The following is a 121,896-nucleotide window of genomic DNA, read 5'->3' as shown; positions in this document are numbered from 1 at the left end:
GGCTGCTAGCGCCGCTCTTGCCGCCTGCAGGCGCCGACAGCCTTTCGGGTAGGGGCAGGGGCAGCTCTCCGCTCCCGGGACCCGAGGACCCAGCGGCTCCGGGCGACTCGCCCTGGGGAGGCGGGGGGAGCGGGAAGACGCACCCCAGCAGCGACGCGCGCCGACGGCGCCCCCTGCCGGCCGCGCCACTCCCGACGCTCCGCGAGAAACGCTCCCCGCGCCCCCATTGGATGAGTCCCCGCGAAGGGGTGGGGGCGCCCCACGTGAACCGGCATAGTGGCCCTTCCTGCCCACCGGCGCCCCCTGGCGGCTGCTAGCGCCTCCCGCCGCGCCGGCATGGAGCGGGGCAGCGCGGCGGACCCGGCGCAGGGCGAGGAGGGCGAGGAGCGCGAAGGCTGCGCGGGCCTGTGGGAGTTGCCGGTGGAGCGCTGCGAGAGGCGGCCGGAGTGCGGGCGCTGCAGGTGACCTGCGGGGCAGGGCTGGGGCAGAACCGCGGGGTCGCCGGGCCTGGCCGGCTCTCGCTCCGCCCCGGAGGCTGCGCTGAGGCTCCGGCGCATCGTGCCGGCAGCGGGGCGGGCGGCGCAAAGCTCCGGGCAAACGGGGGTTGGTTACTTAGCAACGGGGCAGGCGGGCGGCTGCTCGGCGGGGAACTTGCCCTCACCCGCGGGCAGCGGCTCGAGTTTAACTGAGTCTCGCGTGTCCGTGCCCGGGACGGGCGGTGCCTCCGCGGCCGCGCGCACACGCACAGACCCGTCCGGACACGTGTCCATGCGCCGAGCTGCCGCCGGATCCGAGTTCCAGTTCCGGGCCGCCCCGCGGCCTTTTCAGTCGGGAAAGCGCCGTCCGTGCGGCGGGGCGGCGGCGGGGGCTGAAGAGAGGCTGGCCGCCGTCTGGTGTATTTTTTTTGTTTATTGATTTATTTAAGACGTTTCTGGTTCTCACCAGTCATGTAATTCTGGCTGTACTAGGTTGGGCCCCAGGCCACTGCTTCCAAGCACAGACAGCCCCTGTGACACCTGGACAAGGTGGAAAATGTTCACTGGAGACTCTGGGACTGCTTCGTAACCTGCTTATATGTCTGTGTACATATGGCCTTTTAATGGAGCGAGTTGGCAGTATATCAGTTCCTGAACTGAAAAGTTTGTGCAAAACCACCAAAGAAAAACATTTCCAGTATTGGTTTTATATGTTTCTGTTGATTGATAAAACAAGTAGAAAGGCATGTGATTTTGCTAACAATGTCGTTGTAGTCTCTTTAAAACTTAAGAGTTCAGGAGCTTTTTTTTTTTTTTGTGATGTTCCTGTAAATCTTTTAAATACGCTTCTTGACAAGTTGATGAGTTTATTAGAAGAGTTGTTATCTGATAACCAAGTTTAACGTCAACATAAAAAACATGTATAAGTCAGAACATCTGTAAATGCTAACTGTAAAAAAATAAACATAGCAAATAGTTAATGCCCAATGATGAAAATGGAGCAGATGCATGACACCTAACTTTTGCTACTCTCTGTTTTTCTAGTGAGTGTTAGCTCTGGGGACTTCTTGAGCCAGATATGGTTTTGTGTTTACTTAGTATGCCCCAGTAGATTTTTTGTTGTTGTTGTTTTCCTTCTGTGAATTTCTCCAGTCCTTGAGCACACATACAATTCTCCTATCCACAGCATCTGGCTGGCAAGAAGAAACCTCAGGCCTACAAACCCTGGGTGGGAATAATCACCTTTTAATTTATTTTGGATCTGGCTTCTACCTTCCTCTTTTGCACACATTATTCAAGGTGTGAGCAAGCCAGTGATCTATACCTTGGGTAACGTGTTTCTGCTTATTCTTAAAAGAACCCTCCCTCATGCTATGACTGCTTAGTTTCCTCGTAACCTTTTTGGTAAGGGACTTTGTTAAAAGCCTTTTGGAAAGCCAAAGTTAATTTTTGGTACAGCACCCTCACGTTTATTGAATCTTTGAAAGGTCTTAAATAGTTTGAAAAGTAAGATTTCCTTTTGCAAAAGCCATGCCAAGTCTTCTCATGTAAATAATATATTTTTGGTAACTGTTCACTAATTCTATTTTCAAATCTAATTTTGGCTTACATTAACAGTTTTGTTACAGATTTTTATTGTTGCTTTATGTTTGCATTTTCCGTTCCTGAGGTGCCAAGGACTGTTAAATGAGAGTTAACCCACTGTCATTCATTATTCAGCTATTTAACTTTGATTGAGTTCTTTTAGAATGCCTGTGGGGTGCTGCAGATTATTTTTGTTTATTTTGTCACTATGTTTCATAATCTCTGCTCTAATTTCTTCAATTTGGGAGAGATTCTGTTGAGGGGGAGTAATTTAGGGTTCTGCTTACTGCAGAAAGTGTGACTTAAAAGAGTTCGGTAGCTGGTTTATTATTTGCTGCACGGGGGAAATACGCCAACCCAAATGCTGCTGACCTTCTCTCCAGATGGTTGTTACCGCTCATGAAGCAAACTTTCAGGCACATTCCCTCCCTGATAACTGTTTGCTCTGGGAGCTGTGTCCTGGAGCTCTGGAGACAATATGTGAGGTCTTCCTGCTTCTCACTGGATCTTTTTCTCTTATTCCACATGGGCCTTTGTTTTGTTCAGCTGTAGACATTGTTTATGGTCCATAGCCTTGCAGATACTGTTTTGTCTGAATAAATCCTTTCTTCTCAGCAAAGTGCAAAACAGGCCTTACCTGATAAGCGTTAAGCGTAGTTTGTAGTTGCTTTTGATAAATATGAGCAGAACTTTACAGCTTAAAATTTTAGCAAATCCAGCTTACGAAGTAACATGAAGCAAAGAGTATATTGAAGATCATACAATCTTATATCTCTAAATAATCAATTACACTTAGTATGCATCTACTTCAGCTAAGTGATTAATATTGAACTTGAATTGGGCTCATCCACTGACCACTGAGTAGTAAAACCATTGCCATACAGCTCACTTATTTAGCAGGGAGAGCCCAAAGTGGGCTCATCCAGGCTGTCGTATTTATAGAATGAAGTGATTGACTCACAGTCAAATTGCATACAGGAGAAGTCTGCACGAGACTCCTTGAGCCCACAAGTTACTGGCATTCAGTGTGCTATTCTGCTTCCTTGTGTGTCTCCTGGAAGCTCTTGGTGTGGCCACAGCTCAGGTCTTTACCTCCTCTGGAGCCTGGACCAAACTGCTGCTGTTTGGCTGGGGGGATTCTCTGACGAGTCACCTGCAAAAATGGTTTCCAGAATAGGCATCTCCTTCTTTTCTTTCATAGTAAAACCTGATGGAAGGTATTTACTCAATTCACCATCACCATGTAGTATTAAACCTCAGCTCCCTAAAGAGTTCTAAATGAATTACACTTGCTGTGAAGAGCATGCGTACAATGAGGACAGACACTGAAAGAAATGTAAAGGGAGAGAAATGAGGAGGACAAAAAGACCACAAAGCTGCTTGCTTTTCAAGAAACAAAGAAAATAATGTTGTTTTTTTTTTAAAGTAAAGTTTTGATGGAGATTGTGATGCAAAACTGAATTGTGCACTCAGTCTATTTTTGCAGTGTATCTTCATCTTCTTCCTCGGGAATATAACTAAACTATGCTTGTCACTGAGCACAGCATTCTGTGGTGTGAGTCAGAGTAAAAGTGAATAAGCCAGTGACTTAGGATACATCGTGGGAAGCAATATCATGAAACTTAGTTACTCCCCTCACCAGTATCATGATGGTTTGGGGCAGACATTTTTAACTCAATCCCTCCATTTCCTGAACTATAGAGTAAATTTTTCCTCTAAAGCACCTTAATGACAGTGGTTTAAGAGTATCAGTGTTTAAGAGTATCAGTGTTCATAGTGGTGATGGTCTGACTTCACTACAAAGCACGGAAGAACGTGTTTCCTTTAGCATCATCTGATGATTCCACATGCAGACCCACCTTAAGGTTTTGGTGGTTTTCGATAAGGCATGACAGCTGATTGACAGCTTTCTAACAAGTACTCAGTCAGTCAAGATGTGAAATGGAAATGTAGGTGTAAGGTAGATAAGTTTTTATTTTGGATAATGTAAATGATGTGAGTGTCCTGAAGGAGCAGAATGTTTCTAAGTATGATGGGTTTGAGGCTTCCTTTTGCCTATGGTGGCTCTATGGTGGCTGTGGAGAAGAAGCTAGCATTCACATTTGATTTTTTTTGTCTTTTAGGTGTGTGTTTAAGTGCTAGTTTAAGGAAAAAAAAAAAAGGATCGTGGGAAATGATCCTACTCATAGTTGGTGTTTGAGATGGCAAATGGCTGGTGCAAATGAAGTGTGTGCAGTTGACTTCATGCTATTTTATTCTTGGAGGCTACAATGTAATACATATTCTGCCAAAACCAAAAGGTGAATGGTGATAAACTTTGCACCATCGATGGTTATTTGATCACTTCTTAAGGCTTTCTCAGCCAACATAGATGTTCAACTTGCTATCAGAAGTTGAGGCCCCACACCCAAACATTTAAATTGGAGAATCAGCTAAATATGGTTTCTGAGTTGCTGTTAGCATAGAAAAAAATGACCAGGCTCCACAATTGAAGCCATATAGGACAAGAGTTTGACTTCATGGTGTGACACTCAGGGAGTGGTCTGAGATTTTGAATTTGTGTCCTTATGTGGGTCAGAATGCAATCTTTTCTGGATGCATGATGTGCTATTAGGGAAAAAGCCTTCTGCTAGTGCAAAAGCAATAAACACCCAATGACTTGTTACCACAGATCTTGACTATGCAGGTGCAGAATTTTATTGTAGTAGAAGAATTTCTGAGGAATGTTTTGAGGAAAAATTGAAAGATTTAAAACTGTGAGTATAATTTGTGAATTGTGGGTATTGCTGGGTCTTTGTAGGTGATCACAAGTCCTCAATGGAAACAGTCTTCTATGTTTGCAGGACTAATTTATGTGCTAGACTGAGGATAACAAGCATTGGTGTTTTCTTAAGTTCTGCTATGATACTGAAATTAAACTAGAATTCTCAAAGGAGGCAAAAACCTCTAGAAACAGATACCTTTTCTAAACATGGAACTGCCTTTCGGCTTCTTAGTCACAGTCAAAGGTTGCATTATGAAGATGCTACATATTGTAGTTTATATGACAGTACCTAGAGAGTGTCTGCAGCATCAGCATTTGATGAGGAAGATATTTTGGTAGGTAGAATTCAGTATTTTTCAGATATGTCTATCAGAGCATATGTGAAGCCTGATTATGTTGAAGAAATTAAATCTTAGGTCTGCCCCTTGGATTTGTGTTGAAGTACTTGGGCAGTGACACAACTCCAGTTTTAGGTTGGGGAGGAGGCCTAGCAGGGGAACACTGGGCAGAGAAATTATGTCTTTCAAGTGTTGTCTTTGGCTATTGCTAGTAATAGTGAACTGAGTAAATTTTTCTGTGTGTTGCAGCATAGCTGAAGGAATCAGAAGTCATGGATTTTTGGCACATGGAACTGAACTTTATTTCTTATGGCTTTTTTCATGTATTACTTTTTGACAAACATTTGCAGTTCTGTTGTACCCTTGTGTTTGCCTGGTAACTGCATACGTAGGTTTTTTCAAAGTGTCATCCAAACTTGGGGACAAAATTTGCTGAACTGCTGAACTTTTGTAATCGAGTTTCAACATACATTAGCCTGATAAAACAGTTACAGACCTTATCACCTGTAGGCTGTATTTCTTCAAAAATAAATGGAAGTATTGGCAAAGATTTCTTATTTCCTTGCTGTGAATATAAAATAAGAGCTTATTCTTGACATTTAGTGATTTTTATATAATAATTACAAATATATAAGTAGTTTGATATGGAAGGGTAGAGATGTAAAAGTATTAAGTATATAGTCAACTACGAAGGGAAAAGAGACCTTGGTGTAAATCAGGTGCCTGACCCTGCTTTGGAGTTTTTTCAACCCAACAAGTGGCATGAAGAAGAGCTCTTTTGCCATGGCTGAAATCTTTTTGATACTTGATTTATGTATTCATAGCCAGCTTAGATGTCTGAATATTTGCATACAGAGGTCTGAAGCAGTGCTCTTAGAAAGCTAGAAGGTGAATTAAGTTCCTAAGCAAGGAATTGGCTTCCCTGTGCCATGACTTTGAGTTGGTTGTTCTGGCCAGCAGAAACTCCAGCCACAAGACCGCAGAACAAATGATTGTGGTGAGTTTTAACACATGTGCAACAAGGGGATAACATTCCTTAAAGGTTTTATAGCCTAATGCAGAATTATTTACCAGTAAGTGCTGCAACTGCAAAAAGTTATTTTATAAACTCTGAAAGTTTATTTCAGCATTAAGTGGTTCTGTAGATTTTCCTGTCATTGAAGTGGCAGAGATATTTATGTAGTAATATGTTAGCTTTGCTGAAGAGGCTAAGAAATTTTAGTAGGGCTTTCCGCACGGAAAGCAAGAGTACACAAGCCTGAGAGTCTCTACTGTTTGAGAATTGTCTTTTTCCTTCATAGGTATGTATGTCTTTTAAGCTTTTAATTTATTTTCAGTAGAAGATTCTCAGGGAGTTTTGTTGTGATTTAGTCCCAGCCAGCAACTAAGTACCACACACCTGCTTTCTCATTCCATGCCCACCTACCCCCATGGTGGGATGGGGAGTAGAATTGGGAAAAAAAAGAAGGTAAAACTCATGGGTTGGATTAAAAACGGTTTAACAGGATGACAAAGGAAGCGATAAACACAATAATAATAAAAGATTATATATAGTGAGGCAACAGTTCAGTTGCTTGCCACTCACTGCTGCCCAGCCCGTTCATGACCAGCAATTTCGTTCCCCAGCCAGCTCCCCTAGTTATACACTGAGCATGATGACATATGGTGTTGAATATCCCTTTGGCTAGTTTGTGTCAGCTGTCCTGGTTGGGCCCCCTCCCAGCTTCCTGTGAAAATTAACTATCCCAGCAGAACCCAGGACAAGTTTTAAAGAATGCTTGGGGCAGGGGGGGTGTCTCTTGAAATTATTTACTTAATAGTAAAATAGGTGTAGAATTTACCAAGTAAAGATGAAGCTGTAACTTGTTTGAAATTGATTAACTAAGATATATGTAATCTGTACCACATTTTAGGAAGAGAAGCTCATGGTGAGTAGAAAAATTAGCGAACATTAGAAGGTTCAGTGCCTCCTATAATCTTAACACTCTTTTATTAATGTTGCTTTAGATTATTGTAAGTTAAAATTGTAAGTATCAAGCTAAGCATTGGTCAGTGGGTTTCAGTTTAATTTTATTCTGCATTTGCTAGTTATTATATCCAGAGTAATTTCTCATGCTGTTGTTTCTTTGGCCTGTGTAAGCAGTAATGAGTGGTGCCAGAACTGTTAATGAATTAAAAATTTTAGTGACTTGAATGTTACTGCTTTCTGCTGGGCTAAATTTCCATGGCATTTATTCACTTCCTATTATATTGTGATAAGATTAATGAGTAGTGACCTTTTTAGGCCACTTATTTTGTGCTTGGCTGACTTGGTTAGCATCCATTTTGATATGCTGGCATTAAAAAAAAAAAAAACACAAAAACAACAATCAAAAAAAACCATCAGGCTGGCCTCATCCTTTTGACTGTGGATAGCTATGGGCTAGTAGGAGCCCAACCGGAGATGAGAACTTCAGCAGAGAATAATCTTGTTAATTAAAACGGCTCTAGGACCTTTGATCTGCTTTTTTGTAATTATGCTGAGTGCAATGTTGCCTTGGGGATGGTAGCATTTTGTAAGAGAAGCTAAAGATGTTTCAACATCAATCAGACCTTCCCGATTTAGTCATAAGAATACTAAAAATACCAACTGCTCCTTTACAAGAATTGTTACTGATTTTTTAAATAAACATAACACAAAAGAAAAGCTTAAAAAAATAGGTATTCTACTTTTCATGCTGTGATGATTATGAAAAGTAGGTGAGAGCTGAAGACTGTTATCCATAAACCCAAATTCAAGTTGGTTTAAGTGCAGCCAATTCTGTGATTTTTCTTGTAATTTGTTAGGATGGAATCTGAGACTGGCATAGATGAGTTTCACCTGGAACGTTGTGCTATGAAACAGAAGAGTATTTCCTTTTGAGGTAAGCCAGTCCTGACATATCCCAGAGTTGCTTATGACATTTAAGCATTGTAGAGTTTGTCTGAACATCTTGTGACTGATGTAGTCTTACTTCACTCAGATTCTTCTTCAGTTACCCCATCTTATTTTGTTTTTCCTTCTTTTGTTTCCCCTCAGCCTAATTGAGTTTCATTTTTACGAAACCAAGCTTTGCTATCACTTCAGAGGTACCACTTAAGTCTCTTTCTCTCCTTGAATCTGTATACCTCCTTGTTATTTTCTTTCTTTTTTTTTTTTTTTTTTTTTTAACCTGCCTTCCCTGAGAATGAATTATCAGGTTGTTCTGACTTTTTCCACCTATAGTTTTTTGGCTGCCTTCCGTTTACAAATATTTTGTGTTTGTCTTCCATGTCATTTGTAGACGGTGGTTATTTCAGTCTCCTCCTTTTAGTGACTGTATTTCATACCATCTGATCGCTCATCCAGAGTTACCCCTTGCAATGCACTTGTGTGTCACTTTCTCATTTTCTAAGTCAAATGCTGTCTTCTGAGCTTGGGATTCAGTTTTCTCTTGGCGCTTTTGTTGCTTTACCAGGATTGTGCTTCTGTTCTACAAGCTCTGCTGAAATGTTTTTTGTCAAAGTTTGTAGTACTTTGGGCTTGGACCAAGTAATCCAGCTTCAGACTCCTAGATATGTCAGGCTGATAGCTGCTTGTTTTGTTACTGGAAGCACAGCTCTCCTTTGGCTTCTAAGACATAGTCCTTGGTATTTTTACCTCTGTATTGCTACATACCATTTTTGAGTTATATCACCTACATCTATGAGTTTTAGCAAGAGTTTATTTTTAAATTCTTGTTCTCAGTTCCTAAAGCTATTAAAATTCTATGTCAATACTGAAGACCTCCAAACTGTCTGTAACAGATGGTTTTCGTTTGATTTCAAGTTTGTCTTCTGAATGTCCAGCTGTATCAGCTTAGTCACATAAAGGAGAATATATCCTTTCTGCATTTAATTTTTGGGCACTGTGTGAAGAAAGAAGATAAAATGAGTTCTGGAGGACTTATCCTGTGGCTCTTCCAGCACAACAGTAGAAAACTAATTGTTTATGTTGTAAATTTAAGTGTATTTTTTTTCTTACCCAATAAATAGCCAAATACTTGCTATGGCTGATCTTTATTTTTATATATTTTTTCTTAGTTTTGTCTGTAATAATGATGGATAATGCAGTTTTTCTGAGTATGCTGTTTGTTTTCTTAAGCAGCCAATCAACTGTTATCCAAAAGGCTAGAGATTTTAAATACAATTTAGTGTGCATGCTCCTTGGGTTTTGGAAGGAGCACCTTAAAAGCCACGCTTTTTGTATGAATGGACAATATCTGCTTATATGACCTTACAATGTTTGTTATAAAATATTTTCATTTTCTTATGATGTCATGGAATAAGTGTTCTTCCTTATACTTATGTTTGCTACTAGCAGTTCAACATTTCTATTTATTATGAAAGTCCAGTTTTATGAAATTGAATATAGGTTAATCATACACTAGGGAGAGAAGAAATGGAGCAAATTGGAATAATTATGAAATGTTCAGGAATTACATATTTTGATGCTCATCTGAGATAGTGGAGAGAAAATGCTCCTTACCTTAAATAAAACATCTACAGTTTGTGGCTTTATTAAGGAAGCCTCGCAGTCTGGAGGAATCCACTGCCAGAAAAGTTAATCAGAGATAAGGTCAGACTGTTGTGAGGAGACCATGGCTAACAGTAACTAGTTTTGTTAACATTGGGTTATATTCTTAACTGCTAGAAAACGGTAAATCAAGAGAGTGGCATTCTATAAAGAAGGATGCTCAAAAAGCTTGATTTGAGAATTCTTATGATTTCCTACTTGTATGAGACAACAGTAGTGGTCCACTTCAGTTTTATAATGTATGGAACTTTCTTTTCCTCATAGTTCTGAATTCAGTATTATACTTAATGCCCTTTAATTTTTTCCTCAGTGTCTATTAGGATTTGATTTGGGAACTTGAACTTGTATGTTTTTAGTGGAGCTTTCATCAAATAGAGTTTTACATCTGCAAAATCATCAGGGTTTAAACGTGTTTGCTATTTTTAATAGAAGGGCTTGTTAATTGTAGCCTCTAATAGGGAATTTCTTCATTAAAATACCAAAGAGATGAGCAATTAAATCCAGATGGGCTGTTTCTGTTGGAGGCCTACGTTTAATTCTCTCTGAACATCTAAGTTCTTTTAAAACCCTAATGTATGAAAAAGCAAGTAGCCAATGCAGTGCATTAAGTTGATTTTAAGTGCATTTAGAACGTGTCATCTCCAAGTAGATTAAAAAAACCTCATTGAATACAACAAACTCTTGTGTGTATAGCCTCTTCATGCCTTATGAAACTGAAGCAGAGACTCTGATGGATAGGTGTGTGTTTTAAACTCAAGTGGTTTCAAGGGGATCTAGGCACCTAAATATCTTAGAGGTTAAGTCTCTAAAACTACTTTGACATTTATAACAGTACAGTGGATATAATCTGTCAAACCTTATTAAGTTAGTTATCCTTTAATGTCATTCTGTTAGGAACCACTGCTTTGGTTTCTTTTTCTATTAATGTGTGAAAATACAGATTATGAAGCAGTTTTAAGGAGGAGAAATTTAATAACTGCACTGTCAGAGGATTAATGAAATAATGTACCACAAAAACATGCGGAGGTAGGAGAATGAAAGAAGATCAGCATGCCCACCTTCTGGTTAATGGATTAAATAGCATCTAACCCTGACGGCATGTTTTGAAATAGTGGTAGTTATATTCATCCAAGTGGATAAAAATATTAGGAAGGCATTTGATGATTTTCTGCGGTATCAGAGTAGTCAAGCTGAGAAGATACAGACTAGGTGAACAGGGCTACAAAATGAACAAAGAGCATGCTGGGTTCTTGAGCTCAAGTGATCAACGGTTCAAAGCCTGTGGGAAAGTTACTTAGGAGATTTTTTTCTTGTGGGTTTATGTTCTGCACAAAGCTAGTGGACATGTTTCTAGTGACGAGGTTTGTGGGGTGTAAGGCATGCACAACAATCTTGCAGGTAGCACCAACATGGGAGGAGCAGTTGCTGTACTGCAGGAGAATAGAGCTGCCATTCAGAGAGACGTTGACAAATTGTAATTAGGAACTTAAAAATTCAGCAAATTCAGGGCCCTGAGCCCAGGGCTGAACAAGCCCTGGCAGCATTGGGAGCCTGCGCACTGTCTGATGAGGGAACCACTGCAGCAAAGAACCAGTGAACTGAGTTGAGCTGAAGGCTGAGTGGGGGCCGGCAGCATGTCCTGGTGGCACGAGAGGTCCAGATCATCCTGGCTGTTTCAATGAGAGCGTAGCTGCATTTCAAATTAAGAAAAAACAAATTACTCTTTGTCAGAGTGATTAAATGTTACAGCTGGTTGTCTGGTGAGACTGTGGAATCTCCATCCTTGGAAGTGCTCAGATCAGGTTGCTCAAGGCCTTTGACATTATTCCTTCTTTGAGTGGGAAGCTGGCCTAGATGACCTCCAGAGGTCTCTTCCTCAAATTATTTTACAAGTCTGTTTCTAGCTTTGTCCTGTTGTGCTCTGAGTTAGTACCAATGGCCTCTCAGATCAGGCAGTGCTAATTTTCTTAGCAAAATCTCATTCCTGTCAGTCTCTTAATGATGTATTCAGGTGCAGTCTAACCTTGTTTTTATTCACTATAATGAGCATGTTTGCCAAATAGACATCATTTATAATATTATATATTTGGTATGTGTATTTGTTATAGCGTTTCCAAGTTATACAAGAAAGGTTCATCTGTGTGAAAGACTTCAAGCTTTCTTATTCAAAAGGAAGTACTATTTTAAGATATTTTCCATAAGAAATGCTGCCTGCAAAGCACCTTGAGTGGTCGTTAGGTGTAAATAAATATGGTTCTGGGGTGCGATGTGGTGACTGCTATATTCAGCATTTAGAAGCAGTTGTGCTTAATTGGTTTTATACTTTAAAAGCAGTATCTTACAGTGTTCTCCAAAAGCTGTAGAATAACTCAATGAAATTGATGCCTGGTTAAATAAATAAAATATTATGTATTCAGTAAAAATCAACACGTTGTAATGATACATAATAACTGCTTATTGTTTAATAACAGATAAAATACTTTAAAATACATTATTTTGTTGCATTATGCCAGGAAATCATTGGTCTGCTTTTTAATAAGTTTGATGCTAGATCAAAGTCAAAGTGAAAGTATGTTTGACAGTATGTTTTCTGCTATTCAGAAAAAGGACACTAGAGTGTACTGTAGCATTAGTAATACTCTTACAGCTATCAGGAAGTCTTATGAACAGAATATTGCTTGCACACTGTCTTTTTTCATGTGATGTTATAATTTTGAGTTATACTGAAGTTCACTGAACGTATAAGCATAACTCCGTTCTTCTACCATCTATGGCAGAAGAAGTGAATAGTAGACTAGAATACTTTAATTGAAGATTCTATTTAATATTTAACCATTTTCCTAACGTTAGGTATTCGTCATATGAAGCTCTGTTAACTATGTTTTTTGCTTATATTCAGTTGAAGATAAATTGCAGAGAATGGTAAATTTTCCTTTCAACAGGAGTATGCACTCTTTAAACAAGTCTTGTCTGATGGAAAGCATCCACTTTTACGTGAATGCTGAATATAGATTAGAATGGGCTTTCTATTGTATGTGGATCTGTTTTACTAAAATAAAGTATAGCAATACCATCCTTTCATTGGCTTTTTTTTTTTGTGTTATTTGTGAAAAGAAGAAAGAAATACATACCTCTAAGTGACAGGATACGGCATTGTTGCAAGGACTGAGACATATAAAAGCTTAGCTCTTTTAACTTCTGAAAGATGTGTGGGTATTGAGCCTGCTTTCATTAAAAATCAATGGCAGAATTCACTTCTAACTTCATTTGGCGCAGAACTGAACTTTTAATTTCACTCTTCTCTCTTGTCTCCATGTTTCAAAATAGATTCAGACTTTGTTTGCTATTAGCAAATGAAGTATACATGCCAATAAGCTCTGTCTTTAAAATAATACTATATTAAGTATTAGCTGACCAGTGCCAGAGTCTGGAGAAGGCTCACAGGTCATCAGGGAGCAGCTGAAGAGCAGCACAAAGGAATTTCAGCCACTGCAGCCAGTAAGTCAGCTTCATTGCTGGCCCAACTTCAGTGCCTCTATGCAAACACAGGTAACATGGGGAAGGAACCAGAGGAGTTAGAGATGTGTGCACACCTGCAGGGCTGTGGTCTTATTGGCATCATGGAGACATGGTGGAATGGCTTCTGTGACTGGGGTGTTGGAATGGAAGGACACAGGCTCTTTAGGGAGGGCAGGCAGGGGACACGAGGAGGGAGTGTCACCTTCTATGTCAATGACTATCTGGAGTGCGTGGAGCTCTGCTTGGGTATGGATGAGGAGCTGATCAAGAGCTTACAGGTCAAGAGGACAGGGACAGGTGACATTATAGTGGGGATCTGCTAGAGGCCACCCAACCGGGAAGACCGAGTAGGTGAGGCCCTCTATGGACAGATGGGAGCAGCCTCACATTCACAAGCCATGGTCCTCACTCGGGACTTCAACAACCCCAGTATCTGTTGGAGGGACAACACAGCAGGGCATAAACATTCTAGGAGATTCCTGGAATGTGTTGGTGATAACTTCCTTCTCCAAGTGATAGAGAAGCCAATGAGGAGAGGAGCTGTACTGGACCTTATTCTGACCAACACGAAGGGACCAGTGGGGAACGTGAAGCTCAAGGGCTGCCTTGTCTGCAGTGACCATGAAATGATGGAGTTCAAGATGCCTAGAACAGTGAGGAGGGTGCACAACAAGCTCACTGCTTTGGACTTCAGGAGAGCAGACTTTGTCCTCTTCAGGGATCTGGTTGGTAGAGTACCATGGGACAAAGCCCTGGAGGGAAGAGGGGCCCAAGAAAGCTGGTTAATATTCAAGGTTCACCTCCTCCAAGCTCAGGAGGGATGCATCCCAAGAGAGAGAAAGGCAAAAAAGTCAGGAGGCCTTCATGGGTGAACAAGGAGCTCCTGGACAAACTCAAACGCAAAAAGGAAGGTTACAGAGGGTGGGAGCAATGACAGGTAGCCTGGGAAGAATACGGAGAAATTGTGTGAGCAGCCAGGGATCACGTTAGGAAAGCTAAAGCCCTGATGGAATTGAACCTGGCCAGGGACATCAAGGTCAACTTGAAAAGCTTCTCTAGGTATGTCAGTGATAGAAGCAAGACTAGGGAAAATGTGGGCCCTCTCCAGAAGGAAGTAGGAGACTTGCTTACCCAGGAGGCTGAGGTAGTCAAAGACATTTTTGCTTCAGTCTTCACTGGCAAGTGCTCTAGCCACACCGCCCGAGTTGCAGAAGGCAAAAGGCAGGGGCTGGCAGAATGAAGAGCTACCCACTGTAGGAGAAGATTAGGTTCAAGACGATCTAAGGAACCTGAAGCTGCCCAAGTTCATGGCACCTGACGAGATGCATCCATGGGACCTGAGGGAACTGATGGATGAAGTTGCTTAGCCACTATCCATCTTATCTGAGAAGTCATGGCAATCTGGTGAAGATCCCTCTGACTGGAAAAGGGGAAACATAACCCCCCTTTTTAAAAAAGGAAGACCCAGTGAACTACAGGCTAGTCAGTCTCACCTCTGTGCCCAGCCACATCATGGAGCAGATCCTCCTGGTAATATGCCTGTGCAAACCTCATGAAATTCATGGAACAGGCCCGTGCAAACCTCCTGAAGTTCAACAAGGCCAAGTGCAAGATCCTACATGTGGGTCAGGGCAATGCTAAGCACAGACACAGACTGTGCAGAGAATGGATTGAGAGCAGCCCTGAGGAGAAGGATTTGGGGATGCTGGTTGTTGAGAAGCTCAACGTGACCTGGTGATGTGCACTCGCAGCCCAGAAAGCCAACCATATCCTTAGCTACATCAAAAGGAGTGTGGTCAAGGGAGATAATTGTCTCCCTCTACTCCACTCTGGTGCAGCCCCACCTGCAGTACTGCATTCAGTTCTGGGACCCCAACATAAGAAGGACATGGACCTGGTGGAGTGAGTCCATAGGAGGGCCACAAAGGTGATCAGAGGGATGGAACACCTCCTCTGTGAAGACACACTGGGAGAGTTGCGCTTGTTTGGCCTGCAGAAGGGAAGGCTCCAGGCAGACCTTACGTCAGCCTTCCAATACCTAAGGGGGACCTACAAAAAAGCTGGAGAGGTACTTTTACAAGGCTATGTAGAGACAGGACAAGGGCTAGTGGCTTTAAACTGAAAGAGGGTAAATTTAGATTAGATATAAGGAGGAAACTGCACCATGAGGGTGGTGAGGCACTGGAACAAGCTGCCCAGAGAAGTGGATGCCTTGTGCCTCAAGTGTTCAAGGGCAGGTTGGATGGGGCTTTCAGCAAGCTGGTCTAGTGGAAGGTGTCCCTGCTCGTCGTCTTTAATGTCCCTTCCAAATCAAACTATTGTGTGATTTGAAATAAGGTGAAGTTGCATAGGTAGACCTAAATTTCAAATAGTAAGAGACCTATTGCTTGTGTGGAGATAGAAAAGTCAGTTTTGTTGATACTTGGTCTGTGTTTCTGGAAGAAGAAAATCCTGTGGATATAACTTCATCTTCAGAGCAAAACTGAAAAACTTTGTTAACTTGTTAAGTAACCCTTAATGACAAGTTATAATTATCCTTTTAATCAAGAAACCAACAACAAGAATGAAATGACAATGCATGAAGCATTTAGTTAATTTAATGTCAGTTTTGTAGATTGCATTTACAGAGCTTCAGTTGCTGTTTGAACCACTGAATGCAGTGAACTGTACTGTTACTAGCACCAGTCCATCAGCTTCTTGAGCTGCCTTTCCCCTGCCTCACTGCCACGTTGACTATGACTCTATTCCACATGACTTGCAAAAGAGCCTGTGTTTCCTCACACCAAGGTACCAGCCTGAGAGGAGAGGGTAGGAAGGGCTGGTTAGCCCCTATTTTCTGAGAGTCCTATGCAGGAGGCTCCTTGGGCAAGCATGCAGGGGGCTAGTAATCCTACCAGAGCCAAGGCTAAAGAGAGGACCCTGCCCACTAGTCCTGGCACATCAGAAGAGGTTGTTTCTGTACAGAAGTGGAAGTTCTATGTATAATATAGTTTTTGTCCTTTTCTGGATTATAATGAAAGCTTGGAGCCAGCCAAGAGTCAGTGCTCTGTGTCTGGTGGCTTTTATTGTTTTGGAAGAACGCTATCATTCTGCTGAAAAGAGGCTGTGTAGGATGCGGAAGCAAACTTCCTTTAGGCTGTGCTAATGCTTCTCTAATTTATCAGTTACGTATGTTCTTGTGTGTGGAGATACAGACGTTAGCAATGTGCTGGACTGATTTGTTTTGCAAATTGTATAAAATTGTAATAAAATTTGTGAGTAGTTGTGTACATATACAATTAAGACTTTAATAGTTGTCACTAACATAAACAGAAGCCGAAATGCTGGTAAAAGTACTAGTTCTTGGTGAGTATATTAATGCTTGCTGAAACACCATTCCACAATGTTAAATTTAATTTAATATTGAATGGAGTTTTTTGTTTTGAAGCTTGCTGACGTTGGAGTGGGTAGAGCAGTGGGTGCCAAGGGCCACGGGCACGGTGCAGCCAGCAGTGGTGGTCAGATGGGTGCTGCTCAGGTAGGGCACCCGTGGCCTGGCAGGAGCAGCACAGGTTGGGTTTTGGCTTAGTGACCCTTCCTAGGGAAGCCATGCAGCAGCTACTTTCTATTTTATAACTATTTTTGCTTCTCTGGACTGTTTCATAGCTTAGTGGTCTCTGTGCTGTTCTAGTCCATGCTTTTAAGATAGTTTTTGCCTTTTTATTTAAAGTTCCAGTGAAGAAAATAAGATAATGGAAATATTTTCAGCCAGGTTAGGACAGACTTTCCTAATACATGATGTTGCAGGTAAATAAGTAACAACTGTAATTCTAGGCAAGTAACTGCTCACAGCTTTTCTCCTTTTTCATGTATGAGCCTTTAGTAAGGGGAATAGGTCAGATTGTATACCTGGAGCTCATAAAATCCTGCCTACACAAAGTTGAGATTCTGTCTCTCTTCAATTAAAACCAATGAAGAGATAAATTAAGGAAGGGTTAGGAATGAAAACTTCAAGCAAGTCTCTTTGACAGCCTTTACTTTTCTAAGTATTTTGTATTTCTATGTTTGAAATGTTTTGGTGCAGCATTTTCAGATGTAGGCAGTTCTTAACTGTCTTTTAAATAAGCTGCTTTAAATAGACCATAGCTGGATGGAGCTTTATCACATAAACCCTATGGCACAGTTTCTTATTTTGTAATTATTATTTCAAAGGCTAGAACAGTAAGAAGATTTTGAGGAAATGCAAGTCTTCAGTTTGAAACAAACATTCAAACAAATGTATGTCTGTAGTGTTGCAAAAAATATTTTCAGCCAGTAACATCTACAAACCTCATTTAACTGAATAAGGAACTTAAGAACCTTAATTTAGGAACTTCATATGTTTTTAAAATATAATTCTGCTTTCACTTTGTGCTGTTAACTGGAGTATTATCTGCATATATATAAATGGATGAAAGAATCAAGTTGCTCATTTGGATTTTATTTTTTTCTTTATTGGATCTGTGGGTTCCTCTGTTTTACAAGAAATTCTGAGCTTTACCACGAGATGTATTGGTTGCTGAATTTTTCTGGTTTGTCTTTTCTTGTGACAGCCTCTAAACTTCTGAGATGGATTGTGAATTATAAAGCTGACAATGTAAAACTTCAGTTTAACTTCTTAATCTTGAATGTTACAATGGCTTGTTTTAAATGCCATTGCCACTTCACCTCTTCAACAGATTTAAAGCTCTGCTGACTGTCTGGCATCAAGCTTGTCAGAGTGCCAGCTATTTTGCCAGACTGTAGAGCCAATATGCATGAAAATGTCAACAATCTCAGGCTCATTAGTTTTTGGCTTTCCTGGCCTCTCTGTAATGACTGCAGTGTTGCATAAGCTAAATGAAATTTTTTAAAAATTTACTCATATTAGTTACAGTGGTAACCACAGCCAACTTTAATGTAAACAGTTAAAAGAGCATTTTTCTGCTGATTTGTTAATTTCAATTATTTGCAAGGAAAGCTGCCTGACAAGGTCTGCTTCCATATAAGAAGTTAGGAAAATATACAGGGTGTATATTTTGTTCTTTCTTTTTTCATAGCTTTTCTCTTTTATAGCATTGGAAGATGTTTGTTGGTTTTAATATGTTCTGATTAGCCTTGTAAAGCTGCCATGAACATGACAGGCTGAAAAAACCCCAAAACTTACTTGTTTGTCCTTTATTTATGATTTAACTGGGCAGGCAAAAAGGTTGTTTGCCTTGGGAAATGGTCACATAAGAACACTGCACAGCATACAGCCTTTAATAAAGGCGGCATGGACCTTGTTCACATTTCTGAAATATATTGATTTTTGTCTATATACCTTCAGCATGAAAATACATAAGAGGACAGCTGTCTTGAGGACAGCTTACACTCAACATATAGTACTTCATACAGCTCTGTACTAATGAATCTATTAATTTTGTTGGGTAAGTTGTTATCTTCTATTGTGATGTCAAAGTCTAAAGGAAATGTCCAAATTAATTTAAACTACTTCTAAATGTAACTGCCTGTCAGTGAACTGTTATAAGCTTCTCTGTAAAAGCTTCACCCTCAAGTGATAATTCTCTAAGTAAAACTATCTCTTCACTGTGTAATACTAATACTAAAAATCTATTGTACTATTTACTTAGTGTTCAAAACCACGATGAAAAATATGGTAATGCAAAATAGAAGGGAAGTTTGGAAAGGTACATAAACTACCAAATGCTTGAAAGGGAAGACTTTTTCTTTACTAATCTTAGATATTTTTACAAATAAACATTTTCTGGAGAGAAATATATATATATACATATATATATATATATATATACACACACACATATATGTATGCATGTTTACATTTTTGTCTAATTTTTCTAGAAATGCAATAGCTGATGCAATTTTCCAAGACAGGATCGTTGTCCTTAATGAGACTTATGAGCTTGTCATGAGTTAAATGACTGCCTCCATCCCTGATCTCCAGAGAGTTGCCTTTTTGGTCCAATTTTAGTCTTAAATCCAGTAAGAATGACATCTTGTAATCTCTGTAAGAAGGCTTTTAAAATGTTTTGCTTCTGTTGTTCAAATCCAGATCAGTTGAGCTTTGACTGAAAATCGTTGCAAACTGATAGCTGTTTGGCACTGAACAGAAAATGAATCAGTGATGTAAATCCCATTTTCCTTGGCTGGGTGTCAACAACAGAAAACTCCAAGCTCAGGATCAGCACAAACACCACAGCTTCTTTAAGACTGGCATCGAGGATAGTATTTATGATTTCACATTTTGTTGATTTTTTTTCAGCAAGAGCTCAGGACGGAGGTACTGAAGTTATTCTGAAAGTAAATGTTAAATGGGACCACTTATAGTCTGTACTCTTGTTCTGAACACTTATTTTGCTGAACTTTTTCTTCTGTTGGGTGTAGAAGCCAGATATTGTCTATTGCTTCGGGGTTTTTTTTGAGCTCTGTGGCTCAACAACTTGCTTGTATTGTTCTTCAGCAGTAAAATGTGCTGATGTTTTAGCATGCCGATGAAGACTGGAAGACCTGAGAGCTGCTTGTTCATGACCTTACAGCTGCATTCTTTTAAATACTGACTTATGTGAGTAAACTTGGAATAAATGGGGCAGACCCAAGGTTCGTGTGGTGCAGAGTGGTGAATGGTGGTGAACAACAGGTGCCTAGGGATGAGCGTAAATACAGTACAACCATAGAATGGTATTTCGTGGCTCATATTAATCGTGGTCCTGGGGTTTTCTGAATCCAAATGCCAATCTCCCTGTTTTAGTGGCTCTTGATGATGGATACCTTTTTCCTGCTGTGCATTTTTGTTCCCATCATCATGCGATAAGATGTACAATGTAGCTATTCATGAAACAGATGCAAATAGGTGTTTCCTTTTGAACCTCAATCTCTGCTGGTGTTGCCTGGTTCCTCTGAGAATTAACTGCCTTATTCTTTGGGTTTTCTGAAGTGCATTGCTCTGGGCAAAGACCCAGAATTGTTTTAAATTTGCAAGAGAGCAGTAATTTTTCAAAGTGATGGGGAAATCTTGATTGAATATGGTGGAAAACATAAAAAGTTCTTTTTGTCAGGAGGATTGCAGCCCATATTTGCTGAGGGTGGAAAGTGGAAAGAAGGTAAAGGGTTGTATCTTCTCACATAGCATGTAGGAACTGCTGAGAGCTGATGCCAAGGGAATCTGAATGTGAGGAAACAGTGCTGTGATCTCTTAAATGCTCACTAGTAGTGCATGCCTTGCTGAGGGGTGGGGAGATGACTCTGTGTCCCTGTCCTCCTTCCTGAGCCTCTTTCCTGATGAATCTCTGACCCTATCACATTGCCTTCTCCCGTTTATGCATCCTTGCCTCTGATAGTTCCAGTGGTGGAATACTACATTGGTTCAAAGGTAATTTTTATCTAAAAGTATTGTATTGGTTTTTGAGTGCCTGTGTTTTATATCATACTTCTCTGTACATGACCAAGCTTGCTAGTGTCTTCTGGCAAGAAGAACAGATTGTGCATTGTGTCAACTGTACAGTTGTCAGAAAAGTTCTCTGGAAACTAACTTGTCAAATACAATGATAACCTGTATTTAATCCGTCATTTACGTTCATGTTGGTTTGGAAATTCGTGGTACTGCCTTGAATCTTCTCTCGTACAAAATGCTTAACATAGTCTGATATATTTGAGTGAATTTAAAATGTAGGCTGCAGTGCCTTTTACTGGAAATAGATGGAAAAGTTTTGAAACTTGTTCTAGAATACATTGCAGGTCCAAATTGATCCAGTCTGATAATGCCCTAAACGCTTGTTTCTAGGACCATGCTTCTCTATTTCTGCCTGGCACTCTGGAGCAATGAAAGGACGCAGCTGACATTTGTAGACATTTATATGGAGTCCTGACATTCAAACTCAGTGCCTCTAGCTCATTAGCACAGTTCACATTCCCTGTGCATTGGAAAATGATCTTCCACAAAATGTAAAGACACCAAGTGACTTCACAGCTCACTCGTGGTATAGTGGTAGAGCTTTTGTATTAATTAGAACAAGTATTCCAGATTTCTTATAAGCTTCCTGTGGCACATTGCTTGAATTTGGTGTCCCTAATTATGTTGAAAAGGGTACAAAACCTCTGTGCAGGGTAGCTGTAAAATTTCTTTAAATAGTTATATCTTTACACCTAAAGGTAGTTTGTTTACAAAGTAGTTGATGCATGTGGGCAGGCAACATGGAAATAAGCTTTTTCCTATTGTCTGTGATCTTTTATTTGGATAGAGTATCTTCTCTGTGCACATTTTTACAGGGGAGGTTAACAGAATAATTAGTTTTGTGCTCTTTAAATGCATTTAGAGCTGATGAAGTGGTTGAGGAGCTGGGGCTGACATGGTGTACTTGTGTGATTTGTCAAGGAATGCCGTTTGACCCGTCAGTAGATAGGATAATAAGTTTTGAAAGTTGTATTTTATTATTTAATGTACATATATAATTAATTACCATTTAAGTTTACAAATTTGAAGCTCAAAAGGCACAACTTCAGGCTTGTATCAGGAGTAGTGTGTCTGTCAGGACTAGGAAAGTGATTGTGCCACTGTACTCGGTGCTTGTGAGGCCCCGCCTTGAATACTGTGTTCAGTGTTGGGCCCCTCATTGTAAGAAGGACATTGAGGTACTAGAGAGAGTGCAGAGGAGGGTGACAAAGCTGGTGAGGGGCCTGGAGCACAAGTCTTATGAGAAGCGACTGAGGGAGCTGAGGCTGTTTAGCCTGAAGAAAAGGAGGCTGAGGGGAGACCTTATTGCTGTCTACAACTACCTGAAAGGTTGTAGTATGGAGGGTGTTGGTCTTTTCTCCCAAGTAGCAAATGATAGCACAAGAGGAAATGGCCTCAGGTTGTACCAGGGGAGGTTTAGATTGGATGTTAAGAAACATTTCTTCATTAAAGGGGTTGTCAGGCATTGGAAGAGGCTGCCAAGGACAGTGTTGGAGTCACCATCCCTGGAGGTGTTTAAAAGGTGTTTAGACGAGGTTCTTAGGGACATGGTTTGTTGCTAGAGTTAGGTTAGGTTAGATTATGGTTGGACTTGATGATCCTGAGGGTCTCTTCCAACTGAAATGATTCTATGTTTCTGTGATTGTAAGTAATTGTCACGTATTAGATGTTTCTCTTTTAAAATGTATCATTTTACTAAGAAAACTGGGATATAAATTCATTGTCTGCACCATTTCAAAAACAAACAAAATCACTACAAAAGCCAAACGAAAACCATACACCTGTTTTATTTATTTTTAACTTCTCATGGGAAGCAAAACCTCAGCAATATTCTGCTTTTTTTTCCTTTTCCCTTTTTTATTTTCAGGAAGCTGGTGCTGTGCAGGTTACCAAGTGAAACAGGAAGTGCTTTCTTGATTGCGCTTAATACTCTCTCCACCTGAGTTTTTGATACTATATCTTTAGTTTATGTCGCTGTTGACTCTTAATGAAGTTGGTAAGAATTTAATTTTAAATTTTTATGCCTCATGGCCAGCGAGTTCCAAAGTCTTTGAAAAGAGACTGGAAAAAAGGATGGAAGCTGGAATGCGATAGAGTTAGAATAATCATTTATGACTGATTTTTCTCAGAAAAGACCATTAAATTAAAGCTTGGAAATTTTACTTGAGTAAAGAATGCTCCAAGTAAGCTTAGAGGAAACCTGAACAGTGTTGATGGCTCCTTCAGTTTCTCTGCATTTTGTGACAGCTGTGGTACTCTCAGAAAGATGGCTTTCCAAAACTTTAAAGAGAAATTGAAGAGCTGTTAGGCATGTAATTAGCAAACTGAATATAAAAGAGGATGAGCTTCTATTGCATTTTACTTCTGATAAGTTTTTTTTTTTCCTGATCATGTCTGTGGGAGTCAGTCTTCTGTAGGCTAATTGATTTGAAAGGTTGTGAGGATAGTATTAATAGTATGCGGCTTAAAAGTACAATAATGACAGCAGGAGAGCTAAACCAGCAAAATATGATGGCCATGGATTTTATTATTAAATCTAAAGCATGGCAGATATTATATTTTGTTATTTCTGTGCTCCAGGGTAACTGAGCATGAGACTGAAGTACTACTAGCACTGTAACCATGAGAGATATTTACCTGGTAATGTTACACAGCCATCTTGTAGTGCCTGAAAGTAGCACAGCCACATTATCTACAAACTGCCTGCTACTGAGAAAATGAGGGCAACTCATAATAATTGAAGCAGTAGTAATGATTGAATTGGCTCACCCTGTTCCATTTTAAAACAAAAGAAGAGAACACCAAGGTATTCCTTCATTTATTATTTCAGCATTATAGTTCACAGTTTCCCTCTTATGCAGTAGTTTAAAAGCATGTGTGAGCTTCAGTTAACAGAACAGATCAGCAGAGCTTGTGTATTTGGGACATCAGCTATGGAGTTTCTAGTTAAAATTGGACTCATATTTATTAGCATCAGAGGATGGGCAAGTTTTCAGAAATCTCAAGTCTACTGTGTAGATTTACCTAGAGAGAACTTTAGGCCTGTCTTAGGTTCTTAGATGTACAGTTCAGCTGGTGACCATGGCAATTTGGCTCTTCTGGCAGGATATATGCTTACTATCAGCAGAGCTTCAGCGAATACCAAATGCTTCTCCTAGGGGTACTGGCCCTGCGTTTTCCAGATGGGCTTCCGCTGTGTAGAGGATGAGGTAATCCATTATTTCACTTCCGTTCAGCACAAGAGAGAGGTTTTCATTTAACAGGGATGGCTTCTTCCATGAAAGTTGTGGCAATTGCATCAGGTTGCATACTATGTAGCCATAGGGTGAGGGAAAGCAGAAACATAATATATTCAGCAGATACTTTTAAAGATTGCAGTAAGTCCAGTCAATTACAGAAGACTACCCCAAAGTAGCTATAAGATTTTACCCAGAGAAATACAGAAGTATATACAGAAACATTTTAGAGCTAAGATACAAAAAGTAAAAAGTTACAGCTAGGTAATCTCAAACCACTGCAACTGGCTTTGTATACATTTATTTTAAATTATGGAGAATGACTGAGAGTGGAAGAATGGCCATACTAGAATGTATCACAGGTCCATTTGCACAGCATGCCACCATCAGCCATGAACAGATGTATTGAGTGTATGTGTATATCTAAAGAAAGGATAAGCATATGCTGATACATCTTTCTTCAACTGCCTTTAGGTCAGGGTACTTTCTGAGTTGGCTGTGGCTTTGTCCCTTCAGTGGCAGTGCTTCCATATCATATTTTTTTTCTTTTCTCTCTTGGAGTACAAGATGGGGCTAAGCCAGAGGTTTATGTATTGGCATAATAATGTTGCCTGTTTAATTCTTTAATCCTTTCTTAGTAACACTTAATATCTGATCTGCATTTTTCAGAACTGCCAGGCATTAAACTACCATTTTCACAGAATTGTTTATTGTTAAGATCTTACTCCTGAATGTCACAGCATATTAACCTCAGACCCTGGGATTTTTCTCTGTGTTCTATATGGTTGTTTCTTCCTGAATGCATAATTTAATGTTTATCTATGTTTAACTTAATCCACTCATTCTTTTAAGGTCCTCTATAGCTGTAGTGGTTAAGATGGAGGATGCCAAAAGTAATCCTAACTCCATTTTTAATTTGTGTTTGTCCTCTAACATAAAACCAGCAAAAATAACATTCGTTCTCAAATGGTATAAGATGTATGGGCTTGTGCCTTTAAACTTTCAACACAGCTTTATGGAACTCTTGAATGTCGTTTTAATGCATGTGTGTAATGGACTTCTGTTAGTAGGAAACTCGTATTCAAACATTACTATAAAACAAACGTATGGTAACTTTGTGGCTTTTCTCCAGACTTCTCAGGTGGTTTTTGACCTTGAAACACTTGGTGTTTTCGCCTAAAAGGCAGAGAAATCTAATTTACTTGAATCAGCCATTTCTGTTTGGACAGGCATGTTTCTTTGAAAACAGGGAGTCTGGGACCTGACCTTGGCAATATGTCATGGAACATGAAAATGTTGCCACAAGTGGTAGTAGTTTAAAAACATCAGTTTCCTCTTTATTTTAATATTTCAGGCGTTGTTTCTAGAACATATGTTTGGCATATGTTTATTTCTTTCTTTATATCTTTCCATAGAAATTGGTATAAATGCTGGATATAAAAATGTAACATTGTAACATTGTTATTCTTTACTTGCTCTGCGTTCTGCCTGTTTTCAGAAGCCATTTGGATATGTTGTAACAAGCTAAAAGTCTTGAAGCAAATGGGGACATTCACCATTATAGGAAAATCATAGAGAGACTTGGAAGGAGTTTCAGAATTAGCTCACTGTTTTCCAGGCTGCTGCATATTCACTTTTAGAGTCTGACACTGCAGTATGGCACAGTCCACTGTCCACATTCAGTTTTGCAGACTAAATGTTTTTCTGAATCAGAACATTATTAATTTAGATGTGAATAATGGAAGGAAAGCTATGAGAAGTCTGTGTATGTGCACAGGTGTCTTTTGTAGGTGGAATCCTTTTGCAAGACACAGGATTTTTTTTTTTTTCTTAGTCCCACCACATTACTTTGTCATAAATTTTTAACTTATTGTTGTATTGAAAAACAGGTAATAGCACACCGAATAGCTTTGACATGTAGTGAAATTGCATACAGGTGAATAATAGTGTAAAAATTATCCTCATTCAAATCCTAATCCCCATCTGCAAACCTTTTCCTCAGTATCACAGAATCACAGAATGTTAGGGATTGGAAGGGACCTCGAAAGATCATCCAGTCCAATCCCCCTGCTGGAACAGGAACACCCAGATGAGGTTACACAGGAAGGTGTCCAGGCGGGTTTTGAATGTCTCCAGAGCAGGAGACTCCACAAGCTCCCTGGGCAGCCTGTTCCAGTGTTCTGTCACCCTCACTGAGAAGAAGTTTCTTCTCAAATTTAAGTGGAACCTCTTGTGTTCCAGTTTGAACCCATTACCCCTTGTCCTACCATTGGTTGTCCCCAAGAAGAGCCTGGCTCCATCCTCACCCTTTATATATCCTGAATACTACTGTTACTGCCTGGAGCGCGTTGCTAATTTTATTTCCAGAAATGGAAGAAAACTGGTGTTCATCATTAAATAAGTTCCGTGGTGCTGCCCCTGCTGCTCTATAATATCAGCTGTGTATGTAGGCCAAGACTGCAGCAGAATCTTTAAATAAACGACAAGAAGTTTATCTGTTTAGGTGGCCTTTCTCTGAGCAAATGGTCTTCTCTGGTGGTGGAACAGAACTTCTCTGCAGTGCCTCCCATCCAGCTGATGTGGGCTGGTAATGTCAGTTTCATGTAGGAATGATGTGTTTGGTTTTTGTGGGCTTTTTTGGTAGATTTTTGGTTGTTGTTTTGGTTGCGTTTTTTTTTGTTGTTGTTTTTGTTTTGGTTTTGTGTTTGTTTGTTGTTGTTTTTGTTTCAGCACGTTAACTGTTATGTACCAAAGTGGAAGTACATAAATGAGTATTTTACCCCCAGGATGGGGTTGTAAAAGTACGTATTCAACATATTTAGGTAACTAATTGGGTGATTAAAGTTGAGTACTGTATATACATGTGTAAGAAATTATATTGGAAAGTATTTTATTTGTTGTGGTTCACGCTCTGCTCCCAACAAATCAAATTATAGGTAGATTTAATTCTGCAACTTTTTGAAAATGCCTGCTTTCTCGGTAATTTCCTATTTTTGATTTGGGGTTTGAGGATTTTTGGTGAGGTTAACAAAGTTTAAGACACTACTCATGAAAAATCCAAGCCATTGTGAAAAATACAAACAGGATATGTAAAAGGACACTTGAAAATAAGTAAGTCATATCTAGCCAACTTTGTTAAACACCCCGAGGTCAGAAATCACCGGAAACTGTTTCCATCTGCTTATAAAAGCTAGTGAACAATGCAGCTCTTTGGACTGAAGTCACCAGCTAACTGTTTTGAAATAGCTTTGTGTAGTAGATTTTCATGCCTTAATTTATCCTTAGTAGAAACTGCCATAATGGGGAAAACTTTAACAACTTCTTTTGTTAATGGAAAAAAACATGTAATAATGGGGAGAAACTAAGGAATTGCACTTAGTCCCAAATTGAATTTCCACTAAAACTGATAATCAAAAAGAGGATGAGCTTCTCTTTAACACAAGCAACAAACAGTCTCTGGGGGTACTTGCTGCTTCCATGTTATTAACAAAACTGGTTTCATAGATTTCTGTTTAAATCAGTTACACCTGAGAAAAATTTGAAAAAAAAAAAAGCCAGTGGTACAACGCCGGAGAACTTCTGAAATTAGATCCAGACCTGGAAGTGAGATTGGTTTTGGTTCATTCATGGTGAAGGTCCTTAGAATAGGCCACTGAACAGTGAAATTAAAGGGTACTTAATTTAAAGGGTACTTAATTTTAGGCTCAAGGCCTGTCCATTGAGACAGCAGAATATGCCCAATTTATGCAGGATTAGCAACTGGAAAACGCCAGCACTAGAAGTGTGGCCGAAAGACAGACAGCAGGCCCGTGGAACAGTGTACTGATAGAGCGTATGAGAATAATTTCCATTTTGTCTTTAATCTGATTTCTAGGCCATGATCTTTTTAGTCTGAATATTTCAAAATATTTTTTCCAGTGCTTATTTTGATCAGTACCAATTCCTTCCCTTGCATCAACACTCCCCCTACTGCTTTAGATTTAGACTGTTGTTGGGTAACCTCTAACTATAACCTATTTAGAAGGGAATCTCTGTCTGAGTAGCTGGGGCTACAAGTAGGAGCTTTAAATTAACACAACCTGTCAACTGTTAAAGAGGAGTTTATCTATTGTTATTGACTTTTTATAATGCCACCATTTACTGGTAAGAGCTAATGTTTGACTAGGGAACAGTTATACTGTCTTGGATTACTGTAACATTACTTAGTACACTTGCACTTATGGACGGGCAAGTGCAGCATTAGATGGGCTAACCATGAACTTAATCTGGACCTGTCTTCAGAACTCACTTATGTAAATCTCGTCTACTGCAGTGATTGCTTACTGTCTCTCATGCGTGATCAACATATTAACTGTTACCAATAAGGATTACAAGGAGGATGCAGGTTGAGTTGTGCTCCAAGTCCCTAGCATTCTGCTGAGGATCCTGACTATATTTTTTAAGCTTGGAGAGCTTTGTTTGCAGGAATGATATGACTTTAAGCGGTTAATACTGGTAATATCGTCACTGTTAAGGAAATCCCTAATTTTTCTGAGTTATAGAATAATGTATGTGAGTAGCTATAATGACTTCAGTTACTCCATGTATAACTTTGAGCTTAATTCTTTGCTTCTGTTCATGCTTGATCATTCAGCATATTAGTTTCATGCCAAGCACTATTTGAGTTAAATTCTTTGGAGACAGTTTTTCTCTTACTCGTTTTAACAGATACATACAGTGCACTGAAGAATTTTAAATAATTTTGATTTAGATATTTTTTTTTTCAGACTTAAATTAGAAGTTCCTGATAAGGATAAGCTTGTCTAGGGTTTATTGTGTGTATACTTATAATTTTTTTGGTAATTAATCTATTATAAATATTGTATAAATTATAAATATTATATATTCTATTATAATATTTTATCAAATTGTTGAAACCCACTAACTTGACAGGAAAAGCAGTAACAGACTTCTCTGACTGGGGTGTGTATACTAGTGAATTGCTCCTCTTGAAAGTGATGAAAGGATTTTTAGAGTGTTTTAATCCAGGAGGGATCTGAACACTGTTCTTGTAACTGTAGCTTGCTTCTTTATTTTTAGAAACAGAGGGAGTTTAAAACAGAAAATTATGTCAGGTTTAATACACTGTGTCATAAGGGGAAGTTCTTAGTGTGCCTCTTGGGGTGCATCATGTGTTTGTGCAACGTATTTGTACAATCTTTCATAAATTGATGCATACTTTTGTTGTTCTCTCACTCTCTTCTGTCATGTAGCCGTCCTCAGAAGGTGTGTTTATGTCCATTCCTGCCAATACACCCGCTAAAGGTCTCCACCTGCTTGTATATAATTCAGCATCCAGCAGAGGTGAGTAAAGCTGTGGTAATTTTTTGAGTTCAGCTAAGAATCTTAATGCAGTAAATAGTATGCAAGATGAAACAGCTATGCTATTAACATCATGTAATGATTTTTCCTTTTAAACTAGATGACTCAAATGCCACTTCATCTGAGTTATTGTATCTTATATGCAGTTCTTCCGATGGTGCGAAATCACACCTTATTTCTGCAACTTTCATTCATTAAATATGTTTTATCTGAATAGTCCTGCTTGAATCTGAAGTCTTCTTGGCTTTGTACAAATTGCAAGAAGTAATCTTGACATGGTGTCCCAGGGAGGCACTCAGACTTGATCCAAGGAGGAATGTGTTTTGATTATAGCAGTTTTCTTTTATTGATATTAGTATTCTGTTATAAATATTAATTAAGCAATTCACCATAGTGATGACCTTAGCTGTTTAGCCAATGAAGAACAACAGTTTGACTTCAGAACAGTATGCTTTCATTTGCCTCATAGGAGAATTAATGTTGATGTTTTCTTGTTTGTTAACAAGGTAGTGTGGTGGTGGATCATAAGAGTTTTAGAAGTTGGACTACAGCTACACAGATCTGGATAGATGGTGGGTCTAGAAATTAGACTATGAAGCTCAGAAACCTGTAGTCTTCTGGTCTGGCTGTTTACTTAGCATTATACATTAGCTCAGTCAGTACATAGAGAGTCTTTGCCTGAAGGAGCTTAAGCAGAATGTAAAAGAGCAAGTTAGAGAAAAGTTTTCTCTCACAGAGAAACAAAACAGAAACTGTGACGTATTTGGTTCATTAAATGAGAAAGCTGTGGTTTTTAATTGGCTACTTATAATAAAAATGCAGGTTTGTGTTACTTCTTATTTCAAAAGTAGTTAAGTATATGCTTAAGTCACTTTCTGGATAAAAAGTTTAAAAAGGTGCCAGAGAACTTTGAACTGGCATTTGAATTGTGCTGAATTTCTTATTCATGGTGGAAGGTACTAGAAGAAGTTTGCAGATTCTTTTCAGATTTCATACACCATTCCAGCATCCTTCTGAAAGGCTATCTACACTTTTTATTAATTCAGAATCACAATAGCTGTCTGTTACAATGGGATGCAACTTTTCTGTTAGCCTGTGTCATGTAATGATAATTCACACAGTAAGATAGTTTTGGAAGACCACTGTTATTTGAAGACAATCCATCTGAGAGGAAAAATTTAACTATATGGCTTACGAGGGCACTTGCTTTATCAGAGATAAATCCAAACAGGTAGTGGGAAGCAAAGAATATCTTATAATAATCTTCGAAAGTATTTGTCTTAGATTATCACAGGTGATGCTTTTGATTCCAGAACAGTGGAGGCATAGCTGACAAAAGATAGATTCCCTTTGCCATAGCTGCTCATAGTCAAAATACAATCAATCTTGAAGGCAGATAAGCCTTCTGGACTCTGTCTCATCCTTCAGTCTGCCATGTCATTACAGATACACGCTAAGAGTCCATTTCAAAAGTATCTTATTAAACTAACCAGGTAGTGGATGTCTTTCCTTTGCTGCACCTCAGTGCAGACTATCATCTTCTCTGTGCTTCATTATTTACTGGCTTTGGCAGTTCACAGGGCAGTGAAGTAAGCCACCAGCTGTGGTCAAATGACGCTATTGAGACTTGTATTCAGGCGAGACAGTAATGTAGAAAGTTAGGAGCAACATTTCCTGTGCTCTGATTAATGTGACTGTGTCTCCACATGCTTACTATCCAGAGTCCATGCTGTCAGACAGACCTGTGCAGGTATAAGATACTGTGAAAGAGAGAGGAATCACTTATTGCAGGGCAGTGGATTCCAGGTGAGGAATCCTCCCATCCAGCTTCCATTCTGCATAATAGGTCCATGAATGAATTAGATTTTTATTTGTGAAGGTATCTGAAGAGAATTCAGCATTCCATATCAAGGGGATGCTTGTTTTCTGAATAGTGTTAGTGTACCATTGTTTGTAAAGAGTGATTTAAAAATTAAGTATAGACAAACCCAGCATCCCAAACCCAGAATCAGAACTAGTGGAATCGTGAAGTAGTTATATGCCTAACATAATATCTTATTTTTCTTTGCGTTGTAGATATGTGTATAAAAGTAAATAAAATAATTTTGTTATTTTTCCCTTCTCATGCCTGCTGTTATGATTCTTATGTCAGGTCAGTAGCATAACTAGGTGTACAAACTCCTGTGCACATTTGTCTTACCTTTGCATTTTATCATGCTTGGAGTTCTCCAGCAGAGTATAGGCCATTATGTACTTTTCAAACCCTGAGTTATAGGTATAACTCAGGACAGAACCCTTAAAGCATAGCAGAGGGTGTCTGTTTAGATATAAGTGTAAGAATTTTCAATGTTCAGCATCTGAGAAGAACAATTAGATGGTGTGTATTTAATAATTTTTTATTTTGATCTAATGCCAGTAATTAACTTTGACTTACTCATTATAATACTTCCTATGTATACTGTTCCTTATTGAAAAAAAAGAATCAAATGTAAGGGGAAAATTTTTGTTAATTGTCCTAATAATTCATAAATAAAATGGAGGAAACATATATCCACTGGCTTTAATAAATATTTTTGTTAGTTAGAACCATCCTGTTCATTGTAGATGTGTAATGCTATGCTAAATAAAAGTACCACTCTTTCCCTTCCCCTCACTATTCCCCCCAAAAAAGTGAAAGTAAAGTAAATTGCATTGGGTCTGGGGCAGAGTTAGCCATAGCAGCCCTCATAGTGCTGTGCTTTGTGGCTAGAACAGTGCTGATAACAGACCAGTGCTGAGCAGTGCTTGCACAGCATCAGGACTGTCCCTCCAAACCCCACCTCCAAAGGCCAGTAGCCTGGGGGTGGGCAGGAGATTGGGAGGAGACGTAGCCAGGAAAGCTGGTCCAAACTGATCAGAGGGATATTCCATACCATACTACACAGTAAAAGCTGGAGAGCGGAGCGCAGCATTTGTTGCTAGGGCATTTGTCTACTGGAGCAACTTCTACAGGTGCTTAGTCCCTGCTTCCTGGAAAGTGTCTGGACGTTGTCTTCTGGTGGGAAGTAGAGAGTAAAATCTTTTTCCTTTGCTTCCACACATGGCCTTTACTGTTCTGTGTTAAACTGCCTTTATCTTGACCCGCATGTTCATTTTCATCTTATTTTCTCACCACTATCCTGCTGAGGAGGGGAGTGATAGAGCAGTTTGGTGGGCAACTAGAGGTCAGCCAAGGTCAACCCACCACATGAATGCTCCAGTCCTATTCCTATTTACATACTTCAATGGTCAAATAATGAATAAACAAAGAGTTTACAATGATACTAGAACACTGAGATGAAGAAAGGTGAGAGTAACTGCTTGCTTTCAAACCACTAAATGGAAAATAGTCAATATGATAATAAATAGATTATCTATATTCTAGTTAAATACAAATGTTTTTTAATGAAGACCAATATAAACAAATGAAATAATTTTTTATATTAGTTTGACTTAGCTGTTCTTAAAGATCTGCTCTCAAACAATTCCTTTCAGCTTTAAATTTTATACTTTATTTTCCTGTAAACATGGATTGTTTGTTAGATTGGAAAATTCTAACTTTTTCCCTGTTGCTAAGAGGCTGCATTTGACATGAAAGGCAATTCTGAACTAGTGATGTATGATTAGAGGAAACAGTTGAGTGACTTGCCCTTGATCAATGATAGCTCTTTTGGATTTACTTATCAGCAATAAAGAACTGATTTTCTTCCAGTTCCTTTATTGCCACTTCTTACATTCTTATGAGGAAGGGAGTCTTCTGACTAGCGGATTGGAGTGGTATTTAATTATGATGAGATAAAGACAAATAAACCCACGCCACCAATGATTCCTTATTCTGGTTTGTGGAGACAGAAGAAATCAATGGTAGTTTGATTTATATTTCTCCCTCCCCTTGCTAGCACTTAATTTCCTGGGAACTTAGATCTTCATCTATCCATGAGAGACATCATACTGCTGCTGCTGCCGTGCAAAGTGGTGGTGGGTGTGTGGCAGGACAACTTACTCCTTCAACTCCGTGATGTTTTATTTATAGACCATCAGTAGATATGGATCACACAAAGCAAAATTAATAAAGGTTTTAGGCAACAGTGATAAAAATCTTCACATAACTAATTTAACAGACAAGAAGTATTGCAAATTTATCAGCAGCTTGGTGGTGAGACAAGGTGAAAGCCAGACGCAGCGACACTTTGATACTTGTGGAAGGTAACAGCCGTCCAGAGAGAACTGAGAGAGCTAGTCAAGGCCTTATGTGTTCACAAATACTGAATTGTTGATATACAGCTTATAAATCAAAAGATGGACCAAAATGCCACAAGGTTTTCATTAGTTAATCCTGTGGTTTAGGGACGGATCTTTGGATTTTCATTGTTTGAATCGTGAGACATTCAGGTTGAGAATAAAAACTCATTTCTCACTGAGTTTAGGGCTTTTGTAATCCTCACCTGACCTCTAGTGTCTTGCCTCATGCTAGGTTCAGCTAATTACCTTCTTTTCTTCCTCTTGTGGCAAATAAACTGAAATTTTCACTTGTTTTTTGGTGTTGACTTCTTGTCTTCATTAAATGCAAGATAAACCTATGCTCCCTCTTCCTTGATCAGAATACAAAAGTTGCCATCCTAAATATTCAAGCTCAGTTTGCAATTCTTCTCGTCTAGACAAAAAATACTGTTTTTCCAGCTGTGTTAAATAAAGCATGGAACAAGCAATTGCTCTGTTTGATAAGTAGATGGTTTGTTTCAGCTGGGAGTACTTCCCTCATCCTCTGCTTTCTGAAGCCCTGGTCCAATACAGCTCGTTCCCCACCCAGGCATGGCAGTCACCTTCCTCACCTGTGGCACAAAGATGTAGGCAGACACCTGGTCAGCACAGCCTGAATGGCATGAGGTGGAGTACTTGTGGCTGTGCTGGCACCATTTTCCTCGTTACTGTGAAGTGACTGTGGTGTGGAGTTGTTTGTATTTCATACTGTTCTGATACACCCAGTGCTTTCATTTTTAGCACCTGTTTGTGGAAATTGAGCCCACCCCTCATTTTCCAATATGGAGACATTATGTCCCCAACCTTTTACGTTAATGCAAATGCTGTTTTTTGCCCATTGTTTATTATTCTGTGAAGTTTTGTAGTTGCTTTTGTAGCCTGGTTCAAACTTATGCTGATGATCAGAGGTTAGTTAAAACTAAGTGTAATAGTGTCGATCAAAACTGTACAATTTGAATGCATCAAAATTGGGTATTTTTTTCTTGTAGTTCTTTTTTTCAAGTTATTTTTTTAAGATTTTCTTCTGTATGTATAGTCAGAAGAACTTGAAAGTAACTGGAAACGTTAAGAATTCATAGAGGCCCTCTTTGATTTTATTCAAAAGTAACCTTTCTTTTTTACAGGAAAGTCGAGTGTTAAGGACGGTACCTTTGCTAGCAGCTTGTCTTCCTCCAGACAAATGTAAAATTTTGGTTGGTCGACGTTTCAGTGAAGAGAGGTGAGCAGGATTGTCTATGAATTTTCTGGTCCTCTGTAAATTATGGAGATATTTCTTTCAGTGTCTTTGTTAATAGCTAACAGTATTCTCAATTCTTATTTCAGGTGTGCACTTTCAATTTTGGTATAAGCTTCTGATTTCCAGTAAAGATAAATTACGTATAACATTCAGAAACATTTGATATCTCTTCCTCTAGATCGTAGCTTTTACTATCTCAGTTTTGGGCTCTTGGAAAGTTCAGGTGGTTACTGTGCAACTCTTAGAAAGCTTTTTGCGGTTCTTTTCTTATCTGTTACTAAGTTTGTCTTGCTGTTCTCTATCATTCTTTTTGTATTTGCTTTGTTTGATAAACCATTTTGTGTTACTGAAACTTAAGTAATAGTTTTCACCTGAGTGTGGGAGAAGCTGAGAAGAGAATCCAGTGCTGAAAACTTTTATATAATGTATTTTTTCAAATCCTTTCTTCCTTATCTTAAAATTAATTATAAGAAAGCATAGCTTTTAGATTTTTAATTATTTTTTATTATTCTGATACCTTGGACAACACTGGTCTCACACTTCACGTGTTTAATCTTTATTAGATGAAGCTAAGTCTTGGAAACCAGTTCTTGGTAAAAATGCAGATGAAATTTAACTACATACATTTTCAGTAAAATCAAATAAAATAATAAGTGCTTATAAAGGAAATTAATTCTAAAATTGAGTTTAATCTTTAGAGAAAACTTTTGGTAGACTTCAATGAACAGAAGTGTTGGAAGGTGACTCAGAATGGTGCTCCCCCAACTTTTTGCTGCCTGTATGGTAGCTAGAGCACTTTAGAAATACATTGCTTTTCTATTAGTCTTCTGTGATAATAACTGTAATAATCTAAACTGTTCCAAGCTAAAGGGAAGTCGTACTGTCTTCCCATTAAACCTGGAAGTGAATCAGCTTTTCATACTGATGTGCACAGGGTGGAACACTGTCAATACAGTCTGCTTCTATTAAATCTTCTTAGAGTGTTTTTTCAGAAGTGATGATTACAGTATTAAAGCTTTTACAAGTTCGAATCCAGAGGTAGTTCTTTAACCTAAAGGATCCTTTCTAGGTCAAAACAAGTTGTAGAACATCTCAGCACCAAAATAGTTTAAACAGGTTCTTAAATACCTATTTCCTATAAGGTTTTTTGCCACAAAACATACTGGAAGTGGTGAAAGAAATCAAAGTTTTTCTTAGGTTAATTTGAGTTTGGTGATCTAACTAACTGGATGCAGGACTAAAAGTAATTAGGTAGTAATCCTGACTTTACTTCAAAGTATCTGCAATACGCCTGCATTGTACTGTAGATATAAGCAAGACTGCAGAAATTGGGAGTGCTCAGTCATGGAGTTCATTCCCACCTTCCTGGGAGGAGGAGGGATGAGAAGGTGAGAAAAGTTATTTTCCAGCTGTGCAATGTGTTACTTTTTTTTTTTTTTCTTAGTTATGAATGCATCCTGCCAGTGTTCTAATCCATACTCCTTATTTTTAACTAGCAGTACTTGAACATCTGGTTAGAGGATCATGTCGGTGCTATTTTGGATTTCTAGCATGCTATCAGGCCATAAACTTGGTAGGTATGTTCAGAGAGTTCAGAGTAATCATCTAGAATGACTTAAATTCCTTCTGTATTGTGTCATGTTCTAGGAGCAGACATGTGCAGACAGGGGTAGAAACATCTCCGTGTTTACTGTAAATGGCAGGGGTGGGGGCTGTACTGGTCCCTGCCCTCCTCTTAGGGTTAAAATCTCTGCCAATGGGACTTCTAAAGCCTCATAAATTGCAGTGGTGCAGCTCATGTTTTATGGCATATTAAACAGGGCTTGGGGTTTTTCTCATGTTCTTAAAAGCCGTGCTGTCTGTAAGCAATTTGGTAGCTGCTGTACAAGCAACTTAATTAACCTTGCCCCATGTTGGGAGAAGACTTCTGTCTTTCTTGGAAGAAAAACATCATTAAAGAGTGCCTTCTGATACACTTTTAAACTATCATTGTTTTGCAGCACATTAAGGCCATACCTTTGTTTTGTTGCAGTTGTGTGATGTTATTTACATCTTTTGCAGCTTGAACTGGAAGTGCATGGGTTGAAAAGGAATAGAAACAGTATCACTTTAAATGTGTGTTCACACTAATCTTGCATGTGAACAGTGGCTGCTGTAGGGGTAGTGTGGTGTGCCTGTTCTTTTTCTTCATACATATAGAAGCCCCACCATGCAGTAGACCTGTGAAAGTGATATTTTGGATAGTTACCCATACATTTGTAAATTTTCAGGATAGAATGGTAGTGGGCATATTTGTATTTTCACAGAATCCAGTAGCTCTTGGCAACAGCTTTGAAAACTTAAAACACTTCAGGGTAGCCGTAAAGATGAGGAGTGATTAATCCAATTGTTTCTAAGTGTTAATCTGTGGTTTTTTTTTTTTTCCTATTCTATCATTTTTTCCTGCAATCTGGCATTTTGCTTCTGCTGGGAGTATGTAATGTTTAGGTGGTGACTGGACTTACCAGATAGCATTACTGAATTAAAAGACTGGTTCTGTTGGTTGTATCTGAGGATTTTTTCCAAGTGTTCAAAGACCTTAACTTCTGAAGATTTTGTATCAATTATATTATTGATAGACATTAGGGTTAATCTTTATACTGAAATGATTAAGCTAAAAGTTAACAGTTTGGCATGAGTACTTATCAAGCGATTTTTTTTTTAAAATAGCACCTTTACAAGTTGTTAATATTTTCCACTCACTTATTTTTATAGATTTACAATGAACCCAGTATCATAGTACCATGGCAGACAAGAATATGGGAGGGTTGAGATAGCCTCACAGCCAGATAAGAGAATGAATTTTATGTAAAAGTGTAAACCACTTCTTTTTGTGTCTGACATACCTGATCAGTTTAAATGGTGAGTCTGTTAAATATAGACACCTTTCAGACATTGACTAGGATACCATAAGCAAGCAGAAGGCTCATATCACTTTTACTGAAATTTTCCAAACTTTAACACAAAGCAGGCTTCCTTACTTGTACAAGGTCAGGCTGATTCCATGGTAACTGGAGTTTTGACTTCTGACTTTGTGAAGTGACCAAGTAAGACACAGCAAACACTGAAAAATTGGATAGTAAGGATCAGCCAGACCTACCGAAACAATGTAGTAGGACTCAGGTTAATTTCTAGTTTGCCAGTAGTTTCAGTTATTTATATTAATTTCTGTTATAAGGCTGTTGTTTTTGTGGTGTTGGTGCTGCAAAACATAGGAGTATATAGAATGTTTATAACCTTGATAAAATATGTTTTATAAGTAAATTTTCTCTAGAGACTCATTTAACAGCCCATACCTTAGATATTTTGAACCTTCTAGAAAGGAAATTGGGAAAATTAGTTTATATTGATATCTCAGAATATTTTTATCCTGTATTTGTAAAAAAAAAAAAGGGATTTTTAATTATTTGTAATAATTGTCATGCTTGTAACTTAATTGCCTTCATTGGGAATGGTAGGAAGATGTTTATATGCATTTTTAAACTGTTGTATCCATTTTATTTTGTCTCTCACTTAGAAACACTGCTTTTCTTGTGACTATAGTTTCTGTTTGCTTTGTCTTTTTTTTTTTTTTTTTTTAGTAGTGTTTTCTGTACTGACAACTTGTGCCATTCATGTTCCTCCTTTTCTGCCTGGCAGCATTCAAATGTGCATAACTTAGGCATTATTTCCTTTCCCTTTTCCCCTGCCTTCTTTTGTATGTTCACATGCTACAAATTACAGATGCCTTGTATCTTTTTGCCATTCTTTCCTTTTGTCTTCTAGCAGCACAAAACCAGATAGCATTTCCTGTTTTTTTTCCCTCTTACAGAGTTATTGCCTCTGATAAATTTGCAAATTCCTTACTGTTTTTGTTAGCTACCACCTATTCAAGCCCTTCATGTTTGACTTAAGTTTTCTACGTCTTCCTTAGTTGATGACATCTCAAATTTACTAGCACTAGTTAGAATAGCTTCTTGTTCATAGTTCTTATTAAAAAACTATTTTTATTAGATCACTACCTCTGGTTCACAGTGCTTCTGCTTATCAAAGGTATATGTAATTCTTCAAATGTAATGTCCTCTTAGATTTCTGAAGACTCTCACCTCCATCCAAGTGTTGTTCAGCAGTTTCCTCCTTTCTGCTCTTTCACAGCTCTCAAGAGGTTTGCAGTTTATCAATGTTCATTGTCAAGATTATCAGCCCCAAAACTGCTTCCTGTTCTCCATTGGTATGACTGACCTTCTTGTCCATGACAGAACTTACTTTCTCTGCTCACCTTATTCTCTCCTTCCCAAGTTCTGCTATCTTTGCAGCTAAGTAATTATAATTTTTCAGTTTAAGTTAACGCAGCTTATTTTGCAACCTGCACTGCCACCATCTTTGACTTAAATTCTTGAAACATGCAGATTTTTCTCTACCTCTTTTGCTGTCTTTCCTCAATACTGATGATTTTTATAGAATAATATTGACAGAGGTAGTAGTATGGTTTTTGTTCTTGCTTTGTTGTCTTTTCCTCATTCTGCTCTGCACTGGCGAAAGATGGTATTTTTCACATCTCCTCCTTTAGCTTAAACATTTTCATCCAGTGATGCTGTATATTCGGATTTCTTTTGGCCTAGTCTCATCTCTATTACCTATTTTTCAAAACTTTGTTTTAATCTTCGGATACCTTCTATCTTTTGATATTCCTGCATTGTTTAGTTTCTGTCCCTCTGTCATCATTTTGGCTTCAGAATGTTGTTCGTCTCTGGTTCAGTTTTGTTTATCTGTTTCATAGAAGCCCACTTCTTTTATCTACATTTGTTTTTTACTGATTATCTACAGACATTTGGTCATATTTTACCCAAATGCTGAAAACTTGCCAAGCTGTGCTCTTTTGGAATAGGAGAGGTCCTAATTCTCTGATATGTTCTGGTGACTGTTAAGTTTGAGTGTACAGTTTGTTTCTTTCACCTCTTTCAAATATTATAGTATGCTTTCCTTTGGTCTTGACAAACATAAATCATTTCCCATGAAAGTCCATCTGAAATCCTGCTGAACAACTTTTCTCAGCTTATTGAACTGCATTATCCTGTTTGACAAGTCGGGATGTTACCCCTTGTTGTCAGACTGAAAAGAAGTATGTCGTTTTCAGAGATGTTATTTGCCTGATTTCCTGTTAACCCATTCACTCTTGAAATGTGTACTTTTATCTCCTGTTTCTTTTTGATTATTGACTGAATTTGTTCCATGTGTCTGTTAGGCTTGATTTATTGTGCTGGAAATATTTGTAGAGGTAATTAGTCCCTTTTTTCTGTTCTAAAAAAACCTCAATTTGCCCTAGATTTTAATATGTGCATACAGAATCATAAGTCAGGTCCCCAATATACTGAAAATACTTGAGGCTTGTGCTCTCCATTGCTACAGTTACAGGTTTTTTATTCCTTTACTTAGTCTGTTTTACATCTGGTTTGTTAATTCCTTGATAGGGATTAGATGATCAATTTAATTTTGTTTTTACAATTTCTCAGTGAACTGATGTTTGGTTGCAGTGCTTGAATAATGCAAATTAATGTATTAGAATTTGTACCTGCAACTTGCATAGGCAGTTGCAGAATTATGTACATAGTTGTTATGCTAATGTAGCAGGTAGTATTTTTAGCATATCACATGCTTGAGGCTTTCTTAGGACATTAGTGTGTGATTACATATGCAGGAGCAGATATAACCCAAATCAAATTTGGTCATGATCTTGTTGGCACAGGAACACTAAATGTCTATCCTTTTCTTCCTCCTCCTACTCCACCAGATAAATATGTTCTTTTACATGTAATTATTTAATAATGAATTATAGTCAAGAGTAGACACTTGGAAAATATTTCACTTCACTTTTTGTTAAATACCCTGTAAGAAAGAGCTGACTTTAGCATTAGATGTTTCTTCTTTGGGCATTGCCAGCTGTAAATTTAGTTCTATGTAACCCCTTTTGACAGAGTCCAATTCTTGTGTGTTAGGTTTTCACTGAGAGTACTCCAGGAGAAAAAGATTACTGAACTCCCAGTGGCTTGTGAAGGTTGCATGGTAGCAGCGATTAAGGTGGTAAAGGGGAACCAAGATACCCATTTGGTCAAGATACGGGCATGCTTGTAAAGAAGAGCAAATCCAAAACTCTACTCCATGAAATATTTACATTCAACAATAAGTTTGCTTTAGATGATCTGAATTTCAAGCCTGTACTGAAAATGCGATGTTATTGATAGTACACATGATGCAGTGAGCAGGGGCAATTAAAAAATGCAGGGGATGACAGAGGGTTAGCTAGGGCATCTGTTGTCTCAGAATGTCTAGGTAACTGTTCTTTCCTGAATGCATATTTAGGGTGTAACTTATATTGCTGAATGTAAAGTGTGTAGCATGGTTTTCTGAAACTGCATTTACATTTGCAGGATGTCTGTTAAGGTACTCTTATAGAGATGACACTTCAGAAAAGGGGAAAAAATTAACAAAAAAATAAAGTGCTAATGTCTTTTCCCAGTCTTTTACTTGCTCATAGGATGTACCTAACAACTGCAGTGCATTCTTTGACTGAGCAGTAGGTTTGTTATGCACTATGGAAATATTAGGGGGAAATGAACTGTTTTCTCATATTGATGAACAGAATACAACTTACGGGATTCATGTTCTTTTTGGGCTACTAATAAACACTTTGCACGCAGTAGTTTTTGAATAATAATATTGTTCATTCCACTCAACAGGAATTTCTGGCATATATTTAACAGAGATAGCAACTGTATCTAATGTCTAATGTCAAAAATTTGAATTATTTTAATTTGATGTCATGGTTCTTTAAACAGCCTTGTCACTACTGCTTTTAAGTTTCATTTTGTACTTTGTGACTGTTTGGGAGGGGTTTTTTTGCCTTTTCTTTCCCCCTCCCCCTCCTGAAAATGTAGTCTTATTCTCAAACCTTCCCTCTTTGCAAGTATTCAGCCTTCTGTAGTTTGGCAATTCTGTGAACTATGATAAAATTATATACTCTAATGAATGATCAGTGACAGGAGAACTGGTGCACATATCTCTGCATCTACCACCCTGTTATTTAGGACAGTGAGGCGGCAATTGCAAGTTTATTTGCATTGCTTTCTGAAATCAAGCTACACAAACCTCCAGTACTTGCAGTACAGCATAGTTGTCAGCTCTGCTACAGTTCAGTAGTTTAGATCAGAAATTAATTTGGTACTTGGGAAAATTTGTAACTTCAAACAGTTTTGAAGTAATAAAATGTGACTTATTTCTCTTAATTTTATAAAGCTGTTCTTGCTAATTACATACTATAGGTATGGCACTTTTCTAGTGATTGTTCACAAAAAAAATATCCTTACAGTATCAAATATCAACAAATTGAGTCTTAGCACTTACCAAGTATTTTGAAGTTATCTACAAGATATGGTTTTTCATTCAAGTGACTTTCTTGTAGGTATTTTTCATGTGCTTCAGTGTCATTATGTTTCTTAAACTTAATTTGTGCCTCTGTGCTCTTTATCTCAATCAACAATGAGCAGATGCAGTCAGCGATTGGTGTGTCACAGTTTTTCTTGTTACAAAAGTAATTAATGCTTACTAACTGAACATATGCTCATTTACATCTGAAACTGTACGTTACCGTATCAAATTTAGATTCCTCGGTTGTCGTGGTTTAACCCCAGCTGGCAACTAAACCCCACACAGCCACTCGCTCATTCTCCTTGGTGGGATGGGTGAAGAATCAGAAAGGTGAAAGTGAGAAAACTTGTAGGTTGATACAGAGAATTTGATAACTAAAGCAGAAACAGTGCACACGCAGAGCAGAACTAGGAATTCATTCTCTACATCCCATTGCCAGGCAGATGTTCAGCCATCTCCAGGAAGGCCAGACCCCATCATGTGCAATGGTTACCTGGGAAGACAAATGCTGTAACTCCAGAGGTTCCCCCCTTCCTCCTTCTTCTCCTAGCTTTGTGTACTGACCATGATGCCGTCTTGTATGGAATATCTCTTTGGTCAGTTGGGATCAGCTGTCCTGGCTGTGTCTCCTCCCAGCCTTTTGTGAAGTCCCTGCCTTCTTGTTGGCAGGACAGTATGAGAAGCGGAAAAGTCCTTGACTGCTCAGCAACAACCAAAACATCAGTGTGTTATTAATATTATTCTCATCCTAAATCCAAAACACAGCACTATATCAGCTACTAGGAAGAAAACAAACTCTATCCCAGCTGAAACCAGGTTATTAATATAATTTGGGTAACATTTTCTCTGGCTATTTTATCTTTGAATATTACAGCCTTTAGCTTTGCTGTCAGTCCATAGCAGTTCCTCTCTGCAGCTTCTTCCTCCTCACTCTTTGCCCCTGTTCCATGTGGTTCTTTTCCAGGGGCTGCAGTTCCCTTCAGGGCATATCCACAGGGACCAGCCCTGCAGCTCCCTCTCTACTGAAACCTTGCCACATGCCACAGTGTGTGATCCTTTTGCTAATGTTTCTGTTCTTAAGGATTATGCTTCACAGTAGTAGAAGAGAAAGATTTGATACATGGGCTTTTTCAAGTATGTTCTATTGCTTTGTGCACGGAAAAGAACTGTTAAAGTGAATGTAGTGATGCAGTGATCAGCACCCATGGTTCACCAGCTGTGGAAGAATAATGTGGTGGTCTGGATTTGTCTCGACAGGATGGTGCCCCTGGGCCTATCCCAGCAGTGGCTTTGTGAATTAATGCCAAGATTTGTGCTGATTTTTTTTTTTTTTTTTTTACATTGAGTAAAAAGTAGAAGTTATCTGGTGTTAGTAATTTATTCTCCTTTTTTCATTTGGAAATAATTAATTGTGACTGCTTCGTATTAATTGTGAAATTACTTGCATTAGCTCAGCATACAAAGCAAGTCAGGTGCATTACTTTCTTGAAGCAAAACTTGAAGCTTTTTTAGAGAAACAGTTATGGATGTCATTGAGAATGCTGTGGCATTTCTAGATATACTAATATCTGCCTCTGTTTCTGATCTGTACTTTAGTTCCTGGTCTTCGGTTTCTATTTTGCGTGGATATTTTTACTATATTTAGAAATTTTATTCTGAATTCTTTTCTCTGTGCAGTTCTCTGCTTTGTTTTCTTGTAACACCTTAAGCTAAAATTAAGGTGTGGTGTGAACTTCTACTATTCTGGGACTGTAGCTTTAGAAATTCTTCCTTCTCTTGCCTGCTTGGGTATGTTTGAAAAACTGTTTCTCTACTAGAAGGAGTGGAAAATTATTTTTGTCTCTCATGATGACACTTCATGAATTCTTCATCGGTTTCCTAGCTTCTATTCCAATTGTGTCCTACTTCCCTCCAAAACAAGCACTTTTAAGATGCACTGGATTTTAGAATATATGTGATTAACATACTAAATTATAGCAAACACTTTATATATAATGCAACACAGATACTACAGAAACCAAATGTTTAATTGTTTAATTGAAGTTTAGCGGGGGGGAAGGAATCTTGTTATTGAAATTAAGGTTTTAAGATTTTAGAAATGCTAATGGTGACATAAAAGGCACTCATAAGGCTCAGTAAAAGATGTATAAAAGTCTGTTAGAATTATTGCAGTTTCTTTGGCTGCCCTTCTGTAAGAGACCTACATGCTGCTTGAAATATGATAGACCTCTTGGGATGTATTTGTTACGTAGAGAAGTGGTTTAGCCTATAGTTATGGCTTCTAGGTGTTGCTAAGTATTGCAGTTTAGGTTCTCTGCAGTTAATTCTTAAAGAAGCTGAATGTAACTTAACCAAGTGATTGCTGCTGCTCTTCTGTAGAAAGAATATTTATTTTCTTCGTAAGAAAACTGTGTATTGGTGTTCTTACTCCCCCCCCCGCCCCCCTCCCCCCCCCGCATTGTATTAGATAAGCCACAAAATGCTTTGGTAAGTTTTACATTGCATGAGTAGTAGATAGGAAGAGTGTACTACTGAATGCAGTGTAATGGAAAAAGGTGTCCTTGAGTAGATTGTGGAGACCTGTGTTTCAGTGCATAAGAATCTCGTGGTCATTGTCTGTCTGGTGTGGGTTGTTTTGTTTGTTTGTTGTTGTTGGGTTGTTTTGTTGTGGTTTGGTTTGGGTTTTTTTGAGGGTCTGGGGGAGAGAGGTTTGCAATCAACCCTTTTCATTGAGAAAGACTTTAAATGTAAAATGTAGGAGGGAATTGGTATTGAGGTCCGCTAATAAAGCAAAAACTTGCTCTGCTGTTAATTTCTTGACATTACTGTACTTTTGGCTGCATTAATTGCATTAATTTTGAAAACTAATCTGCCCATGTTACCAATTATGGTTCTTGGCATATTAGTTAGGAGAATCAGGTTTTTAGATGTTGAGGCTGATTGAAAACCATTTTTTTTTTTTCTAGAAAAACCAGTAATAGTACAGACAGAAGGCAGTTTTCTGTTTATTCTTAGCTTATGCTCTATTTTTATTTAAATTTATCACAGAACATGAGCATGGATAAGTAAATGGAAATTGGAATAATAGAAGACTCAACAAAAACAACCCATTATTACCCATTATTCCTTTTTATTCTAGTTTATTAAATGTTGCAGGCTACCTTCGCTTGTGTCAATAATAAGAAACTTGGTATCACCAGCTGCCAGATCTACAAAGGTCTCTGTACAGACAGACTCACCTCTGTTTTATTTGTGCGTTTATGGTGTAAATGCTGATGTTGTTGGGAGGCATTGGTAATAATGGTTTTTCATTGTGGAACTTATTGGAGATTTTGCTAACAGTACTTTTACCGTAAAGTATTTTATATACATGTTTTCTTAGACTAAAGTGTTTTTTCATAAGCTATATTTATGACCTTTTTCCCTAGTAAATTGGGAAATATTTAGTTGTGAAATTACAGATTCTAAACCTTAAAATATTTCTCATTGTTTGATTGTATGATGAAAGATAATTTGTTTATATGATTGCTGATTAAAAGGGAAGAAAAAAACAGATTGTATTTGAGACTAAATGTCATTTATCTACAAAAAAGTAGAGTATCTAATATGAAAACAATTTTTTCTCTTGCTGGGTATGTCTTTTGTTTCAGTCCTGATCCCAGGTGACTACTTCTGAATGTGGAAATGATAGAGGGTTGTTGCCTTTATTTTTATTCATTTTATCACCTTATGGGAATTAGGGGAATCAGTATTCCCACAGTCTTCCAAATGCAGGAGTCTAGAGAGAGGTGAACACACTTGCTTGTGACCAAGGTGAAACAGTAACAACGATGAGAAAAAATGAGAAGTTTTCATTAACCTCATGGTTTTCCACAGAGAATGAATTAGCATCTGTTCCATAATATTAGTACTGTTTGCTACTAAATGGCAGCGTTGAATTTTTAAAATTTGAAAGTTTGCCTTTGACACTGGCAAAGTTTAATAGATCCCTGTTGAATTAAAACCACTTGCAGAGTTTGAAAGAAACTGAGTATACATGTGTAATAGAAATGTTTATGATAGAAAAACTGGATTATAATGAGATAAAGCAGTGTTTAAATTACACACTTCAAGAGCATACATCCCAGAAATAATGAAATGCTACTTGGCTTAAGTAGGATCATAAGAACATATAAATCCTCTATGACAAAGTGTTTGGATGCAATTCAGGCACAAATGAAAGATCTGAGTAGTTCTGCTTAGTGTAGGTTGTTGTCAGACTAAACAGATTATATAGGCCTGCAATGCCGGCTGCATACCAAAACTCAGGCTGAACAGTGGTTTGTACGAGAAGCAAGTATTGCAAGTATTCCTCTTACAGAGTTGAAGGCCATAGTTGCACCTTAAAACACATCATTTAAATTGCTTCATCTTTTTGAGCTTTACATTCGCTGTTGGTCATGGAAAGACAGGTAACAGATAAGAAATTTTACGTATTTGTAGGAAGAAAATAGTTGTTTTCAGATTGGTCTTATTTTCAATTATTGCAATGAAATGTTACCTGTCTTGAAGTGGAATACTGCAGCCATAAATGGTACACATTATTTGTTTTAGGATCCCAGCATTTTCTAAACTCCACAAACTATTGATGAAAACTCAGAAACTAGTAATATGTACAAATACAGCAGGTAAAGGAGCAGGAATGAATGTCCATAGGAAAATCATGTGTTACTAAGTACACATGTCAGAACACTGGAAACTTCTCCATCTGTATGTGGAAGATATTCATTCAGCATAGTTCCATTACTTGAAATAATTATGTTTAAGAAAAAGACCAGCGTTGGCATTTGATAGTCATTACTTATATATATAGCAGCATAGTTGGAGAAGTAGGGATGGGAAGATGCTCAGGATGCCACTGTTACTCCCGTAAAAAACTGAGATCAGCTACCTGTAGACGTGGTATTAATACCACGTACAGGAGTGTCTGCGGAATTCTCAGTGGGTCTATTTTAACATGTAAACTCAACTTATGACCATTGGGAAGCTTGTGAGGTTTTACCTCTGTTTAGTGTGAATCTTTATTACTGCAACTGTACTTATTAGTTTTCTTGTCTTCTATGGGAATGGAGAATAGGCTATTTCCTCTCTCTTGTGGCTTCAGAGACTGTTAAAAGGGTTTCTCTTTGGCCTTCTTTTCTCTAAAACTTACAACCTTGGTTTGTTCAGTTTCTGCGATGACTTTTATCCCTTTTGCTGTTCTTGTCCGTAGACCTCCAGCTAGTTCATTTTTTTCTCTGGGTTGTAGACCAATGTGGTGGTTCATGGGGTTTTTCCCTCTGGCTTTAATTAATGGGTTTATTTTGTATCTAGTTTTCATGATACTCACTTAGACTTACGCTATAATTTTAAAACCATCCGTAGTGTGAGTCTTTATTGTCTCTGTAATCATGTTTACTTGTACTTTTTAGAGTTCAAACATGTTTTGAGATCAGTGAAGTACTCAAAATTTAGCAAAAGTTCTTGTTGGTGTTTCTTTTTCATCCATTGCATTTTTTCTCTTAATTTGTGTTGCTTTCTTCTGTGGAAATAGTAACATCTTTAATATTTTATATTTTTTTAATCCTTTCATACTTACTCTTAGTACTTCCCACCAATTCTGCGAAAAATTTTCTAAAAATTCTGTTGTCTTTGTTTGGAAAATATGTTGGAGAGCCTCTGCTAGTATTTAGCAACCTACAAATGGTTAGAAAACAAAATTCCAAGCCCTCTGATCCTTCATATGCCTCCACTTTATTCTTTTCCGCTAGTTATTACTTAGAGTCCCACAGAGAAAAGAGTAGATCTTGCTTTCCCTTGCAGACTTCAGAGAAAGTAACACCTCTTCTTACGTGAGTGTATTTTCTGAACAATCTCTTTTTCTATTAAAGTTCAACATATGTGTCACTTCCATCACTTTAATCACATTTTTATTATTAAATTGCTTAATATGCACTTTACAGTAATTTACAAATCTAAATCATGCATTAAAGGCAACCAAGCCATGTTCATTATCAGACGCTTTCAGGTAACACCAACTAAAAACTGTTATAAACTATTACAGTTGTATTATTTCTGAAAGCAAAAAGTAAGCTATATTCTTTCCCTCCCCATCTCCCTGCTCCCCTAATGACAATTAAGAACTCAGTTAAACAGTTGCCTTGGCTGGAGTGGAACGTTACAGATTTGCATATCCTTGGTATGCATGTACGAGTGAATCGTGTAAATTCGTAGCTTCATCACAGTTTCACTATAATGGATTTTTCTGAGACTTTTTTTTAAGGATTGTGATTCATGGTTTCAGAGTCCTAATTGTAACAAATCTCCAGGAAGCTTTTGATAACTGCTGTTGTATGAATACATGTGACATAAAAAAAAAGCAAATTACTTGCCTAGTTGATTGTCTTCATGGCTATTAACATAGAACAATTTTGTACGTTAAATTCTTTACTTGGTTCACCTCTTTAATGAGAAGATGTTTGTGAAATAGCATGCAGAACAAAGTAATTCTAAAGGCTGCTAAGTTTGGTAATACACTGAAGTACAGTACCTAAATTAGGAAGTAAGTTGTAATTGTCACTCAGTTTATACCATTCATTTGCAGTATCTTTGAGAAAGGCTGAAGAGGAACACACTACTTAAGAATAACATTTTCATATGCAGCAGTGTTATCTTTCTTTTTTCCCCTGACTGATGCAGAGTTGTGAATTCTTTAAAAGTCAACCTCTGATCTCTAGGAAGAAAAGTACTTCTATTTTAGAAATTCAGCTTCTCTGTCTCCTTTTGAGATTTGGAAGCTTCAAAGAGTCTGCCATCAGCACGTCGGTTCTGACTGAAATGGGATGTAAAATTAAAGTCCCCATTAATTCTCTGAAGTTAGTCATGCTTCACACTAAGAAAGGCTTCTACAAAAGCACTGTGTAAAGATCTAGGACAATGATGTGGAATAAGATGTAACTTAAAGCAGACTGTAACACTGACCAACAACCATGTTCTTCTTTGTCATTTTCCCCTCCCAGTCTGACCTCTTGGGTTAACTGGTATGCCCCTTACCATGCCCAGCCTTGCCATTGTCTTTGACATGTCTCTGGTATTGGCCCACAGTCATGTTCAAGCATTTGCAGATGAGATTTCCAAGATCCTGCATGCGGATGAATGAATTATGAATGAATATCAATGTCCTGCATACTGGTGAGATGGGATACGATTAAAGGAGTAGCTTCTTTCACTGAATGGTTTCTGGGTCCAGGTTATTATAACTAGTGAGCAAACTAATTTGCAGACATGTTTCATAAAGAAAGCTTTATTGTGAGGCATGCAGCCCAGCTATCTTGCCTACAGCTGCTGCTGCCCCTAGGACAAACATTCCCCCTCATTCTGCATCTGTGCCGCCAAAGCTACATATTTTGATGATTGACATGTTGTATTATGCCATGTTGGAAGTCACAAATGTTGTGAAAACTGTGTAGTACTGCATATCATAAGATGGCAAGAGAAGCAAGGAGGCCATCTTGGGCACTGTGGGCAGCCGTTGTGTAAAATTGTTCCATCATAATAATCAACTGTTCCTTCAGTAGCTTTGACTAGCTTATTCTGGCATTGCGACAAACAAAAATGATCCCAAAGGATAAAGAATACACAGAATAGTGGCTACAAACCTGGTGAGGCTTACCCAATTCCTCTGTCAGCTTTTAGCAATTTGGAGGACTTGGAATCAGAGATGTCTTGAGAAGAAGATGCTTATCTACATCGCAGTACACTGATCTAGTGTGTGGCCTGAAATTTCTGTCCAGTTATTTTAAACAAGGCAGTCTGGACTGGCAAGTGACCTGGTACTGAATTTTTGACTCCATTCTTATTTTACAGGGGAAAATTAGGCAGGGGTAAAAACCAAAAATACATTTTCCTGGGTAGCACAGGACTGAGTAAGGAGCTGCTGCTATGGCTCTGAGGAGAATTTAAAAGCTGGCATATATCCTTTAATATTTCATGAGTTGTCATGAATGCAAACATCAACCTTAATGAAATTGTTTCCTGTATTTTTAATAAGCCACACTATTTGTCTCAAATCACTCTTGTACTTAAACTATGGAATACAATATTGGTATTTTAAAAAATCAACATTAACATTGTTTAAATATGTTTTTATAGTGGACTTAGATGCACTTACTCTTAGAAGTTAAGCTCTGTGAATATTAAATCTAATTCTTAGTCTTTTTACTTCATGCTGGAGTAAGCTTAAGCATACAAGTCAAAGCTTGTGTGGAAAAACAGTTGTGTGGATCAGGTTTTTGAAATACCTCAGCAGGTAACAGCTGTATTTCAAGCAATATAGTGAAATGGCTAATTTTTCACAAGTGTTTCCTTTAAGTTTCCTTGTAGAGAAGATTCTGCCCTTTAGCAATATTTCAGAAGTAGTATGTGATTAAATACACTGTACTACAGTGTTTACCCAAAGCAAACACATCAGAAGCATATTCTTGTTAAGTGTCTGTGAAAAGTAGTATTGTACATATGTATTTGCCTATTGAATGCTATATCAATTTGTTCAATTTAACAGATTCATTTTTACTTACCAGATACAAATTCAGTCTTTTACTGGGGCTTTTCATTCCTTTCACAAATCTAATTAAATTCTGCTGAAGGATGTACATAAAAACTGTTTTGGGGGACAAATTCTGAATGGTGGTGGTATGTGAACAGAAAAAGCATATTGGTACTACATGTCAGCAACAAGCTAACAGGAAGCAAAGCCTTAAAATCCAGCAAATACAAAATCTGCAATGCTGTTAACATGATACACATGCATAGAAATACATTAAAAATATTTTTGAACTTGTTTTATACACACTATATCCCTTTAATAAGGCTACTAAAGTGGACTGACTGTCAGTCTGAACCATAGCCTTGAAGGGTTGCACAGCATATATTTCTGAGAACCTCTTCTGTGAAAGGGAAGAGTGCTAAATAGCTGTCTGCATGTGGTCCAAGTCAGTGCAGGGTTGACTCTATGGACAGTAAACTCTTTCAGGACAGCAACAATTTCTACTAGTTTGTAAAGCATTAGCAGTTTGAATAGCAGTGTGTGCATAATCAGCCTTCAAATACTAGGTTAAATTTATGGGACCTGCATTTTGTACCACCTCGTCCCCCACTTTACTTTTGCATATAAGCTGTTGTAAACTCAAATGACTGGAATTCTTGGAAGAATATGAATTGAAAACCATTGTTTTTAACTAAATTGTATTTTGAAGACTAAGACTTTAAATGTAGTGTTCATATTCCTAATGTGTTCTTTTAGGCACAACTTTTAACTGGATATTAATTTTTGGTCCTTGAAATGGTCTTGGCTATAACTTCTGGTCTTTTACTGAATTTTTATGCTTACTGTGATGGGAGTATTGTTTTTTTTTACATTTGTACTAAACTATTTTACACATGGTCTTTAAATTATTTTTTTTTAGAAAAAATAGGAAGTCTTCAAGTTAGAAATGAGTAATTCAAAAATGTGTGACATATGCAGCCCCTATAAACCAAACGGGTGTAAATTTAGCCATGAATTAAGTTGTAACATAAGTTTTGTGTATGTGTACAAAAGATCAGAATCATCTTTCTGACACTTGTGTTATCCCTAAAAAAGCAAAATATTAACTTGTAGTGCTTCAGAATTGTTATGGTTTTGGATCAGTTTTAAGAATTTTTTTTTAATCATTTAAGAGGTATTAATCATTTGAAAGCTCTGCTATCCTAAAATTAGGATACTTTGCTTTTTGAGGTGTTGGGTTCTTGAGACAAACATCTGGAAATAATGGCTGATTTTCTAAATTAAAACCTTGAGTCTTAGCCTTTAGTGAGATACCCTTTTGTCTTTGATTTTGTGTAGCAGGTTATTTGGTTAAACTAAAGTGGTACCAAATTACCATAAGGTAAGTAAGGTTTAAAAAAATAGTAGGCAGATAAGTTTCCAGACACTTGTATTTGCCACAGACTTCCCTTGCATATTTCCCATCTCTGTTTGCACTTCTTTTACTGCTCTTTTCAGAAGGAAAGTTCATTACTCTTTATTTAGTAAATAATGTTGACAGTAATGAACCAGGTGGCATTAAACTAGTCTGTACTGTTTGCTTGGGGGGCAAGGATTGTCAAGTATTAGAATACTAGCTCTGGGCCTATTGGTACACTGAATTCAATTAATTTTTCTTTTCAGATGTTTCCCATATAGTCCTATATAAATTCTAAGCTCAGGATCTCAATGTCTTAGGCACTTCAATTCTGCCTGAACCTAACACTGATGAAATTGTGTTTTCACACATGTCCCCAGACAGTGATAATGGAATGCACAGATTTGAATTACACCTTGTATGTGTCAACTCAAAAATGTTATTAACCATTTCTTTCTTCCCTAATATTTTTTTAAAATTGTTTTCCCTGTTAAGAAACATTCTTCCTTGATTTTTGGAGTAGTGGTACAGGTGCTCAACTCCTGGGGCTTAAAAACTGTGAGGTCACAGTAGCATTCCTCTGTATGCACTTACATATCTACATCCTGCCTCTGTCTGTGTCCAGGAATATGCGCTCACAATTATTGGTTCATGATGGGTAGCATGGAAAGCCCACTTTGTGTGTTGACTATTGTTAACCTCATTCTGATACACCTGTTTTCTCTTATAAGCAATACTGGCTTCCCTTTCCACTTCAGAACACAAATAATCACATGCTATTTTAACTACATACTGCTCTTCTCCTAACACATCAGTTACTCTTTAGAACCTCTGAAGTACTATGCAGAATTAATTTCTTATTCTTTGTTATATGCTTCAGACAAACAGTCCTTGCTTTGTATTTCTTCCTGATTTCTGATTGACGTGATTCTGAAGACTGCACGGTGATAGTGCTGAAAATGATTCAAGACAAGTAATGCAGTCTTTGTTACAAGGCCAGCTCTTTCTCAAATTCTTCCTTACCTGCCTACTTGACTAGATGATTTTTGAGGCTTCCAACACTAATTAAACACATGGGTTTTGTAAACTTACTCAGGGTGGTTTTGTAGCCATTACCACATAAAAGAATGAATCCTATCAGTAATTGCTAATTTAAAAATATGTAAATCCTCTCAATTTTAGGTCAGTCTGCTCTTCTAACAAATACAAGAGTGTCTTGCAAAACACCTAATCAGAAACTACAGGGACTACTGACCTCGCAGCTTTAGACATATCGAAGTACATACAGTTAGTTGAATCTTGTTTTAACACATAACTCAAGACGGTTGGATGAAGTGTCCTTTAGCTGAATATTGCTCATTATATGCTGAAATATTTATGTAACCAATATGCAAATGTGTAACCAATTGGCACTTTAGAACTGCCCTGAGTATTGATAAGATTTTGTATGTAATGGCCGTTACTTTTCTTGCTGGCATGCTGGATTTATTCCAGCATCCAGACTTGTGCAACTCTGTAATAACATTTTGTCTCTGTGTGCTAAATTTGACTCATTTGCAGGCACACTGGGTAAAGAGCCATGGTTTTGGGATGACCGTGTCCAGCAAAACCTCCAGGAATTTCCATGTACATTAAGTGAACATTTAATAAAGAGTCGTTATTCCTCTGATCTGTTGTTAAATATAGAGGCCAACAGGAAGAAAGACGAGAATGTACAAGTTTTGGAACTGTAACTGTAGAAGTAATAATGAAAAAAAAAAAGTATAATAACATTTTCAAAAATGTCTCCTAGATGTGGACCATGAATTACCGATGTTCTTCATATAGACAAAATTCAAAATGGCGTGATTATAATATTTTTGTGCTTAGTGCTTGAAGAAATTTTGCAAGGATATATGTATTAAATTTTGGTAAATAATTCAAAGCATCTTTAGTTGAAATAGATGTTAGAGACTTAATAATTAAAGTATTGGAAAATATTCCTGATATATTGCTTCATCAAGCTTTCATTAATTACTTTTGTGGATGGTTTTCTCCTCCCTCTTTAGGAGCTGGGGGGCAACCAACAACTTCTCTTGAGGTGTTGGAAAGAGAAATTGGTAGCTGAGTGGTGGACTTTTTTTGAAACTTAATTAACAGTTGAAGAACATAAGTTGGAGTTAGTAACTTGGAATATAGGGAAGTATGTATTTGTCATAAAAACCTTTAATTATTATTGTCATTTTATGTGTCTCTGCATTGAAGGTATCCTGAATTAGCAACTGTGTGCAGAAATCCCGATACTATAATTTTGTATCCTGGAGCTGATGCAACAAATTTGGAAGAATTTGCTGTGAGGTCTTCTGGTCCATCTGTTATGATCATCATTGATGGAACATGGAGTCAGGCTAAAGATATATTTTACAAAAATTCTCTCTTTCGGCTTCCCAAGCAGGTGAGTTGTAATATGTAAATTAAAAATTTCAAGTGTGTTTAATAGATGCTTACCTTTTTGTTAAAAAGAAAATAATGGAAATATTTTTTTCTCGTCAACTGTAACCAGCTGACAAGATAAGGAAAACTTGAACAATTAAAAAACCCAATCTGTTAGATTGTCAGAAATATTGTAAATATTGAGGCATTTCACTTTGTCACTTGAAATTTGTTTGTGTTTGTTTTGAGTTAATGCATCTAACTTCATAGTGGATTAGTGTTTAACACTAGTTTGCAGTTTCCTGTTTATTTTGCTTTTTTGAAACTTCTAGGAACTGCAAACTTTTAGTGTGAATTCACAGATATGTAGGTATTCTGAAGTATTTGTTTCTATCAGCTAGCTCAGTTTTGGTCTCCAAAATCACATATAGGAGCAGTTTTGCTACAGACTGAAGTGGGGCAGACTTGATCTCTTGGGTTCTTGTAGATGGCATGATGACTGCAAGACATTTCTACCCATATATTGTTAAAATAATGTGTCTTAGAGGGAACTTTTCCAACATGAATAAAAACATTGCCTACTGGGTGGTATAGACAAGGATTTTGTTTCGGTTTCTTAAGTATTTCCATGAGATTAGGATTATTTGTCCAGGAGTAGTTTATTGACAAAGCTGCCATTTTTATTCAAGGGCATGATTGAAGTACTTTGCAGATAATATATTAATACTGATGGTTTTACTAATGGAAAATATTCTCTTCATTGTTAGATCATCTTTTAATCAGTTAAGAGATTACTCTGTCCCTTCAGGAGGGGAAAAGTAGTGGCAACTTGCAAACTTCAAAAACCCAAACTATTATGTCAATGGTGTTAGAATAATTTAAATTGAATACTGTTAGTCAACATGCTGCTAATTCAAATAAATAGCTTCTCTAATTCTAAGTATAGATAATTTGCTTTAGGGTTATTGACATCTGTTCTATATAAAATCTGGGAATTGCTTTTAGGTTCTTACTATAGTGTGGCAAATAGATTATATTGGTGTAAGTAAAATGGAAAAGTAGATTCTAGGTTTTAGTCCAGTTACTTTGGCCTTCAGAGGAAGATGGTGAAACAGGTGGAATTTACAGCTAGGAATTTACGGGATTCATTTCAATGTATTTCAGTTTAACTGCAACTTTAAGAATGGATTTTATGGAATTTATTCCACTGCAATCAATTTCAAATTTTGCAGAACATCTGTCATACTCTGAAACACCTAACCATAGATACATGACTTGTCTTTAAGTGAGAAAGTGTTTCCATTCATAATCTCTTTAGTTGGGCCCTGCTGAATTTGCCAGCAAAAGTAAAAATCATGAATGCTGTAAACTGGCTATTCTCAAATGTAGAGTGTACTCCTGAGTAAGAAAAAGCAGAAGAAAACACTTTTTCCCAGTCTGTTCACTTGGAGTAAGGGGTACAAAAAAGAAGTGGAGCCAGCACTGTGCCCTTATGGCCAAGAAGGCCAATGGCATCCTGGGTGTATTACAAGGGGAGTGGTTAGTAGGTCGAGGGAGGTTCTCCTTCCCCTCTACTCTGCCCTGGTGAGACCACATCTGGAATATTGTGTCCTGTTCTGGGCCCCTCAGTTCCAGAAGGACAGGGAACTGCTGGAGAGAGTCCAGTACAGGGCAACGATGATGATGAAGGGAGTGGAGCATCCCCCTTAGGAGGAAAGGCTGAGGGAGCTGGGTCTCTTTAGCTTGGAGAAGAGGAGACTGAGGGGTGACCTCATTAATGTTTATAAATATATAAAGGGTGAGTGTCAGGAAGATGGAGCCAGGCTCTTCTCGGTGACAACCAATGGTAGGACAAGGGGCAATGTGTTCAAACTGGAACACAGGAGGTCGCACTTAAATATGGGAAGAAACTTCTTCACGGTGATGGTAACAGAACACTGGAACAGGCTGCCCAGGGAGGTTGTGGAGTCTCCTACTCTGGAGACATTCAAAACCCGCCTGGACACCTTCCTGTGTAACCTCATCTAGGTGTTCCTGATCTGGCAGAGAGATTGGACTAGATGATCTTTCGAGATCCTTTCCAATCCCTAACATTCTGTGAAAAATAGGTCATTCTTCTTGTCTGTTCCTTTAAAAACTTCCAAAAATAGTTTTAGCTTTGTTTGCCAAAGCCACTAACTAACTATTCCTGTTCTTTTGAAGCATACCTTTTTTTTTTTTTTTTTTTTTCCCCTAGGAGAGATAGATTCATATCTCCAAAGACAAGATCCAATGTTTACAGCTGAACTCCAGCCCACTGTTCCACAACAGCCCTTTTCTAATATTTTAAACTGTGTTTAGTGCCCCTTTCTTGAAAATAACTTGGGGGAGGTAACTTGTTCTAGGTAACCTTCCTTTTTGCTTCCCTTCTTATATGTAACTGCTCTGACAGAACTTCCTCTCAGTACCTACATGTACAAAACGTAATCTCTGCAAAACCTGGATCAAGCAGAAGTGTACCGCATATATTCTAAAGGTGTTTTTTTCTAGTCATTTAAAAACTGAATTATTTACTTCTGTTGTGTGTACTTCAACTTTGAAGAGCTGAAGTTCATGCCAGCTGAAACTTGATAATTGTTTTAGCTTTTTTTTCAGCTGACAGATTTTTTTCAGTAGTGGATTTGATTTATCGGAGGAGCAGTAATTGGAGCATATTCCAGGTGATTACTGCTTCATGGTACTTAAGTGCAATCTCTTGTCTGCATAAAGTCAGTGTTTTTGGCAGATCAGGTCACTAAGAGTGTTATAAGAGAGGACTGTGTAAATAATCCATTTTGTTTCTGTCTCTCTTTGAGGTACCATTGTCTTTGATTTCTCTTTCATTATGATAGTGAGAGTAGGTGTTGGACTTTTACTTATTTAGTTTAGATTACTTCCGTTTCTTAATTTTTCTAAACTGCTTTCACTGAGGAGCATGACTAGAAGAAACAATCTTGGTTTTAAAATTCTGTTCTTAAATGTTTAAAAATTTACTATTCAAGAATATGGCTCTAGTAGAACCAATTTCTTATTCTATATTGTAAGCTGTCAATTTGATTTCTCTCCCATCAGTTATTAACATGTAAGATAAATTTAGGTTCTAAATGACTTGTTGATAGTATGTATTTGTTTAGAAAAAGGCTAATATTTTGCATATGATTTTTGATCTATTGTACCTGGATTTTTTTTTTTTTTTGGTAGTCATGCTTGTCTTGTTTTACTTTATTCCTCTTAACACTTATTTCTCACTGCTTCATTCTCACATATTACTGTGGAGAAAATAAATCAGGAGCTAACCAACTAGTGAAACATGCTTAGTTACAATACATAACTCTTGAGAATAATCAAGCGAATTAATTAACATGGGGTGAAGTCCTATTTCCATATGTGAGAGATATTGGAAATTAAGTGTTTTCCAGATACCTTCCTTAAATAGCTTTATAGTGGATTTTATTCCCTGTGTTATAGTTTAATTTTGTCTGTGAACCATACTTGTATTTAAATTAGTGTAAAGAAGATAGCCGGTCATGCATAAACCAGCAGAATCCATTGAGCATTAAAAAAAAACAAAACAGAGATGGCCAAGCCAGTTGTGTCTAAGAGTTGAAAAAGATCTTTAAGTTCAAAACAGCACCATTCGAAAGAGCAAGATTTAATATATTCATAATGTAAATGCAGGGACATAAAAATAATATGTGTTATGCATAGAACTGAAATATTTTTTTCAACCTACAAAGCACAGCATTGAGTAAATAAGGTACAGAAAATGAATGATACTTCAGGATAAGTTCTTCTCTTACTTAACCTTCTGTACTGCAAATAAATTAATTTGATCACAGTGATATAACTAAAACATCACCTGAAGTGCCTGTCAGAAACACCTTACAGGAAGCATATCTATTAAAAAGAAATGCACCCTGCTGACTTATTAGTCATCCAAATTCTGCCTCACATATTTCTGATTCCAGCAAGTGTCTGGAAGGACAGAAGTGAAGTTTTAAATCTGGCCTGTGTATTATCATTGTGGAAAAACTCAATGTTAAAAATAAATTCCTTAAAATTTTGAAAATCCAAGTGCTTTAAACTCGTGGATTTTTTTTTTTTTTTTTCTTCCCCACAAGTACATAATGTTCTACTAGGCCTTTCAGGTATCTGAGTGATTTGATCTCATGGCAAGCATGTGTTCTTTTCAGACTTTTTCTTATGTTCTATAATTAAAATTTGTTCTCCATGTGGAGAAATTTCTTCAGGCTGGGTTTGTTCTTTTTCTTTCACACGGGAACCCCTGCAAAAGTCTGCTGGACCAGAATCATAGAATAGCTCAGTATGGAAAGGACCTCAAGAGATCTGGTCCACCCTTTTGTGGGAAAGGGAGCCTGTATGAGATTATCTAGCATCCTGTCCAGTCGCATCTTGAAAACTTCTAGAGATGGGGACTCCACCACAAACCTGAGGATGTTCCAGTGATTGTTCTTACTGTAAATATTTTTATTATATTGAGATGAAACCTCTCCTAGTGCAACTTGTACTCTTTGTCTCTTCTCCATGTGGCTCCTTGTGAAGAGAGAGCCTCTTTTGTCTTTGTAACTGCCCTTTAAGTACTGGAATACTTTCATGAAGTCTTCCTTGAGCTTTCTCTTCTCCAGGGAGGAAAGACGATAGTAGAATTATGAAGAAGATGCAACCTTCAGGTCTGTAGAGACACTGGTGTTTAATTCAATTTTTAAATGTTCACACTTTGAGTCTTAAAATTATAGCTGCATTACACTTGAGAGTCTTGCTTTCCTGGGTGTGCATATGTCCTTGAGATAGCTTTGAGGCAATCAGTTTGACCTAGTCTGTCCTATATGTATCTCAGTAGCAATCTTACCGCAGTGGTGTGCGTTCACAGCATGTGCTATTCAAGTGCGGTTATGATCCTGGTAAACAGCAGCTTAAGCCAGTGGTGTTAAGTAGTAACTGGATTGAACGTAGCTATATAGATGCTCCTGTGATTTAAGCATTTACTAAAAGTCAAAGGGATGTGGACTAAGTGCATCTGCATTTTGGCATTTTACCTGCCTAAATTTTTTTAGGCCTTGTAGTAGAGCATCAAATGTAATTAGTATCCCTGAGACTGTTAAAATGTTTCCTTTATTAAAATGATGGCCAGAAAAGTTATGGATCATTTAACATACAAATGATTATTTTAAAATTCTGAAATCCTGCCTAATGCAAAATGGAACTGAAAAAGTCTTTGAGGTGGTAAGATGAGTAAAAACAATATAATGAAAGTGAAGTAAGATACTATGTCAAGAAACTCTTGCAAAAGTGGGCAGTAGTATTGACTATCCTGCAGAAAACATTTTTCACTTGAGATAGTACCACTAAATGGTGGTAGAAATAAGCTTTGGTATACAAAACTGAAATATTAAACATTTGCTGGATATTTTCATCATTTCCACTGCAGCTGGTATTTGTACTTGTCCCTACACATCTGTCTGGATCCATATTTTCTGAAATGCTAGAACATACTAGTATTTCTTTGTTAAAGACTATAAATGGCTTTTTAAGGGTGGAGTGATGTTAATAGTAAAATAGCAGGCAGAGAGAGACTGTTAGTGTTCTACATGCTTAAGACTAGTATTCTGAAAAAGTCCAATTCAGATTAATATTCTCGGTAAGCTTTTTATTTGGTTCTGTGATTTTGATTGAAGTGTGTTTTTCCCAAAACTTAGGTAATTTCATAAGAACTACTGGTATTTAATAAGTTACGGTATTTTAAAAATTCAATAAAAACAGTTTAGTACTTTACTTTAGATTTGCTTTACTATTACTTTATATTTCAGTAAGATGTTAAGATGTATTTGTGAACTACAGGAAATGAAAAAAACATTTGGTGTTTACAAACAAATGTAGTCTTACTGTAGGAGCTTATTACACCAGAAAGACTAGGTATAAATCACATCTACAAGTGATTTTGTAGAAACTTTATTTGCTCATAACAGTCTTCTGGATTTTAAAATGTTTTGTTTTGTACAAAACTTTACAGATATAGAAGCAAAGGTAAGTGTGGTGATTTTAATCTGGAACGCCCTGTATATGAACATGGATAAAAACATGCAAGTACATGATAGCCCTGAAAGCTCAGGGATCAGTCTTCCGGGCACTAATTGTTAACAGGCTGCCGTGTACCTTCACTCCCTTGCAGTGTGCGCCGATATAGCAGGTTTAAGACTTTGCAAAAGTGAACTGTTGGATATGTTTTCCCACTGGGGTGAATCACAGAATTACTTTCTGAGACATTTCTGAGGCTTTGGGTTATGAAGCAAATGATCACCTCTAAGCTCTTAGTGAAAAGTATGAGCAGACAGCAGGAATATAAAAAACATTCATAGCGGGTTTGCTTCTTTGTGCGTATTTGAATTCTGCATTGCATGGTTCACAGCCTTAAACAGTTGCAGTTACAACCTGTCTGAATTATCACTCTGTACTTTTTATCTGATCTTTTTTTAAAGGAGAAGAATATTCTGCTGTCCCTACCGTACTTTTATGGGAATTGCATTGCAACTCCTATGTTAAAGTGTTTAAATTCTTAGTGAAACTGAAAAATACAGTGACTCTTGGAGTATTAAGTGTATTAAAGTATGTTTTTTGAACTGTGATGGGTAGTTAGTTTGTTACTAAATATACCAAAGCTAAAGTAAATATTTTGTTTGATTTTTATTTTATATGCTAGTTGAAACTTGCTGTTATTCAAATAATGTGGAGCAGTTTTCATGACATTGGAGTTCTCAAACACTACTTCTGCCTCCAGCAGAGTAGACAGAGACAAAGAAGGCATTTAGTAACTGCCTTCTCTGTATCTTCTGTCACCAGGGCACCCACCCCATTCATCAGTGGGCCTACATTGCCTCTGGTGTAAATAGTTGAAATTAGCAATCATGTGGTAAAAGATTATACTGAAGCTGTCTTCAGTCTTACAGATTGAATTTTGTTCACCCTGTGACTGTTGGGTGTTTCATCTTTCTCATTGAGCTAGACACTTTGGCCAATGCTGTAGGGTTTTTCTAGATTTTTCCAATTTATACATGATTCCCTATTTTCCTACTTTATAGTTCATATTTAAATACTCTGTGAATGGTTCTTCATCTGAATAAGGAGTTTTTGTTTTGTGTTTTGAAACTTTGGGTTAGTAATGGAGTTTTGCAAGATCAAAGCGAGTAGAACATCATTGTATTTGGAATTTAAGGAGGTAGATTTTTGTTCCAGGAAGAGAATGAAGTAGATACGACAATATCTAAAGAAGGAAGTATGAAAGGAAAAGAAGTTACAATTCCAACAGACAATATCTATAAATGAAAAAGAAACTGTTTTATAACTAAAATTTTTCAACAAATGGTGATTTGAGCTTTTAATCAGTATTCTGTAGCTAGAGAATAACTAGTGATTAAGGGATTAGCAATTCTTAATTGCAAGATATGCTACAAAGACAATACATTGGAGGCGTGAGATGATAATATTTTATTGTGTTCCTTCACGGCTTCACTGATTTTGTGCAATACAAATTGCTATATTGAATTATTTTAAAGATACTGTAGGATGTTTTAATACACTTTGTTGTTTTAAATTAGTATTAAAATATAAAGATCTTCAATAAAAAGCTCTTCTAATCAGCAGCTCAGCTGAGCTTTTTTCTTTGAAAAGGATCTTTGAAGAAATTTCAATTGAGCTCTTCTAGAAAGTCCTAGAGGAAATATATTTATGGATATAACAAATTTAACTTAAAAAAAATATTTATGTCCTGATCTGGAATCATTGTTACCGTCTGGAATTTTTACAAATGACACAACAAGACCTTGGAAAAACTTGATAGCGGAAACTTATGAGACATATGGTTTAGGTGACTTTTATAGTTTTTTAATATGATTACATTGATTATGTCTTGTACTCCATGAGTGACACCCTTCAGATAAGTGTGTTCTCTCAGGAAGTTTTGCTTAGCCACAACTGAGGAAGAAGCCACAAGCATTAGAGTTATGCGCTACAGACTTTATTGCAACAGCTGTTGTGGTTTGCAAAGGTAATGCAGAAAAAGCATTGCATTAACTTGGAGCAGGGGACGCAATTAGTTCAGAGGGAAGAATTAGCTGGTTTGCACAGCAGGCTGTTGTGCAGCACCATTAGGCTGGTGGTACATTGTATAAAGCAATCACAGAGCTCTGTAGGTGAAGCTGCTTCTGTTTATGAGGAGATAAACATAGCGTAGTGGGAACAGATGGCTAAAAAAAACATTTGACCTTCTACTACTTCAGTGCCAAAAAAGGTTGAAAAAATTACCTAGTGACAAGCACACATGTAAAAATGTAGGCAAGATATCCCAAGTACTTATTATCTTATCAGAAGTACTTAATAAGTGAATCAGTTTTATTTGTTTGTGTTGTAGATGCAAGCATGTGCTATCCAATACCTGAATGCGCTATTTCTGTCATCCGATACCTCTTTTTCCTTTTTCAAACAGCTAATGAACATGTCCTTTGGGTAATTATGCTTATGCTGTATACTTGCAGAAGGAAAAAAATTATCCATCCCTTAGAAATGCTGAACTTCAAAAGTGCTACACAGTTGATTTTGCGAGTTGGGGTGAGGGAGGAATTCGTATACTGGTATTCCGGTATCAAAAAATAATTTAAACTGGAAATTCAGTTATGTATGAAAACTGTGAGTGTTTCCCTGTAAGATGACATCAGTCTAACCAACAGTCAAGAGAAATGTGATTCCAGACAGACAGGAATGAGGCCTGAAGTGTAATTCACTTGTAATTATTTTGCTTTTTCTTCCTGTGTTGTTACGCATAATATTTACACCTAGTAATGTGTAATACCTTGACATTTTGTAGTCATAAAATAATTTCTGAACATTTCAGAAGAGCACAGTGTATTTTCATTAAGTTAAAATATTCTAGTTGTAGGTTTACCATTTGCACAGGTTGTGTAATTTTTGCTTCTAGCTTATGAAATTCACTGTAAGCTTGAATGGTGTGTCAGCTCATGCATGAGTGGTTGTGGTTTGAAACTGGGAGTTGCTTCATATTCACTTCCACTCTCTAGTTCTTTGTTTCTGCACTCTTCTGCTAGTTAATGACAATAATAATGCCAACAAGTCGTCCTGTCTGTTTATACATTCATCACAGCTTTGCTGTTTTTCAAATATTCAACAACTCATTTTATTTTTCCTTCGTGCTTTCACAATTTCTGACACATCTCATTTGTGTTCCTTGTACTTCTTTTGTTATATGAAAATGGATATAATCAGCTAAAATCTAGTTTCTCCCAGCTGATTTTTAACCCTTGAGGTTTACCATTCAGCTCAGCTTGCACTGTATGCTTAAATGTGCTTGACTAGCAGTGAGCATTAGTGGGCATGTTTGTTCTGACCCAAGCACTAGTCATCAGGTGAGCTGATTTTTTGATATCCAAGTTAAGTCTGCCTGCAGACTTGCTTGTGCTTTTAAAAACTGAGAGGTAGCTTTGAGATCAAGGAATCATCAGTAAATCTGGATTATTTTAAATTGTATTTTAATAGTTGAAAATTATTTGTGTATTTGTTCTTCCGCAAGAGAAGTGAGAATACCAAACGCCACCTTGAGAACATACGGCAGAAGTAGCCAGAAATTACAAGAATATTTTTGTACAGAGGTTTTGGCCAACACTGTCTACAGTAATTTTAATAAATATTTAGAGACTTTGGAGGCTAGAGTTTTTGATCAGCCTTGAGAGCATCTGCAGTAGCCCTTGGAGAAGAACAACCTTTAATAGTCAGAATGTATTTCCACTCACACAAAACAGGCTCTATATGAGCATTTTTAATGAGGACCAATGCAATTTAAAATCCTAATTATAATTTCATTTATCTATATACCTGTCAATATTTGGCACACAAATAAAATACCTGTGTCAGAAGAGGTGCTAATCTCCTGTGTGTTAGGCATCATTATGTCAATATAAGGACGTGCACCCCCTTCTAAGGAAGCAAAGTCATTCCAACTGATGCTTTAAACTTCTAGGATGCTTCTGGTGCAATGGAAGTTATTGAAAGAAGCGTAAAGAATCTCAGAATTATCTTTCAGCCACAAAATTTATGTTCAGCTCTATTAATTGGCAGTTTTCTGAGGACAATCATTCCTGATTGCTGTCTCACCCAGTCAAGAGTGAAGACTTGGAGGGTGTAGGCATCAGGAAGTCTGAACATCTCCACAGTCCAAGATTATCACAGTCTGTGATTGTTCCTCTATTACTGCGTGTTACTGGCTGTGTTTTTGCTTATCCTTCAGGACATCCAGGGAGGCTGCAGTAATGCCTGTACCAAAAAAATAATGGAAAAGATAACAGAGAATAGAATTAAAAATCCGTGCATAAATATGCAGTATTGGGCTAGCCCAATGCAGCCCTTTAAAAGAGTTCACATATCTCACAAAGTTACTGGAGCTCTTTACCCACCTGCTCCATGACTCTTTGAGGAGCAATCTGACTAAAGTAATGTGCAAAGGTAACTTTGGCAAGTGCCCTCACCAAATACCCTCTGTGTCATGGGAACAATAAGTGTCTCATGCAGAAAATATTAAGCAAGGTAGCAGTAACTTGTCTGTTTTCATAACGATTGTAATTTTATTTTACAGTTTGTAGAGGTCATCTGTGAAGCCCCCAATGAATCCATGCTGTTCAGCATATTCTGAAGTAATATAAAGGAGGGTTGACTAGTTGATAAAATTTGGTCATGGTAGTAATTTAGAGTGGTAATGGGAAGGACCATCTGTGAAGAGTTGTAGAAAGAGTAGGAAGCTCAATAAGTGGAAATTAACATAGCACAGGAGATTTGCTATAGATAAATGGTAATGAAAGCATACACCAAAGATAATCTGAATTTTATTTAAAACAAAATAAAACCCAAACAAATTAATAATACAAAAACCCCCAAAACTCCTAACTGAGCAATTCCCTCATTGGGAATGAGATTTTGGGATCATAACAACAAGTTTGAAGAAAAAACCCTGTTCAGTGGCGAAAAGCATTGAAAAAAAAAGTTTAATATTGCATGCACATCTCCTTGCTTGCATGTATGTGGTCTCTTTCAGACCCACAGCCCTCCTATTTAAAAAACAAAACAAGACAACAACAAAATCACAAATAACTAGAAGAGGTTCAAAGAAAGTGAATAAATAAGGAAAATATGAGATGTGTTGCATATAAGAAACAGCAAAGTGGGCTATTCTTTAACTGGAAAGACAACTGGTCCAGCATGATAAAGATTTACAAATGCATGAGTGACACACAACGGGTAAATATGGACCAATTGTTGACCATCCTTGCCAACAGATTAAGCCATCAAGGAAATAAGCGATGAGATCAAATGGAAAAATGGTAGTTCTTCACACATATATCAAAGCAGTGGAATTCTTCACAGTTGGAATTTGTATATTTTTGAAGTTCAGAAAGTAAATGGACAAAATAATGGAAAAAAACTCCATCAAGAATTAAATTATTGTTAAATGCCAGAGTTTCACTTCCGTCCTTCGAGATCCCCAAGTTGTTGGAGGCTAGAAAAACATTCAGAGGAAGTATTTCTATGTGTATTTTAATATAGGCTTCTGCTTCCTATGTTAATTTTTTAACTCTTAGGGATAGATGTAAACCCATACTTGGTAAATTAAGTATTCTTTTGCCCTGTCCCTCCTTCAAAAGAGGAAGTAGAAAAAAAATGCATTGAAAAGATCAAATAATGTGGGGCACAGTAACCCAGGAGGAGATGACACCGAGGCCCTGAAACTCAGTGGGGCCTCAGGTGCATGGTGACTGTAAATAAGAAGTAGCAACTGGTGGTGAGTATAACCCAAACCTCAGGAATTGTTTGGGAGAGACAAGAAGCCATTTTTCCAGGAGCCTACAGTTGCATCATTTTGCTATGCTAATACATCTGCTGTCGGCTACTTCACATGTTAAAATTGACAGTCTGTTTTCTTGTTTTTGTTTATTTCAGATATTCTCTGAACAGCAATGCTCAGCATTGCAGCTTCTGTCCTGCTTCTTTCTGCTTTATTGTTGTCTTTGTATATGTTTGGTTTAAACTGCTTCTGAGAAGACAGAAAACGGACAATGTTTTACTCTTTTTTGTTTTCCATCTATACTTCTGCCTTTTCTTAATCAGGTTGTTTTGTTTTGCTTTACTACTGGACTGTTTAACTTAACAAGTCACTTCTGTGATTTCCCAGATTCTTTTCTTGGATCACATTCCTCCTCTTAAGTTTAGATTTCCAATACAGTGCAAGCTATGATTCACCAGCTCTGCCCATATAACTTTATTTTTGAAATAACTATTTCTTTTATTAAAGTCCTTTATCTTCAGCATATGAGAAAGCTGAAGCAAGCTTTTTTGACCTCGCCACCTGGAAGTTTGTAAGGCCAATATTTTTTATAGAAACTTTTTTTTTTTTCCCCCCAGATTTTGTCTTGAAAGTTCCTGCTATTGATAAAGACACTTTGCAGCCATTCTGGAAGAGTGGTCATTTTGTAGGATTAGTTTTAAATTGAAGGGACAACTAGATGCGATATATTTTTACAAGTAAAATTTATTCATATGACAAATTAGTTACATTTATTTAAAGCTGAGTTTACTTACTGTTTTACTGTGCAAATAAAGAATAGCAGAGTTTTGTCATTAGTTTTCAGATTTCATTCCAGTCTTTCTCATGCCACTGAGCAATTACTAGATATTAATGTAATGAACAGCTCAATACTCCAAGTAGTGGTTTTCTTGTTGTCCTTGAGCCTCAGCACTTGAGCGTTTAATAGTAATTCTTGCATGTACTTAATAATATATTCTCATTTAAGAGCAGAACCCAAGTATCTAACTTCATTACTTATAGACATTTTGCACTTTACATACACACAAGACAACATTTCAAATTCAGGACGAGTTTTAGAATTGTTAAATCGTCATGTCCCTAGGTGATACTGTTCTGGATGAGATACTTTTTGCCTTGAAATCTCTTCCATTAATAAAAAAGAATGTTAACTTTAGCAGGTTATTGAGACTTATATTCACTTAAGATACCTGGGATACTTTTTTACTACAAATTAAAAAAAACCAAACAACCTTGTAAGTCTGGTTCAGAAATCCTACATTTTATCCCTTAGGAGGTTAATTAGAAATGGGATCTCAGTTAGTTGACATTGTTAAGTAGTAGTAATCAAATGTGGTGATAGGTGAACTTCACGCAAGACTCTCAATACGCAGTCTTTTGTAGACTTACTTCCATGACATGTAACTTAATACCTTGTTGAGCTATTGTTTGTTCTTGAGTCCATTCCAGCTGAGTGGTCTCTTTGTCTTGCTTAGTTCCTACTCACTCTTCCTGTTTTTCAGCCTTGGCAACTAGTTTGAGGTTTTCTATGATGTGTACAGAAGTTTCTCATGCAAATCCTGAAATAGATATATATATATATATATATATATTTGTATGTATGTATGTATTTTTGGGGGATGAAGCATGAATGCAGTGGCACCTTCTTCCACTGAGGTCTGTACTGCTGTCCCCTGCTATCAAAACCCTGGTAATTAATGCACAATGCACAAGTTTTGTGTTTTCATCTTTATGCTGGGACCTCACCTTGTGAGGATTTTCAGACAGACTCAGAAATGTGCAGGGCGCAGTGCAAGGGTGAGCCTCTGTCCCATTGGCAAAGTGGGTAGGTGCCTTCCTGACTTCTCCGGACTGCTGCAGGCAACCAGTGTGCAAATGACTGAGGAGACGTGTAATAGGGGGTAAGCTGTGGGGCATAAGGTTTTCCCTTTGAGATAGGTTATTCCAAATGGCCGGTACTGTGTGCACAAAGCAGTCAGCAGAATTCTCTCTTTTTAGTTCCATGCGCATATTCTCATTTCTGTACCAGGGAAGATGAGTTCAGGGAGCTCCTGTTGCTGGAGATGCTGTTTTGCTACAGTGCTTTCAACTAATTTAAACAAAACAAAACAAAACCAGAGGTTTTTCTGATGTTATCCCATAAGTGATGGACTTCTAGCTCAGGCATCCTAGCCAAATTCTTCACAGAGTAATTAAACATTCTTTTAAATTCAATTTCCCCCATTTTTTTCCAACTGAATTAAATGTTATGGGCTTGAATGAACTGTTAAATGAACTAGAAAAAAATGTGACCTACTAGTAGGTGAGGTAAATGCTACCATATGTTTTTTTTTTTAAACCTTGATTTACAGCCAGCTACTCATATTTATATGACGTCTTAGGAATGCTGTGATAAAAGGTGCTTTATAAATGCATGTCATAAAGCTATTAAAATGGGTTGCACATTTCAGGTAAGCAAAATGTTTTTGAGCCAAGACCTTCAGGATGATTTGTTTCTGAACTTGTTTGTGTCTATAATCTGTAAAGTTTCAAGATACCACACAAATACTCTTACTCAGCACTGCATTTATAAAAGGATGGTTCCTGCTGAGTTTATTTACTGCCTCCTGTTTGGCCTTTGTGTAGCATTCTCACTCCATGCATAAGATGGCCACAGTCTGCTAAACATGCTTCAGTTTCCAAACAATAAAATCAGGTTGTTAAGAATGCTTATGGGTAATTTAAAATACCATACCACTCCAAAAAACTTTCAAAATACTTCATTGAATTCAATATAAAGGAAAGGTTTACAAAAGCTGTTACTGATGACTGGAAGCTATGATCCTTGACCTCATAAACTGGTTAATTAGAAGAATTGCTACCATTTTATAGTTGATGTGCTTTCTTCTGAAAAGTCCCTAGAATTTTGCAATGTCAGGATTATAAGCTATCTTGAACTCCAGTCAATGAAAGAGAATTTTGGCAATGTATTGGGCAGGGAGAACTTTTCCTTATTCTCAACTTCTGATAAATGTGGCCCGAATTTGTATGTTACAGTTTGGAAGACAGTGTGATGAAATATTTATGAAAAACTTGTGCATTTCTGTTTCTTCCCTGTTGTTCACTGGCCATCTTGTAATATGTGTGGGCAGTTGTCAACACAAACTGCTGCCTGAGTTTCCAGAGTTTTGATCTTCTACCAAGTCAGTCACATCAGCATCTGCTTCGAGAAGTCTTCACTAATATACCCTCTTGCTTCATGCTGAATGCCAGTGAATAGCACTTAATCGATTGACTTAGTGGTTTCTGTGCTGTCTCTGTGGGGTGAGCATGGGTTCACAGATAGAACCTGAGTAAATGAGCAGTGCCCAGTTTGATTCTGCAAGGGAAAAAGGAACAGTGATGAATAAGGGGTGCAGGTGGGTCGAAGGCGAATCAGAACCCAAGACAACAAAGGCCATCCAACAATGGTTGCAATGAGGAAAACTGTAGTAATGTAGGTCCCAGAAAGTAGTATGCTTTCAACCATGCATCCTCATACTAATGGAAGAAAAATACATTGTTTTCACTGATCTGTTCTGGAAACATTTTTTATCTATATGTGTCTGACACTGGTGATTTTACTAATAATTCTGTAGGAGAACCCAGTTATCTGTACACTGTACAGCTAGGTATGTGAGTTTTTATAGTAAACTTTTATTTCTGAGTTATGTTGGTGTATTTAAATTGTGTAATCTTTAATGCAGCAGAAAAACTTCATTATGTAAGTAGCTCACATCTTCTATATAATAACTGAAAAAATAGCGATAATTGTTAAAATTTTTACATATACTGAAATGTTTGATGTGTTCTGGTTTTAGCTGTTGTCTCATTGGAACAGAAACAATCAAGAAAACATTTTGAACCCTAAAGAACAAAGTGTTTTATGCTAGGACTGTCAGAAATCGCTGTTTCAGATGTCTGAGACCAGGGGGAGAGAACTGGGAATTAGCTTGGGTCAAGACTTCCCACAGTGTTGAGATATGATGCTGAGCAATCAACAGGAGTCCGTCAATCTGACATTTGGGTTAATTTGGCTGACATTGGTTCACTTTGACGTTTTTCTGGTCATAAGTATGTATTTATTACCTCTCAATAAAGTGACGTTTTCTTTAAGACTGAAATGCCTTGGGTAATTTGCCAGATGTCAGAAGTGCATGCTATTTTCACTCTTGGGTGGAAACTTTGCTTATAATATATTTCTTTTCAATTTCTTTTGTAATTGTTGTCAAACTCCTTGCTGAATATCTGAAGATCCTGCTGCTAGAACAGTTTAGGTTGTTTTGTACCATTGTGCCCATACTGTAGTTCTCATGGGACATGAACACTTTGTCAAAAGGTAACTAGAAATATTTTTCATTTTGATTGAGCTTACTTTCAAATAACTACATTAATTGAAGGCTTTTTCCTTCTTTTAGTCTTCTTTTTACATGTTCTCTTCTGCCTTTGCCAAAGTTCTTCTCAGGAGCTTCTTCCACATTTTTTTCTTTCCACAGAAGAGCTTACTACTACTGACATACAATAAGAAAAAAAAAAAAGAAAACAGAGGAAACAAAAGTAATTAGTAGATTCCAAAGGACCGTTTCATTGCACTGATGCTACTTTTTGACACTCAGATGTTTAATTTTCCTTTTCAATTTTGTGATATTTGCTGTAATTAAAGTTAAATGGCTGTGACAATACACGTAATTAAATTTTCTTCCTTCATTGCATGACCCCATTCTCTAGATCTGTACTCTGCTTACTGACTGAATTGCAGTACTTTCCTGTTGTATTAATTATTAAAAGAATAGTGCTACATAAAATATTGATCTGTTGCGTGACATTCATTTCTGAAACGCAAGCAGAGCAAGAGAGAGATATTACTAGAAGTAATTTCTGGATCTTTCTTTCTCTAAATACAAAAAAAAAAAAAAATGCATGGAAATTAACTAGAAATGCATAGTCATTTTATGAAGTGCCAGAAATGCCCTGTATGACTCACACTTAAATATAATTATTTTTAGGTAACATAATGGCAGCATTAAGTGATGTCTTTCCCCAATTAGAGGTAAAAACCTGCAGTTTCAGAATGTAAGACCATAACCAGATGGTATTTCAATTATATGTGCAACATATATAGTCCAAATATTACCAGGCCTATCTTTTGTCCTAGCTGTGAGGACTTTCCTTTCCTTACAGTTTCACTGTCTGTTAGCTCTTAGTTTTATGTAAGCTGTTTAGGTCAGCCTCAGGCTGCCTTCTTTTACAGGAATTTGAACTCTTACTTTTAGATTAAAACTACAGCTTGTCTGCACTTCTACTTTATTGTAGTTATCTATATTAACTGAAGACCACACTATTTTGCTTTTTTAAGGATAATAAGGCCTTCTGGTTTGGTTTGTCTGTTTTTGTTTTGTTTGTAGTTCTTGTGTTTGTAAATATTCAATAAAAAACACAGGGGAAGTAGTGAAGGGAACTTTGATTTTCTTTTGTTTCTGTATGTAAGAAAGATTGGCATTATTCTTATTTGCTTTTTTTTTTTTCTCCTTACTATTCCCATAGCTATTTAGAAATATATCCCACAAAAATATTGGAAGATCTTCTTCTTCTTATCCTCAGCAACAGAACTTACTGTTTCTCATTTGTCTCCTGTTTCTTCATCATCCCTTCCCTCAGCCTTCAAAGTGATTTACAGGCACTGCATAAATATCATCTTACATATAGAGGCTTTGGAGCTCGGAGAACGAAGGTAGCTTGCCTAAACTTGCACTGTGAGTTAGTGAGCTCAGATTATTTCCTGACATAAGTCCAACGTCTTGTCTTCCATGAAAGCAGGATTAGTGCATACAAACTTCAGCCTCATTCCAGCACTGGAGGCTGATACTTCTCTGTCGCTGTCAGCAGCCTGATCTTGACACCTTAGAAAGTGCCATTTTAGATAACTTCAACTGATGGAGATTTTCATTAATTTGAAAGTTCATGTTACTTATCTAGTAAGTTACTTTCTGCAAAGCAGCAGTACTGAAGAGATTAACTTTTTCTTTTTTGTATGTACTTACTGTTTACATCTTATCTATTAAATGTGGACCAGAATATTCTGTTTTCTTATTTGAAAAAAGAGGTTCTCATGTAGGCATATGTTTGTTTTCCAAACTTATTTTGGGGTGGACACTTATTTCATGGTATATATTTTCCATGACTGGTGTAAGTGATGACAAACATCATGGGAAATGCTTTGAAACATTATGAGTTTGTGATTTTACCCGTTCCATATTGTATGTAACCTTAAGATTCAAAATATGCAGAGGGCATAAGCAACTTTTGGATATAACTTTCAAAAATATTGTTTACTTTGGTGATACTTCTAAACTATTATAGTTTGGAGGTGTTTCTACTACCTTATTTGGCAATCTAAAGAGGAGACAATTTTATTAGACTTTGCAAAATGTAACAAGTGCTAAACTGTTGAATTCTCTTAGCATCTCTGAGAAGACACTCAAAATTTGACTTCTTATGAAAACTCTTACTGATAGATTCCTGGTAAAAACATATCAGAAATTATTGCATAGGCAGAAGAAGGGCCTGTTGTACATAGTTTTATTAAAAAAAAAGAAATTATAAGGAGGCAACTGCAAACTATTCCATGTTTTTGTGTAGATCTTAGTGCATAAAGAGAGAAATATGTAGCCTAATGAATTATTAGGCACTTGTTGGACTTTCTTAAAATGGCATACGTGTTACTAAGTATTTTGAATTACCAGGTTCTCCTGAAAGGAAAAAGATGTTATTTGGAACCTGAATTTTATCTTCATTTCATACAGAGTAATACATAAAGATTATCAGTGTAGACATATACATTAGGTTACAGATATATATGGAAAAGTGAGGTATCTATTTTGCTTGCTGTTTTTTAACTTTAGTAGGTATTTAGCTTCCACTTCTCTCAACTGTTTAATTAAGACCATTTACATGTTTGTGTATCAAATACTCCAGTCTCTACACAAACTAAATTAAAAAGTGGGAATCTTGCTGTGTGAGAAACTTGCCTTCTGCCTATAGGAAATGAATTTTTACAGTATTTTTTTCGGCCCTGGTTCACTTACCACATTGTTTTTACATGTAGGGATCGTAATATTATCTTTTATGATCATAAGACATTTGTGCTTTTTCTGATCATATTTCCTTTGTTATTGCTTCCTTGCCCATCTCTTGAGAAAGAATCTCTATTGAATAATTTTGATTGGAGCACTCTAAAAGTTTGGCAGGGTTAGAGGAAGTCCATATACTTTTTTGGGTTTTGTTGTTGTTTGTTTTTGTGTGTTTTGTTGTTTTTGTTTGGTTTGTTTGTCATTTCCTTTTTTTTTTTTTTTTTCCCTTCCCCAAAAATTTTCTGTGGGATGTGATTTAAGAATCTTTATGTATGAATTGCACGTTCCTTTTGGAGTTTAATTTCTTATCCCATCAGTCAACTATGCCTAAAAATGAAAGCATAGAACACAGTAGAGAAATACTTCATACAGTCTGATTTATCCTCATTAAAAAGATATTTAAAAAAAAAGGTCAGAATGTTGTGAAACTCTAAAAAACATCCTTTTAACCAGAATGTGCTTATGGCATTCTCCTACATTTCTTTCTATATATCAAATTACAGGATGTTTATTTTATTTGAAACTTGTTTATATAGTATCAGGAAAGAGACATAATGAAATACAGAGGTGATGTTTTTAAAAGAGGTGTTATTTGACATAGTCATGGAACAAAGAGGCATCATGTAGGCTTGTATTCAGCTGATGATGTCATTCAGTGAGTAGCTCTTATGATTTCTTCTGGAGCATTTGTTTTTAGTGTGTAATACCCTACAGCATTAAAATCTGGTTCTTAAACTGAAGCAAAGAAAGGGCATCCTTGAAAGTGCATAGAAATTTAATGTATCTTCATACATTTATGACATATTTGATGAAAGAAATTCTGAGCACTGCTCTCATACAGGTGATTTTTATAAGCGTGTAGGAAGGCTTCTGGTTTTGATCTGTGAAAGGGCTAATCTGAATTGCAACTTTGAATTTAGGTTCTTCTGAACAGACTTTCAAGGAGCGTAAGTAGGTAGAGGCTACACACAATCACATTGTGCTGTTCAGCACAAGCAATTATGTTTATCTTGGAAAGACAGAATATTACATGTTTACTACAGTTCCCATCACAACAGCAGTGAGGTATCCCAAGGCTTGCTGTGGTAAGAGACTGGAGTCTAAGCCGATACCATCAATTGCCTGAGAGGAAGTGTTTGCAGGATACCCAAAGACAAGGGTTTTGGGGTTCATTGGAAGTTGTCAAAGACAATATGCAAAATATCTTGTCACTTTGTAGAAATGGAAGAAATTGCTTTTTTTCAGGTTTACCCAAAAGTCACAGTGTCATCTATTACTTCTTTCAGCAATTTACATGGAAAATACACGAGAATGCCATGGATATATCTACATATTCAAACAAAAGATGTGCAAAGTGGGCAGAGGTTTTTGTGACATCCATGTACTTTTTCAGCCTATCCATTTGTGACAGCTGCATGGCAGTTAGTCCCTCCAGTATTTAGAAACAAAGTGCCTTTAAGATGTCAGATTAAATTAAAGCCAAGGTTTTGAACAAAATAATTTATTTATACTCTTGATTTAATTTTCAGTAGCATGCTGAGACTAAATTTACTCAGGCTATCTTCTCTGTCACAACGGTAATTTTATTTAAACTGCATGAGATTTGTGTAACATATAGAAAATATTTTGTTTTGGCTTACAGGTAAAAGGTGCTTGTTCCTGGTACACTGGGTAGCGAGTGAAAGATCTTTCCCATGACTGACTCTCTTTTCTGTCTGAGGTTGGTTGTGCAGTAGCAAACAGAGAGTGTTCTCTTCAGCAGCTTAAAAGCATTTTTTGCTTAGTTTCTGGAATGATGGGCAAAGTGTCAGGATATGTTTGCACTCTTTCTGTGCTTTTTGTGCATTTCGAGTTCCTTTAAAAATAGTTTATGGTATTTTTTCTAGAAGATACTTATTAAAGTAACAGTACTTATGAACAATAACAACTGCTTCTGTTAAGCAGGATGACTGGTGGCACTTGCTTACTTCATTCTCTGAGAACTGAGCAAATTAATTCCCAAACAGAAATTCAGATTTTGTATGGACATTGTAAACATAAGTAAAAGAGGAGGGGATATTAGAATAAGTGCCAGAATTTTCATAGAAGCCACAGAAGGATGTGTTGTTCCTCTGTCTGTGTTAAGGTGCCTGTAGTCTAATTGCAGAAAACAGGACAAACAAAACAAATAATTGTTGAAAGTGTGCACTGTGAGGAAGGTGTACTAACCTTATAGACTGTTCTTGCAGGTGCATAATGCTGGATTCTGTTTGGAGAGTAAAGCTAGTGAAAGTCATGATGCAGAAATTGGCATAGAAAAGGTAAAAATAAAAGGATACTAAGAGGAGGGCTGAGGATAGCACTTAGAGCTTTCTGCAAGAGCTCCAGTCCTAATATATAAAATAAAAGCAGAAATCAGTTGCTTGACTTAACTGACTTAAATTTTGAAAATTTAAAACAGCAGGTCTTTAGTGGAATGAAGGCAACATTTTTGCTTCCCTGAGTTCTGCACAGCTGAACAAGATCAGCTGGGTTGGTTCTTGCCTGGGGCATCTCCAAAGATGGCCCTGGAAGAAGAACTCAGACCTGAGAAATTTTTAAGGGTCACTATTTTTACTGTGGTTGAAATCCTTTGTAAATGCTCAAGGGCTGTAGCATTTGCTAAGAGGGTGGCAGAGGAGCCAGTGTTTATTAAGTTAACATAACAGTTTGTGAGAATTGGTGACATTCAGGCTTTTGGAAACCCCGGGTCTTCAGTTACACATAGAAACAAAACTTGATTGTGTGTGTTGCTTCAAGCTCCTGACAGCTTTCAAACTGAGCTACCCACCTCCCTTGCACTTAGAGAAAGAATAGATACAGTAATTTCAGTGTCTTGGCTGAATTCCAGTGGGTAATTGCATTCGGCTTATCTAAATTTCCCTCTCCAGTTTGAATTGGTTGAGATAGTTCCCATCTTCTGTTTTCTGCTACTGTTTATTTTGGTGAGTGATGTTAAATAGGCTGTTTTTTCAACTTGACATTGCTGTATTTTGTTAGTAACTGAAATTATTCCAAAGTGTGCATATGATTTGCAAATCACTTCAACTACCTAAAAAGAAAAAAATATTGTATCACGGTATCTTTATGATTTTATGGAGAAACAGTTGTGAAGTATAATTATTTTTGTTTGGAAATGTACTTTAATAGGTTGTGTATACACATTATGTGTTTTTGAAATTCAGAAACTATTAACTCAGCTCCACAAAAGGCAAGGAAAGTTTTAGACCTGTTTGCTGAAAATGAGAGAAGTCATCCTCCTACCCAGTCACATTCGAAAACAGCAAATATTTCAAATATAAAGGCAACTTTTTTTCCCAAGGAGATATTCTTCCCATATCTGAAAAATATTTTAACTGTATTAATTAATTTTGGTTTAAACATTGTTTGGGCTTCGTATTACCATTCAGTTTATGCTGTAGGTTGGTAGAGCTCCTCATGGTGTGTTTTATTCATTCAGTGAGTATACCTGGTTTCTGATAGTCAATCAGTCATGCAGTGAATGTCTCGAATGTGCGTTAGACAAAGGCCGTTCTTGACTGTGTCTCAGATGTCTAAGGATCTCATATTTACATACTGTGCCTCTCTGGGGCAGAGTAGTGTAAAATGCACGTTTGTTGAAAGAAGACTAATAGACTGTAGGAGGGAGTTGTCCTGGTCAGCTATTATTCCTCTGATCTCCACCACTGTGCTGTCTGTTGTATTTTAATCTTGTCCCAGTGAGTACATAATTTTTGGAAAAATGGACTGGGACCACTTGTTTCCATTCTGTCTCACTCTTCCCAGCAAAGAAGAAGAAAATAATTTGCTGTTGCTGTTAGGAATAGAAAGTTGTTTTTCTGTATGATGTCAGCTGTTAGAGAGCTGCACAGACTTTCTGGCTCCGCAGTGTAAGGTGGAGTGCAGGTAGCCTTTCTTCTGTAGAACATGTCTTGGAATTGTGAATAATATTCCTTTCTCTGGAACACTGATGATCTTAAAAGTTTTTCAGCATGAGCCCCGAGAAATGAAGTATAGAAAACAGCAGACAGAATTTTTCCCAGCTCTTACAAAAAAAGAAAGCCTTAAGGCATTGTTGTCTGTGTGCAAGGAGAGGGAAGCTGGTGTGCCTTTCAGTTAGTCTGTGAACTGATTTCTCCGAGTCTCTATAGAGATCTTCTCTGAAGAATGTGGTTGTTGAGAGGAAGTGAGGATATGTGCCTGCTCTGCTGCTCAGGCTACATCCTGAAGAAACAAGGGACTGAGTTTGACCTGGTTTTTAATACTCATTTAGTAACCTCTAAGTAGGGACTAAAAGCTTCCTCCAGTATAGAATTCCATATACTTAAAAAACAACTAGCCTTCCTGCTCTGTCGTGATGGACAAGTGATGGTCACAGTAAAAGGAATGTAAAAACAAAGCAAACCTTGAGGAACAGCAAATGAAAATATTCATTTCATTTTAATTTTCTTTTGCATTTCATTATATACACTGAAGTCTAAATTCTACATTTTTTCTCCTAAGTCAATTCATTATCTTTTGATTTTTCAATACCAAATTGAACAAAGTAGTTGATAAGGGCTAGTATATATCCACTAGCTTCATTCTTGAATCTGCTCTGGATCTGTTCCTCAGCATGTGGACTGAATTTGTGCTTGAATATCCAGGAAACTGTTAACATCTCTCATTCAGTAGATATTTCTACAGTATGGCTATGAAATAAAGATTGTATGAGAGGCTTCTGGTACAGTGTAACAGTAAGCATAATGGTATAAATTCTTTTATTTCAGAGTACAGAGCTAGAGACTAAAGACCCTGAGTATAATGGTATAATCAACTACTTCAACTAGCTTGGCTTTAAATACAAAATAATGAGAGTTGACTTTACAGTAACTCATAGGAATGTATTGAATAATTTGTCATATATTGTGCCAAATCATTTGGAGAAATACGCTGAATAGCTGCAGAAAAGGAAAATGAGTTTTAAGTTAATATGACTGTTGAATTTTCAGGAAATAACTCTGTATATCATCACCAGTGACCCTTCCTTTCAAATATTTAAGAATATTAAGTATGTTCAAGACAGACACATTTATATGTGCTTTGAGACCAGTGGTGCATTTGAAGTTTAATTAACAGTTGGTAATTATATAAGCTGATTAAAAATATGCATTTCTGGTAATTACTATTATAAACATCCTTAAAATACCAAAGGCATTGGTCTTCACTAAAAGGCCCAAAATGGATTTTGGAAGATGTGATCTTAAAATTATTTAATTAAAATGGCACCTCCAGTATTACACTTGTAAAAAGAATACACATGTATTTTTACATAATGCAAAAAATCATAATGTTAGTATATGGTATTATTTACATAACTACTGTGCATTCATCATCTGAATATCTGAGCCCAAGTGTGTATTCTTTGGCTGTTGAAAGTGATCTATCTCTCCAAACTATCTAAACAATCCTTGCTAGAAACTTTTAATACATTCTGATATGTGCATGTTTTTTGTCCTTCAAGCCTACCCAAATAACAAGACTAGCATTAAAAAAAATAGAAAAGTTTCCTTTGATGAGCAAGTTCTTCTGTCACAAAGATAAATTTTTCTGTCTTGTCCTGGAGTACTGCATTCAGCTCTCAGGCCCCCATAGGAAGAAAGACATGGACCTGTTGGAATGGGTCCAGATGAGGGACATTAAAATGATCAGGAGGATGGAACACCTCTCCTGTGAGGACAGGCTGAGTCAGGGTTGTTCAGCATGGAGAAGGGAAGGATCTGTGGAGACTTTATTTCAACCTTCCAGTACCTAAAGGGGACCTACAAAAAAGCCGGAGAGGGACTTTTTACAAGGGGATGCAGTGATAGGACAAGGGGTAATGGCTTTAAACTGAAAGAGAGAGTAGATTTAGATATAAGGAAGAAATTCTTCACCGTGAGGGTGATGAGGGAGTGGAACAGGCTGCCCAGAGAAGCTGTGGAAGCTGCATCCTTGGGCAACCTGGTCTAGAGGAAGGTGTCCCTGCCCATGGCAGTGGGGTTGGAACTGCATGATCTTTAATGTCCCTTCCAATCCAAACCATTCCATGATTCTACGAATCCTATATTTGAGCATATTGAGCTTTGATGGCTAACTTATTTGTTCTTTCCAGAATCGCTTTTCTCTTTTCACCTTTTTATTCATTTATTTTTAATTCCTATTAAGTTTGGGTTAGGTAAAGTGTTAGAATTTGATCTTATACATTCAAGTTTCTTCAGCAGTTTGGAGTTACCCTTTTTTAAACGAGGTATCTTGAACTTTAAAGAATGGATGACTGCATGTTAAACAAATGAAGGAAAATGATGCACTACAATTGAAAGCAAAAATGGGAAAAGTGAAGAGAAGAAACACTGGATGAAGTGACAAATGCTGAAAAATCTCTGGTATACAGAATGGGAACACTGTTATGATGGCCATGGGGAACAGCCCCTCATTTTTGGAAAAGGTGGAAAAATAAAAGAGAATTGTTGTGAGAGAGTATAGCGTGGTTATCACTTGAGGCAGAGCCAATAAATTATTTTCAAGCAGATTTAGGTAAGCAAAGAGTTCTGATCAGTGACCTAGTAAATGATATGAATAAATGTAGTTTGTCAAGTTCTGAATGAAAGACTTTTAAAATGTGGGTCTAGAGTGTTCAATAAAACAAGCATAGATAACTAGTTTTATTTTTGTTATATGGTATCTGTGGCAAGTGAAATTGGTTCCTAAAATTTCCCTCAGTCTTTCTCTAACAAACAATTGTAATTTCTTTGTGTGTTTGTACACCAACAAATATGCAGTTCTTGTCTCCAGTGGCAACTCACAGGTATTATAGCATATTTAACAGTAGCATAAGGTCATTGGCTACTGGGAGACAAAAGAGCAAAAGGGAAAGACGGCAGTTGACCAGAGGGGAAGGAACTGTGTTTTGCTTAGTGTAAGGAAGAAGTATCTTTTTTTGCTATACTGACCTGTTTATTTTAGTAGAGTTTGCCTTTTTTTCAGGTGCAGTTAAAAAACAACATTTCAAGTCAATACGTAATTCGTACACAACCAACAAACACATGTCTCTCCACACTTGAGTGTGCAGCTGTTGCTCTTACTATCATGGAAAAAAATAAGAGTATACAAGAGGTATGTAACTGATTTTAAACACTTGAGTTTTTCTGTTATGAGTAGTAGAGGGGCAGCAAAGATACTTAGCTGTTAATGTCATATTTGACTGTCGAAGTCTTAACAGCATTGTAATGGTTGTTTTGCAGAGCAAGCTAAAACAGGAATGTACTAATAGAAATTATTTTTCTTCAGATATTTATTAACTCTTATTTGGTTCAGATTACTGTGACTCTTTCTTGTTGTGTTCCAAAAGCCTCTATAGTCTTCCTTTTCTGTATTCAACATTGCTGTCAGATTGCTGAGGGAATTTGTTAGATACAAAGGCCTTGAATGTTTGTTTTGCTCTTCCTCTTTTCAGTGTGTTAATTTGTGGTACAGCATTTTTTGTTCTACCCTATAATGGAATTAGATTGGCTCTTTTGCCACAAAGAGTTGTCTGAAGATAAACCTTGGCAAGACTCAGGGCTAAAAATCTTGCTTTGATGATGTTTAAAGTACTAGTTAGGGCCAGATCATGTCCTGTAACAGGCTGTATTTGGTCCTGCAATGTCCACCAAGGCTGAATGAAGACCACTTATCTTACAGACCAGTTTTACCCTGGCAGCCCATTTTGTGTGTGGAGTAATAGATTGGTTACTGAAAACAACTGCTGCATTCCTAACTCATTTCTTAAATTCCTCCTTTTTTTTCTTTTTCTTTCTTATTTTTTCTTCATTTTCTTTAGTTGTCTAGTACTTTCCCCAGGCACTTCCCCTTTTACAAGTTTTCACTGTGCTATCTTCGGGTTCGTTTGTCTCAGGATTTGAGTTGCCTTTTTCCTGTACTTGTTACTCAGTCTCCATTTTCTTCTCCCCCATTTTTCCATTTGTCTTTTCTGATCACTGTTTTGCTCTTCTAAGTTTTATGCATTTTTAACTCAGAAATCCTAGTATTTTCCAGTTCCTTCTGTCCTTCTACCTCATTATTCTTTCCCATCACATCCTCTCATCTTATACTACTTTCTTACTCACTTCTTCCCGTAATTCTAAATATGATGAGAAGAGTGACTCAGATTCTCTTCACCTCTACATTACTTTTTTTTTCTTTTCTTTTTTTTTAAGTTGATTTATAAGGCATATTACATATGCTGTGCTTGCCACAATACAGAATGAAAATCTGTAGAGATGACAGTTGGAAACTTGGGCCAAAACAAATAGAAGCACTACTGTGTATATTGCACAGCAAATAGTGAAGAGATGCGCTGTTGTAGTTACCTCTTCCTGTGGTGTTTTTCTAAGTTCCCTTGACATTTTTTGTTGTAAAACTTCAAAATATAGACTGTGTACCAGACATGTAATATACTAAGTTGCACAAATTTAACATGCTAGTTTGATTTTAAAAAACAAAACAAAACAAAGTTTTCCTTTACTTGTATTAAACTGGTTTGGTTTTTTTTTACTATGTTAATTAACTATAATTAACAACTGCTAACAACTGTTCAGTTGCTATAATGTGCAGAATTTACATGTTGCACTCATATTACTGAAGTTATATTCAGTCTAAAGTACTATTAGTACTTTGTAGCAAAGGAAGATATTAATAAATTTGGCAGAGCTTATAGCCTATAATCACTCTGATGTCTAATTTTCATGAAGTCAGGAAGGCATGACTATTATTTAGTTGATTAGTAATTCATTGGTACTGAATAATGTGGCAAGCAGTGCTTGGAATTAAATTTTTGTTCTGGCTCTTGAAGGCTTTGTGCCATTGACTTTCTTGTGCTTTTTCCTAATGGCAGGTAAAACCTGAAGCCACTTAAAGTCAGCAGAATTTGTTCATTTTAAGTTGTACATCCTGTAATAGATGTTAGGAGGTAATCTATATGTATACATACCTTAAAATGATTGTTTACTTCATTTGAGAACAAAATTGTCATAGAAACATTCAGATATTTTCACCAGTGTCTTCATAGTCTGATAGTGGGGAACAGTATTCCTTCAGTTGAAGCTGTTGGGAATTTTTAAAATATTTTTGGATATAACTTTAAAAAGAAAAGTATTTCCAACATGTGAGAAACTTAAGAAAAATGGGAAATTAGTATCAGTAAAGTTTCTGTCTCTCTTACATTGGATATTCAGGTATTTAACTACCTTTCAATTTATGGTTAACTTGTTTAGTTAATATCTGAATTTAAAATTACTGAACTGACAAATGTCATTGAGAATAACAGATGCTAGACTCTAAAAAGTTTAATTTAGTTAGCAGACAGGTAGGATTAATTTCCTTTATAGCATGTATTGGTCTTGGAATATTTACTGGAGTCAAATAATGGTTATATTTTTAAATAGATCAGTATTTCTAAATGGTTCTCTGAAGTCAAGGCACAGCAAGATAATATTTAACTCTCAAAAACCCAAAAGCTGATCACTTTGAGGCAGTCAATTGAATATATCACTGCATGCGAAGCTGCAAGGGGGTAGCTCAAAGATAAAGTGTTTTTGTTAGCCTCTCCCACTGACCTCCCTCACTCCTGCAGCTGCGGAACACAAGCCACTGGGTTATGTCTTCCTGCCAGCCAGCTCACAACTCTTACATGTCACTGGAGGAATTTGGAACTTAAGAATTCTAGAGTTTTAAGTTTAACCCAGGTCAAAGAATGCTAATTGAACATTAGCCTTTTCCTTGCAAGTTGTGATCCCACTAGTCTGCGATGGAAGAGATTATTAAGACCATGTCCTATTTAATCTTTTGTGGCTGACATTAGTAATATCAACTCAATAAGCCTTTTTCAAAAGACCTAAGAGTAGTTTTGCAACCCAGATCTGCAATCTGATTGTGTGCCCGGAATGTAGTACAGAAGGGTCTGTGAAAAGAGATTTAAAACTCATCCACGTATTCACTGCATTCTAGTGTCCACCCTGAGGTATTCCTGTCCCTTTCAATCAGATAATGAATGTTTTGGTACTTGACCTCCACCTACTAAAAAAGGCTCCCAGGTCAAAAATTGGTTCTGTAGTTGGTGTAGAGTATGCTACCCCTGTGTCTTCTTCTGTGACACTAGAGAATCACCTCAACATTAAATCAATTGCCTTTAGAACCAGACTGGAACAAAGTGTATGGCCACACAAGAAAATGTGGGTCATAAATTGGAACTCTGTGTAAATAAACTTTTCTAGATACTTGTGTATATTCTATGACAATGCTGTTATCATATGCTTTTATGTTATAATTAAAGGAGGTAATTTTTTATTGTAGCAGTTAAACCTGAGAAAAGTGAGAAATTCTGAAATTAAAGTGGGTTTTGTATATTTACTTTTTGCTTTGGCGTGCTAGGACAATGTTGGCATATTTTTCCTTCTTTGGCTCTTCTGTCTTACTCAGGCCGAGGGTCAATGTTTTCTTGGTGACTACAATTCCCAGTCCTATATTCTGTTTTATCCCTACCTCTCAGAATTGGCCCAACCTACTTTTCCATGACAAAACTGTCAGTTTCTCAAAGATGCTTCTACGAATGTTGCGATAGCAACCAACTTCAGAAACATTAGTGCACTTTTTTATAACCCCTCTGAATTAAGTAGTGCTATTCCCAGCATATGAGATGGCAAATTGAAGTTGGAAACCACGGAAGGTGAAAAAGGGCACTTAATTGGATGCTCAGTATTAGTCACTTGATTTTTTGGTGTACTTGGATGATTCACATTTTACTTGGTAGAAAGTCAGCTCCTGCTTACTGCAGTTACTTTTGTGATTGCTCTATACAGCTGCATATGAGACCCCATGATACTGAGTCAGAGAACCAGAAAATTAAGAAGCCACAATTAGGAACCACTTGAGAGAAATTTGTTTTTTGTGACTTCATTAGACCTACATAATATCACTGGCCAGCAGCAGGGATACAGTCCGGTCCCTGGGACAGCAGTCCAGCTGCCTTTATCATAAGAATCCTCCTCAAAACCCTGCCTCAAGGTATTTTCCCACAAACACAAACAGCTTAGTTATTGTTACTTATTTTATTACAGCCTGTTGACTGAGCCACAGTAATTGATTGTAATATGTTACTAAAGTCAAGTTAAAGCCATAACATACAGTAATATAGCTAGGACTGAAGTCAGGATTGAGTAGGTCAAAGGAAGTAATAAGGAATGACAGCAAGTAGGTGGATGTGTGTCTGCTATGTGGCTCCTTTTAAGTTCAAAGGTTGTATTTTATCAGCATTTATCATCCGCGTTATATTTTGTTAGCATTTTAAAATACTGCTTGAATACAAAACCTGGAATAATTGATACCTTTAAAATAGCTTACTAAAAGGTTTGCATTTTTGTTCACCCCCACTCCTTTATCTTTCTGCAGACTATACTCCGTCCACTTCAAGCTTTATGTTCTTTCCAGCTTCAACATGGTGCCCAGATTCATCACAGCAAGGAGCATCTTCTCAAAAATGGCTTGTATGACAAGCCAATGCCAAAGAATAAGCGCAAACTCAGAAGAATGGAGCTTTTGGTGAATAATGTTAAAATATAAGAAAACGGTACTGACAGTATGGTGGGATTTATTTGCAACTACCAAATGAATATGAATCTGGATTTGATCCAAATGGTGGACTGTACTATAATAAAGCAACTTTTAGGCCCTTCATAGGCAAGAGTTTATCTGCCAATGTGACAAACAGTAATGGACAAGCTTTTTCATTTTTGCAGTAGGCCAGGTGCCTTTATTCACATGATAGAAGATCATGCTTGTTTCCTATAGAAAAGAAGAAACAACTTCTGAGCATAACTTAGAATTGTGTTATCTTTTGTGTGACAAGTATGATCCGGAGTGTGACTAGATAAATTTACTTTGGGGGAGCTTTTATCAGAATGAAAAGGCATGGAACATGAATGTAATGGAAAGGTAAGGCTTCCACATTTATAAGTATATTGCATTTCTACAGAGCATTTTAGCTTCAGTATCTAATTACAGTAGGTTTTCAAACTGTAATTCATTATATTACTTAGTCCAGCTGAGCATAAGGCATGCTATTTGTATAGTTCTTTTTAACTTTGAGATTTTTATTTCTTATATTATTAGAATTCCCTTTTGTAAATTTATATACATTTTACAATGCAGTCAGGTTTCATTTGTCTCTCAGACTTAATTTTTGAATTAAGCCTGCATATGTTTTTACCAGAATCTGAATATTTCTGACTTGCAAAAAGAAGGAATGTAGTGAAATGATTTTTTTAATTATAACTCAGGTGCTTCACTTTTACTTGAGAAAATGTCCTCTTCCACAGGAGAGGACATTTTATGGATATGGTTATGTCATAATTATACCCTGGTATGCAATGGCTATGATCCTAAAGGAATTAAAGAAGCCCAGTGTAAACAGTCCTGTAAGAAATATGATGTAATGACAAATGCTTATGTCTGGATACAGCCTACTAACATGATTGCAGATCAATTAGATTTACATGTGTTCTTTATTAGTTCTAACATTGATATAACTATACTTCTTTCTAGTGGAAATTGCTAGAAGCAAAAGAATTGAGTATTTTTACAAACTTTGTGAAGCAATACTTTATGATCTGGAGGGGAAAAAAAAAAGTGAAATAAATGTTCATGTTCATCTATGTCTCCTTCATGAAACAGCTTAAAATGCTTAATGTTTGTCTTTACTATCAGTTCCACTCTAGGAAACAACATGGAGTTAATTGGGTACTAATTAGTCTTAGAAATAGATATTTCGTCCTTAATTTATGAGCTGCAAGGAAAGAAACTACAGAAGTGGGGGGTGTAAGCACAGCTAACCTATTTATTAACTGAAAGCATTTCTGCAATTAACAGGAGAGGTCAAAATGAGGTCAGAGATTAGCTAAGAAGTTTTAGTTAACCCTGAGCTAATAGTGACCTTTTGTTTAGGCCTGGATTAACAATTTAATTCGCCTGGCTGTGTTAGGAAAGTTTATGTAACCTTTTTCTCCTCTCCTGGTCTAGATAAATCCTGTATCTGTCACTAAATTCAGCAAACCTGAATTAGTTTTGACAAATCTGAAGCAAAACAGTCTCGTGTGATTAATGATAACGCAGATGTACCCTTGCTCACGCTGGAACAGAGAGAAGGCACGTTTGTTCCTGTAGTGAAGCGCAGTGGGTTTGAAGTTGTGTCTTGCGCAGCTCGTGTGTGCAGACTCGTACATGACACCTCCTCTGGTTCTGGGGCTGGTTTGTCTTGTGCTGGGCTGGGAAGCTGTTTCCCCATGCTCTGGGACATGGTCCAGCATTCATAAGGGAACAAGACTATCAGGCTTTGTTGTTAATGCTACAGCATTACATACACAGAAGATACTCACATTTAATGTTGTATATGCTAATTTAGGTCACCTTATTTTAGACTCAATCTAGAACGATAGTGTGTCTTTCAACCTACATTGTGAGGATTATTTTCCTAGACAGAAGGCTAAATGTGTCTTTTCATAAAATGTGAGTTTATATTATGGAGAACAGAATGACATTTGTATTACAGCCTGGGATTCACGGACATCTGCAAAATGCCTTAGAATTTCTGGATCAGAGAAATAGTTGTCTTAATTGAGTTATAATCTTACATTAAATATTCTTGTGCGTGCAGTCTGTGCAGAGTTTTCATGGTTTTTTTTTTCAGTAAAGGACAAATTTCACACAGTTTACAATAAAGCGCTATTTAGTTTTGTTGATTCCTCTTGTTCTTCTAATTTTGCTCCTGTGGTTAACAGAATTTGTAGGATCTAATGCTGGATGCATGGAAGCCTTTAATTGCTAATTTCCTGTGTTGTACAGTACTAGATCAATCACTGTGCAGCAGTTGATGAAGGAATGAAAAACATTTCATTGCAAACCTCCAGGCATTATATTTTTTGAGTTTTTTTATGTCCCATCTCAGCTGTAATATAGAGATCATTTAGATGCAACACAGCAGTCATATGAAGTTCAGTTTCACATTTGTTAGAAGCTATTAAGGACAAAATAAAATACTTCTTTTTTACTTTTTTTGGTGGAACTTTGGAAATACAGACAATAGAAAAATGTAAGAAGAGTTTAGAAAGTTAGTTTTGAGGTCTTTTAGATTCAGAATTTATTTCTAAATACCTCACCTCAAAGCGGTGGGTATTCTGACATCGCAAACTCTTTCGATGGAAGTTGTGCATGATGAAGTAGCACTCTTCGCAAGCAATTTCATTAGAATGAGTTTAATTTACAGTTTTAATTTTTACTGTAATGGTCAATCTGTTTAATTTTTTACTTACCAAAAGATTAATGAGTCAAACCAAACAGTCTAACTAGATATTGATTAAAAAAAAAAAAAAGGAATATGTTTGCTTCTAGTGTTTTGTTCTTTGTCCTTGTCCACTTTATACATCTAAATATTGCTGCCAGAATGAAATCTGCTTACCGTGTACCTCTTTGTCATGCTTTGGGGAACTGGTTACATGGAGAGCAGGCTTTTGAACACATGAATACATATGAAAATTTTACAAAGGTGGGCACTGTTAAGTCTCCATATTTTCATAATTTGTAAGACAGAATTTAAGAAAAAAGGCAAAGCTAGAAATCTTTCAAAATAAGAACACAATCCTCACGCCCCCCTTTTGTTTAGAAAGCCTTCAAATTTGTTCAAGATTTTACTTTCATTGTCTCATGACCCTATTGAAATTCCAGCTGCAATATGGTGTTACCATATTACAAAAAAAATTACTCTTTTATTAATTTTCTTTCAAATAAAAAGAGAACTTTTCAACTGACTTCAAAAGGGGCAAAAATTATTTTAAGACCAAAGGTTTTCTTCTCAGCTGTTACATTAGATAAAAAATTGCTTATGCTGCATTATTTTCTACAACTTTCCTGCTTATTTTGAAATTTAATTAAAACTTGAACTTTTTAAAAGGGGTATTGCTTCATGTTTTTCTCTTGAGGTTTGTGTTTATTATGCCTACATACATGAATGCACATAAATTATATATTTTTTTCTGCTTCAAAGCAATAAAAGATCTAATTTACTGTGATCATGTGCCACTGCGGCTCTACAGAATTGAATTTGTTCGCATGTGCTGGTAACGTAAAAAGGAAAGCCTAGTCCTTTTTAGTGCCTTTTAAACACCATTCACTCAATTAATGAAGAGATGTGGGTTTTCCTATGCCATTTGAAGAAAAAGGTCCTTTGTTACCCATTGAAACCTGCATGAAGAGTAAATTGCTGTGGCAGTTTCTCAAAGCATTTCAGAGTTCTCTTCTTGCTTTATGAAGGAGTGTCTGACTTCTGTTTGCTACCCCACAAACATGCACATCTTCCCATGCTCTCGCATTCCCAACTGCTGCATTTCCAGCTCAGTGCCCTCCTAGGAGTCATGACCTGAACATCCAATATCTCTCATGCTTTTTCCTCTCCCTATATGGTTGTAGTCATGTTAAAAAAAAAACTCAACAACAACAAAAAAAAAAGCTGGTTCTGTTCTCATGCAGCCATTCCCCATCTCCCTGCTACAGACCTGCACTTCAGGGACTTCCATGCACTCTTAGTTGCCACGTTTGTTCTCTGTGTCCCTTGTCACAATCTCTCCAAAGCCCTAGCGCTTCATGCCCTGAGAGCCACTTTTGTGGTCAGGGACAGGTGGCAGAGGGAAGTAAAGAGTGGAGAAGGAGAGAAAGGTCTTTGTTTTAAGAAGCTGATCAAGAAGCTTAGATAAAAATTGTCTCTCTTACCAGGGTAAGGCTGGTATAAAGCTTCATACTCATCACTATATCCTGGTGTTCACTTAATACCAGGATTTGATTTGTTAATGGAGTATATCCTAGGGCAGCTGCTTTGTTTTGCGGGCTTAAGATCCACTACAGATTTCTTTGGATCCCTTTTTATTTCCTAAAAGATGCAAGCTAGTTTTTCTATGTGAGAAGATATGTTTACCAGTAAGCAAGAGAAAAATTGCCATACCTGTGGGGCAGCAGTGCTCTCAGCACAGTTGTGGCTTAGTTTGGCCTATATATACCAATTGATCTACGTGGATATGCATACTGCACATCTTCTGTCATGGGTGTGAGAGGCAGCAGGTGCTCAGTTGGAAGCAGCTTTGAACTGTTCTCTCTGCCCCTGTAAGTAATAATTAAAACCCTCAGCAGCTGTAACAGACCATTTGCTATCCTGTGACCTACTGTGTCTCTTAATACAGGTAACATATTTTAGCTTTTATAGCTGAACTGAAACTGGGACTATATGTGGCATATGAAAGATTTTTTTGGGTCTGAACATTAGGTTTTACTCTCAATAAAGAGCTATATCAAAGAGCATTTAGAAATGGTTTAGAGTGCATTAAGACATACCTGGTCCTTTATGTGTTAGTGAAACAGCAATAGAGAGTATTTGGCAAATTAATGATATCTAAACCATTTGCATATGTACATGCCTGTTAATATAAATCATGTGTTTACAGAACACAAGTAATTATTATAAGTTAATCATTTTAAAGTAGATTTCAAAAGTAAAATTAAATTTCTATGAAAAGAGGTCAGTGGCTCAAGTTCCTCAGTTTACTTTGTTGCTGAAAGGATCATATATATAGAGCAGATGTGCAGGTGAAAGTAATGATAAATTTCTAATATTTTGTTTGGTTTTGATTTGTTTTTGTATGTGTGTGTGTTGTTTGTTGGTTTTTTTTCATACTTTATACATTTTTAAATGAACGTGTTGAAAAATGGGTCATATACTGGTTGTGATTAAGTGTTTGCAGAACTGAGGTCATTTACATTACATTTGAATCTTTTTCATAGTTATTAGCAGAATGAGGAAAAAGTGATACACAAGTATATGAATTTATCAACTTACCGTAGTTTATTTTACTTGAAGTAGTCCTCTAAGGGAGTTTAAACTTTACACAACATCAAGTTCCATGTTCTTTTAAGTGCTAGGATTACATAGGAAGTTTTGAGTCAGTGCTAGAAATGCTGGTGTATGCCAGGTGTGCAATCAGTATTGCGAAGAATACTGAGTTTAGATTAAAAGATCATTTATATTGTTTTCCCTAGAATGGTTCTGTGGATTTTCTTTTTCACTAAGAGCATCCATGGAATAAGGACTTTTACATCTGTTTTTTTCTTTAATTTCAGCATAATAGAGTTATGCAGAACAGAACTAGAATCTTACTGGTCATTGTTTCACCCTTGATCATATCAATAATGGATTTGTTAATGGAAAGTGCTGGTAGTCAGGTGCTAGCCAAAAAAAAAAAGGAACACCTAGGATTTGTGACTCTTGCCTTATTCAAATATGTTTTTCTTCTCTTTTTCTTTGAACAGGCATTTGTAGTAGACAAAATAAGTACTTCAGTTGATCTTGAAACAGTTGTGAGATTCTCATTCTACTCAGGTTTGTTCATCTGTATCCCCCCAAACAGACAGCAGTTCTCCCCTTGGGTTCATGCCACTCATCTCATTGTGTTCAGCAAGAGTTTGGCATTCTTTAGCCATGTAGGCTGAACTTCCATCTCTGCCTGCAAAACTAAATCATCCCTGTGTCTCTGTTCAGACAGCAGTCATGTTTCCTTTTTGACCCTGTCAGCACTGTGGAGTCACAGGTGATGTTTTGCAGAGCTATTCTGGCACTGTTGGGGCATTACGTTCTTTTGATATAAAGAGGAAAAACAAAGTGTGGACATCAATTTTTGTTGCAGTTACTGTTCACCAGGGTTTTATCTGAAATGGAAAGATAAAAAGTCAATATTTGTCCAGTGATAAAGGACTAAATATGAAAGCAGACTTTTAAAGACTAGATTTTACACCTTGCCTAGGAGCAGGTAATGGGAGGTCCTCACTTATGTGCCCTTCCCAAGATGCAAGGAAAATCACAGCCCTTCTGTTCAAGGGAACAGAAGAACGGTTCTTCTTTCTCTAGAGGCACGTGTCACTTCAAAGACAGAAGAAAGGGGCATGAGTATTGTGTAGCTCAAAATTGCTGTAACACTGTATGTTACCGCTATGAGAGTGAGTCTGTCGATGGGTGCAGCCTCTTCTTTAGGGTCTGTCCTCTTTTAAGTTTTTAAGGGCATTACATCAAGAGGAAGTTAAACATAATTAAAAATCAAATAAGAAAGCATTCACTTACCTGGCAGCATTGTTGACCTCAGATGTAAATTGATCCTAATTGCTGCTGTTGTTTCCACAGTGTGTGTATGAGAAAATGATACCTAATTCAAAGTGATGAAGTTCGGGGACAGGGAACTGGCTGTCTGGTTTGGTTTGGTTTTCTAAGTTGGCAGAAGCAGAGGAGAAATTGTTGGAGGAATTGGATTGGATGTGGAGAGAGGTATGAGTTACAGTGTCAGAGAGTTTAGGCCCTGAAATGTGCATCTGCTCTGACTTCCTAGCACTTTCTAGTCAGAAAAATTGTAATGTGAATGCTATAACCTTTCAGAGAATTAACTCAGTCTTCATCTTTATTTTCTATTGAAATAAAAAAAGATCCTGTGCTGCCCTTTGCAGAGGTGTGACCTTCACCTTTGTGAACCTTTGGATTAAATTTTGGTGATTTGGATTGATTTCACTGTATTACAGTTAGCTTTGATTTTTTGCATATAAAATACTGAGTATATTCTGCCTCCAAAAATGCTGAATTTTTATTAACATTGGAACTTAATAAAGGGAAAAAAATAAAATATGACAGGAGTGTTCTGTTGAGTGATTCTCCCAGTGAAGCTGATGATTTCTACAGGGTAATACCTCATGGATAATTCAGGTAAGATGGAAGCAAGTGCCTTGCTGGCCAGTTACTCAATGAAGAAATCATGTTGAACCAAAGCATTCTATGTAAAATGCATGATAGTCTTAATGCTGATGTTTAAATATTAATAAGTTTTGTCCTGTAGGATAGCCAGAGGTGCCGTAGAGTTGAACCCCAAACAAGATTTGTGAATATAACTTCTGAAGCTGTCACAAAATGCTCTGTTTTAAAATGGAACCAAGTGGATGGTCACTGTTGCCTAAAGTAGCACCAGGCTCCAGTACTTAGGCAAGCTAAGCTGGCTTTTAAAATAGAGTGTGGTGCCAAAATTTTACAGATGGGTGTGAAATTACTATAGGGAAGAAGCAGGTACCTCACTCTATGTTTCTCTGCATCCTGAAGCGTTGAAATTTTTTGTGTAAATAATCTAAGCAGGAACAGAAGCAAGCTTTAATGGAAATCCAGTATCTTTAAAAATTGAACTATGGTGGCTTGTGCAAGAGATGAATAGTAAATACAAACTGTTGTGTTTTAATTTCCATATTTATTAAACAAATATATTTGTTGTGCGAATATTCCCCAGTTGTGAGTGCAGCCTATAGATGCTTGAGTTATACAGAGGATAATGACTGTTACCTGAGAATCTTTGAGGAGTTTAAAAAGGTTGCTTGATTTCTGCGTTTTCATTGTGGTGCCAAAATTCAGCTAACATGCTTGCTTTATGCTTGAAAGGAGTTTTTCAAAAGTTAATGGGTTGATTGTGCCATTCCTGTTTATCTGTTTCATTGCTGCTGCTGCTTGGTAAGGCTAGATTCATTCTCCAGCGATTGTAGCTATTGAAGACCTCTCTTAGGTCAGGCTGGAGACTGCTCCTTTTGCGTCATGGTTTTGTACACTGGCATAAGGGCTTCACTGCAGCATGTAAAATATGTTTCAACATCCCAGAGCTGAAAACCTGTTGTGATGTGCAGTGACATCCAGAAGTCCAATGCAATACCTGGAGAGCTACTGCAGCAGCTTTTTCCCCTTCTTAAATACGTTGTCACGGGGGTGCTACCAGCATTGCTGATGGGCTCAGCTTTGGCCAGCTGAACTAGGAACTGGCTAGGTGTAACTGGCTTTATGGGACTTGGGGGAAGCTTTTAGTGTCTTGTCACACAAGCCACTCCTGCTGCCCCTCCCTCCATCCCCAGCTTGCCTCATAAACCCAATACTGTGTGCATGCTGTTGCTGACAGCTCAGCTGCAGGACAGGGTTCCCAGGGCAAGACCAGCGCACACACGACATGAACACAGATCAAGGACAAAGCAGCACTTTTACCAAATACAGAGACAGCTGAAACGTGGCAGCTCCAGGGGATCCAGGGCACCTGTGGTGTCTTGGTGCTGCAAGAACAGTGGGCAGGGACTTAGGCTAAATGGCCCAGAGAAGCCCTGGTAAGGGGCCTTCTCAGTGCAGCTGAGGAAGATGAAAAACCTCTGGTGACCAGGGCTAGTCATCCTGGAGGAAAAAATTCCTTCTTGACTGCAGACCCAGGCCACCAGTGGTGTCTTCAGGCTGAAAAAGAAGCATCTATTTGCTGCAAGAGCAGCATGCAGGAACTTAGCAGAAATGGCTCAGACAAGCCCTGGCAATGGACTTTGCTCTGGGGATCAGGGTCAATCTGCCCTGGGGGGCTGGAAAAAATCCCTCCTGACCCCAGACCCATGGGCACCAGTGGTGTTTTGGTGCTGCAAGAGCGTCAAGCAGTCACAGACCCAAAATGGCCCAGAGGAGCCCTGGCAAGGGGCTGAACTCAGTGCTGCAGAGGAAGGTGAAAAACCCCCAGGAATCAGTGCCAACCTGCCCTGGAGCCTTTTCCAGACTGAACAACCCCAACTCTCTCAGCTTGCCCTCATAGTAGAGGTGTTCCAGCCCTCTGGTCATTTCTGTGGCCTCCTCTGGCCCCTCTCCAACAGGTCTGTGCCTCTTCTGTACTGAGGGCTCCAGAGCTGGACACAGGACTCTAAGTGGGGTCCCACCAGAGCAGAGCAGAGGGGCAGAATCACCTCCCTGGACCTGCTGGCCATGCTTCTTTTGATGCAGCACAGGATACGATTGGTCTTCTGGGCTGCAAACTCACATTGCTGTCACATGTCCAACCTTTCATCCCCCAGTACCCCAAAGTCCTCCTCTGCAGGGTTGATCTCAATCCCTTCATCCCCCAGGGGTTGCCTCAGCCCAGGTGCAGGACTTTGCACTTGTTAAGCCTCATGAGGTTTGCATGGCCCCACTTCTGAAGCTTGTCCAAGTCCCTCTGGATGTCATCCTGTCCCTCAGGCCTGCCAACTGCACCACTCAATTTGGTGTCATCCACAAATGTGCTGAGGGTGCACTTGATGCCACTGTCTGTGTCACTGATGAAGTGACATATTACTGGTTCACATATGGACCCCTGAGGGACACCATTTGTCACTGATGTCCATCCAGACATTGAGCCATTGACCACTTTGGATATGACCATCCAGCCAGTTCCTCATCCACCAAACAGTCCACCCAACAAATCCATATGTCTCCAATTTAGAGAGGAGGTTATTGTGGGGCACCATATCAAAAGCTTTACAGAAGTCCAGATAGATGACATCTGTAGCCCTTCCTATGTCCACTGAGGTAGTTACTCCATTGCAGAAGGCCACTGCATTGCTGAGGCAGGACTTGCCTTTGGCAAAGCCATACTGTCTGTCTCGAATCACCTCCCTGTCCTCCACGTGCCTTAACATAGCTTCCAGAAGAATCTGTTCCATGATCTTCCCAGACACAGATGTGAGGCTGACAGGTCTGTAGTTCCCAGGATGCGCCTTTCTACCCTTTTTAAAAATGGGTGTGATGTTTCCATTTTTCCAGTCACCAGGGACTTCACCTGACTGCCATGACTTCTCAAATACCATGGAGAGTGGCTTAACAACTACATCAGCCAATACCCTCAGGACTTTGGGATGTATCTCATTAGGTCCAAAAGATTTATATATGTTCAGGTTCCTCAAGTGGTCACAAACTTGATCTTCACTTACAGTCAGAGGGACTTTGCTCCCCAAGTCCCCATCTTGCAGTTCTACTTGAGAAGTGGGGGAAGAGAGCTTGAAGTGAAGTGAAGACTGAGGCAAAGAAGTTGCTGAGTACCTCAGCCTTCTTCTCGTCTGCTGTTACCTGTTTGCCAGTCTTGCTTATCAGAGGGGTTACACTTTCTTTGACCTTCCTTTTCTGGCTGAAAGACCTGTAGAAGCCCTTCTTGTTATTCTTTGCATCTCTTGCCCAGTTCAGCTCCAGCTGTGCCTGGGCCTTGCTGACTATCTCTGCACGACTGGGCAGTGTACCTATACTCTTTCCTGTGATACCTGTCCCTGCTTCTACTGCCTTTGCTTTTCTTTCTTGCCTTTTAGTTTGAGCAGCAGGTCTCGACTCAGCCATGCCAGTCTTTTCCTTAGCCAGTTTCTTACATCTGGGGATTGAGAGCCCTTGTGCTGTATGGAAAGCATCCTTAAAGATCTGGCAGCTCTGTTCTGCTCCCTTGTTCCTGAGGACAGTTTCCCAGGTGGTCCTGTTAATTAACTTCCTGAAGAGCTGGAATTTTGCTTTCCTAAAATTCACGTTCCTGACTTGACTCTTTGCCTGTCCCACATTCCTGAGGACTGTGAACTCCATGAGCACATGATCACTGCAGCCCAGGCTGCTTACTTTGCTGATTAGCTCACTTGCATTGGTTCAGCATTGCATCCCCCCTGGTAGTGCCGCTGCCACCAGCTTTGCAGGGGATGAGGACAGCGATCTCTGCAGTGCTCCTCAAGCACTAAGAACTCATTTCCATGGTCTTGTCAGGCCACCAAGCCAGCCTTTGCCACTGCCATCCAGCTGAAAGGGCCTGACAGCCGTGAGCACCTCCAGGTGTGTGTGGTCCTTCTTGTCTCCCCAGGAGCTTGTCTTCATTCCCCAAAGGATGGATGAAGTAGGATTTGTGTCCAGCAGATGCAGCTTTGAACATGGCCCTGCCAGGAGCTGGGAGTGTGGCAGAGAACCTCCAGCAGCCTCATGCAGCCTTAAGTCTTCCTCCCACAGCCCCTCCAATGCTGGGGTGGCCAGCTCTGTCATGAAGGCACAGTCTGGCAGGCTGGTCGTGGGGCACAGGAGGATGGTCTTTTTATCCTGCCCAGGGATGGTGATGCTACACAGAGGAAGGCCTCTGGGATGCTGGCTCCAAGGTGGCCCCTGTGCCCAGGGTCAGGGGCTTTCTCTGCCCTTGGTGGCCATGCACAGGGCACTGCTGGGACTGCCTGCAGGGCTCCCTCCCTGTGACCCTGTGCAGAAGGCTCCTACTGTCACCATGGCAGGGCCAAGAGCCAGGTCACAGCCACGCTCTGGCCAGGGCCTTCTCCTGCTGCACCACAAGTAACCAGTAGCTTGTTAGCTGTGGGCAGCATTGCCTGTGCTCTCAGCCTGGAGGAGTCCAGCAGAGCCCTTCCCTGCCAGGACCCAGGGAGGCCCCCTTCAGCACAGGGCTGGGCACTCCTGCAGGTCATGCTCCCTCCCAGGCTCCTGTCCACAGACAATGTCATCCCAAGTCTTGCTGTGACGTGAAGTCCTTGCAGTCATCTCCTGCTTTGCTCTTCTGGTTCATAAAGATCAGTGGCTGGCCCAGGGACCATGGGAAACACCTTGTCCACCCTTGCACCTGTGCAGAGTCACCTTCCCAAGCAATGGCCATGGCATGGGCTTCTGCAGGAGAGGGCAGCCAATGCCTCTGGCAAATGGAGGGCTGCTACACTTCGGTGCAACTCTTTGTGCAATGGACCACAGCACATGCCACTGCTTCATGCTGTGGACCCAGCTGAGACCTCGGTCCAAAGGAAGAAAAGCCCCCCTGAGAACACTTTCCCAAATGTCACCTTTCACTGAGTGGCAAAGTTGCTGTCAGGCTTGTTCTTGTTAGGGCTTTGCCTTGTCCCCATTGCATAAACACTGTTTCGAGTGCTCCAAGATGTGGGGATGTCACCTCTTCTTTCCCTTGCTATTCCCCTGTAAGGTATGAGTGGCACAGGAGTGGAGACTCTCAGGACAGAGCTGGCAGGGTGGAGCAGAAAGGGAAGTGAGTATGTGGTGTGCAGCTGTACTTTGCCTAAACCCCTGTGTGCACCATCCAAGTACCTAAGCAGACCTGAATGGGAAGAAGCACGGGCATGTGGAGCAGCAGGTGCTGGAAGCAGCTCTTAGTGCATCCCAGGCCCAGAGCACAAATGGCATCTTGTTGCCGCAAGAGCAACAAGCAATAACTTGGAAAATCCACTCTAAGGTGGGCCAGCCCCTTGGCTGACTTCTGCCTTGCACTGAACTTCAAAGCTGGTATGACAGGCCAAATTGTTCCTTCTGGGATTAGACCCTCTCATCCACTGAAGCTAGAAAACATGTTTTGTGCCTGCAGTAGTTTTCTCTTAAGCTTTTTAAGTTCACAACTGTCCTTCTTCTCTGGGGACAAGTCTTTCTGGGACTGGAGCATCTCTCATTTGAAGAAAGGCTGAGAGAGTGGGATTGTTTCACCTAGAGAAGAGAAGGCTTGGGGGAGATCTCATCAATGCTTATAACTTTGGCAAGTTGAATATGAGTGAACAGTGTGCCCTGGCAGCCAAAGGCACCAACCATGTCCTGGGATGCATAAAGCACAGCACAGCTGGTTGGTTGAGGGATGTGATTGTCCCACTCTACACTTGCACTGGTCTGTTCCCACCTTGTGTCCTCTGTGCAGTTATATAAGTGCCTCAATATAAGAAGGACATAAAACTATTAGAGTGTGTCCAGAGGAGGGTGACCAAGACGGTTAAAAGTCTTGAGGGTGAGACTTACGTGGAGCGGCCGAGGTCACTTGATGTGTTCAGCTTGGAGAAGGCGGAAGGGTGACCTCATCACAGTCTACGGCTTCCTCAAGGAGGATAGCGGAGCGGGAGGTACTTTTCTCTCTCTGATAACCAGCAGCAGTATATACAAGGAAACTGAATAAAGCTGCATGAGGGGAAGTTAAGATTGGACATTAGGAAAAGGTTTTCCACTGAGATGGTGGTCACTGGAACAGGCTCCCCGTGGAAGTAAGTGGTCACAGCACCAAGCCTGCCAGAGTCTGAGTGACTAGACAACACTCTTAGTCATCTGGTTTAGTGTCATGTAGTCCTGCAAGGAGCAGGGAGTTAGACTCAGTGGTCCTTATGGGCCCCTTCCAACTTGAGATATTCTATGATTTTACTACAGATCTAAGGTAACTGGTTGCAATACCACTGTACACTATTTCCCCATTACTGCAAGTCTTAACAGATTGTTATTTTTAAACAAGCTGATAATTTCTTCTTGGCAACTTCTGTTAGGAGTAGAAAAAATGGTGTATAGCTCTTGCATGCTATCCTTGTCTTTTGTAGTGTGCCTTCCAGGTTATAATAGGTTTTAATTAAACCTACTCAATTTGACAAAAAAATATTTCAATGATGCTCTGTAATGCTAGAGATTTTACATTTAATGGCACTTAGAGCACATTGACACATGGAGCTGTTGTGACATGTTTATATTTTAGTGTTCCTTGGATTAAAAGTCTGTTTAAAAAAAAAAAATAACATTATCATTCTGTGATCCGCAGGTCATCAATTCTTAAGGCTGCAGGGAACAGTATGGCATGATTTTGGGAAAGCAGATGTGATCCCACTGAAATTTAATGAGCGTTTTAGCAAGAGTATCAGTAATTCAGGCTCTCTTTAGCTTTTGATTTTCAGGAAATTAACTTTAAAAATATTAATTCTAGATAACAGGTCAGATTCAACTTCAGCAAATAAATCCTAGGAAATATGGGCTAAACCAAAATATGTCAATATCTTTTAGTCCTTAAATATCAAACTGTACTTGGTTGAGCATGACTTTTAGTTAATGATATGAGGAAAAATATTTCAGGTAAAATAGACTAATAATATTTCTTGATGGGTGAGATATGGTAACTGGTGATGTGTGTGCTTTGGACAAACTGCAATGTAGTTAACTTCAAACATGGCTATGATGTTACCATCCTGTGATTGTATTTTTCAAGTTCGTGAGCTATCCAGTCAGCCACAAATGCTCAGTGGAGCAGTATAGGTCATACCACTCTTTAAGCTTTTCCCTGCAAAAGTGCTGAGGGAATACAAAAAGTCAACAAACTAAATTCAGCATCAAAAAATGTGACTTTTGTCATTACCTTTTCCTGTTCTTTTAATAGACTTTTGTCTCTCTGTGAAACAAAAATCAGATTTGTAGTCTTGTGAGAGATTTCTCACACAAGGCGCAATTTATCCATAGTAAAATTGTAATTCTCCTAAATTGGAAATATAATTTACACTTTACAAAAGTATGAGATAGTGCAGATACCCCTTCTGCACTGCTTGGGTTTCCTGAGCCTTTTGAATTCCTCTGTTGTCATTTCCTTGATTTTTAACATCTCCTTTATGGCATGAATTACATTCCAACCTCCTTGGTGTCTCTCTTGACATGCTCTCTTCCCAAATTAGGGCATATGCTGACGCACCTCTCTGAAAGGCTGCGTTTAAATATCTTTCCTTTGGCTTTTGTCTGACAAGTTGCTAAAAACCAGAGTACCGGTTTTCCCAACTAATACATTATCAGATTTTTCCTTATTTTTATATGCCTAGTTTTTGCTTGGACTGGCTGGAGAATTACTTCTCTGAGTCTCTGGAGTTTAATTGCATGCAAATTAATTATTTCCTCTGCCTTACTGTGCTAACCACTTTCTATTAACATTGCCTTCAAAGATCCATTTTCTTTGCTCCAAAGACCTCAATCTCAATATGAGATTACAAAATTTTATGGTTCATAAGGTTGTCTCTTAAACTAAAACTGCTACTTGTAATTGTGTGCTGCCATGGTATCTGTTTTCTATACGCTGTTATGTTTTAAATTTGCTCTTCAGGAAGATCTCACTAATTTTCCCATTTGGGACCTCTTTGGCCTTCAGGTGTATTAACTGACATTTTATCAGGTCATAACTTTCTATAGAGTACTCACTGTGCAGTAAATCACAAGAGCCTGCTCAAGATTTGTTAACTGTATTATAGGAGATGTGTGTGGGCGAGTTCATAAAGCCATGTTGGTGACCTTTTGTCTTTCCTCTTAAACCCTGTCCCTCGGTCATCTGTATATTGGTGCACATCAGGTCTTGGCTTTGCTTTGTGTCTGCTTCCATTTACAAGAAAGCTCTAGTGCTGGACATAAGCTCCAGACAAACTGGAAACAAACTGTCCCTTTTCCAGTATGGACACAATTGGTGTGCCCCGACGGGGCCCAATTCCACCGTGGTGGAGATACAACTGGTATGCACAGTGGTCAGTGAATTTAGACATAGAGGTGTAGGTATTTGCCAAAGTCTTTCAGAGGCAGTTTTTGTGTCTGATCAGTGCTGTCAGTGAAAACGTCAGACCTCCTGGTGTCACCTCTCTGGACTCTACCAGGTCCACATTCAGCACATACCCAGTGCCGTAGGAAGTACTTGATCCTGCTGATGTGCGCAACAGATCCCAGGTGTCCCAGGTGCACCAAGGCACAGATGATGTGTGGATGTGTGAAAACGCTTGTTTCTCCTCTTCCCTGTATCTCTATCATCCCTCTTTGGACAGTGAGACAAAGATGGTGATGGCTGAAGGAAAGATATGTTAAGGCATTCTCTTGAAAATTATTTTATTTGACATAAAATTTTACTGCATCAGAAGTGACTGTAGTGTCACAAAACCAATGTTATTCTTCCTTAGGAAGGAGATTAAATACAATGTTTAGTAATGAATAAAGCCAGATTTTTTTTTTAACCTTTCAGAATTTTGCCTTAGTGTTTGTAATACTCTGTCTAGTACAAAAGTACAACCTTTCATGAAAAGGAAATTTTGGACTCTGATTTCTCAAAGAGAATCTCATACTTTTGAGCACTAATCCTGCTAAAAGTAATTTATACTAGTAGTTTGTTTTAATTCGTGGCTATGGATAATAGGCGCATAGACTTCTGATATTTACTTAGTTTTTGTTGATGTTATTATAGAAACACTATGTCAGTGGAATGGAAATATTTATGTAGAAGTTGACTGTGCATGACAATGCTAGTGTTGTCAGACCGGTACCTGTTGTGAGTTCCTTTGAAGTACATGGGAGTTAGTTAAAAAAAAGCTTTAAAATTTGCTAAAGTTTTCTAAGACTTGTCAGTGGAACTGGCTGGAACTCAATGGACCTGTACAACGTACTAAACTGATCAACAGGAAATGTGAAGTCAACTTATTTTCCCTTTTTCTCTATATGCTTCTAAAATGTTTCTATCTGTGACAGTTCGCAAATGTAGCTGGCTCATGTCAGTGATTAAAGGGTTTCCATTTTCCTTGGCCTTTTATTGTAGATCTAGATAGCCTTATGTGGCAATGTGAAGTATTGTTTTAATACTTGTTGGAAGCACTGAATGCTTGTTTCTGAACTTACGTGAGCATTGAACCTGTTGTTTAGAAAACTTGAGTTTCATGATGTGCATTTTAAGAGTGCTATTTTTAAGAATGCTGAAAACAAATTTTGATTTTTCAACTAAGTAGCCCCTTGGTGAATGAAATGAGTAATAGATTTGCCTCTTAGGGAATGACTTTTGTGTGGCAATAGAATGCATTGTTTAGTCCAGAAATAGCAGTTTGACACTGGGGAACATAGAGATGGCTGAAAAGCAATACCAGTTCAAGGGAAATGTGTTAATGAGGCATCAGTAACTGTGCAGCTGGGAGAGAAAGAAAATAACCAGGAAATTTCCCAGCCAAAAGGGAGGGATTGTTGAAAAATGTGGTTAGAGATTTAGTGGAGCAGAGAAAGTACTAGTATAAAACGGGAAACTGAATGGGTTTGAGAGTTGAGTTTCCAAGTTGTGTATTTTCTTTATATGTGTAACAATTTGTAAACATACATGTAAAATATTCTGTGTGATTAGAGAGAGAGTATATGTATACTTCACCACCAAATTGTGCAAATTAAGGCTATAATTTTGCTTTGAGTTTTTGCGAATGTGCTTTTCAGTCTCTTGGTCTACAGTTTCTGGTGTCAGAAGAGTCCCTTTGTGGGGGCTGTGCTCTGTGGTGCACTGTTGGAGGAAATTTATTTATAATGTGATTTCAAGCAGAATTTATTAGCCGTAACCCTAGGCAATTGATTTGTCCAAAGCAGAAACTACATGATATTCTTTAGAGTGCATACAGAATTGCACACAAAATGTACATTATTTAAGTTTGTCCCAATTTTATATATATATATATTTAATTACTATTTTTAATGATATCTTTCTTATCATACTGCAAATGATATAGTAGTGGAATTTTACAGCTACTTTTCAATTTCTGACTTCAGTGAGTATAGTTTGAGGTGAAGAGGGCCATAGACCCTTGAGTAAAAATGAATCTAGTGAACTTCCCATGTCCAACTACATTTTTTCTCAGAGACATGGTGAAAAAACAGTAAAGTATCCTCTGTTTTGGGTTGAGATTCTGTTAGGCACCAAGTCTTGCAATAATATTTGGGTGTCCTTGGGTTCCTTTAAGAATCTGAGTGCCAAATTTTACTTGATACCAATGTCCAATTTTATTTCAGTTAAAGTTCAGCAATGGTGTGAGTTCAACTACACATACAAATAGCTTGGCTAAAAGTGGAGCCACAAAGCAGGAACAGCAGTTGTGTCCACTTATCACTAGGGAGCAAGCTTTGAGACATTTCATGTGAAGGCCATTTTAAGTTAAGCTCAAAATATATAGGCAATGTGTGGAAAAAAAAAACCCTTGAAAATCTTGAAGTTGTATTATAGCTTTCTAAAGGACTTGAATAGTTATGTAGATGACCCACAGAGCTAAGGGGAAGAAACAGATATGTAAGACTATGTAGGACTTTGAATGACTCATTCTAAGGAATGAATCCACAAAATTATTATGCCTTGCTATTTCAAGAAAACTAACTTCATGATTTTCTTGATTTCTCTGCCAGAAAGAACGCATCTCATCTGAGGAAAGTGTTTTTCTTTTTTTGCTTTTGTTTATAATTCAATCCTTGCTCTTCACACAAGAACTGTTTTGCTATAGCAACATTACCAGCACCCGGTAGAGTTCATATATAGCTTGTAAACAATTTTTTTTGTCTTTGTAAACACCTTCAAAGCAAAGATTTTGTCATGGTTGGTTGGAACTGCACATCGCAGAAGCAGCTATTAGACCTGAAGACAGACTAATTAGACGTCTGCCTTTTGCTACATGATATTAAGACTTAAATTCTAGCACACCTAAAGTTCATGCAATTCCAGGCATCAGTCAATTAGACAAAGGAAAAACAGGTCAATTTTATTAGACTTCATGACTCAGACAGCTGATTATACTGAGAAAACACAGGACTTGGTGCTTTAGCAGAGGGTTTGCTTTTGTAATTGACTAACTGCTGCCTCTTGCTCTATTGACCTTCACTAATTTGTAGTGTTGTCTATCGTTCCTTATCTGCAGCTGAGTGGGGAGGTTCATATGTAAACATCAACATCGTTAAGGTCAGGGGGGACTGCATCTGTCTCTGTTGCCTGTTCATTTTAATTGTGTATACAGCCAGGCTGCAGGCTTTCTGCCATTTCGTTCCACAGATCTATCAGAAAATCTGCAGTCTTTGTCACTCTGTCACTGTATTAATACTAACAGAATGCCTAATGAAAACAGTGATGGATCATTTTAAAACCTTGAGAGTTTTTTTTTGGTACGGTCCCCGCGCTGCCGCAGTGCTGCAGGAGGTTTGCATCGCCTGGGAAGCGGCTGTTTCAGCATATGGGGTACACTGGTTTGCCCTGGGTGGCATGGTGGTGTATCACCAAAGGTATATGTATTCTGTTGTGGTTGCTGTGGGACTCTCTCTCTTTGGTGTATCAGTGGGAAGGATGAAATAGAGAAGACTGCCTGAAACTTTTACTCTGAAAGGTTGCATAGATATCCTTGAGTTGTATTTCTCAGTGTTTTGGATATGTCAACACGAAGTGGAAAAATGTGTCAACGTATACAAGGGCCTGCCAAGGTTCCAACTTTTTAAGAAAATGGTTAGCATTATTAGCAATGCAGCATTTAAATGTTTGCAGGTTTTGGACGCATTGACAGTCCTATTAGCTAGAAACATTGTGACAAAAGCACTGTAGGGGCTCTGTTGTTTGGTAGTTTCTGTATCATCTCATTTCTGCAGCAAAATGATTACATACAAAAATATTGCTTTTTTTCTTCCTTCAAGTACTTATGCAATTTCAGTTCTGTTTGTGTTATTTCCCATAGCCTGATGGGATAGCACAAACTATTTTTGGTAAAAACCATATTAAATATCCGTATTTTAATTTCATCTCTTTGTTCAACATAGCAAGCTTTCTTTTTCAGCAAACCTTTCTTCTTCCCGTGATGTTTCTTCCCTTTGGATATTTGCATCCACTTACTTTATTTTTGCTTTACCTTGGCTAGCATACATGATAGTCTTTTAAGAGTTTTTCCAAAGTTCTTCCTTTAGCTTCTTATGCTAATATTGGTTAGTCTCAAGCTTTTCAGTAAGTTGTCTACATAAATGCCCAGAAGTCTTAGCACTATCACTTTGCTAGCAAATGGCTGCTCCTTCTCTCTCCTGTGATGAGATGAAGGACCCAAATATAACTTTTTACTTCCCTGCTCTATACCCATCCCAGTTGATTGTCTTTTTTTTTTTGTATTCCAAATCTTCCTTGTTTTTGAAACAATCCATGCATGCATTCATAACCCCTATTGACCTGGCATCAATCAGGAATGAAATTGACACGTTTTCTTCCTACTAAAGATTGTGAATGAGAATACTAAATAAATATCTTTTCTCTTATGATAATTTGAGCAAGAAGTACAAAACCAAAGGGAATAGATGCTTCAAGGTCTGGTTGTGAAGCATCTTGAATGTATGGAAAGATGGTTAGTACATCAACAGACAGTCAGCAGTTTTGCTTTGGCAAAAGTCAGTGTGAACCTGTACAGAGTGCTGAGAAGCACTCAAACTCATTCTGTATGTCCTGATGACTAATTGGAAGAAAGAACTTGATAAATTTCTAGTTCAGTAGTCTGACTGTTGCAGAGAAATGGCATTTCTGAGACATGGCGACCTGAGACCAAAAAGTTATTGCCTCTAGCAGTGGATCTTTGATCTGGCTCTGACTGATTTTGCGTAGCTGCAAATTCCTCAAGGTGACACAGCACCAATTCTGAGCTGTATTACTTGCAGATCTGGAGTAAGAAATAGAAAAATAACCTGTATACATATTTAACCCCGCAGCTGTGTTACATTGCAATTTTTTGGGCTCAAGCTCATGTTTATTGCACAGCTTATTTGGGAACTGTGCTGTTTATGTTTTTGAGAGCCTTGATGGTGATATCTCTTCTTCAGTGTGACCAAGCGTCACTGCTGCCTACTAGGAAAGTGTAGATGAAAGAAAGGAAACTAATTGATGCCCTTGGGAAACAGCAGTAAAATACCATCCTCCTGTGTTGAATTTGCACATTATAAGCGTTCTAAAAGCAAGCAAGCATCCCACTGTTCTTTGTGAGCAGGGGAGATGGGGGTAAGATCAATCACAAAGGTTGTTGGAAATTCCTCATACACCTAGTGGGAAGAAAGAAAATCTTCAAAAAGTTTGTGTCCTAACAGTTGCACATAAATTGCATGTACTTTCTTGGATGTTATTTTCCCACAGCAGCCAGATGACATCGCTCTCCCTGCCTTAGTAACATTGCTGTAGTGATGTGCAGATGAAGAGTGAAAGGAAACAAAGGCAAGGTCAGCCCAAAAATGAAAAAGCATTCTGTTTCAACGAGCCCTTTATTCTGAGACAGAAGGGAAAACTTATTTTTTCCTTTAAACCATGCTTCATCTTAGTCACAAGTGACTGAAACAGAGTGGAGCAGAGAGAGAGGGATAATAGGGTTAGTTCAATTTGGCCTGTAGTTCCAACATTTGGTCAAAGACTGACTAAATAATTTGAGGGGAGTTGGCTTGTTGCTTTGTTTCATTTCTAAAAGAGATTAATTACAGTTTGTAAGAAAATTGTCACAACCCCCTAAACTTAAAAAATATTGTGTGAGATCTGGGTACAACACTAATACAGATTGTAAATAAATAATACATTATTTATGTGGTGCATTTCATCAAGAATAATTTCAAAGTGCTTTGCAAATGACTGTGGGTTATAGGCAAATATATATAGTGGATGGCAGAGGCTAAAAGAGTGTAGTGCCCACCTTAGAAAATGACATCGAGATTGCTGATAAGCGGAATTGCCTTTATTAGATTGTGGGGCAAAGGTGGCAGTGGCTGCGGGAAGAGCTCAGCTGGAAGTGAACAGTCAGGAGGTTCTTGAGAGACTGACATCAGGACTGGGAAGAATACTGAATGTGGACTTGTGGAGAAGAAATACTGGACAGGAATTAATGGCTGATATTTATAGTTAGAAACCACAGAGAATATAATGTTAGTGTGCATAAGTGACTGAGCTCTTCTCATGTAAACAAGGCTGTTTAATAGTAGGAGAGAATTTGCTGTCTGCCATTATAGAATGAAAAAAAGAAGTGGGGAATTGTGTTAATGGTTCATGGAGAACCACTCTGAGATTTAGAGGTAAAAGGGCAAAAACTGTCTTATGCGAAGAACCTGATAATTAGGCTTCGAGATCCCATTAGAGAAGAATCACAAACCAGATAAACCTCCTGAACCTGCTTTTCTGATTTTTTTTTTTTTTTTTTCTTCAGGAGATTATGTTAGTGCTTTTGTAATCTTCATGCTTCTAGGCCAGAGGTCCCCAGCCTTTCTTATGTGGAGATAAGCACTGATCCAGAGCACTGGATCAGTCAATACCATACTTCAGAAAAGAAAAGAACCGTCAACTGAAAATATGCAGGGAGATTATGAGAGTAAAAGCAAAACTTCAAATGTACAAGCAATTTTTCTTGTAGCGTTATTTATTTATTTATTTATTGTTTGTTTGTTTGATTGATTGATTGATTGATTGATTGTAAGAGTTGTCTTGCTTGCCTGGAAGTAAATGTGATATGTTATGGTACACAATGAAATAGTGCTGCTTCTTTATAAACCCAGGGATTAAATCTACTGCTCTGCTTCTCTGGCCTTCTCATCCATGAATGGAGGCTTTGAACAGAGCAGGAAGCCACGGCCTTCCCTGAAGAACTCACATTTCCTGAGAATATGATACTTTATTTCAAAGGGTCCAAGTTTGTCTGTGATGAGGCTGAATGCTACTGATGGCTGTGATTATAGGTATAGTTGTCTCTGTGACTTTCCACCCTCTATGGGCCTGTTTTTAACTAAGCATGACACTTTGTTTAGGTCAAATATTCAACTATGACCTGTGCCTTGCCCAGCAGAGTCAAATGGGGTTGATGAGTAGGGAGATATATTGTCATGTTCTCACAGCTTCTGTTGACTTATAGAACAAGGGTGCTTGTTCTATAAGCATTCTACAAGACATAAAGTGTAAGAGGTCTAGGATTTTTTTTTCCTTCATTATTTCATTTTTCTGAGTAAAATCCTACAATTCTTAGTCTTAGCCTTAGCCACCAGCATGAAATAATTGTATCATAAGCATGTGGTGTTGCAGCAGATAGATACGTAGATGCAGCGACCTTAAAATTCCCATTCAAAGAGGTGCCAATTAATCTTCCTCTATATCTCCTTTAGGGTGATAGCCCCATTTGAACAAGATGCAGAATTTCAAATGTTGCAACTGCTGTGCTGTAATCCATTGGTCACTCGGAGACATTCACTTCATTCTTTCTGCTGCTCAGATATCACCCATGACCAAGTTACATTGGCTTGCATGGTAGCTGATGTCATGATAGTAATCAAATGAAGAAACACATGTGTGAATATATTTCTCTTCCTCACTACAAGCTTTTATTTGATCCATGTTATTTAATTACCAGTTTTACGCTATCATATTGGTAAAATCTCTGATGCACTGCTACCGATCATCAAAGATTTCTCGTTTTAGTTTCTTGATGTTCTCCATGAAGGCTAGACTTGACAGGACTTGGCAGATCTGGGCAGAACAGAGCTCCTCCTAGCTCAGTACTGCTATCTTATTGGGTATGTGGGTCTGTGGTCCTTATCCCATCCTTAACTAGACCTGTCACTTCCCATCTGTGTTTCACCCAAGTTCATAGTCTTTTCTGGTCTCCTGCATGCAGACTTAGGATCAAGCCTGAAAATACAGTATTGTTTGTCACTCTTTACTGCTGATGAAAAATAGTTAGTAAAGAACCTGTTTGGATTAGGATAAGAATACATTTAAAGCAAATGCTATTTTGTCTATATTTACAGGACTTAGGAAGGCAGGTGGGAAACGAGGCTGGTGAAATGCAGTGGGGTCGATTATCCAGGAGGTGGCAGCTGAAGTATTCCCTTGCAGCGAGCGCAAAAACCAGCCTGTAACTAATGAAGCTTCTGCCTCTTTGCAAGAAAGAAGGCTGTACTTCATTAAAACTGTGCTAAAAAGTAATAATGGATGTGTGCTTTTATCCTACCACCTCAAGCATCCATTCCAGCCTTTGAATTAACTTTGGGTGTTATTGTGCAGTGGTACTCAGAATTAATTAATAGCTTGGAAAAAATTGCTTGTTTGCTATTTCATGCCTGTGCCTTTTCTTTTTTGACTGGTTTGAAAATTGCTAGGTAAATTTTGGGCTTGGCGGGGGGGTGGGGTGGGGGTGGTAGGGGAGTGGACAGGATGGGGAGGGAGCGTGGTTTTGATTTCTTTGGTACATTTTGTTTTGTGTTCTTTACAGAGGCTAATGTCCAAACTTGTTGCGCTTAGAGTGCCATAAGCAGTTAGAATAACATTTTCATGATGGCAATGATTGTAATCTTGCCAGTTGAATTTAAGTGGTGTCAACACAGCTTCCATCTGACTAACAGTGTAGTCTATACATAAATAGACCTGAAATGTGTATTAATCTACAGGGTAACATGAATAAGGAGATATCAAAGCACAGCTCCATGGGTCACTCCTGACTATGTTATTCCTTACTGTGCAGAAGCTTTAGAGTAGAGGGCATTGTCAACTGTCCTGTTAATGTTATGGAGAAGATGGCTTTTTCAGCCACTTGCCTTAAGTGGTTAGAAAACAACAAGCTACATCTGGCCTGACTTCTTTCTATGAAAACAAATCACACAGGCAGCTGGAATCATAGATGTTTAAAACATTTGCAGCCTTAATAAGCTGGAACAGGTAGCTGGAGATTCCTAGCTTTTGATTAAATGTTTGGAACAGCCAGCCTTTCAACTGTACAACTTCCAAAATGGCAGGTGTTGACTCTTTTCCCCCAGGCAGCAAGTGAAAATACACCTGTATTCCTTACTAGATTCAAACTGGAAATAAAACTGAAACCAAACCAAAACCAAACAAACACTAATCATGCTGTCTGAAATAGACTCCACTTCTTCACTGGTCTGAAAGATATCACACAGCTTCTAGGGAAAAGGGCTTCTGTTTTGTAAGGTCCTGAGAACTTGAATCTTCAAGGCCTGACCTTGAAGACAGGCCTAAGGATGTGTTTAAATATTTTCTACGGTGGAGTAAGACCTCTTCCTGGTGTACTTTCACATCAGGAATATATCCATACTGCCTCATTGTACAGGATGTTAACTCCACTGCAATGGATGCAATGACAGCAATGCACACTTGGAGAGCTGTAGTACTCAATTAGGCATCTCTTAATAGCAAAGTCTTAATGGTAACAACAGTATTGTTTTAGCTCTTGAAGGGAATCAATAGCAAATACCTTACTCACTCCACCCCAGGTTTCCCAGTCAGTTATGAATGGGGTATGCTTGTATTGACCTCAGTTATTTGCAAGTGTTCTTAGAGAAACCTGTATGAGTTAATGGGGAATGATCCATGGCCCAGAACTGGAGGTTTGACGGACAAACTTTTATGAAGTTTCAGAGTTATTTATAGCTAATTTTTAAAGAACAGTATCTACCTTTGGGAGATAAAATCATAGGTTCATTTTGGTTAGAAAAGACCCTCAGGATCATCAAGTGTAACTGTTAACCTAACTCAGGCACTAAAACATGTCCCTAAGGACCTCATCCATGTGCCTTTTAAACACCTCCAGGGATGGTGACTCAACCACTTCCCTGGGCAGCCTGTTCCACTGCTTCACAATCCTTTCTGTGAAGAAATGTTTTGTAATGTCCAATCTAAAGCTCCTGTCATGCAATTTGAGTTCTTGCACTATCCCTTGCTACCTGGGAGAAGTAACTGACACCTGTCTTTCTACCTCCTTTCAGGTAGTTGTAGACAGCAATAAGGTCTCCCCTCAGCCTTCTTTTTTCTGGGTTAAACAACCCAGATCCCGCAGCCACTCCTCATCAGACTTTTTCTCCAATCCCCACACCAGTTTCATTGCCCTTAACGTCCCTCTTGGGGATGTTCCATTTGTCTTACAGTCAAAGATGTACACTGGTTATACCTGGGCCTTCAGCAGTGTAAATGGGCTTTAAGTGAGACTCCTGAGACCAGTTCAGGAGAGACAGCATGGATGCAAGACATGCATGCTGACCTCCATAGGCTTTAGATATGTAGTTAGGTCAGATTTGGGAGACCACTGGTGGACAGATACCAGAAATTGGTGGAGTGTGCTCCTATATACTATGTGAATTCAAAGCCAATGCCTCAAGGGTAGATTTATAGGGAAGCTGAAGGATTAAATCTTCTGCAGTATATCCTTTGTAGCACTGTCCAAGAATGGACACATTGGGCTGTAAATGATGGATGCAGAAATATTGCATATGCCTCCAGTCCTGGATTAAACCTTTATTTAGGCCGAAAGAGAGGTCTAGCTCTTCTCCAGAGGAGCTCAGAATAAAGGCTGAGAAATGCCTGTTCAATCACTGAACATTTCTTCTGCCTAATTGCATGGTTTATCTTGCTCGCTTACAAATTCCCATTTGCTTCCCAGCATACTTTTTTTTTTAGTATTTTTCTACTTGTCAAATATTGGTAGCAGAATAAATGCTTTATGTGAAATGTCTGTTGAAGATGTACAGAATAGCACCTGTGCAATACTGTAGCAAATTTGTGAAAATTACAGTAAGACTTTATTTGAAGTGTCCTCCTCTCCAGTAAACTCATCCCTTGTTTCCCCCACTCACCTGACAGTAAAACGAGCAAAAAAGCCTCCTCGGAAAACATCTCCCTTGCCCCTTATCCTAGCTGCTGAGACTGTCCTGATGTCCCTGGAGCATGAGGCTTAGTGCACTTTGCATGGAAGCTGATTTCTTTCCCATCAAGGCTGTCGGAGTGGGTAAGAGATGAATCTAGGCTGATCCTCACATCCTCTGTAGTCCGCTCTTTCCTGGTGCTGAAGTGGAATTTGTATGTGTGTCACGGACCTTCCGGGGGATCAGCTGTAGCTCCAAACCACTGGAAATGAAGGTCCTAAACAGCTCGACAAGAGTACCTTTCAGTGCAGTTACAGCCTTAGCACACAGAAATAACTGACAGAAACAGGCATGTCACCTGGGGGCACTATTGTAGCCAGATACTCAGATTTCATGTCATTTGCATTTGAAAGTTTATAGCAGTTGAATAGATTTCTGGTAAAGTTTCCTGCCCTCCTAAAACTGCTCTTTATCAGGAGTTTTCTTTTAGCTCAACTGCTGATTATCGTTTTAAATGATCTGTGCCACTGAGTGGAAAAACAACAACAAAAACTGGCTAATAAAGAAACTTAGTTTCCTGCGTTGCTTGCTGTTGAAATTTAGTTTACTTTTTTTGATGAGCCAAGCCTTATTTTATCTTTAAAAATTTCCTACAAAACAGTAACCATTCCCCTGTGGGTTCTGCCAAAACAAATATTCCCATCATTTTATCTCGTGAGGTAAGCTAATGTTCCATATACTTTGTTTCTAAATACGCTTTCTATTGTAAAAAGAGTCTGTATCCAAGATGAGTTTCCAATATCCATGCCTTGCTGCAAGAGACAACAAATCCTTTAAGAGTGTTTATTGCACTCATTTCTGGAGTTAACCGTTACAGATTATACTCTGTTTGGTTTTATTTTGTACTAGATAACGGGAAATACAAAGAAGAAAAACAGTTCTGGTTCTCTTTGTGACGTTAGATGTGCTGTGATAGGGTTGCAATAAAATACTAAATGAACGAATTAAAACTGTTGAGAAAGCAAAAGCCATGTTATTTGTGACATCCCATATGCTGAGAAGTTTGTCAGTTGCTGGAAATTGTGTATCTGATACCTTATGGACACTGTATATTCGGAAAATAAAACCAGGTAATTACCATGTCCTCTTTTGTAGTTGTAAAAGCCCTAACCTAACAATGAAAACATTACCCCATGGTATGTCCCAGTGGAAGACTTTAAAAAAGAAGGTACTGAAGGTGTCAGCTAGATAGGAACATCCTCTGTTCCAGCAGGCAATTTTGCCTTTCTGCAAAGGACTGTAAGAGTGTTAAGATTAGCGAGTAAATTTTTCCCGCATGACTTATTAGTTGTGGCCTTTTGTAGTATCCTTTTAGCAACTGCTAAATGACGTGACCTTTTCAGCATATTTATCAGTCAGTCTTATGGATGATGCAGAGTTATAAATGTGGTTGCTGGCGGAATGACCAATTCTGTTGCAAAATAAAATTTTGATTGGGGGTGCTTTGAAATACTCATGTCTGGGTGCACGTGCTTGATCTCTGATCTGAAGCTCTGACATCCAAGTGTAAGGCACAACTCTTATTCCACAGCAAGAATTGTGAAAAGGAACTTAAAATTATACTAAACAGCAAATAGGTTGCATCTGATGAAGCATGAGTGTTAGTTTCAACAAAAGATGCAGAACATCCTACTTTGTTTTTTAGTAAGATATATATACATGCATTTATGTGTCTTGTTCCCAGAACGAATGTAGTGCAAAATTAGTAAAGAAAATGACCTAGTTTCTGAGTAGCAACATGAATCTGCTATTTTAGAGGCTAAAGTAGATATTTATGATGCAATACATGGTCCTCCAACAAAATGGCTTTTGATTTTGTTGAAAGTTCTTTATTTTTATTTTTATTTTTTTTTTTTTTCTCCACAAGTATGATTGTTCTGTGGTACCTGTTGTAGGGGGTCTTATCTTTCAAAGAGAGAGGATTTGATATTTGAACAGTTTATTATACCTGAGGGATATGCTGATTTCTAAAATTGTTTTCCTAATATTCCACTGTGGAATTTCTTGCGTGCATCTATGAAGCTTCAGATATTACCAGGGTATACATTTATACCATTGAAGTCAGGAGCAAAACTTCTGTTAATTTCAAAGGTGTAGGGTCAAGACCTGGGTGAACTGCTGTACCGACTCAGTGGCTCTGCTCTTTACTCTTGATAGATGATGCCCTCTGTCCCATTCGCACACACACACACAAATATTTCTACCTGCATTAATCCATTTACAGAAAGACTAGTAATGTATCCATGTGAGTTCATGTGTTACATTTCTGGCACTGTTTGGCAGATTTTACACTCCCTCCCAAAACTTTCAAATCTTTCTCTGGCAGATATGAATAAGCAAAGAAAGATTGCAACCTGAAGGCGGATGGAGACGAGACAGGAGAATGCCATGATCTGCTGTTTGTGATACTGGATGAAGGAAGAATACAATACTTAATAAATCACCTAATTTTAACCTGTAATTTCTAATAGGATAAGATTTACTTATGGAACCAGTAACTTAATTGTTGCTATTTGAACCTATTATAAGCAGTTATTTCTAACAAAGTTGATACATTTCTGTTCAATTATACAGTTTCTCAGTTTTTTGTGGGTTTTTTTTTTCCCCTCATCTTCTCTTTTATGGCTACCCTGTAGGACTTGGGTTTCCCACTGTGGCTCAGTTACTGACAGTTAGTGCCTGTTTTAGAGCCTGGAGCCTTTCCAGGGCAGGAACTTATTTCATAGCAGGTGCTGCATCATACGGCTGCAAAATTGGGGATGTGAACAGTGAAGAAATTATCATTGTGTGCCTTCCTAAAGCTTTAATTCTGCCATTTGTGTAGATAAATAATACTCCTCTTTGCCCATTGGCTTCATATCACTGAACTTGTCTCACAGGTCTATTTAGGCTCCTGCTGACCATAAAAATGAGCTGAGGCCTCTTCCTGCTTCCTGCTGGGACTTGCTATTTTGGGAAATAAAACACTTTAAAATATGAAATTGGGTGCATTTCAGATGCACAGTTTAGGGAATCCAATGACTTTCAATTCTATCCTAGCTCTAGCATCTGCTCATGTTGATCATTGCTGACTCTGATGTCATCTTGACTGACTCCTTGCTCACAGAAAGGAGTTGCCCGGTTGTTGTTACTTCTGCCTTATGCTGCACAAATTAATTTTAAAATGAGCAAACCTATTTTATTTTTTCTTTTTTTGGCTTATGTACTCTGTCAGCAACGCGAAAAAGGAGCAGATCTTTAATGAGTTTGTGTTCTGCTGTCCAAAATACTCAAGATTCTCCAGTCCTGGTTTACAAGAGGAAATGAAGTAGGAAAAAAAAAACATGAAAACCTGATAAATTTCTGGCTTCATGAGGTGAGGCCCGTGCATTAGTGAAAATGTACAAAAATGATCAAGTGCAGCACAGGATATGTTTAAAGAATGACCTCTTGTAAACTTTTATAGACCATTCGTCTCCTTGTCCAGAACTGTTCCCTGAAGTATCCTTCAAAAGTCTTGCCAGAAGAAACAGATTTGAACAGCAGACTTCTGATTCAAAACATTTTGCAGCTCATAAACAGAGCTTCCCCCAGAAGAAGCAAATAATTTCCATAGAGACCTGCTGTAGCTGGTGATGTTATTTGAATCGTGGCAATGCTGAGATGCTTGATAGTCTGTGGCTGCCTCCTGTTTAAGCCGTACATTTGGAGCAATTCATCCTACAGCAATCAACACTTTCAATATCACATGAAGTGGCAGTGATAGACACATAACAGAATTCTAGGAGGCTACATCCAGTTGGAATTCCCAAATTACAAACTTTCTGAGAACCTGCACTCCAGTTTATCTTATGGCATGGTTGTTTTCTGTCCCTTTTCACCACTTTTCATTATGCTAAAATGAATTCTTACAGTTCTGGTAGACGCTGATCTGGATTGCAGACAGAGACACTGATGGAGTCCAGCAAAGAGAGGTGGGGATGCTGCGGAAGGAGTAGAGGAAAAGTGGGAGGAGGCTGTGTGGTACTGTATTACAGTATAGAGATGAATTTAAGGAGAAAGCCTGGATATTTAGGTTCAAGACAAAAAAAACAGGTAAAGCAAGTTGATCTTTGAACTTCCAACATGGTGGCAAAACCAGATTCAAACAAGCCTATTAAGAACCAAAACAACAAAAAACCCACAGCAAACAAGTCTGCATACTTCCTGTTTGCCTTTTTCTTCTTTTTCTTCTTTTTTCCTTTTTTTTTTTTTTTTTTTTCTCCCCTTCACTTCTGGTCCGAACTGTGTGAATATATCCTCAAGATTTGGATTTTAAGGTTCTAATGCTGCATATTTATGTATCTCCAAAGCTTTAAGTACACATGTTGAGCCCAATAACTTATCTTTAAGGAAGTCCACAAAGGTAGGCAGCACTGCAAAAAAGAATGTCTAGAAGAAAAATATTGCCATGGGATAAAATGTTCTCCTCTCTAGATCATGTTAAGTAGGAAAGAAAATGAATCACTTGGATAAACTTCAGAAATTATATTTGTGTATTTTCAAACCATATAGGTATTTTAAGTTCATGCCTTTTTTTTTTTTTTTTTAATATGCAATGCATTTTCAGACCTTTAAAATAAAGAGTGGCATTTCCTTAAGGAATGTGAGAAGTAACATTATACTTATTAAATAACTATAAAAAATTGTAGTCCATGTTAGATGGGAAAACCTTTCTGAGACCAGCTGTCAGAGTGGTCAGATGTAGATTTTTTTTTGTCCCTCCCATGGAACTGAGAAAGGGGAAGGAAAATGCATATAAATTGTAACATGTTCTGTTGAGAACAAATGGCTTAACTGTGGTAAGAATAGCAGTCAAAAGACCTCATGCTTTCTCCATACCCTAAAGTTTCAAAGAAAAATATACACCTTGGACCTCTGTAGATGTGGATAAAGCTGAAAATGTGATATGGAAGTAATCTAATTGATCTCTCATAACCTTGTATTTCTATTATCTATATGGCCATTGGGAGCAATGCTTTTTATTAAAAAGGTTTTGTCTTTCTCTGTTTTTAGCCAATTCAATGTTAACAAATATATTTTATGATATATACTTACATATGATAGGTACCATACGAAGGGTAGAAAAGAGGAGGAATGTCAACTGAGTTTGAGATAGTTGTCGATATGGCTTCTAGATGCTTCAAATGGGCAGAGAAGATTACATGCTCTTCTTTAAAAACATGGAGAAGCCATAGCATAAAGACTTCATTGGTCTTATGCAGATATTTTGATGAGTGTAAGAAAATTAATAGCTTTCAGTGCTGACTTTGCAGTCTGCTCCAGTCCAACTTCAGGAATGAGGCAAGAGAGCTAGATTTGATTGAGCAGTTTGAGTGACTTTCTATTTGAAAAAGGGTTTTTCGAGCATTGGCCCCTGTGATCTAAGACAACGTCCAATCCAAACAGTTTCCAAATACCTGAGAATTCCCTTTTATGTAATAAGAGTACTGATAGCTGCACTACTGGATACCTCTGGCTGCTTGCTAGTAATATCTTCACTTAAAATAAAGGAACTCAGGGCAACCCAGTGTACTTCATAAACACTACATGAAGAAGGTCTGCATTTCCCTGGTCACTGATTCTTTGGGAATGAGTTCTTTATACACCAATAGAAAGCATCTATTCTTTTCCCACCGAGAAATGAAATCAGACATGAAGGGTCTTGGCCAAAGTCCATGGTGCCAAATCTGTGGCACAAAATTCTAAATTTTGTGCGTCCTTGTTATTACTCAGTATTTTCATTGTGGTTGTGCTGGGGATGTCACCTTGTGAGCTCTGAAAGACCGATGTTCAGTGTTACTTACGCCCACGGTCAGTGTGTGTTGCAGAATGCCTGCAGGCTTCTACACCTCAGTTGTGACTGAGCACAGACAGCAAAGCTTAGCACAAGCCAGTGAATACTGCTTTCTCATGCAGACCCTTGGCAGACAGAGTCTTGTCATAGTAGAACTAATTCAGAGAATTGTCTGCTGACCTTGAACCAAACTCTGTCCTGTGGATAGCTGTGCTTCTTAGTAGTGTTAGTACCTGAAATTAGTCCTAAAATTTTCACAGGGCCTGGCTTTTAGAGTGGTAATATTTAAAATACTGTATCAGAGGAGTTTATCAGAGAAAAGTTTTGTTTGTTTCATTCCCTGTCATGTACTTGGGAGAATTACTATGGATGCAGCTCATTACACTAAACTATTGTCTGCTGAAGTTCTTTGGTAAGCTGTGTCAAATTTGCATTGTGAATACTACTTGTACTCACCTTTCTTCTTAGGTTTTCTCTTTACATCACATTTTTTCTCTATCGTCTTGTTAGGCTTGCTAACCTTTTTCATTCTTACAGCAACTTGGATAGAAAGAATGATTTCTGGCCCTGAGTCCCCTAGAAAGCAATTTCTGATCTTTTCAGTTTGCATGTGAAGAAGTGGAACAGCAGCATATGAAGCCCTTTATGGGACAGATCTTGACAGATAGTATTATATTTTAGAAAGAAATGAGTATGCTTGCTGCCAGAATGTGCTGCTGTCTCTGCCCCAAATTCTATTTTTATTTCTGTTCTCCTTAGCAGAACAGAACAATAATAACACTTTTTTTTTCTATTGTTTTTTGAATTATTTTCTAGCCTAACTCCAAAAAAGAACCCTGCAAGTAGAGATGAGGTCTTTGTAGAATGGCACCTGCTGATCCTCTGTGAGGCAGCCTTATCTGGCCCAACCCTGCCAGATCTCTTGGCAGTGCTGCATTATTCCTGCCAGGTGAGAAGTGGGCTGTTTGCAGTGACCCATAACCATGAATTTTACTGTCCAAAGCTTTGAAGGGGTCACCCCTGTCTGGGCTATGGCCACGGAGGGGAGGAGCAGGGGTGGGAGCAGAGTGCCTGTGACACTCTTGCTTCTTTCAGAGTAGGGGGAAAGCAGTAGATGCCACTCTGCACACACTGACTACTCATCGTATTGGTGCCCTGCAGCCAGCCCACTGCAGCTGTCCACTTTGCTTTTGCAGGATAGCTGGCTCTATCCTGAATATGTCAAATGGCAATTACCATTAACTCTTTTTATTAATTTCACAGATCTGAAAATGTTAGGAGTTATAAAAGATACCTTTCTGTAGGAGTGAACATGTACACATCTACACTCAAACCCTTGAACTGTTTATTAAGGTTCTGAGCACTAATGTGCCAAATTGCACAAAGCTCCTGCTCAGTTAAGCAAAGTCCACATCCTTACACAAATGGTTTAAGCTTCTTGGCATACCTACATTACAGAAACCACAATAATGTCGAAAACTATTATGCAAGAGAAAAAGCTTGAGGACAAGAAGTGGGGGAAAAGGAGAAGTGGTTTCTATACAAAAGTAGAAATGTAGCAACAATTTTGAGTTGGAATCTGTTCCACTTTTTATACAAAGGAAGTGAACATGAAAAATTGCATCTATAATTTTTCTTATAAGGATAGTAATTGAATTTTAGTGTCAGATAACACCATATTATATGCACTAAAGAAAACTTTTCTTCCAGTACAAAAATAATTATTTCATTAGAATTCCATTCTAATCAAGAATGCATTAGTTCATTATGAGGTACTTTCATTCCTGGTTTGTGTATCCTGAATGCACTGTTGCTCTAGAGACTTTCTTTCTAGATTCAAACAAACATTTCAGAAAGCTTTGTGCTAAAGATGACCTCTGTACTACCCTAATCTGTGTCATCCCGGTAGCAGTCTTTACTGAGAAGGCCACGATCTGCATTGGCATCTCCCATATTCAAATACTTGGAGTATGGTATTGCTAAAAATAGAAAAAGAAGAGAAAGTGATTTTTCTGAAGCTGGTAAATGGCAAGTAATTGCTCTAGCTGTAGTAATGCAAGGCACAAAAATTAGGAATGTTCTTAGTAATGGAAAAAGACCTAACAATCCTTGGGATGTTTCTGTGAGCAGTGGATACCATTGCATTGAGGAAGGACTTGGTAAGTTTGCAGATGACATCAAATTGGGTGGGACAGTTGATCTGCTGAAGGGTAGGAAGACCATACAGAGGGATCTGGACCAGCTGGATCATTGGGCTGAGGCCAATTGTATGAGGTTCAACAAGGCCAAGTGCCGGCTCCTGCACTTGAGTCATAACAACCCCAGGCAGCGCTACAGGCTTGGGGAAGAGTGGCTGGAAAGCTGCCTGTGGAAAAGGATCTGGGAATGTTGTTTGACAGCCGGCTGAATATGAGTCAGCAGTGTGCCCAGGTGGCCAAAAAGGCCAACAGCATCCTGGCTTGTATCAGGAATAGTGTGGCCAGCAGGACTATAAAAGTGATTGTACCACTGTACTTGGCACTGGTGAGACCCCGCCTTGAACACTGTGTTCAGTTTTGGGCCCCTCATCATGAGAAAGACATTGAGGTACTTGAGACAGTGCAGAGGAGGTGACAAAGCTGGTGAGAGGCCTGGAGCACGAGTCTGATGAGGAGCTGCTGAGGGAGCTGGGGCTGTTTAACCTGGAGAAAAGGAGGCTGAGGGGAGACTTTATCACTGTCTACAACTACCTGAAAGGATTTTGTAGCATGGAGGGTGTTGGTTTCTTCTTCAAGTAGCAAGTGATAAGACAAGAGGAAATGGCCTTGAGTTGCGCTGGAGCAGGTTCAGATTGGATATTAGGAAAAAATTCTTCACAGAAAGGCTTATCAGGCATTGGAACAGGCTGCCCAGCACAGTGGTGAAGTCACCATCCCTGGAGGTGTCCAAGTCACCAAGATTGTTATAATATGATATTTGTCAGTTTTGCGTCTTTAATACATCTGTACAAATTTCAGATGTTCTACTTGACTTCATACTATTTGGACTGAAAATTACAGTCTGAATTCATTGATTTGCCCATACATTTGTCCATCACTTGCTTTTTCTCATTGAAATTTTGCATGTCAAGGTAGTGACTGCAGGATTTCTACAAGTGAATAGAAAAATAATACAATGCACCAGCTATTAAGGATCTTGGACATCTAGGTAGGTGAAGTGTGATCACAAAAGATAACAGACTTAGTTTTACATTTAAGGGTAGTGAAGCAGGCAGAACATAAGTGTTTTGCCTGAATTATATAGCAACACTTGCAAAGTTATTCCGAGCCCAGTATATTGAACTGAGTAATGAATGCTCTACTGTTTAGTCATCCTTTCAATAAAGCACTGGTTGCATTTGATCAGGAACAATGCTCCTCATCCAAAAAAATGTTAGAAGATATTCTAGGACCCAATATGCTGCATTTACATAGTGCCTAATCTCTTTCATTGAGTTAATTTTAAGAGTTGTTGATTAGCTGATGTCTTTCTATTGTAGTTTTATCTCCTTCTTATTTAGGCAGCTTTTGCCAAGGTCATTTGACTAGAAGGCCTCTGGAAAAAGATTTCTTTCCCCTTGGTCTGTGAAGATTAAAAAAACTCCAAACAACAACAACAAAACAAACAAACACAAACAAAACCAAAAAACAACCTCAAAAGAGGAGGAAGAAAGAGAACCTATCATTGTCATGGACTTCCCAGCTTTACAGAAAACAGTAGGTATTACCTATAGTAATAGAAAAAGAGCTCTCTTATACAAATCCTATGAATGTCAAGAAGGAACCTGTGGTGGGGTCAGTGTGGCTGCTTTTTTGGACAGAAACACACCCCTTGGGCAGTCACTCTGCTGCCTGCTTGAGAATGGGTCAGTTGCACCAACAGTATGCATGGAAAATCACATGTTAATCTGTTTGATGTGATGGATGAGCATTCTGAATTTAAAATGGAATAAAATTGTTTGAAGAGAAAGTGAAAACTAGAATATTAGCTTTGTTGGAGAGTTTAAATGAACACTGGGACACTTTCTTCTTTTGTTTACAAAGAAAGAGAGGGTAGTGTTGTCTGGAGAGCTCTGCTATTCACCTCTGAAGGATCTGGTCTCATGATCTGAAGGATGAAAGTCCTGTGGTTTGCTTGGCTCTTAAGACTCTTGCTTCCTGCCTCAGACTTTCTGGCAGCTGAAGGTACAGGGGAG

General features: G+C 38.1%; 1 protein-coding gene across 1 annotated transcript; it reads left to right on the top strand.

Annotated features, from left to right (window-relative positions):
* The first annotated feature begins 293 nt into the window (after positions 1 to 293).
* Positions 294 to 92,457, top strand: DTWD2 (DTW domain containing 2). Its single transcript, XM_082075597.1, has 6 exons — positions 294 to 461; positions 29,211 to 29,301; positions 34,722 to 34,816; positions 54,481 to 54,670; positions 80,737 to 80,865; positions 85,177 to 92,457. Exons 1-6 carry the CDS (start codon positions 337 to 339, stop codon positions 85,345 to 85,347), a joined length of 801 nt encoding a protein of 266 aa, XP_081931723.1. The 5' UTR covers positions 294 to 336; the 3' UTR covers positions 85,348 to 92,457.
* The last annotated feature ends 29,439 nt before the right edge of the window (positions 92,458 to 121,896 follow it).

This window comes from Streptopelia decaocto (assembly GCF_964273445.1).
Source record: "Streptopelia decaocto genome assembly, chromosome: Z".
Lineage (NCBI taxonomy): Eukaryota > Metazoa > Chordata > Aves > Columbiformes > Columbidae > Streptopelia > Streptopelia decaocto.
Note: the sequence above shows the minus strand (reverse complement) of the source record. Positions and strands in the feature narration are given on the sequence as shown.

Excerpts from the sequence above, each read along its gene's own strand:
- DTWD2 (XM_082075597.1), top strand. The coding sequence starts at position 337 with ATGGAGCGGGGCAGCGCGGCGGACCCGGCGCAGGGCGAGGAGGGCGAG. Across the intron at positions 462-29,210 it reads CCGGAGTGCGGGCGCTGCAG|CCGTCCTCAGAAGGTGTGTT; the intron begins GTGACCTGCGGG and ends TCTGTCATGTAG. Across the intron at positions 54,671-80,736 it reads TCTTTCGGCTTCCCAAGCAG|GTGCAGTTAAAAAACAACAT; the intron begins GTGAGTTGTAAT and ends CCTTTTTTTCAG.